The sequence below is a fragment of the Ochotona curzoniae genome, unplaced genomic scaffold (assembly GCF_017591425.1).
Source record: "Ochotona curzoniae isolate NIBS_2020 unplaced genomic scaffold, NIBS_Ocur_1.0 scaffold_4701, whole genome shotgun sequence".
Taxonomy (NCBI): Eukaryota; Metazoa; Chordata; class Mammalia; order Lagomorpha; family Ochotonidae; genus Ochotona; species Ochotona curzoniae.
In genome coordinates, this window is record NW_024467122.1 from 23,954,793 (window position 1) to 24,078,060 (window position 123,268).

At 39.9% G+C, this 123,268-nt stretch overlaps 4 protein-coding genes and 1 non-coding gene across 12 annotated transcripts; 2 read left to right on the forward strand and 3 right to left on the reverse strand.

Annotated features, from left to right (window-relative positions):
• Positions 1 to 1,949: 1,949 nt before the first annotated feature.
• Positions 1,950 to 33,091, forward strand: MIS18BP1 (MIS18 binding protein 1). 2 transcript variants are annotated; one of them, XM_040969818.1, is made up of 16 exons: positions 1,950 to 2,028; positions 6,118 to 6,741; positions 11,710 to 12,194; positions 13,388 to 13,461; positions 15,374 to 15,504; positions 17,014 to 17,101; positions 18,290 to 18,447; positions 19,893 to 20,044; positions 20,701 to 20,779; positions 23,413 to 24,238; positions 26,022 to 26,194; positions 27,616 to 27,776; positions 28,683 to 28,831; positions 31,212 to 31,299; positions 32,674 to 32,731; positions 32,944 to 33,091. In XM_040969818.1, exons 2-16 carry the CDS (start codon positions 6,210 to 6,212, stop codon positions 33,042 to 33,044), a joined length of 3,255 nt encoding a protein of 1,084 aa, XP_040825752.1. In that variant the 5' UTR covers positions 1,950 to 2,028; positions 6,118 to 6,209; the 3' UTR covers positions 33,045 to 33,091. The 2 variants fall into 2 exon arrangements, with proteins under 2 accessions (XP_040825752.1, XP_040825751.1); XM_040969817.1 differs by having other exon boundaries at positions 1,991 to 2,332.
• Positions 33,092 to 33,822: 731 nt separating this feature from the next.
• On the reverse strand, positions 33,823 to 79,544 carry FANCM (FA complementation group M). 2 transcript variants are annotated; one of them, XM_040969815.1, is made up of 24 exons: positions 79,472 to 79,544; positions 78,881 to 79,306; positions 78,430 to 78,602; positions 73,855 to 73,932; positions 71,808 to 71,966; positions 67,458 to 67,589; positions 65,238 to 65,370; positions 64,818 to 64,943; positions 64,134 to 64,220; positions 63,044 to 63,228; positions 61,318 to 61,524; positions 58,441 to 58,654; positions 52,779 to 52,936; positions 51,252 to 51,407; positions 48,618 to 50,493; positions 46,675 to 46,766; positions 46,501 to 46,569; positions 46,055 to 46,183; positions 44,129 to 44,285; positions 40,944 to 41,050; positions 39,807 to 40,355; positions 36,044 to 36,419; positions 35,206 to 35,497; positions 33,823 to 34,063 (listed from the first exon to the last, which is right to left on the reverse strand). In XM_040969815.1, the coding sequence occupies exons 1-24, from the start codon at positions 79,527 to 79,529 to the stop codon at positions 33,934 to 33,936; spliced, it is 6,069 nt and encodes a 2,022-aa protein (XP_040825749.1). In that variant the 5' UTR covers positions 79,530 to 79,544; the 3' UTR covers positions 33,823 to 33,933. The 2 variants fall into 2 exon arrangements, with proteins under 2 accessions (XP_040825749.1, XP_040825750.1); XM_040969816.1 differs by lacking the exon at positions 73,855 to 73,932.
• On the forward strand, positions 62,328 to 89,968 carry FKBP3 (FKBP prolyl isomerase 3). 2 transcript variants are annotated; one of them, XM_040969825.1, is made up of 9 exons: positions 62,328 to 62,332; positions 74,060 to 74,064; positions 80,709 to 80,825; positions 83,403 to 83,504; positions 84,201 to 84,308; positions 85,847 to 85,982; positions 87,109 to 87,176; positions 88,341 to 88,438; positions 89,648 to 89,968. In XM_040969825.1, the coding sequence occupies exons 3-9, from the start codon at positions 80,718 to 80,720 to the stop codon at positions 89,700 to 89,702; spliced, it is 675 nt and encodes a 224-aa protein (XP_040825759.1). In that variant the 5' UTR covers positions 62,328 to 62,332; positions 74,060 to 74,064; positions 80,709 to 80,717; the 3' UTR covers positions 89,703 to 89,968. The 2 variants fall into 2 exon arrangements, with proteins under 2 accessions (XP_040825759.1, XP_040825758.1); XM_040969824.1 differs by lacking the exon at positions 74,060 to 74,064 and having other exon boundaries at positions 80,690 to 80,825.
• A 314-nt stretch (positions 89,969 to 90,282) lies between these two features.
• Positions 90,283 to 119,033, reverse strand: PRPF39 (pre-mRNA processing factor 39). 5 transcript variants are annotated; one of them, XM_040969820.1, is made up of 14 exons: positions 118,910 to 119,033; positions 111,501 to 111,851; positions 110,757 to 110,882; positions 109,997 to 110,115; positions 103,867 to 104,034; positions 102,383 to 102,548; positions 101,574 to 101,681; positions 100,071 to 100,235; positions 99,631 to 99,757; positions 99,014 to 99,282; positions 98,046 to 98,230; positions 91,442 to 91,516; positions 91,183 to 91,303; positions 90,283 to 90,989 (listed from the first exon to the last, which is right to left on the reverse strand). In XM_040969820.1, exons 2-14 carry the CDS (start codon positions 111,822 to 111,824, stop codon positions 90,933 to 90,935), a joined length of 2,010 nt encoding a protein of 669 aa, XP_040825754.1. In that variant the 5' UTR covers positions 111,825 to 111,851; positions 118,910 to 119,033; the 3' UTR covers positions 90,283 to 90,932. The 5 variants fall into 5 exon arrangements, with proteins under 5 accessions (XP_040825754.1, XP_040825753.1, XP_040825756.1 ...); XM_040969819.1 differs by having other exon boundaries at positions 118,905 to 118,982; XM_040969822.1 differs by lacking the exons at positions 111,501 to 111,851; positions 118,910 to 119,033 and adding exons at positions 110,244 to 110,406; positions 110,510 to 110,578 and having other exon boundaries at positions 110,757 to 110,845.
• LOC121149700 lies at positions 98,874 to 98,957 on the reverse strand. Its single transcript, XR_005882834.1, has one exon. It is a non-coding gene; the product is annotated as a small nucleolar RNA SNORD127 (small nucleolar RNA).
• Positions 119,034 to 123,268: the final 4,235 nt, after the last annotated feature.

A 123,268-nucleotide genomic window follows, 5' to 3' on the forward strand; every position in this document is an offset into this window, starting at 1 on the left:
AACAGTGGTACAGCTGTGTCTTCCCTAAGCACGTAACTAAGAGGAGGCTAAAAATCCTATTTCATGGCCACATTTGACAGCAGCAGGTCTCCTCTGCTTTGGCACCACTGACATTTTGGCCTAGGTCATTCTATTTAGCGGATGGGCTGTCTTGTGTATTCTAGCATCTTTGGTAACATAATCGTGTCTATATACCAGATGCCAGGGGTACTAGCTGTGATGTTTCCAGACACTGCCCATTTGTCCCATAGGGATAAAATGGTATATGGGTAAGAATCATAGCCTTTGAAGTAACAACATTTTTCAAATTTCCCCCTCCCCCAACAATCCCCAGCACCAAATGACCAGTTAGTAGCTTCCAGAACTTACCCTGGTCCTGGAAATATTTCCCTAGGCTAAGCAGTCCCAGACGTCCTGGTAACAACTTTGACACAGAAGACTTCTAATCCCCTCCTTCTATGTCTGGTTTTGTTTTTGTTTTTTATTCTAGTTGAGTTTTCATGTGTTTTCACAAGTTACAGGATGGTAGAGAATTATTCCAGGTGGCTTACTACAAACTAGAAGCTCTCTCCTCCAGGTAGGCACAGATTTACAAGAGTTCACCCGAAGCACCAGTCTATGGTATCTCAACAGAGAAATAAGCATTATTTCTTGGCCTGTAGACCTTCTCATCACACTTTGGTGTTATCCAGTTTTCTCTGGGAAGCTATTAGTCATCCTTATGGTAAATCCTTCATGCTACTCAGCTTGGGGCATGCTAATTGCTACTTCTTACATTAGAAGCAGCTAATTTCAAAAATAAAAATTTGCAATTATCGAATGTCTGCCCTTAATATTTTGTCTTTGCTTTGTCTGAATGTGTAAGCCACTGCTAACTTTATCATGAAGCATAAGAACCTCCCAGACCTCCATCTTTAGATGCTTTGGAATTTGGATACTTAAGTCTTCTGTGTTTACACATACTGCTTATTCTACAAGCGTCTGATTCTTCCCACAAACATGGTACAAATCCATGTCCAATGTTTTCTCATTGTCTGTAAATAGACGGCTCATTTTACCCATGGACATTAGCTTCCCTTCCAGCCTCCTAGAGGTTCTTTCTTCTTCAATGCATTGATCTGTTTTACATTTCTAATTCGGATGCTGAACATTTTGGGGATACACAACATTTCGTAGGCACAGACTTTAGGAGACTGTAATAATCATTTAAACATAAGTCCCACACAGGAGCTAACAGTACTCATTAACTCTGAATAGGAAAATGCGAGTTCATTCAGCTAGGGAGCTGAAGGATTTTTCTTAGCAGAAACACACGCTTAAAAAAGCAGCTGTCCCACACGCAGACTGGGGGAAGAGGGGAGTGGAATTCTTGGAGCGTTGATGCGGGAAGCGGGGTGGCTGAGGTTTAGGGCTGCAAACACTCTCAGTGTTCCGGGCTTCCAACTTGGGAGCCTCCAGGGGCGGCGGGCCGGCTCGGGCTCACGCTCCCCGCGGCCGGCGCCGAGGAAGCACGCCGCCCTCGCAGCTCCGACAGCTGCCCTGGCAGGCTGAGCTCAGCCCTCGGAGCCACAGTCCCGAACCGCGCGTTTCAACACTGGTCCCGTTTAATGTGTTCAGAATTCGAGATCGTCGGGGTTCGGAAGAGAGGTGATGGGGGAGGACACTTCTGACGGGAATACCTCAAAGTAAATATCAAACTTCCTGTGAAAAGCCGTATCTATCACAGAACAAAAGATTTCTTCCCTTGGCCTCCTAGGCACCGCTAACCGAGAAATCAAAGGCTTCTCTGAAGCGCCTTGTCAAAACCCTCCGTCAGAAGGAAAAGCGCAGAAAACGGGAGGCCGCGGACGAGCGCCCCCTATAGGCGGTGTGGTAGCCGCGAAGGACCAAACTTAGTCCCCTCACTGGCGCCGGAATCGACCGACGGCGCCTGACTAGTCTTCCGGCCGCAAAGCACTACGGGAGGCGGAGGAGCGGCGGGCTGTGTGCTTGGGAGCTCCCCCGGGGAGAGACGGAACGGACTCTGAGGTGAGGGGCGCGCCCACCGTCCGTGGCAGCTGGGATGGACATCCCACGCCTGCTGTGAACGTGGCCTTGTCCGCGCCGCGCCGGGTCGGCCGCCGGTGAAGCGCACGGTGACGCCTCTCTTCAGCGTGCCAATCCCGGGCTGACTGGAGGGCGGGCGCTTCAAATTTGAATCGGCGGACTGTTGTGGCGGACTGCTGCTTGGAGGAGGAGTGAGCGTGTCCGGGGGCGCGGCCGCTCCGGACCGGGGTGGTCGTGGGCCCGAGGCGCGAGCCCCCGGTCTCGCCCGCCAGGCCCTGCGCCGCAGGTCCCGCTCTCCGCCCCGCTGCCCTCGGCTCGCGTGTGGGATGCCCTGTGCGATCCCGGCCCCCGGCCCGGGCATCCACGGTCCCCTCTGCCATCCCTGAGCCAGGGCCGTTTCACCCAGGACTGTTCCATGCGCTGCTGGTGCCGCTGTCAAGTCAGTGGAACGCTCGTTTCCGTGGTGGGCGCCCCGGGCCTTCGTTCTAAAAGTCGCTTTTAGGAAAAGTATTTTCGGTTGGCATTGTTAGAAGGGAGGGGCATTGTGTGTATCGCTGCCCGTCTGTCCGAGTTGCTGTGAAAACTTAGCACCCATGGGCCTTCGACTTTTCTTTGAGAGGGAATTGCAGCTTTCTGCAGATGTTTTCAGTTGTTAATAAGCTTATTTTAAAAACGCAAGAGCTGTTTCCAATACCTTTCAGGAATAGGCGTTGTTTACATGGTTTGATGTACTTTCTTGCTTATTTTTTTTTTCCGCTGCGTTTATACTCATTGATGGTGTTTTATATACGTTTTTATGGTGCGCAGGGATATATCCTGATCTTTCTGATTTACTTTTTGGTACTTGTCAGTGTAGATAATTCATATGACTTATTAATGTATACATTGAATACATTGAGTTATATGGGGATAGCTGAACTTCTGTCCCTTTGTTCATGGACATCCAGGACTGTAGTGTTCCCACTTGTCTAAACTTGGCAGACTGTTTTGCTTGTAGGTAGAGGGCAAAAATTGAATAGACTAACTGGATAAACTTATTCCTGCACTTTATCATTATCACTGTGGGCAAATCACTTAACCAGGCAGAGGAACAATAATGAAACCTAAATGAGTAAAAGACTTGCTTTAAGATTATAATGAAACTTAAATAAATTATTAAAAGAATTGCTTTAAGATTGTATAGGGGGGGAAAAAAAGATTATATAGTGGGACCTGGCACGGTAGCCTAGTGGCTGAAGTCCTCGCCTTTCATGCCCTGGAATCTCATGTGGGCATGAGATTCCTATCCCTGCTCTCCCACCTCCCTCCCAGCTCCCTGCTTGTGGCCTGGGAAAGCAGTAGAGGTTGGCCCAAAGCCTTGGGACCCTGCACCCACATGGGAGACCCCAAAGAGGCTCCCAGGCTCCGGTTTCCTCTGGCTCTTGTGATCACCTGGGGAGTGAACCAGCCAATGGAAGATCTTTCAGTATGTAAAGTTGGCTTTCCAATAAAAATAAATTAATTAAAATAAATTAAATAAAAATAAATAAATAAATTACATAGTGGCTAACAGATAGTAAATACTGTTCTATCAAAATAAGTAATTTTAAAAAATTATGTAGTGACCAATATAGCAAAAATTGTTCTGTAAAAATAATTTTTTTTAAATTATGTAGTGGCCAACATAGTAAATAGTGTTCTGTAAATATTGGCTATTAATATTTATAGCATTATTCAGTAGAAGTTTCTGTAGGGAAAATTTTATTAATGTTTATACAAAGTGTAAACAGAAAGGATATAAGAAGCAATGATTACAAAAGGCCAATAAATGAACCAACTAACACCCAATTCAGAGACACTCTAGGGGATGGTATCCTGGCATAGCAGGCTAATCCTTCTGGGGCACCTGCACTGCCTGCTCTACTTCCTGTCCAGCTCCCTGCTTGTGGCCTGGGGAAGCAGTGGAGAAAGGCCCAGGCAGTTGGGCCTGTGCTCCCATGTGGGCGACTCAGAAGCAGCTTGTGCTTCCCAGCTCTTGCTGTATGACTATTTGGAGAGTGATCCAGCAGATTGAAAATCTGAGTCCTCCCGCTCTCCATCTGTAAAATATATGTATATATTATTGGATTGTATTATTGAATGCAACTATGATTTTTCACCTAGAATAATTTGTAGGTGTGGGAAATAATAGTTACATAAGATACTCAAAGTCTGAGACCACATATATACAAGTTTATGATGTTTTCTGAAAGTCCTAGATAGCATTACATTCTTTAAAGATTAGAATTAATATAATATATAAAACTTGCAGTTTAAATGCTTTGGAGCATAACAAAGGCAGATGATTTAAATGAGTGAATGGAGTTTTCAGGTTTTATTTAGATAATGCAGCTATTACTTTAAAAATTAGATGCCTTACTGGGAAAAAAAATTTTTTTTTATTATATTTTGGCAATCTTTACATTGTTAATTAGGGTAAAAAGGTACAAGGGCTATGGGAAAGTGGGTAAGACCACTATTTCCGTATTGTTTTCTTCATATATCTGAGGTAAAGGGAATATTGAGGGAGAAGCCCCACCCAGTCTCCCACCCACCCCAGGTCCCGGATGCGGGGCACATTCTGCGATCCTTGCTCAGGTGGTTCTGATAGCTCACCAGTTATAAATCACTGTCAGTCTCGCCACTCCAGGCATGATGAGGTTGCTGAAGAATCCACTGATTCACAAGGTCCATCATAGACTCTCCCTTTGTCCAGTATTTCGCTGCCAACATATAGCTGAGGTGATTGATTGACCTGATTGATCTACCGTCTTGTCTTGGTTAAGGTCTGTGTCTGCCAATTCGATTGAGGGGATCCCCAAAGAAACTTTGAGGTGTTCACAGACCAGATTCCTATATACTAGCAAGTACAGGGACCGCCACAGTCCATTTCCCTAATCAACTGGTGGTTGCATCTGCTGGGTTGGTTTGTTTTCAGCCCCTACTTCCACTGGAACCGATGGGTGTTGCAGTCCACCCTGGTTCTGCCCAGCACATACTTGGCCCCCACATAAACCAGTGGGAGCTGCAGCCTAGTCAGAGCGACCCACAATAACCCCCACCAGGCCTGCCCCCTACCCTGGTTTGCCAGTATGTGCTGCAGGCTAGTCCAGTCTGCCCCATATCCCATCTGGCTCTCGTAAATGTCTAAGGGTATTGAAGCTTAGTTCCATCTAACTAGCTCAGCTATCCAGCCCTCACAGATGTTGTTGAGTGTCTCTCTGTCTAGCCACCCCAGCCCCTGTCCTAGTTATTTTGTGCCCTCCCATGGGAGTTGTAACCCAAGATGGAGAGGCCCACTATTTCCCCCGCAGGTCTCTCTCACTCCCGGATTATGCACTCTCTAGGTGGCTCTGTGGTTAGATTTTTTTGTTTTTATTAGAAAGGCAGGCTTACAGAAAAAAGGCAAAGTTCCTCCATTCACTATTTCTTTCCCCAAACCACTGCAACAGCCAGTGCTGAACTGATCTGAAGCCAGACGCTGGGAGCCTCCTGCAGTTCTCCCAAAGGGATCCTCTGCTGCTTTCCCAGGCCACAAGCAGGGAGCCGGATCAGAAGTAGAGTAACTGGAAATCAAACCAGTGGCCATGTGACATGCTGGTGGTTGCAGGCAGATAATTAGCCAGTTGAGCCATCACACTGGCCGGGGGGAGGTGGGGGAACATATTTATGAACTTATTTTGTAGCCTAATGTTGTGCCATATGCAGATATGATCTAGTTTGTTTTGTTGCAGATAGATTGGAACCCCAATATAAGATGTTTAACTAAATTTCAAAAGCAGATATTCAAAATTAAAATTCTCAGCACTATTAGGTTTATTATTTGGTGAATGCTTTTTTTTTTTTTGTACAGAAACGTAAAGATCTTTTGGTCATTTTGAAAAATAATAAAAATGTGACCAACAAAGAAATTAGATTGCAGTGTGATTTGTGAGCTAAATCTGATTTTGTGCTTTTGTGAGTTAGTCATATTTGTGTGGAAAGCAGATAAATTCTAACAATTCCTTTTGCAGAAATGCATAGTAAAATTTCTTTTTTCATATTGAACTCCAGGTTTCTGAGGGCACCTACTGAAGTTCTTTGCAGAAAACTTTGCTTGACAGAATATCTGTGTGAGGAACTTGGTTGTTTTCTGTCTTTCCAAGATGATTGAAACACCTTTAAAACATCCAGGAATTCAGCTATCTTCAGAGACATCTCAAAGGAAAAATATGCTGCTGGATGCCGTGTTTTTTGACAGCATTCCTTCAGGCACGCTGACTCCTGTTAAAGATTTGGTGAAATATCAGAACTCTTCTTTGAACTTGAACAACCACCAGAAGACTCCTTTCCCACAAAAAGGAACTTGTAAGAGTAACAATGTATTTCAGTCTACCATGCTAGCAGAGCCTACCAGCTCCAACAGTTCTCTTGATATCAGTGCTATCCAGCCCAACAAGAATGGATTTAAAAGTAAAACAGACTATGAATCACCAGGAAAAATATTTCAAAGAATGAAAGAAAGAGTTCTGGAAAACAAGCTGGAACAGACATCAAGAGACAGCAGTTTGCTGGAACACCTGAAAAGTGACAGTGCTAAAACTTTCACTCTTCACAGACAGGATAAAAGGCTCTTGCAGCATACCTACCTCTGTGAAGAAAAGGAAAACTACAGATTGCATAACATTTCTCTGAGAGGTAAGTCTTATTTATTTATATATCAGTGAATGAGCTCTAATGTTTTCACTATTTGATGGGTTAGATAGCTGTTCAGGATATAGCAATGAACAAAATACACAAAAATCTCTGCCTCTTTGTAATTCACATGCAAGTAATGGGTAGATGATTTTTAAATGAAATTACAGTTTCAGATGAAAAACAAGATAGCTGGAAAGATAGAGGACTACAATTTCCACTGGGATTGTCAGGGCAGTGTTGATGAGGAAGTGGCAGTTCAGCCCCCATATTTGAAGGAGGTGGTGGACAGTCCCTATTGTGGCTATTTGGGTCTGGAACCAGCTGATGGGAATGTTGTGTGCTGGGCACTCCAACATTTAGGAAGTTAGATTTAAGAATAGAAAGGCCTCAAAGAGAAGGCCACCAAGGAGATGATGAATTAGAAGGAAAACTGTAAGAGCAGTACCACAGAATGCTAAAGAAAGAGATTGCTTTAACAAGAGAATTATCTACTGTGTCTAATGCTGTAAGAATCAGAAAGATGCAGTGGGGGACACTTGCATTCCATGTTGGAGTGAGTGGTCCTCCAGGTTTCTGCTGATGCACTTATTAGACAGCAGATAATGGTCAGAGTCCTTGGGTTCCTGCCACTCACAGGGGAGTTTCAAGTGGAGTTTCTAGGTCTTGGCTTCGGCCTGTTTTTGCTCTAGCCACTGCAGGCATTTGAGGAGTGAAACAGATTGAATCTATTTCTGTCTTCCTCCATTTCTGTCATTTTGCCTTTCAACTAAATACTTTTAAGTCAACTCTTAGCAAGGTGGAGATCATTGGTGACTTTGATGAGAGTGGTTTTGGTAAAATGTTTAGTAAATACATGATACGGGGGGGACGTGTGTTGAGCCACTCTGTGTGCTTGGACGCATACCCAGCTGGTCTCCTGACATCAGTTTCCTGTTAATGCAGTCCTTGGGAGGCAGCCGATGAAGGCCCTTGGATTGCTTCTAGAATACCTGTATTGAATCCCTGGCTCCAGCTGTCCAGCCTCAGCCATTGAAGGCATTTCGGGAACTAGGTAGCAGCTGTAAGCTCACTGTATCTGCCTGTAAAATAAAAATTGAAAAAATTTAGAATATATGAGAGAAAAGAGCAGTTGAAAACTTTTAGGGGAATGAAGAACCTGTATATGGGAAGTTACAGTTTTATTGTCTTTATTGTTGGTGAAATAATAGCAAGATGTGTGCTGTTGGAAAGAACCTAACAGGAAGGTAAAAACACCAGCGCTGGTGTGATGCCCTCGTGTAGTTGTCAGGGAACAGAATCTAGTGCATAAATTGTGTTGGCCAGTTATACAAATAAATCATTAACAAAAAAAGAAGACAGTGTATTATATCAATACAAATACTGATGGGCTATTATTTAATTTCAAAATAATCTAAAGTGGTAAGGTAATCAGCCAGTGGTAAGGTGAAACAGACATTGTCAAAGTGGAATTTCGAATAGCACAGTAGAGGAAAATAATAATGTAGGCCCAAATTTGGTGTTCCTAGTTAAAATTAAGATACCTGATTTTTGTGTGCATGAATTTAAAGTGGGATCAATACATATAGTAGTTATTTTTTCCAACTATATATAATTGGGTTGTAATTTTGCCAAAATGGATGGAGTGATATGAAGGGCAGAGGAGTTGAGGTGAGAATGTGTTCAAGGGTTCAACATAATTGACCGTGATATGATAAGGGTAAAAAAAGATATAAAGGAGATCAGCAAATATAATTTTAAAAAGTATAGATGTTGTTAGAGTAGTCACTGGAGTAAAAACAAAGGGTGTGTGTATTTATGTATTATAAATATTTGAAAGGCAGGTGAGAGTCTTGTGTTCGCTGTTTACTTCCCAGTTTGCTCAAAGCAGAGTGCACTTTTTTTAGTTTGAAACCAGGATCTAGGATTGCCATAACACCATTCCCTGGGCAGTCAGTGGTTTTCAGCTGCAAAGATAGAAGTGATCAGAAATTGGATTCTTAAAATTCAGAGTTTGGTGAGTTTCAGTAATTGGTAATAAAATTTGTTTTATTTGAATTACCCCTACTTAATTATTTCAGCAAGCACTGTTGATAGAGGCCTGTTTTTATTTTTATGCTTTTTTTTTTTTTTAAGATATATATGTTTTCTTCATTTGAAAGCTAGAGTTAGAGATATCTTCCATTCATTGTTTCCTTCTGCAAATGACTACACCCCCAGGGCTGGGGCCAGGCCTAAGCCAGGAGCTGCATCCAGGGCTCCCACATGGGTGTACAGGTCCAGGCACTTGGACTGTCTCCTTCAGCTTTTCCAGGCACATTAGCAGGAAGCTGGATTAGTAGTGGAGTATTCAAACCAGCTCCTGGATTTATGGATGCCAGTGTTGCAGACTGAGGCCTAACACACTGTACCACAATGCCAAGCACACACCCTCCCCCTTTTTTTTTTCTAATTGGGGCCTATTTGTGATAGCTCAACTGACTAACCTTCTCCGTCTAAGCCCCAGTATCCCATATGGGCACCAGCTCATGTCCCAGTGTTGTGCCGTTTTTTGAAACCCCCAGATAATCATCAAGTCTGAAGTCGGTGCTGAGGCAAAAAGGTGGTTTATTCAGGTTAGCCTAGGTAACCCAGCGACCTCCCCCAGCCCAGCATGGCTGGGCGGGGGAGGGGCAGCCGCAGCCGAGGCTGCAAGGATCCACAAGGAGGACAAAAGAAGCGCGAGCCAGAAGAGCCAGGGAAGCGCCGAGAGCCCAAGCCCCCCAGTTCTTATACATTTCAGGCTATTAATTATACAGTCATGACTTAGCAGGCTTCTGTTGGTGGGTATGAAACAAGCAACTTTTAAAAAGTACAAATTGATAAGCTATTGGGCTGTGAATCTTATCAAACACCAGGTACCTCCTTCTTGAGGAGTGGTCTGCCAGGTGTCCTGCCGGGTGTCACGTAGACTATCAGGCCTGAGGTTCACACAACCCCCAGCCAAGCCATTAAGGCAGAATCACAAAAGGCAGAAAACGCCTAGGTTCTTCACCAGCTTCTCCACTTCCCATCCAGCTCCCTGCTTGTAGCCTGGGGAAACAGAGGAAGATGGCCCAAAACCTTGGGACCCTACACTTATGTGTCAAAAAAAATGATTTCTGTATTTACTGAACTTTAAAAATCTGAGCTATAAAGCAGAATAAAGTATAAACAATTTTGTTGTTTCTAACTGGTAGATGTGCTTTTGTGGTTTTGAAGGCCGAACAAAGAGATATTTAGGCATATCAATTTGGATTGAGTCTCAACATTTAAAGAGTAAATTTCAATATTTTATATAGATTGTTAAATTTTTATTTAAAATTTTTCGATTTTATGATACAATTTCGTAGAGACTGGGATTCCCCCTCGCCAAGCTCCTCCCCCCCCCCCCCCCCCCCGCCCCGGACAAATTTTTCCCCCATTGCTACGATAGTATAGTCTTTTCTAAGGAGTCATTCCATCAGTCTGTTATTTAGGTGTGTCTGACATTGCTGGTATGTCAGACAGTCCAGCACATCCCATTGTCTATACATTTCCAGCAGTTTCAGTGGAAGTCCATCTTCGTATATAGATTTTTAAAAGTATTTTAGAAATTTGCAGAAGTTTCAAAACTGGGTGTCATTTTTATGTAACTTTTATGTATACAAACCCTTTTTGGCAGCACCAGAGTGTCTTTTATTTCTTTAATTTTGGGGGGAGAAGATTTGTTTATCTGGGAGTGAAGGGGAGAGAGAGAGGAAGAGAAGAAGAGAAGAGATGGAATGAAAGAGATGAGAAATATCTTCCATTTGCTTGGTGCATTCCCCAAATGTCTGCAATGGTGGGAGCTGGGCTGGTCCAGAGCCAGGAACTACTTCTGGGTCTTTCACATGGGAACAGGCGTCCAAATACTTAGCCATCTTCCTCTGCTTTCCCAGGCTGGATCAGAAATGGAACAGCCCAAATGGGCTACTGGTACTGCAGGTGGTGGGTTACCCAGTACAGCATACCAGCTCTAGCACCAAGAGTTCCTTCCCAGCTCCAGTACCACACCCTCCCACCTTCTAAGTCTTTTGTTTAAAGTTCATAAATTGTAATGTGGAGAAGTTCATGTTTTTGTTTTTAATCTTGATTTTGTATAAAAAAATTTTTCAGTGTAACACAATTTGTGTTCCAACTAAAATAAAATAGGAAATTAGAAGAGAGTATATATAACTATTATATTGCAAACATGTATTATAAGTGGTCTGATCATTGCTGTCTGTAAGTGTCTTTATTTCAAGAACAGTGTCTTTACATAGTAGGTTAAGCTATTGGTTATGATACTGGTATTTCATATGGGTGCCAGTCCAGCTGTTGCACTTCCAGTCAAGCTCCTTGCTAATTATCCTGGGAAACCAGTAGCAAATGCCCCATAGGTAGACTTGGAACAAGTTCCTGGCTAATGGGCCGGCCTTAACTGACCTATTGGGGAGTGAACCAGTGAATGAAATTCTATAGTTCTCCGTAATCTCTCTCTCTCTGTAACTCGGCCTTTCAAACACATAATAAATCTATTTTTTTCAATTTAAACACCAACTTATAAAGACAGTTTTTCTTTTTGATGATTAATACAGTTTTACTTCCTCTTTAAAAAAATCTCAGCTTTAGCCTAAGAAGCTTAGAGTCATCAGATTTCCTTTTGGTTAAACAGCAGGAAAAGAGAATATTTCACAGTGAAAAATGGTAAAGTTTGTTTTTTAGTTTGTTACTAAACTATCATATTTCTAGATATTGTATGTTCTGTGTATCTAGAAAGCATTTATTGTGGACAGAGTTTCAATTGTGAAAATCAGGTACTCCTAGAAGACTGGGTGGGAGAGTGAGGCATTTTTATTCTGAAAGTTTTTTTTAATATATTGAAAAGTTTTAATTAACTTCTTTTTCCAATGATCCTTCCATAAATCTTGTTTTATCTTATATTTTTTGCAGAATTTCCAATTCTGAAGCAAAAACAAGAAAATATTTCAGCTGCAGGAGTCTCAAACAATACATTATCCAAAGCTCAGTTGACTGAAAAAGTTCTTCACCCAAAGGAGAATGTGATTGCAACAACTAAATCCAAAAAGGACACATTTATTTTAGAAAACACTGAGTCATCCTGTGAAAAATTGCAAAATACGAATGCTGAGAGTCTTAGTACAAACTGTGTTCCTGTTAAAGCTTCCAATCAGTTAATGGTTACTGATAGTAAGGTAACAACAGAAGACACTTTGGAGCAGGAAATTAAGGAGGGAAATGAAAAAGCAGCACCCAGAGGGATTGATCTTTTAGATTCCATGGAAGATACGTGTAAAATTGTGCTTGCAAGTCCAAGATTTAGTGTAGCTATACCTCGGAGGTCAAAGAGAAATATTTCCAAGCTGTCTCCTCCCAATATATTTCAAACAGCTGCAAATGAAGTTAAAAAAACTCAGGTATGAAAACTTTTAAGGTATTTTTCTAGCTGTTAGTCAAGTATTTGTAATCTCAAGACTTTCATTTTGTTGACAGTAACTTCATGTTTTGTTATTGCTTACTGTAGCAACATTATGGCCTAATGAAAAGAATTGGGCTGAAAGTAGAAAGATCCGGGTATTAAGACTTTTCTTGTATTAGGAGCTGTGCAGTGTTAACAGTTATTTCTTGTGGAAAGAACACTACATTCATTCCTGATCTTTATTTTTTTCCCCATGATCCTTGGGGTACTTACTATATTTATTTATTTTGAGATTTATTTATTTATTTATTTGAAAGGCGCAGTACCAGAGGGAGAAATTGGTATCTTGCATCTACAGGTTCACCTCCTAAATGACTTCTAACAGCCAGCACTGGATCGGAGCCAGCTCCAGGAGCTGGGAACTCCATTCTGGTCTCCGATGTCTGAAACAGGAGTCTACGCACATGGACCATCATCCACTGTCTAACTTAGTAAATTAATGGGAAGCAGGTTCAGAAATGGAGCAGCTCAGATTTGAATTGTAACTCCAATATGGATTCCATAGACTATTCTTTGTTCTTTCCAGTTAAAGCTGCTTTGAAGCACTTGCTATCAGACTTTAGTACTCTATCCCTTCTTGTTAAGTTTGTCTATACTGACCTAGTCATTATTTTGCATTTTTAGGCATTTGATACCTGTTAATTTTCTGCCATCTGTGGTGATAACAGCATCCATATAGATGAATCCAGCGCCTCTTCATCTTTACTCACCTTCAGCCTTTACCTTCCATACCAACCATTCAGGACATAGAGCTGGGAATTTAACCTAGGCATGCTGATACGTGACATGGGCATCTTAGCTGCTAGGCCAAATGGTTATCCCAGGACTTGATGTTATAATAATTATCCTGGAATTTTATATGATTTGTCCCTAGTAGTCGAGCTTAAATACTTGCAGTTATTTCTGTATTATAGAATGAACTAAGTATGAACTAAGTACAACAATTCATTCTCCTGGTTTTGATCATATGTAAGAGTTTTACCTATTGGCCACTCAAAACAGAATGAATGCCAACTTAATGGGAATTCAGGAGTATGGAGTAATTTCAATTGTTTAGATGAGTATTTTCTTTTGTAATGTGTATGCTACAAGTAATACTGGAAATAACTTCTTTGTTTTATATTTAATTAGATAATCCAGCTGCAAGAATGGATGATTAAAGGTGTCAATGATAATACTGCTATATGTGTAGAAGGAAAATTGATGTGAGTATAACATTTCAGATGTTTAATAAAACTTGACCTTTTCATGTAAGGCTTAAAAGCATTGTCCTATAAAAAAAACTTAGAGTATGAACTGAGGCAAAAAGTAAAATGTCATATTGACTGTATCAGCTTTATCTTATTTTTCTGTTTTGCTTTGTAAGAAGATTTTTAGAGAGAGGAGAGATAGAGAGCTCTCTATTTGTTGGTTTACTCCAAATGGTCACAACGGCCGATGCTGAACAAATCCGAAACCAGGAGCCAAGAGCTTCTTTGAGATCTCTCATGTGGGAGCATGGTCCGAAAGCTATGGGCCGTCCTGTACTGTCTCGGAAGGCAACAGTAGATGACTCAGGTAGTTAGGGCCCTGCCACCAATGTGGAATACCAGGGTGAAGTTCCTGATTGCAGATGTCCACCTGGCCCGGACATAGCTGTTAACACCATTTGGGGAGTGAACCAGTGGTTGAAAGATCTTGCTGTCCTCAGCCTCTCTGTGTTACTCTTCCTTTTCTTTTTTTTTTTTTTTTTAAAGATGTATTCATTTTTATTAGAAAGTCAGATATACAGAGAGGAAGATCTTCTATCCAATGATTCACTCCCCAGTGAGCTCAACGGCCAGTGCTATGCCGATCCAACGCCAGGATCCAGGAACTTCTTCCAGGTCTCCCACATGGGTGCAGGGTCCCAAGGCTTTGGGCCGTCCTCAACTGCTTTCCCAGGCCACAAGCAGGGAGCTGGATGGGAAGTGGAGCTGCCGGGATTAGAACCAGCTCCCATATGGGATCCCGACGTGTTCAAGGTGAGGACTTTAGCCGCTAGGCCATGCCACTGAGCCCGTGCCCATTTTTTTTTAAGATTTATTTATTTGTTTGAAAGTCAGGGTTTGAAGGAAAGACAGAAAGATCTTCCAACCACTGGTGCACTCTGCAATTGGCACTGACAGCCAACGCTCAGCTAGGAGCCAAGAGCTTGTTTCAAGTCTCCTGTCTGAGAAGTGTGGGTCCAAACATCTGGGTCATCTTCTGTTTTTCCTAGGCATTAGCAGGAAGCTGAATACGAACTGGACCATCCAGATTTCAAACTGGTGACCATTTGGACTGCCTGCCTTACATGCTTTGACTTACCTGCTATACCACAAGGCCAACTTCCTATGTCCATTTCTTAGATGTCTGATATGCAATGTAGATTCCCATTGTTGCTGCTTACTACCCATATTACTTGAGCAAATTACTTATCCTATTTCCACCTCAGTTTTGTCATGCTGAATTCTTTTGAAAATTAAATGTTAATATTTCTAGTATTAGAGACAGTGCTTTTAGATTTTTAAATAAAATAAAATAAAAACCCATTAAAACAGCAAAGTGTGGAAGAGAAGTAATACTGTAAGGTATAATGTATGGGGATGGATGCGATGGCTCAACAGGGTAATCCTCATCTTTGCACCATATAGGTGCTGGTTAGTGTCCCAATTCCTCTACCTCCAATCCATTTTTCTGCTTATGGCCTGGGAAAGCAGTGCAGGATGAACTAAAGCCTTGGGAGCCTGCACCTTCATGGGATATCCCAAAGAAGCTCCTGGCTGCTGGTTTTGGATCAGCTCAGCTCTGGCAGTTGTGACCATTTGGGGAATGGACCAGTAGATTGAAGATGTTTGTTTCTCCTCTTTGTAAATCTGCCTTTCCAATAAAAATAAATTTTACTGACAGTCCAGTTTCTAGGTAAATATTCTGAGGATAACATTAGCCAAGCATTTGAGTTCTGCAAGATTTGTCTTTCAAATGTTTTCAAATTTATTTTGCTGTTGCTATAGCTGGAGTGAAAAAGTGTTTATAGTTGTGTGTGTATCTATATAATTTGTGAGTACTAGTTAAGTATGATTACTTTGGTTTAACTAAGCTATCTTTTTCTCCTAGAAACATGCCTAATATATATTGGCACAGTAATATAATTAAAGAGCGGATTAAACATAATGAACTTAGAACTATATCAGGCAACATTTATGTTTTAAAAGGAATAATAGACCGGATTTCCATGAAAGAAGCAGGTAAATAACCATCATTAGTTAATAAATTATTATTTTAGTCAGTAAAACATTTTCCAACAGCAATACAGATTTTCACATTTTTAAGTAGGTATTTGAAAATTATAAATAAGTAAACATTATTTATTTTGAATTTGAAAACACTACAGTTAGTTTTATGTTATCACCTTTATTGACACTTAGTTTAAATAAACATTGTGATTAAAATACTAAAGCAAAATACTCCTTACTTATAAAGAACTGTCTTACAGAAATGTTATAACTCTGATTTTCCGTTTCCTCTCTTTGTTTAACCTAACTGGCAGTACCCTGGTCCTTATGGGATCTACTTTCCTATCCTTGCATACTGCTGGTTATAGCTAGAGGTAGAAGGAAACACACTGAATAGTTTATTTTAAATTTATTATTGCCAATTTGTCTTTATTCCTTAGTGGGTTTTTTTTTTTTGCTGTTTGGTATCGTACCATATTTCCCTAATTGATTTTACTATTTCATCCTTCCTGATAATAATTTTAAATTTTTGGAAATTTTTAAAACCTTCTCCAGGAAACTTTTAGTAGGAGAATGTTATGCAGGGGGAACAACTGAACTATATGAATAACTAAAGGAAAATATCTACTACATTTACTCATTTGCATACATCTAGAGCAGATGTTATGAATAAATGATCTGTGATCCTGTCAGTCTTTCATTTGTATATTAGCTCTGATTTTCTCACTGTCACTCAAAGATATCAAGTTAGTACTTCACTCTTCTTTTTAAAAAGAATTTAAAAATCTTTAAAAAAAATCTCATTTTGGGGGCCTGTGGTATGCTTTAATGCATTAAACCACAGCCTGTGACAATACAATTCTATATGAATTGCTGTGTTTCCAATCCAGCTCCCTGCTAATGTGCCTGAGTAAACGACAGAAGGTGGCCCAGGTCCTTGGCCTCTGCACCCAAGAGGCAGACTGGAAAAAACTCCTGCTTCCCAGTTGGGACTGGCCCAGCACTGGCCATGGCAGCCATTTGGAGAAAGAACAATCATATCAATGCTCTTGCTGTCACACTGTGTCATTCTGACTTTCAAGTAAAACAAATCTTTTGAAAATCAGCAGGGACATGAACTGGCACCCACATGGAATGCTGGCTTTGTGGGTAGCAGCTTTGTCCACTATACCACACAACTGCATATTCTAAAAGCTCACTCCTTCATGGTCTTCAGATATTTGCTCCTGTTATACTGTTACAATGAGGAGTTCCTGACTAGTTTTTTAAGTTGCTGTCCATCTCTTCTTCTCCACTTTCCCTGTTGTACCATCTACTCAAATAGTCCATGATTTCCTTTTGTCTTTCATGCTACAAGGGAATTTGCTTCATTAACTGTTGACTCTTCAGTATCAGTGACAGTGCCTGGCACTTAGTAAGCAAAAAGTACATGTTTCTTGAAAGATTTTGCAAGTTAATGATGCTGTTTGCTAAAATTCTGAGCTTTTGGATAATTTCTCTCTCTTATTTATCCTTAAATAGGATATCCAAATTATATCATAAGGAAGTTCATGTTTGGATTTCCACAAAATTGGAAAGAACACATTGACAATTTTCTGAAGCAGTTAAGGTGAAGTATTAAGTTTTTAAAAATGAACTATTAATCTATGATTTATGTTCAACAAAGCCCATTTTATAAAATTTAGTGAGCTTTTACAGCTATGTGTGCTTCTTTAATGTAAAATGCTTTTTTTATATTTGATTTTCAGTATACTAGTTTTTAAGCTGTCCTTGATCTTAAAAGAATTTGAAAAGAAGTAATGTTATACTAGAATTTCTGTCTTTGTTAGGAATAAAAAGCAAATAAGACTTTGGATACATTTCAAGAAGTCCAGCTCAGTTATTCAAGAGGCAGGTTGCATTAATTACTATAATTCTTTACTTCTTTTTCTTTTTTGGTTATTGATTGTCAGTAATTATAGAGTGTTAGCAATTTTGCAGACACAACAAAGAAAAAAAAAGCAAACACTGATTTTGATTTGATTAATTCTTGTCCTAGAGGAGTTGATAAGATATTTTAAAGTTAATTAAAATATAGTATAATAAATGCTTTATAATAATGGTTAACAATGTTTTCTGTAAAGGACCAGATAATAAGTATTTTAACTGCTTACCTCTGCATTTATAGCAGAAGAACAGCCATAAATGTTATCTGTTTAACTAAGTATGGCCATGATTGAATAAATTGTAAAATAGACAACTGAATACATTTCTCATAGTTTTCTTAGATTATCGGCTTTAAGAGCAACTGTAACAGCCTAGATAAGAAGCTTTTAGAGATTGTTTTTAGAGTCTTTCGACTTAATACATCATATTTGTGTTTGGAGCGAGTAGAAGCTGTGGAGACTTCTAGCAGGTGTTCGGCGTGGCAGTGAACCCCTTAGGATATCTACAGGCTGTTTTCGGTGTGCCCACGTCTCAGTCCTAGCTCTGCCTCCCATCCTAGCTTCCTAACCATGCACATCCTGCGATGGGAGGAAGCAGGTGATAACTCACGTGGTTGTTTTCTTATTACCACATGGAATTCCCAGCTGCGGGTCTAGCCCTGGCTTTTACAGACAGATGGGAGATCTCCTTCATTTTGTCTTGTCTCTTTCTCTACCATTCAAGTAAAATAAGATAAAAATGTAAGGTTAAGTGTACTGTTTGCTGGGGCAAAAAGCCCTTTGCCTAAAAGATTTGTTTGCTTATTTTTTGTTCCAGTTTTTTGGTTTTTAAGAACAAATATTAGGAGAAAAATAATAATTGTTGGTTTTAGGACTAGTGAAAGGAACAGGATAAAGACCAAACAAAACCAGAAAAGTAGAAGATTTGTTTCTGACATAAAAAAATCAGTGAATAACGATAAAAAAGAAGACCAAACAACCATCATCCAGAAGGCCAGTAGCACGTATGACCTGGACAGTGATCGCTCAGGTAGGTTTAGCTTTTCTTTTTGGAAAGCATGGAGGTAAACTTTTACATTTGCTTTACATTGTTGAGCATTTATAATGCATTGTGTTTGTCTTTATATAATTGTAGAATTCTTGCTTTTTCAGCACTATGGAAAAGTAACTGCAATGTTGATTGCTGTACATCAACATTTTAAATTTACTTCTTTAAGCCTTTTGGGAGCATAAGTTTAGCTTAACAGTTTAAAAACCCATGTCCCATATAGGAGTGCATAGGTTTAAATTCCAGCCTGGGCATCTGACTGCCCTGGGAGGTAGTAGGGTGTCTCATGTAATTGAGTTCTTGTCATCCCGGTTGGATACCTGGGTTGTACTCCCAGGTCCTGCCTCCAGCCCTAGCCTTAGAACACCCTCAGCTGTTATGGGATGTTGCTGCTCTTGCATTGTTTGTCTGCCCCTCCTTTCTCTCCTTCATAATAACAGTTTATAAAAATTAATAAATATTGGGGCTGGTGTGGTGGCATAGTACACTAATTCTTTACCTGCAGTGTCAGCATTCCATATAGAAATGATTTACAGAGAGAAGAGAAACAGACCTTCCATCTGCAGGTATACACAAACATACACGGCTAATGCAAAATAGACAGGAACTGGTGCCCATATGGGAATCCCAGCAGTTGCAGGGGGAGGATTAGCCATTTGAGCCATTGTACCAGGCCCTGCTTCACTTCTAATCCAGCTCCCTGCTAACGTTCTGGGAGAGCAGCACAAGGTGGCTCCATTCCTTGGGCCCTTACACCCATGGGAGAGACCTGGAAACTCCTGGCTCCTGGATCCTGCCTTCAGATCAGTTTGGTTCTGGGCATTATGGCCATTTACTGAGTGAACCAGCAGGCAGAATGCCTCTCTCTCTTCTCTCTGAAACTGTGCCTTTGAAATAAGAAAAATAAAATAAAATTTAAATATATATATGTATATACTTATATATATATATAAATAGATAATCAAATATCTGAAGAGCAGACTTCAGAGGTTAAGGTGTCTGAATCCCAAGCTTGGTGTGATGGTTTAGTTGGCTAATCCTCCCCCGTGCAAGCATCAGCATCTCTTATAGGTGCCAGTAATCTTTGGTACTCTGTGTACATAAAGTAGCAATCATAGTTTCATGTGCCTGAAGAAATATAGAGAAACAGTTACTACTTTCTGTTTAGTTGGCATGCAGTTAGGATTAAAAGGGGCTTGTATTGAGAAAATGGATTAGCCTTACTAGTTTGTACTTAGATGTGAAAGGAGATTGTTTTATTGAATAAAACATGAGCCTATAGAGTGATTCTCTCCAGATAAAACTGCTTGATATCATGTTAAAATTAGAATGAATATTTGTAATATTGGGTTAGACAGTTTTTATTTCAAAATCTTTGGGGATACCTCACCTCATTTATTAAAATCACCATTTTTTTTTAATTGTAGAACTAAATAATAATAAGCACAGTGGTTTACCAGAAACTGCAGAATTAAACATTTGCCATGGTAATCACCAAAATAAACCACCTGTAAGATGCCAAGATGACCAAAAAAATAATACCATTCAAAATGGAGGAGGGTATGACTTGCCTAATGAGGTAAGATAGTACTGCATACTATGTGCTGGTATTTGGAGAGGTGAAACAGTGGCACTGAAAAGGTTCAGAACTAAATCCTAAGACATGAATTTTGTTAAGTATCAAGTTTTCATAAACTGTGGGACAGTTAGGTCAATGCTGTGGTATCTATTTTCCCAGTCTGCCATTGATAGAACAAATCTTTTGGTCTTTGAGTAAAGCTTGAGTTAGATATAAAAAGCACTTTAAAATTCACAAAGAATTGTGGCCAGCACTGTGTTGCACCGGGGTAAGCTGCTGCTTGAAATGCCTGTCTAATGGGAGCACTGATTCAAGTCCCAGCTTCTCTACTTCGAATCTGGCCCCCTGATAATGCACCCGGGACTGCAGCCTAGCTCCTGGCTTCTGTGGCCTTCTGGGGAGTGGGCCTGCTTGGGAGGATTTTTCTTTCTGTCTGTTCTTTCTGGTCACTCACAAAATAATGCAGGTAGTAAGGGAAATAATAAGATAACAGATAACACATGTGTTTAAAGCTCAAGCTCTGGCCAGTGAGCTAGTGAATGCTCTGCTGATGAAATTTGTAGAAAAACAAGGATCAAGAAGCTTACAAGCTTGATGAAGACCAAGAATATTTGAAAGCATGTTTAGATAGTTAAAACCAGTCTTTTGTTTTGAAGGAATTAGGTGGAAGAAATAAAAAGTTGCCTTCAAAGAAACTGAAGAATTTTGAAAGGATAATTGAAAGTCAGAACCAAGGTAATATATCTTTAATAGTTTGTAATGATGCATATGAAATTATTTAAAATGTTTTTAATCTGATAAAAGTTGTGCATATTTCCTAACTTATAGTGATAAATTACAATAGTTTTGATTATTATTTCTACATAAGATTATTTAGAATTTTCTTTTTATCTGAGAGCTAAGAAATTTTGTTGATCAGAAAGTCATTATTTTAAATAGGCTTGTAAGAAGGGTTATAGAATGAATTGCTTTTATAAATTAATGCATTGATTTACTGTTGTGTACGTGTGGATTTTCAGTGAAGATTGGATATTCTATCTACCAAAATTAAAGAAGCCTTTTTTTCTAAATAGTAACAAATTTGGAAGTCTCATGTTGAATTAACTATATCAGTACATTGGCATTTTCTAATTTACTTCTTACATGTGGAAAGAAGTGAAAATAAACCTAGGCACTGGAAGAAGTGCGATTGCCTGGACAACGAGGTGCTTGTGAATTAGGTTCAAGCATTGTGTAGGCCGCGCCCTCTCTGCTCTCGAGAGGCCCCCCACTCCTGGCTCCCGGGAGCGCTTTCCCCTCTCCTCTTTCCCCACACACCTGGTCCCTTCGCAAATAAGCTTGTCTGTCTCCAGTGAATAAATAAACAAATACAGTATTAAATATAGACTGATTATTCATTCAGATTAGTTGATTAACTGATTAGAGATATTTCCACTATAAATACAAATATTCCCAATCTAAAAGTTTTGCTAAATATTGGGATGTACAAAATTATTACATTCCCAATTGAACACTTATATTAGTTTTGCATGGGGAATTAGAAGAAAAGACTTTCTTCAGAATATGAAGACACATAATGCCAGTGAAAATCTTGTGCAGTTTTTTTAGTTCTTTCTGAGTGATACCACTTTTCCATGAATTATGATGTAGACACTTTGTTCCTTAGCATTCAGTATTATTTGTTAGTTTCTTTCATTTTGCTCCTCTTGAGCGTAGCATATGTGTAAATTGTTATAATGTGTTACTGTGATGATTTGGTGATTGATTCGTTCATTTACAGTTTACATATTTTTAATTACAACGGCTAATTTGAAGTTATAATTTGTTAGTTTCACTCCTAGATTCTTAAGTTTTAAGTTAGAAAACTGTGCTTATTTTCTTTTGTTTAACAAGTGACATGATATAATAAAGAATACCAAGTACGATTAAGATTTTGGCTCTTTTTCAAATTTATAGAGTTTGGGAAGATTGAGCATTATGGTTCTGTGACCACCAAGAGTGATTAGGGTAGAACTTGGCAAACAGAATTCCATGTTATCATACCTGCTTCCTTAAACTAGCATAGATCCTGTTTCATATATTACTTGAGTCTAAGGTTTTAGTGACTCTAATTTATTATCTTAGCTTTCCTAAAGAATTTACCCCTAGAGTTGATTCAACAGATATTTACTTAATTTCTTTTAAAGATTTATTTATTTTTATTGCAAAGTCAGATATGTATAGAGAGGAGGAGGGACAGAAATATCTTCTGCCAATGACTCACTCCCCAAGTAGCCACAATGGCCAGTGCTGTACCAATCTTAAGCCAGGAGCCAGGAGCTATTCTGGGTCTCCCAGGCAAGTATAGGGTCCCAAGGCTCTGGGCCGTCCTTGACTGTTTTCCCAGGCCACAAGCAGGGAGCTGGATGGGAAGCGGGGCTGCTGTAATTAGAACCAATGCCCGGGCCCGGCAGCGTGCACCAGCGGCTAAAGTCCTCACCTTGAACACGTCGGGATCCCATAAAGGCGTTGTTTCTAATCCCGGCAGCTCCAATTCCCATCCAGCTCCCTGCTTATGACCTGGGAAAGCAGTCGAGGTTGGCCCAAAGCCTTGGGTCCCTGCACCCGTGTGGGATACCCGGAAGAAGTTCCTGGATCCTGGCTTTGGATCGGCATAGCACTGGCCGTTGAGCTCACTGGGGAGTGAATCATCAGATGGAAGATCTTCCTCTGTCTCTCCTACTCTCTCTCTATCTGACTTTCCAATAAATAAATAAATCTTTAAAAAAAAAAAAAAGAAGAACACCAAGTATGAAGACAAGTTCTTACCATTGTTAATGTTCTTCCTGACTAGATAACTGCAATTTTAATGCCTAACACCTCATCAAATATGGCAATATTTTCAAATATTCATGAAGAAACTTAGAAAAAATAAAAGGCTTTCATTCAATTGAAGAATCAGGGCCAAGTTTATGGACTAGTGTGTTGGAGAATGGAACCAAAGCAGATAGTTATTTGCTTTCGTAGATGAGTGAAGAAAACTTTGCAAGTAGAGGGACATTAACGGAATAGTTGAGAATGAAAACTTCTAGAAACAACAATTGGTCTTAGTAAATATAAAAGACACAACAAATATTTGGAACTGTGTCAGAAACCAGGTAGAAGAGTTTATATTATCAGTAGACTGAGAAGTTATTTGCATAAAAATTTAATATATGTTTGCAGTTGAAGCGGCAGTGATTTGTAGACTTGTGTTTTGGTAAAATTAGTATGACCATAATGTAGTGGAGATTGTGAAAAAATATTTTGTGGAAATATTTTCTCTATACTTAAATTTGTTTATAGCTAATTTGGTATTTCATTATTTTTTTTTTCTTTTGAAACTTAAGAGAGAACTGAAGAATTGAATGTACCCATTGATATTCTAACTTCAAGAGAACACTTTTTCTCAGATGAAGAAAGAAAACACATGACTGTTAATCTAAAAAAAGCTTGTATTTTAGTAACGCCACTGAAATCTATGAAAGCTATAGGGCAAAGGTGCAAGAAGTATAATCTGTCGTCTGCCAGCATTACGGCAGAAGCAGAGTATCAAAGAGAAAGAGAACCAGTCTTGAATGAAACTGTAAGTCTTGTTAGTAAATCCACAGAGACTCTAGAAAATGCCTCTGAAGATACTGTGGGTCAGAAAAGTAAAAACAAAGAAGATTGGAATGAATGTGATTTTCTCACTCTCAGACCACACATAAAAATACGTAGCCCTAAAAACAAGCAAATGGGCACCTTGGACTTGAAAAATGCTAGGTTGTTATCAAAATTAGAGAAAACTGAAAACCAAGTATCTGTCCCATCTGACCAGTCCTTTTCAGATTTGACAAGTGAGGAAAGTGAAGAAGAAAGCAAAATTAGAAGGAAAGTTAGGGTTGATAAAACCAGAGCAAGAAGAACCAAGGAAGCTATGGTACAACTGAGAAAAACCACAGGCAATACCATGAGGGTTACAAGATCAGAAATGGATGAAAGTGACACTGAATATTTTATTAAACAAAAGAAAGCTAAATCTTCTGCTAAAGAGACTGTTCAGAAATCCAATGTTAGGAATGCGCTTCCAGTTGTTGAAGGATCTGATAAGACTAAAAGGTATCCCTTGGAATATTTGCCTGGTCTAAATCAAGATGAAGAATGGAATGAGAAAGAACTGCATAAACTTCATTGGTAAGTAGTTAAAGTTGAGTGAAACAAAACAGTTCATTACAGGACTGATTTAATGACTTCTTACCATTGAAATGATGGTGGGACTGATTTGCTGAGTAAATTTGCTGATGAGTCAGGTATAAAAATTGGAACTGGCTACTAATTTGACAAGCAGTTTCAGTAGTGTGGTAGTATTAGAGACCAGATCATCTTTGAGTGATGAAGAATGTATGGGATCCTCATGAGCCGTGGGGTGACTTCAGGGTCCTGCTGGAGTCTTTCTGCCCCCACCAATCTGGAATTAGTAGAGGTTCTAACGGAGGAGTTTGGGAACTCCTCTGTTGGGATACAGTACTTGCAGGTAAGGGCAAGAACCAAGAAAGGGTGCAGCCCAGACCAGGACAGGTAATGGTACCCACTGGCATACATTCAGCTCAGATCTGGGGTGAGCCAGGCTAGGTCAGTTCATATTACCTGCTAGCAAATCTGAGAACCATGATGGTGTGTGGGTCAGGCCAGTTGAGGCTGCAATTCCACCCAGTTTACATTAGGACCGTGACTAGGGGCTGCCTGGGCTGGGTTAATTATTTTACTAGGTTGCTTATGTCCTTTAATCTGTTATATTTGTGTGATAGAAACCTCATATAGCCTTGTGGCAATTCACATTTTCAGCTTATTTTGAATGCCATTATAATGATAGTTTGAAGTGAGCCAATAAGAATATTTGCCATCTGGAAATTGGTAGATACAAAATGAGGGTTTCTACTCAAGAGAGCTGCTCTTAAAACCTAGCAGTAGGACGTTTCGTTCAGCTGTGATGCCATCTCCCTCATCTGAATACTTGGGTTTGATACTTAGCTCCTTGTTTCCAACTTCCTGCTAACGCAGATCCTGGAAAGCAATAGAAGAGGCTCATTGGGTCCCTTCTACAGTGTTAGCACTGGATGTCTGATTTGCGGACTGAACTAGTAAATGGGAGCTCTTTGTGTCTCTTACAAAAAAAAAATCAGTCCTACACCTCACTGTGTGAAATGTACATCCGCTAATTGGATTCTATGTCAAGATAAAAATATGGTAATTCCTGTTTATCCATGGGCATTGGCTCCTCTCATCCTCCACCGAGTGCCAAGATCGACAAAAATCTCATAAATCAAATGGTCTAGCAATTCCTGTATACAACCTATGCACAACCTCTTATATGCTTTAAATAAATTTCTACACTTTTACGTAATACAGCATTTGTAAATGTTATACTGTATTGCTTAGGGAATATTGACAAGAAAACAAGTTCTGAACATGTGTGCAGTTATAATTATCTTTTTATTAAGCTTTTACATTTGTGGCAGCTGGTTGGAATGACTAAGTTTTGTCACATAGACAGTATTTGAAATCAAACTACAGCGTAGTTGGCATAACACCATTAGCACAGACTGTGCATCTGCAACTTGAAAATCCAAAATCTAAAATGCTCTAAAATTTGAGTAACTGTAGAACAATTTGCAATGCCAGAGGTCTCCTAAAGACTAAAACAGTTACTAAATTTAGAAAAGGCATGTTGAACAATTAGGAATGACTTTGTAGATTTAATAGAATACGACAACGTAGAAGGCATCTAATATGTAAGTTTACATCTTTTAAGCACTACAGTATGTTACTGGATGGAAAGGGTATTTTTTTGTTCCAAATAATGAATGATTATGGTAAGCTTCTGTTACCCCAGGGAAGTGTGCTGACTCGCTGGCATGCTTCCTTAGTTATTTTACTGATTTGAATGTTTCTTTTTAACTGGTTTGGTCTTCCACAGTGCCATTGCATCTCTTCCAAAGCACAAACCTGGTTTCTGGTCACACGTAGCCGTCGCAGTAGGTTCTCGGTCTGCTGATGAATGTCAGAGGAAATACCTGGAAGACCCTCGAGAAAATGGATCCCGGAAGCAAGTCACTAAGACAAAGGCAGCCAATCCAAAAGGCCAAAACGGTAACCTTTGTAACAGAAATGGTGACTTCTAATCACTCACTAGGTATCTTTTATATTTATCCATGAGTCTTGGTATTGGTATAGTCTTAAACTATTAAAACTATGAGAAACATCAAAGATTATAAAGTTTTCAGACTTACATAGGTCACTACTTCCATCAGTTACGGCCTTCTAGCTTTGCACCCTTGCACTTTGAGTTCATTCTACGAAATCTACAGTTGGTTTCAGAAACTTTAGCATGTGAATCATTGTTTTATTAATAAGACCCCTCATAGTTCATGAGAAAATGAAGCATAGAGTTTTCATAGTCCCAAGATGATATATTCAGGGCCAGGAAAGTCTTACAAATATGTTGCAGCTGATGTAAACCCTTGGGAACTTACTCTGTTGATAAAGTATGAGGCCAATGAACAAGTTGAGATATTATTTGATTGTTAAAGATTTATCTGTTTATTTTAAAGACAGAGAAGGAAAAACAGATCTTCTACCTGCAGTGGCCAAAATGGCCAGAAGGCAGGAGTTTTTTGAGTCCCCTAATGTGGATGGCAGGGGCCCAAGGCCTTGGGCCATTCTCTGCTACTTTCCCTGGGTCCATTGGCCTAGGTAACTGCATCAGAAGTAGAGAAGCCAGGAAGTGAACCTGCACCTGTATGGGATGCAGGTATAGCAGGGGGCAGCTTTCTATGTGGTGCTGCAGTGCTGGTTGCAAGAAGGTGCTTTTTAACAAAGTTTTATTAAAATGAACAGACAGCTTTCATAATCAAGTGGCTCAGAGGAACTTCCCAAAATACAAACGCTTGTTGAACAGAAAGAAGGCTCACGGGAAAGCAGCCAAGAGCAAGAAAAATCTGTTGGAAGGAAATGATCTGGGGTTTTTAACCCTCTGGAAAGTTTGTACAGGCTCCTTTAAGAAAATTGGTCATCTTGTTGTATGCCTATCCTGCTGTGTTAGCTCTCTTGCCTCTCATTTGGTCAGTCTTAGTTCCAGTTGTTTCCATCCCCATATATATTTTTTAATTTTTATATTTGAAATTTATTGTACAATTCTGTATAGTCTGGGATTCCTCTCCCCTCCAATTTCCACCCCTGCCCCATTTTTTAAAATAAAGGTTTTGGCTTTTATCCTTTATCTGTAGTTATTTGCAATTTATTTATTTATTGTAAAGTGAGTGTGGCCATAGCTGGGGAGGGCAGGAGCTAAGAGCTTAGTTTGGATCTGCGAAGTGGGTACAATAACCTGAGGATGTACGTTTGTGTGTGTGTATATGTATATATAATATTTGCAGAAGATAGCTTTTCTCATAGCATATAAACTTTTTAAACTTTGTGTAATCTTAGTTTCTTCATGATTGTAATGTGGGCTAATCATACTGCACACATGTCAGTGTTAAAAGAATCATTTCTGATACCAGAGACTCAAGGTAAGGGAGATGATGGTGACAAGAAGCCGACTGTCAAGATAACTGCCAAAGTAGGAACTCTTAAAAGGAAGCAACAAATGAGGGATTTTCTGGAACAGTTACCAAAAGATGACCATGATGATTTTTTCAGCACAACACCTTTGCAGAATCGGAGAGTATTGGTAAGAATCTTTAAACCTCAAATCATTTTCTTTTTTATACTGACTTTCTCTTTTATTTTTACGTGTGGTTAGGGTACAGTACTAATATCTCCGTCAGTGAGCCTCCCACACAGGTGTGAGCAAAGCACAGTAAAAAAGTTAGGAGGGAGATTAGGTGACAGTAATACAATATCGACAGATCTCAATATATAAAATGATTTTGTACTTTGAAAAATAATATAACAAAAAAATAATGAACAACTGAAGTATAGTTTTCTTTTATCTATACCAAAGGTTAGCACAGTGTGGCCTTGTAGGCCAAATACAGCTTATCACCTGTTTTTATAAGCAAATATGATTGCAATATGGAATGCCTATTTGTTTACCTATTTTCTACATTGTTATAGAGTCAGGCTTAAACATTATGGACTACTAAGGCTAAAATATTATTTTATTTAAAGTTTTATTTATCCTCCTGTTTGCTGATCACTCTCCAAATGGCTGCAACAACAGTGTGGGCCATGCTGAAACGAGGAGCTTGGAAGTCTGTCTCGATTTCGTTCTCAGGTGGCAGGGACCCAAAGCTGTCTGCCGCTGCCTTCCTGGGCACGTGAACAGGGCTGGTAGGACTTCAGCCACCACCCTTATGGGATCCCAGCGTCCCAGGGAAAGGCTCCACCTGCTTTGCTGCAGGGCTGACTACCCCCACCCCTCACTGCAGCAGCTCAGCTGGTAGAAATCGGGGATATTGTCTGCTTAAAACGAGAAAAAAAAATTTTTTTAAGCAACTAAGCTTTTATCATCTATCTACTACTGTTGTTATCCAATCAAAAAAAATTATAAGGCAAAGAATTTAGCTACCAGAAAGCATCATATGGTGAGAAAATCTGTATTTATCAGTGCCTGTTGATAATGTTTACTTTCTAGTTGCCAAGTTTCCAGTACAGTCAAGATGATGATGATATGTTGCCAAATATGGACAGAAATCCAACAACTCCATCTTCAGTTATCTTTCCATTGGCAAAAACTCCTCAGTGTCAGCATGTCAGTCCTGGCATGTTAGCCTCTATAAATAGGTAAACATTAATGCATATGGTATGTCAGTCTTTCGCTTTAGCATATAGCAGAACATACATTTCAGGCGTGTCATGCCATTAACAGGAAGAGTAGTCATAAAAACAATCAACAATGCATAATTTCTACGTATGAGGAACAGATGATTTCAGTAATTAGGGCTGTTATTCCACGTGGATGGATATTGTACATGTAAAAATTTTAAAAATAAAGAAAGAAAGAAAGAAAAGAAAAGCCAGTGCTAGACCCCCACCAGTGGTGCAGGCATCCCATATGGATAACATTCTGAGTCCTGATGGCTCCACTTCTGATCCAGCTCCTTCCTAAATGGCCTGGGAAAGCAGCAGAACATGACCCAAGTGCTTGGGCCCCTGCACCCATGAGGGAGACCTGGATAAAGCTCCTGGCTTCAAATCACTCCAGCTGTGGCTATTGCAGCAGTTTGGGGAATGAACCAACAGATGGAAGACAGCCCTGTCTTGCCTCTCTGTATCTCCTTTTGGGGGAGGGGGGTAGTAATAAATAATAATGAGAAATTTTAGAGAATTATAACCTCAGAATAGTGAGCATGTTTTTTTTTCCCCCAAGACATTTATTTGAAAGGCAGAGTTACTGAGGATGAGTGGCAAAGACAACAACAAATGTCCAGCCCCAAAGCAGGAGCTCCATCTGGACCTGCCATGTCAGTGCAGAGGCCCGAAGAGTTGAATCAGAAGTGGAGCAGCTGGGACACGAACTGTCATCCAGGACAGGATGCTGATGTTGCAGGCTGTGGTTTAATGTGTTGTGCCACAGTGCTGGTCCTGAAACGGCCTTTCTTAACTATGTTCTAAAACCCAGAGATTAGGAAAAGGAAGATGAAGTCATCCATGAACCGAAATTGAAAGCTTTTACCTAGCAGCAAGCACCAGAAACAACCAAAAGACAGAAAAGAACATGTTAAAGACTAGTTTCTTTCATTTGTATAGCACTGCTATAGATCTCAAGGGATGCTTCATCCAGAAAACAGGAGTCAGGCCTAACTGCTCAGACTTTCATAGATACTGGGAATACAAGAAAGATATAATTATGATTTAATACAAGACTTGCTAAGTTAGATTCAAAACCTAAAGAGCTGGAAGCTGGAAATTTCATTTTCATCAGCATACTCTTTTTTTTTTTTTTAAAGATTTATTTTTATTATTTTTTCATTGGAAAGGCGGATATACAGAGAGGAGAGACAGAGAGGAAGATCTTCTGTCCGATGATTCACTCTGCAAGTGATACTATGCCGATCCGAAGCCTGGAGCCTCTTCCGGGTCTCCCACATGGGTGAAGGGTCCCAAAGCTTTGGGCTGTCCTCGACTGCTTTCCCGGGCCACAGGCAGGGAGCTGGAAGGGAAGCGGGGCTGCTGGGATTAGAACCGGCGCCCATATGGGATCCCGGGCGTGCAAGGCGAGGACCTTAACCACTTGCGCCACCGTGCCGGGCCCCATCAGCATACTCTTAAAGTGATAAGATTTCCATCTTTACAGGAAAGTAAATGAACAGGAAAAAGGAATAAATTGGGTGCCAAAAGGGAGGTCTTTTTGTTTTTGTTTTTTAAAAATAATTAATTTGAGCTACAGGAACAGATAGATCTCCCATCTGTTGGTTCAGTCCCCAAAGGGCCACAACAGCTGGGGCTAGCTAGGCAGCAGCCAAGAGCCAAATGCTTGGGACATCACAGGCTGCTTTATGAGGCACATCAGAAAGGAACTAGATCAAGAATTGGAGTAGCCAGGACATGAACCAACCAGTACCCATGAAATACCAGTGCTGTAGGTACTGGCTTTATCTGCTGCACCACAATGCTGGACCCAAAAGGGAGTCTCAGTTAGTGTTGTGGTAGAGTGGGTCAAGCCAATGCCTGTGGCATCGACATCCCCAATAGACTCCAGTTCATGTACTAGCTGCTTCACTTGATCCAGGTCCCTGATAATGTGCCTGGCAAAGCTGTACATGATCGCCCCAGGGCATGGCTTCGGCAAACCACATGGGAAACCCAGTTGGAAGAACTCTCCCCTTCTCTCCATCTCTCAACAACTGATTTTCAAATAAGTATACCTTAAACGAATACTCAGAGTTTTGGAAAAGAGGCAGTAAGCAGAAATTAGAAAGCATATAGGACAATGAAAAATAAGCAGAACACAGTTTCTTAAAATATTCATGTTCAGTGTTTTTCTTCAAAATATTTGGAGTATTTTGTCCATCTTTGTAGGTGTACCTTTGCTGTCTAACAGAAAGGAAGCTCTACTGCTTTAGAGATTCAAAGAGATTTCAAATTAGCCTGTCATTTACTCTAATCTGTAGAAAAAATATGATAGTTAATGTTCATGTGAAATTATTTTGTATTGAAACAGGAATGATTGTGATAAATATGTTTCTCGTATACAAAAAACCCACAGAAGTAATGGTGGTGTTGTATGGGCCAATGTCAAGACACGAAAAGTAAGTAGTATTTTCCTAGCACACCTGTTGAGCAATCACATATATGATGAATTATGGTAGATTTAAGTTAGGTTGACAGTCCTTGCCCTCAAGGTGCTTATAATCTAAAACAAGTATAACATGGGGCTATGAATGAAATTAGAATTACCATGGCAGGTAATAGACTGAAGGTAAAAATTTTCATTTGGTAAATGAGGTAGAGTGGGAAAAATACATACATCCTTGAGAAAAATATTTGTAACAGGACACAGAGGCATGGTTGTACATTCACTGATGGCAGATACTAAGAAATTTCATCGAATTCTAAGATGCGCTGAAACAGCTTCAAGTGTTTTGTTTTTCAAATTTAGCATGTTCTTTTTACATTGTAACATTTAAAATTCAATTACAGGTAAATTTTAATTTAGAATTGCCTTAATTGGGTAATTTATATCCCAAGAAGAAAAGATTAGGAGAACATTTTATTCAGTTGGTTTTTAAAATTTTAAGTCTTGATTTTCATTTGAGTGGTTGATAACAGTAGGTTTGTTGTTTGAAGGTGAAATTACAGACATAGAGTGACATTCAATCTACTGTCCAGATGGCTGCAAAGGCAGCACAGATCAGGAGCTTTGTCAGCAGGGTGGCCAAGAGCCAAGTTCCTGGGCCACATTCTGCTGGTTTCCCAGGCCATTAACAAGAGCTGGAAATAGAGCAGCCAGGACATAATCCAGTGCTTGTATACTGTGCCACTTTCACAGCCCCTTTAATCTCATTCTGGCATTGTATGACACTGGGAATAAGGATTAAATAATGTAATGAAAATAAAATGTTATTGATTTTGAGAACTAAATGGTATAATTAATATAGGAAAAGCATATTTGTATCCTGGGTGAGGAACATAGGTTTGCATTTCCAAATTTTTCAAAAAATGTTCTGCTTTAGTATAGGGGCATATTCTGTTATATTTGCTATTTAATTCTTTTTTTAAAAAGATTGCTAGCTATGGCCAGTACTTTGGAGACCACTGATCCCAATACATGTAAGCATATACTGAAGTGTAGCCAAGAACTTAACCTGAAGTATAGAGAATTAAAATCTTACTAAGTATAGTGTCTGCTATTTAGGTCACCTTTTCTAGTCTACTGTTGTAATCACATAAACAAAATAAGTACTTAGTACATTTAGTCAACTTTCAGAAGTGCAGAGATTGCCTTTAAAGACTCCCGTGAGTTCCTAACAATTCCTTTTGGTGATTGCCAGCTGTGAGGAACAACACTGAGTTCGTTCTAAGTACATATTGAAAATATTATACTGTGGGGATGAATTTAGTTTAGTTTTGGGGCAGACATCACAGAAACTAGCATTTAGCTATTAATTTCAACTCTTTTATAGGTTAAAACTCATTTCTCACCTCAGGCACCATCAAGAAGCAAAACCCTGTTTAGCAAAGGTAATTTCTCTTATGTCTTTCTCTTATGTCATTTCAAGAATGGCTTAGTTGTCTCAGAGAACTAAGTCTTTTATTTCACTGGTATTAATATTCATGTTCAAGTAGAGAAACCTACCATGGAGTTGATGTTTTCAATTTTCTTGGAGTCACTTTGGAATATTTATTGTGAGATATATATTAATTAATCCTTTCTATTAAATTTCTCTTCACAGATTTAGGAGAAAGCTCTGGTATTGGAAAGCTGTTCACTGATGCTATGGAATCAGATGAGGAAGAGAAAGATTATTATTTTTCAAACTCTGATTCTGCATAGTAAAAATAAGAAAATATGACTTCTAATAAAGCAGTTTGTATATTTGTGTCTTAATTTGGAAATGTGTGAACATTTTTTAAGGACTTTTTTGTAGTCAAAATACTCTACTGAATATTCCTGATTGCTATAGCTTGTTAACGAGATTTTAAGGAGAATTATGTAGGTATTTTAATTTTATTTTTTCAGTATTAAAATTTACAGTTAATTCTCTTGTAAGCATCTGAGTCTGTTTATTTTAAGCAAATTATCCAAAACAAGGCTTTAAAACACTTTCAACAAAATGTTGCTGCCATTGAGTGCAGGGAGAGCAGATGGCAGGGGCAGTACTAGTGGCCACTACATCCAAGAGAAGCCTTTTTTTTTTTTTAATATTTATTATTTTTATTGGAAAGGCAGATATACAGAGAGGAATAAATACCCATCCAGCTCCCTGCTTGTGGCCTGGGAAAGTAGTTGAGGATGGGCCAAAGCCTTGGGATCCTACACCCACATGGGAAGCTCGCTCTGGGCTTCTGGTTTTAGATCAGCTCAACTTTGGTCATTGTAGCTACTTGGGGAGTGAACCAGCGGATGGAAGATCTTTCTGTATCTCCTGCTCTGTATATCTGCCTTTCCAATAAAAATAAATTAAATCTTAAATAAATCAACTTGTCATGATCAACCAGAAAGAAATTGTCACACAAAATATAGTCAAAATAATTACAGAACATTTGGTTTTCACTTTAAATAATTTATATAATATATATGAATAAAAATATGCAATAGAAAATAATATTCAAAGTTATGCTCATTTACATATTTACATATTTTAAGTGATCATCCATAACCACTTCAATCATTGCTGAAATGCATTTAGTATGTTGAGTCCTTTGAGCTACCTGATGATGCGTCAGATTTTAGTGTCTTGCTTTACACCACTGGGCAGCATTTGTGTGTCAAACACATAGTGAATGTATGTATAGATCTCCTCAGCCTTTTGATGAGTCACTTGTGCACACATGGAGATTTCTTGAGGTGAGCTGAAAAATGGCAAAACAATAAAAAAGGAACATCACACTCCAACTTAGAAAACGCTTAATTTCACAGAACACAAAACAGCAGATTTAAGCAAATAATCTCTCCCCAAGTGCTTAGGTTATATATCCAGTGACTAGATGTGTACATTAAAGAAAACTAAAACATCTTTCTGTTACTTGCAACTGATCCCTCTATTGGTGGGAATGCAAATTAGCTATAAACTGGAAAAGTATGTGGAGGTTTTTCAAAAAACTAATCAGATTATAAATTCAAATACATTTTTTAAACATTTATTTTTCTTGAAAATTATATAAAAAAGGAGACACCGAGATCTTTAATCTTCTGGTTCACTCCCCATCCAAATGACTGCCACAGCTAGAGCTGGGCTGGTCTGAACCCGGGAGCCACATATCCCATGTGGGTTCAGGGGCCAAGGACTTGGACCAGCTTCAGGACTTAATCTGGAAGATTAGCCTGGTACAGCATGGTGCCCTCCTGCTCCCTGCCAACTCCCTTTTCAAATCATCCAAGAATCTTAATAAACACATAACTAAGTTAATGAAGTCACTTTTATTAGAGATATCTGCATTCCATGTGTATTGTGCTCTCATATTCTCACGTTTCTTCCAGCACCACATAGAACAGCCAATATGCAAAATCAGCCAGAGCGTTGCTCAGATGAACAGATACAGAAAATGCATGCAAATACAACAGAATACTACTTTACCATGAAATATAGTACAAGTCTGGCAACACAGATGGAACTTAAATAAGGAAGGCATAAAAGACACTGATGTCACAGAAAAGAGTAATTATGGCCATTAGACATCAGGAAAAGGCCTGGAGAGAAGGGATAGAGGTTGGGTAACAAGTTACCAAAACAGGATTTAATTTGTTGTATTCTGTGGCAGAGTAAGGTAAATAAAATCTTCAATATTTATATTTCAAAATAGCTAGAAGACCTGAAGGTCCCTAACAGAAATGATAAATGTTTGAGACAGAAATAGGGATTATCTTGATTTGTGTACACACTGACATTATATACACTATATGTACATACCAAAACATTTATATACAATCCTGAACCCCAAAAACATGAATACATGTGTCAATAAAAAAATTTAGCCTAATAAAACGGACATACCTGTTAACCATCTTTCTCACAGTTGAAAACTGGTGACACATATTTAATGCAGTTATATAACTTATATTGGGAATACTTAAATAGAACTGCAGCGCTTCACACTGACTACTCTTGACCACCGCTGGGTCATGAATACCGACATGCTTCCGCTGCTCCAGGAGAGACAGCTCCTTTAGTAATTCTGCTGTTTCTTCTTGGCAGGAGCTAAAAAGAATGCGGATTCCCGCACCAGTCAAGGAAGTCAGAAGGCTGTCATAAGTCTTTGTTCTCCTAAACATCCTTGACGTATCTCCTAAATGTTTTAGGACAAGGCAAACATTAGTAACAAGTATTAAGTGGAATCGGCATACTCTATATTTTTAACATTCAAAAGTCAATATCGTTAATAGTGCTACATGCCACTACTACTAAGAAACCCCTATAGCCAAATTTGTAGCGATTGTCAAGTATCTGGAAGAAAAGTATGGTTTGAACAGCACAGCTCTCTGCAAAAAGGTGAACAAGTAAGGGATAACCTAAATCCTTACGCAATTACTTCATGAAGGCTAACACCTGTTCATCCAGAAGCCTTTCATACTAGCACTAAGGTCTTGCTAAACGTTGTATTAAGTGTTATTATATTTCTCCCCTGGCTACCCTTTCCTCCCTGGCTCTCCTTTCCTGCCCCTTGGAAAGAGGAGGGAAACAGAGGTATATCTCTCCTGTCCTTCCCATCCGAATCAGAGGCCACATGAGCCTGCAAACCCCTCAGCTTTGTAATAAATACTAAAATTTAAAAATTTAAAAACAAATAGTCCAGTTCCTTCATTGTCTTATAAACAAAGGTATTTAAACAAACCTGTTTTTTCTCTGTCCTTTTCCACGATTACACATATTCTTTCAAACATGCTCTGCAGGTGTTGGATCTGCTCTATCAGCTTGTTCTTATTGATGCTGTTTAACATCTCGGATTGAGACTTCCTTTCCACCACCATGCGGTTGCTCACAATGTAATCGCAGCCATTAAGAGGACAAACCTCTACCTGCAATCCTTGGGCTGCTCTCAGGGAGGAGATTACTCCCAAACCAGAAGAGATTTCACGACTATCTACAAGGATGTAGGTTTTTTCTCTTTCCTGCTGAAGTCCAAGAGGAGTATATGTCCCAGTCAAACACGGTCTTGAACTGGAACAGTATGTACTCGAAGTTCTGGAATCCTCCAGGACACTATGGGCCTAAAGGAAGTAAGTGCATGTTAGCATCACAAGCTTCTCAAAAGAAACTGACTGTAATGGTAATTCCCATATTCTTCTATTAAACCAAAGTGAATAAATGTAGGAGCAAACCATTACTTCTACAGCCCAAAATACATTCTAAAGCTACAATAAACAAAAGCTAAGAATACAAGAATGTGAAGAATGAGAAACTAAAAAATGAACAAAGAGCTGGCACCCTGGCATAGCATGCTATGCCTCCACCTGTGGTTCCCACAAACCATATGGGAGCCTTCTGCAGTCCTTGCTGCCCCACCTCTGATCCAGCTCCCTGCTAATGGCCTGGGAAAGTAGCAGAAAATGGCCCAAGACCTTGGGCCCTGCACACACATAAGGGACCTAAAGGAAGCTTTGGCTTCAGACCAGCCCAGCTATGGCCACTGCAACATTTGGGGAGTGAACCAGTAGATGTAATACCAATGGCTGATCCTCTGTAACACTGCCTTTCAAATAAAAAATATATCTAAAAAATGAATAATATATTATACATAAGTATAGGCACATATAAAAAGTCAACAGGAAAGAAAATAAGTATTAAAAAGCAAAATTGGGCCTGGTATGGTAGCCTAGTGGCTGAAGACCTTGCCTTGCCTGTGCCCAGATCCCATATGGGCGCTGGTTCTAATCCTGGCTGCCCCGTTTCCCATCCAGCTCCCTGCTTGTGGCCTGGGAAAGCAGTAGATGGTGGCCCAAAGCCTTCAGACCACTCACCCATGTGGGAGACCCAGAAGAGGCTCCAGGATCCTGGATTCAAATTGGCAAAGCTCCTGCAGTTGTGGCTGCTTGGGGAGAGAACCATTAAACGGGAGATCTTCCTCTCTGTCTCTCCTCCTCCTCCTCCTCTCTGTAAATCTGCCTTTCCAATAAAAAATAAATCTTTAAAAACAAACAAAAAACCAGAATTACAAGGGCCAGCACAGTGGTGCAACAGGCTAATCCTATACTTGCAGAGCTGACATCCCATAATGGGTACCAGTTTGATTCCTGGCTGCTCCACTTCCCATCCCAGTCCCTACTAATGGTCTGGAAAACCAACAGAAGATGGCTTGAATCCTTGGGACCCACACCCACGTGGCAGACTCCAAAGAAGCTCCTGGTTGCTGGCTTTCCATCAGCTCAGCTCTGCCCCTCGTAACCAAGTTTACCAGCAAATGGAAGACCCCTGTTGCTTTCTCCTCAAAATTTCCCTACTATAAAATAGAGTAGAATGGCAATTACTGGGTGCTAAGAAAGAGGTGTGTTATCACAATGAAAAAAAAAAAGTGTTTGGGACTGATGATGTATCAAGTCCTGCCTCTTCCACTTCGGATTCAGCTTGCTGCCAAGGCACCTGAAAAGGCTAAGGAAGATGATTTAAATACTGAGGTCTTTGCCACCCATGTGGGAACTACAGTGGGGTACTGGCTCCTGGCTTCAGCCTGGCCCAGAACTCACTGTTGTGGCCATTGAAGAGTCAACCAGTAGATAAAAGTTCTCTTTGTATCTTTTTGCTAATCACTCTGCCTTTCAAATAAATAAATAAGCCTTAAAAGAATGATGTCAGGGGCCAGTGTGGTATGGGAGGGTAAGGTGCCACCTGCAATGCTGGCATGCCATATGGGTGCCAGCTGGAGACTTGACTGTTTGTTTCTGATCTAGCTCCCTGCTCATGGCCTGACTAAACAGAAGATGGCCCAAGCAGTGAGGCTCTTACACCCACATAAAAGACCCAGAAGAAGTTCCTGGCTGCTGGCTCTGGCCCAGCCGGCCCTGGCCACTGTGATCAATTAGGGACTGAATCAGTGGATGGGAAATCTTGCTCTCTGTAACTCCATACTCCAAAATAAATCAACCAATGCTTAAAAGATATACACAGTCATTAACATGGTCTAGCTATTCTAAAATTATGCATCTTCAAAACATTATGTACAGGGTAAAAATACACAATTTTTTAAATTAAAAGCATCATTTTCTCCAAGAAGGTTTTGTGCTTTCTTTTTCATTTTTTCATCAACACATTCATTATTCAGTAGCATGTTTTTTTTAACTACATGGTGTTGTAAATTTTTTCTTAACTTCATTCCTGTTGTTGATTCTGTTTTATGGCTTTTCATTTAAAAGAATTTATAATAATTACATAATAGAAACTATGATATCCAGATGTTAAGACACAATGCAGTATGCCTCTCTACTTCCAAATCAAAGATGGACTTGCAATGAAACCGTTGGACATATCTTGACAATAGGATGCTAGACTCTGCCATTGTCCATAGCTGGAATGTCAGCATACACTTAAATAGCAGAATAATGGACTTATGACTGCTTATGAAGGACTATACTATTGGAATAATATGGAGGATATCCGTGCTGGGGAGGAAATTTGAAGAGAGGGTGAGGGAAATTTCATAGCCTATGGAATCGTATCATAAAATTAAAAGTAAAATAGAAGAAAAAAAAGATAGATTCATTTTCTTTGGAAAAGCAGATTAGACTTACAGAGAGAAGGAGACAGAAAGATGTTCTTTCCACTGGTTCACTCTCCAAATGGCCGCAACAGCCGGAACTGAGCCAATCCAAAGCCAAGAGCCAGGAGCTTCTTCCAAGTCTCCCGAGCAGGTGCAGGGTCCTAAGGCTGTGGACCATCCTTGACTGCTTTCCCAGGCCACAAGCAGGGAGCTGGATGGGAAGGGGGCGCTGCCAGGATATGAACTGGCACCCATTTATGGGATCCCGGCACTTGCAAGGTAGGATTTAGCCACTGAGCTATTGCACCAGCCCAAAATAATACACAATTTTGTGAAATCAGAAAAAAAAAAAAATCTATCCTTAAATAATAAAGAATTGAATCACTGGTTTATAGTTAAGGGGTTCCTTTACAATGACTTTAACTGCTGTTGAGCAAAATTACTGTAAGTATCAATTTGATAGGGAAAAGGTGAAGCTGTACTTAGCCACCACTGAAGCAAACTTGAGGCAGTGAGATGCCCCAAGTCCCCTCCGCACACAAAGACAGGTTACATACTTGAAGCCTCTTGAGGAGCAGTTGTATTTGTCTCTATTCTTTTAATAAAATCATCTGGTTTCTGTATACATTGTTATTTTAAAAAAATATTAACACATTTGAAAAATTTAAATCTACCTGGGCATTCTATATACTACCCACACAGGTTAGTATACTGTCTTCTGATATGAAAAAACTTCAGGGTTTTTGTTTGTTTGTTTGTTTTGGTTTGGTTTGGGAGCTTTTGTTTGTTTGCTTGCTAATTTTTCTTTGGCCTAGTTATTTAACACAAACAAACAGGAAAGAACAAACCAAACCCCGCTTGCAGTAAACATCAAAAGCCTTTTTTTGTAGAATTCGATCCATACCTGTAACTGAACTGGAGACTTCGTACGGTCTTTCCCGGACTCAGGGGTAGTTAACAGTGAGGAGGCGGACGCAGTTTGGTTGTGTTTCTCAGGGCTGCTCCCGACTTGAGAGGGCGGACCCCTTAGACTCAGTGCTGCCGCTGGCCTCTGGTCCCAAGCCTGACTCACCGCTGCCTTCTGGCGCTCCTTGGGCTTCAGGGGAGACGCACAAGGCGCCGACTTCCAGCACGGCTCCTCTGGTTTGTTCTTGTTAACCACAACAGCTGAGTCCTTGCTATCTTTTACAGTGTCTTCCTCCTCACTTGAATCATCTGGTAAAATAATTCTGGATAATTTCTTCTTTGAACCTGCCAAGCCTTGTTTCTCTCTCATTTGTTTCAGCATCACCGCTCTGCGGGTTTTGTACTTTTTACTTCCGCTGTCACAGCAGTCCTCAGTTACAAGGTTAAAATCAACACAGGTTTCTTCTACACTCGATTCACTTTTGCAGGACTCTTCTTCACCAACACAAAAACTGTCCTCTAAATAGGTTTCATCTTGTTCAGGAATCTACAATAAGAACAGAAGAGTACCTTAAATTTCATTCACATACCCAGCAGGCAATTCAAACATGGTTTCAAGCACATACCATCTCAACATTTCTTTCACTTGATTTATTAATTCAGTCACCCATTCAGTAAACAGAGTGAATACATTCCTTATGGTAGAAAACAGGAAGCTTGGGGATGCAGAGAAAGAATGATTTGTCTCTAGAATAATCGAACAGCAAGAAAATAACAACAGATGTTCCCGGAGCGTGTCGGCAGTGGTCACTGCTCTGCCAGCTGTGCAGACAGGACGGAGCACGGAGCCCCAGAACTGCCCGTTGTGGTCCCAGTTCTCCTGGGGCAGGGTGACCACGAGACCCTCAGCAGAAGAAATTTTTAATTATATTGTAGCTAGCTCAAAACAAACAAAAGAAAATTTGATCAAACCAGGGTTAAAGAAATTTTGAAAATTTTCATCCAGCTTCCTATTACTGCACAGGTATTATCTGAAATGGCTCTGCAGTTTTAGAGAGAAAAATGAAGATTTTATTAACAGGAAAATATTTCATTATCACTGTTAGAATATTCTCCATATTCACCCCGCCCATACCTGCGAGAAGATGTTGATGTTGTTATGCTTCTTATGGACCATTTTGTACTTATTGCTTAGCAATGGACTCTGTAAAGATTTCATATAAACACCTCTCATTTCAGAATCTGAAAAATAAAAGAGTTCAAGATAAAGAAGCAAACTTATTTAAATTAAGACTGCCCAGGTATGCAGTTGTGCATATTCCTTCAAACCTTAGGAAATATTTCACACAAATAAACAATACCAAAACCTTATGTAAGAACAATTACTCAAGGGCCCGCTGCAGTAGCATAGTGGCTAAAGTCCTTGCCTTGCACACACCAGGATCCCATACGGATGCCAGTTCTAATCCCGGCAGCTCCACTTCCCATCCAGCTCCCTGCTTGTGGCCTGGGAAAGCAGTCGAGGATGGCCCAGAGCCTTGGGACACTGCACCCGTGTGGGAGACCCAGAAGAGGCTCCTCGCCGCTAACTTTCGATTAGCTCAGCTCTGGCTGTTGCGGCCACTTGGGGATTGAATCAGTGGATGGAACATCTCTCTCTCTGTCTCTCTCCCTCTGCCTTTTCAATCAAATAAATAAATCTTTAAAAATTTTTTAAAACAATTACTCAAACCTGTGCTGTTGGGGGCCTTTAGGAACAGATCAATTAGGGCAGTCACAGACGACTTTTCACTGTGCCTCTTTGGCTATCTTTCTGGCTGAAAATAAGAAGTAGGATTCTGTTTTCTGTTAAAAAGAAGCATGCATAGGTTGCCATCTTAAACAGGCACAACCCTAGAATTGTATCTGACTGATGGAAGTATTCAAAACAAAACATAAGAAATCAGAGTAGAAAAAGGAAACATATGCTAACATCAAAGACATAGTCAAAAGTATGCATTTCATAATCATCAGTCAAGCAAAAATCGAGGAAAGTATACCAATCATCTTAAAGGCTGCAACAGAAACTTAAGAAATGGTAGCTGAGGAGCTGGCATTAAGGCATAACACGTTCAGATGCCACCTGCAGTGCCAGCGCCCTCCTATGAGCACTGGTTCTGATCCAGCTTCCTACTTATGTACCTGGTGATCCACTTGGTGCTTTCCAGACAAATTGAGTCATAAAACTTTAAATACGGGCCAGGCGCGGTGGCGCAAGTGGTTAAGGTCCTCGCCTTGCACGCCCGGGATCCCATATGGGTGCCGGTTCTATCCCGGCAGCCCCGCTTCCCTTCCAGCTCCCTGCCTGTGGCCCGGGAAACCAGTCGAGGATGGCCCAAAGCTTTGGGAACCTGCACCCGCGTGGGAGACCCGGAAGAGGCTCCTGGCTTCAGACAGGCATAGTATCGGCCGTTGTGCTCACTTGGGGAGTGAATCATGGGACGGAAGATCTTCCTCTCTGTCTCTCCTCTCTGTATATCTGCCTTTCCAATAAAAAAATAATAAAAATAAATCTTTAAAAAAAAAACTTTAAATATGTAGATTCAGATCTCTGCACGGAAACCACTCTGGGCGATGCCGTCCTGCTGCTCAGCCCACTGACTTCTGTCTTCTATGCTGTCAGCACCGTGTGTCCGGAACCTAACCTGTCTTACTTTCCTCAGCGCCGCCATCTTTGTCAGTCACTGCCGGAAGTTCCTTTGGCAGATGACGTGGCTGCTCAGCATCTCTGACCTTATCCCCTTCTTAGTCCTTCTCCCTCATTGCAATCATGCTATTTCTTTCGGCTATTTTTTTAATCCTTTAAAAAATTTTTTTTATTAGAAAGTCAGATATATAGACGGGAGAAGAAAGAGACAGAAAGATCTTCCATCCACTGCTGATTCAATCCACCCATGGCTGCAATGGCTGGAGCTGAGCCGATGTGAAGCCAGGAGCCAGGAGCCTCTTCCAGGAAACCCAAGCAGATGCAGGGTCACAAGGCTTTGGGTCGTCATTGACTGCTTTCCCAGGCCACAAGCAAGGAGCTGCATGGGAAGCGGAGCCACTGGGATTAGAGCTGGCGCCCATAAGGGATCCCTGCATGTGCAAGGTGAGAACTTTTAGCCACTAGGCTACCATGACAGGCCCTTCCAGTTCATTTTTAACTTAGATCTCTTTGAACATTATTTGAAGATAGGATTTTTCTAAAAAGTTTTCCTAACTTGCCAAAAAAAATTTTTTTAAGATTAATTTTTTTTATTGCAAAGTCAGATATATACATAAAGGAGGAGAGACAGAAAGATATATCTTCTGTCTGATGATTCACTCCCTAAGTGACCACAACAGCTGGTGCTGCACTAATCCAAAGCCAGGAGCCAGGAGCCCTTCCAGGTCTCCTATGTGGGTACAGGGTCCCAAGGCATTGGGCCGTCCTTGACTGCTTTCCCAGGCCACAGGCAAGGAGCTGGATGTGAAGTGCAGCTGCTTGGATTAGAACCAGTGCCCATATGGGATCCCAGTGTGTTCAAGGAGAGGACTTTAGCTGCTAGGCCGCTGTGCTGAGCCCAAAACACTTTTTTAAACGTGATTTTTTGGATATCTCTCCCGGGTGTCAGGGTACTAAGCGCTTGGACCTCCACTGATTTCCTAAATACATCAGCAGGGAGCCCAACTGGCAGAGGAACAGCAGGCACCAAAGCAGGTGCTCAGATTGGGTTACTGGCATTACAGGCAGCAGCTTAATGCACAAAGCCACACTGGCCACCCAGAAAATTCAGTACATTCAGCTTTGAATCTCTGGTTTTACAAATCCACAAACCTTTCTTTTTGTAGTCTTTGATCAAATGACTCCTGCTTTATTTAAAATTGCAAATTACCCACTATTAATATCCCAAACCCAGCCACTTTAATACTGTTCCTTAGTGTTCAATTTTTTCACTTTTCTGTAATTTTTACAATATAATAAATAACTTAGGGAGTTTATGTAGCATCAGCCTCTTTCATTTGAATTTAAGCTTCTTAAGGAGGAATTTTTGCACACTTGTCACTAGCATCCCTTTCTCCAGTGCCTTGCACACCACAGGACACAGAGCAGTCCTCGACACTTAGTATTTAAACGAGCATTTTACATTTGAGCTACCGAAGTCAATCATCAGGGAAACATTAAATTAGCACAATCCTAGAAGCCACACGTACACCAAAGTATTACAGAATCTGAGTGGAAAAACCAGTTAAATTATTGAGTAAAACCACTTCAGAAACACTGAGCAAAATGTCTAAAGGTATGACTATAATACTTACCGTTTACAGCCTGTGAAGGTTGAATCTCATCATTTATGAAATCACGTAAAGAGGAATCCTGCTCATTTTCTGACTCATCATTTTCATCTGATGAAACATACTGTGCATCTTCTTCAGAGAGTTCTGCTTCATCATCTAAAAACGTCCTGGCTATACGCTAAGACAAAGTAGGAAGCATGAGGATGGCTTGAGAAAATAATTTTCATTCACAACTGGAAATGAATTTCTCCAACTGTTTGTAACATAAGAAAGAAGCTAGAAAACAGTAGGAATTGAAGTTTACTTTTAAAAAGTTCTTCCAATGATTCAAGGAAAATAGTAACATACAAGTCAGCGTGCCTGTTGCTAAATGTTCACTAGTAATCATAAATACTCCAGAGCTAATTAATTTGTGCTGAGAAAAACATCTCACCACAGGACTGTCAGATAAAGAAAATGCCCTGAGAATATATTAGATGGGAATAAAATAATGTAAGGAATATAGAGCAAAAACTGTAAATTTACAATTCTGTCTCCATATTTGTGTCCATTAGAACCATAAATTCTCAGTACTCTTAAATATTCTAATTTAACTACCCAGAATATAACTTTGCAAGGTATGGTATCAGAACATAAAGAGAAACCTGCTGGGGTCCATGCAGTGGGTGTGGACGGCACAATGGTGTGAAGAGAACAGCTCCCCTGTTGGCAAGGCCGCGAGGAGCATCCAGCTGTGTGGCAGGGCCTGGGCATGTCTCTCCAACCAACTTTATGCAGTCTCACCCACTGAACATGGACACTCACCCACCATGCTAAGAATTCTGTAATCTATCCAGGCATTGTTTCCTCTTGTGAGATGGTTTTTGCAACTGATGTGAGCCTAGGGGAGTTCAATGTTGCTGATAATGTCTTGGTGAGTGGGCCTTTAATAATTTACACACAGCTGTACAATTAAGCCCATGCCGCTTTTGGAAACCTTATTGTGTATCTACCCATTGCCCCGGAATCTGGCCCAGTCATGTAGCACGCCTTCTGGGAAATGGCTTGATATGTATCCTAAAAATCAATGAAAGTGATGGGAGTTTGAGCTGAAGCTGCCATGGCGATAAACGCAGTTACTGTGATCTGAAAAGCTAGACTCTCCTTGCAATTCTTTGGAGCACAGAAAATGCATGTTTTAGCTGCTGTTATAATTTTTTGGCTAGAGGAATGATAGGGTGCTTTTATTAATATCATAGAGATTTGCTTTTAATTATTGTTTGACTGTTTATGGGGTTGTAGAGCCTGTAGTTGTAGGGGGATTTAATATTTGAAACTTTGGCCTTGGATCTTTATGTTGTTTTTTCCCTGAGGATATATTTTTCTTAAGTGATACATAAGTGTTAAAACTAGAAATGCAGCAGGGATGTGTTGCTGATTAGTAGGTATCTGGATGTGCCGTGGCCTTGGAGTCCTGGCTGTCGCCCAGTGGCTACTACTGCAAAATGAATAATGGCTTGCTTTGAAGAAACTGATTATAGTAACTTACACAATTTTCTTTAAGAGCACCTGGTTGACCATGAAGTAAACAATTAATTAATTGAACATCTGTGCATGCCGGCTTGGTCATGAAGTTAAAAATGGAACATCAAACATGTGTGCAGAGGCTTGTGATGTGTGTGAGTAAACAACAAGGCCAGCTTCTGGAGCTGCTGACTGAGGGCCCCAAGTGACGGCGTCTGTGTCTCTTCGCCGACTCCCCACTCCCTTCCCAAGCTCCAAACTCGGCTGGGGCTGGCCTGTGCCAGAAACCCAACTGTCACGTTTATACATTTTAACTCATTAGTTAAAATGAAATTGCTATAGAAGTCCTTCCAAAAACTTACGTATTTTTTAAAAAAATATGCTGATGCAACTAATGATCTTCAATATGCGTGTATATAATAAAGACACAACAGAAAAAACTACCTTTAGGTTACGTCGTTTCGTTTTGATCTTAACACCTCTGCTGGTTTTCCTGTTACAATCCACGAAGTCTTCCCAACGTGAATGTGGTTCGTGAGAATTCTCACTCTCATCACTGGACGAAAACTCTAACTGTAACAATTCAATACGATTCTTATATTAGAAAAATATTTGGTCTAATATTTACTCCTTGAATAAGTAAACTGCTTTCACAGCTCACAATGATGTTATAAATGTTTAACACTAAAGAACTTGAAAACTAACCAGCCAGACAATGCTAAATTAGCTAATACAAGTCCTTATATATTTTCATTCTTTTTAGTGTCCCATCAAATACAGTCATGCCTCACAGTAAGTTTATTTCTGAAAACATAAGATGGAAAGTCCTACCCTCTGATCACCTGTGTGCGTACTCGGCTTGTAAACCCACCCATGCACCTGGTACTTACCCGGGTTACGGGAGCCCGGCGCTTCCTGACAGCGTGAAGTGGAGAATCGCCTTCATGACTTTTCGGATCCTACATCAATTAAATAAATAGATAAATAGACAACACTTTCAGATATTGGTATAATTGTGTGACAGCCACAATAATAGAAGTCTTTTATATCACAGAAAGACTTACCTCAGGAGATTTTAAAACATTTATTTTTGGTCTTTTACTTTTTCTTATGAAGACATCATCTTCACTTTCATTACTTGCAGATAATCGTCCATCTATAATTTTATGACAAAAATGAACTTTTCAATAAATATAAGTTTAACCAATATTAACAACTTATTTTATTGATGGCTACAATAAATATTTCTTGTGGCAGGGCCAGCGCTGTGGCACAGAAGTTGAACCACGCCTTACAATGACAGCATCAGAAACCAAGCACTGGCTCTTTTCTTTTAAAAACATGATTTTTTAAAAAAGATTCATTTATTTATTTGAAAATCAGAGTAATAACTAATAACAACTGTCTTGGCAGAAACCCGACAGGTCAGAAGACAATGGCATGATATGTTCAAAGTCCTGAAAGAAAAAAAAAACCTTCCAACCATGATTACACCTGCAAAGTGAAGGAAAAAGAAGGTTTTTCCTAGACAGGCAAAAACAGACTCACCTATACAACCCGTGCAAGAAGTTGTGCAGGAAATTCTACATTGGAAGTAAGCATTATGAAAACACATGACTCCACCAACCTCACTAACGGAGCAGGCAGAATCAGTATCAACAAAAGGACAGGTGCGAGTTCTTGTCTACTAATACCAACCGCGAATGTAAATGGATACATTCTCAAACCAAAGTACTTCTATCATCTGCATGAATAAGAATATTTTACATGATACCTAGAAGAAATTTACTTAAGAAAGATACACAAAGATTGAAAGTGAATGGCTAGAAAAAGGAACAGCAGGCAAACAGAAATCAAAGATGAGCAGGAGCTAGTCATCCTCATATCAGGACAAATTATTGTGAAGAAGGCCTGAATTTAACAAGAGGATATAACAAATGTATTGTCACATACATAAATCAATCAACATATACAGCAAATGATAATGAATATTTAATAAATGCATGCGCATATGTATACATATGTGTATGTATACGTATATATGTGTGTGTATACACATAAAATGACTTGGAGATATACAGAAAACTGTTACTCCATAAAGGAGAGCAAGACGCCAATCAAATACTAGCACGTGACTTCAGCACTGTGCTTTCTTCAACGCACAGATCACGCAGAATGAAAACCAAGAGACATCGGGTGAGACATACACGTTTCAACTCTGCCATCTACCTTCTTGGATCACAAATGACTACCGCTAGATCTTCCTCTCTGTCTCTCCTCCTCTCCGTAAACCTGCCTTTCCAATTAAAAAAAAAAAGGCAAGAAACAGAGTGCTGAGTTCTCCAGTAATTCACTGGATCTTGTAGTTTTTCTCTAACAGTGAAGTCAGATCCAGAGACTTTCTGGATGTTCTGTGATAACAGTCTCATCCATCTGGATTGTCTTATATTTCACATATTCCATTACACAAATCCTCTACTTCAAACTTTGCTACCCCACCGATCTTATGCTTTCTTCTTTTTCCTTTCATTTATCATTATATAACACTCAAATTCTCTACAGTTTTCAGGGTATCCAAATCATAAATACTCCTTAAAAGCCAAAAGAAAATATACACCATGTTTCCCAATTCAATCCTTCATCTGTAAAAGTTCTTAATAGTTCTTAGTATCTTATTCCTTCATTTATATTCACAATTTACTGGCATGTTTCAATTCTATACGTCACATAACTGTTTGGGTTTTACCACAACTAAGGCTCTTACACTTCTTTGTATAATTCTTAGTTTCTAGCATAACACATTTCCCATCACATACACACTATAAATAAATGTATATAAAACTTATCATATCAGTGAGCATCATGCTAACAAAAATACACATGAATTATACCATATTTATGTGTTTGTGTATTGCACTATATATTGAGAAAAAAAATTTGGAAAATTAGAGAAGTATTCCTACTATAATTATTTAGAAGGAATTATGATTTTACAACAATATCTTACCTTTAGTAGAATGACAGGATTGATGCAGACAAATCTGATCAGTGCTTTTAGCTTTTTCTAGTGAAAATTCTAAATCATCTAAAGTCGAATTCAATGTTTCTTCAAAATTTTGAAAGTTTACTTTATTAGAATCTTGCATTTCCTTTCTTATCTTAGAAAATGAGTTCAGTGTGCTTGATTCAGAAAGTGGTGTACTCATAACTTTTTTTCCTACTGGCGAAGAAAACCGGGAGAAACCAGGAGCTAAAAACTCCTTATTTCCTGCTGCACCCAGTGGAAAAGGTTTAAAATTTGTATTCTGCACATCTTCATTTGGTGGGAATGGAATAAATCCAGTTGTAAAGTTCTCAACATACCCTATTGATTGATGTGAAACATAAGTTGCATTGCTTCTTTCTCTACCATATATGCATGATCCAGATACTTCTAGGAGTCTATTGTTATTTGTTGCTGATTCATGCTCTGATATCCCATCATCAGAATCTGAACTACAAAATCCCAAGTCAAAGGTAACAGAAAACAAGTCCCTAGAACAATCAAAAGCATCTTCATTGCGCTTCACTGCTTCTTCCTGTGCTGCTCTCAAATCTTCATGAGATTTACGGCTGTTAGTATTAGAAATAATTTGATCTTGGGGTTCAGAATCATTATCTAACAACAGTTCATCAGAAATTAAGAATTGAGACATTGGAGCCATTTCACTGACAGCAGCTTTGTCTGACGAACAAATAGATTTGCATTTACTTTTCAAGGGAGAATAGTTTACATCATTAAACTCATCATCAACATCCTCAAACAATAGTAAGCTCTCATCATGAATAGTGAATGATACTGAGATGTCATTATTCTCAATATCAAGATTATTTTCTGTAACTAAGTTCTTTGCCGGTTCCACAAGTATTTGACCATGATTGCTAGGGAGTGAACTTTCATCTTGACTATCTTTATTTACTTTATCGTCACAATCATAGAGGCGAGGTACATCAGAAACTTTATCATTTGTTGTACCATAAAGGTTATTTTTTCCAGGATTACAAAATTTATGTGAGTCCAAATCTAAATTCTGTTGAGAATTTACAGTTGACTGTGACTTCAAACAAATGGATTCATCAGTTTGTACATGCTCTCCATAGGGTAAGGCAGAAGTCTCCAGTGCAAACTCCTTAGAAATTTCACATTCCAAGTCTGAGAGTGAACTCACAGGAGGAGGAGAATGAGACAAAAATTTCTCTACGTTAGCTACTATCTGTTTCGTCAATGACTGATTATTATAAAATTGATCATCTATACTAGTTATACAAAATTCTTCTTCAAATGGAAGAATCAAGTTAGATGGAATGGACTTCTCATCATTGAAACTGTTATAACCAGAATCTAAAGCATTTATAGCTAATGAACCAGGAGATTTATTCATCAGCTGACCGTCTGTTAATGAGTCACACAGCTGATTAACCACATTTTCATTACTAGTGTATGTGGTGACCATTTCTTCTGTAGCTGCTGTCTTTTTATCATTCCCTAGGTCTAACTGAACATTCTTTTCCACAGAATTTCTGTCAGTAGCTAAAGAATCCATAACAACATCATCTTCTTTGTCAGGCTCATCTTTTTCTGTTTCTTTAGGAGCATTTTTCCTTAGACAACTTTTAGTAAGCTTGTTGCAAGTTTGCTTAAAAATGTCAGCATACTCTTCAGCAGACTCTGTTGCTGGCAGTGCACTGTCCTTATTTATGCTCTTTGTAAAAGTAGACTTCTTGTGAGTGGTGAAGGTGTCACTGGCAAAATTAGTGTACTCCTTCCGGGAAGTTCTAGATGCTGAGCTAACATCTTCCATATGTAAATGAGATTTAATGTCCAATTCATAGCTGCATTCTCCCTGCAAATAAGAGAATGAGAGTCATATAAAGTCCTCTCTGTCTCTCCTCTCTGTATATCCGCTTTTCCAATAAAAATGAAATAAATCTTTAAAAAAAAATGATCAATAGGAAACACATGTAATGAATACACAAAAATATAAATTCTGAGAAGTTTAAATTCTACCAAATAAATGAACAATTCTAATTCCTAAAAGTAGATACTAAGTTAGTATATTTCACACAGAATACATGCGGAGGATGAATCTATTCTCTTGAAGGCATTAACTAGGAATAATGTTTACAGCCTCTGAAATAATGATACCTGTGTCCAGTAGGCTACGGTCCTCTACCTGCAAGTCACCAATCAAGAACTCTTAAGATAAGTTTCTCTTTATTTCTCTTTTTAAAAAAATTTATTTTGTTCTACTTGAAAGGGAGAGAGTGAAAGAGAGAGCGAGAGAAAGACAAAGAAATATCTTCCATCCACTAGTTCATTTTCTAAATTACAACAAGAACCAGAGCTGGACTCATCAAAACCCAGGTGCCTGGAGTTTTTTCTGGGTCCCCTAGTTGAGTGCAGGGGACCCAGGACATGGGCTGTTTTCAAGTGCTTTCCCAGGTACACTAGCAGGGGGCTGGACTGGAAGTAGAGCAGCCAGGACTTGAATTGGAGCCCATGTGGGATAAGGACATTGCAGGCCGAGGCTGTTATACCAAGGTGCTGGGCCCGGGGTGAATTTCCATCATGCTAGCAAGAAAAAGTTCCCAAAACCCTTACCTCTTCATGCCTCAGCTGTTCAATCATTTGCATAATGTTTACAAAATGGTGACATCTATCCGAATGGTCCACTAGGAATGTAGGAAAAGGATGGTCTTGCCACACTCCCCAATCAGAGAGAGACAGGTGATGAACTCCTGGAGTTGGTTCTTCAACCTTAAAAAAGAAACAGAATACAGTGGCTGTGCATATCCACTACACTTTCACAGACTGATCTTTAGAAAATAACACTTCACACAGAGATGTCAGCCTCAAATAACTAATGAGAACAAAAGAAATAATCTCATTGGATTTTAAAATATAAATAAAAATATTTTACAGTTAAAAAAGATCTGCTATGTAAGTTACAACCTGACCATAATCCCATTTACTTAAATACACGTTAAGATAAAATATATAAGAAAATGTGTTTGGTTTCTAAAATTACTAGTTTGCTAGATTGATAACCTACAATTTAATAAGGAAGTACTCCTTATTATCCGTGTAGAATCGGAGTATAGGCGTACAAGCACTCTTCATACTCAGTGATATTGAGCCCAACCTCTTCAAGATTGCCACCATTCCTCATTCTTTGTACCATGGAAAGCAATGAGAATTCTGCCAACAACACACTGCAGGACTTACGCATCTCATCGTGTTGTATCTCCAACTTTGTAGGCATACACGAAATCTTTGATCAGTTTGTGACTCATTAGGTTCACTGATAACTTGCTAACAATAAAGAAAATAAAGATCTGATCTTTGATCCTTTATTTCAAAGATATGATGATGAGGCAAATAAAATAAGAAGTGGCTAGTACAATGAAGACCTTGGTAAGACTTACGCATTCCTGATTTGGGAAGATAAAACCTATAGTGTCCAAGGGTCTAGGTCATTAACAAAATTTTTAGGGAACAAGTTGTCAGAGGCATGCTAGATACTCCCTCCAAAATAAGACAATTACTGCATCTTATGGACTTGCCACAAAGAATGAGTAGTGCCTGGTAGGTTTCTTTGGTTTCTTGAGGAATCATTCAGTACCAATGAAACATGCTCAGGATTCACATGCTGAGGTCTAAATGCATTTGCCAGATGTCTAGGTTGAAATCCTCAGGGGTAGTTCCTGAGAGGCGGGCAGAGCAGTCACAGTTGGGACTAGTGCTTAGAGAGCCAGCTCATCCCTTTGCCAGCTGAGGACAGCCCGAAGCAACACTCCCAAGGGAAAAAGCAGCTCCTCAGCTGACGCTGGATCCGCCCAGCCTGACCTTAGAATTTCCAGAACTAGCAAAAATAGAGCTCTTTGTGTATTTAAACACATAATAACACAAGTTAAGGTTTTTAATTACAATTTTGAACTAAAAACATCTATATACAAAAAATTTTTAAATACTGGAAGTCTCACAAACTTATAGAGTTTAATGATCCTTTTTAAAATTGCATTCTTAATATTTGAAGTAACATGACATCACAGTTGTAGACATCTTTCATTCTTCTCAAAGGTATCACCTAACCATGATAAAGAACACTGGAAAACATGCTCAACTCACTGGTCTATTTTCCTCGTTCTGTAAAGACAGAAACTGAACTTGAGGCAATCTTATCTCTTTAATTTTATCACTGTCCCTTAATCTATAGAGGCTGTCCCATAATTTGAATTCTTCTTCCGATAAGAACCAATCTTTCTTTGAGTTATTCTGCTTTATTCCTGTCAAAATGAAAAAATAGAACAAAAAAAAAAAGAAGTTAAAAATCTGCAGGGAAAATACAAAATACCCACTATCTACTCAAACTCTACTTCTTTTTTTTTTTTAAAGATTTATTTTTATTATTTTTTCATTGGAAAGGCGGATATACAGAGAGGAGAGACAGAGAGGAAGATCTTCTGTCCGATGATTCACTCCCCAAGTGAGCGCAACGGGTCGATACTATGCCGATCCGAAGCCAGGAGCCTCTTCCGGGTCTCCCACGTGGGTGCAGGTTCCCAAAGCTTTGGGCCGTCCTCTGCTGCTTTCCCAGGCCACAGGCAGGGAGCTGGAAGGGAAGCGGGGCTGCTGGGATTAGAACCGGCGCCCATATGGGATCCCGGGCGTGCAAGGCGAGGACCTTTAACCAATTGCGCCACCACGCCGGGCCCCAAACTCTACTTCTTACGCCTACTCACCTCGGAGAATCTGGTCCTCTTTCCTAAACTAGCATTCTTCACATAAAACCACTCCGCTCCCCTTCTGCTTCTTGCCAGACCTCTGAAACTTCTCTCTCTTGGTGCTAGTACCCTTCTGTGCAGGAGCTAACTTTCACACATTCCAAAGGTTTCATTCACCAAACAGAGCCAGGTAGCTAGCCTCTTAGCACTGCCTTTTCTTACTCTCCATTTTGTTGCCTAAGATCTGGCACAAAGAAGAGCAAGATAATTTACAAAGGAAAGCACACACTATGATTCTATCATTACAGTGTTGGAAAGGTTATCAGAAGCTTAAGAAAAAAGTGCTCAAAAACTGTTTAAGACTAAAAAAAAGTGATCTATTTTACTTCAAGGGTAGCAGGAACTGACCTTTTGCTTTTAAGAATGACATAGAGATTCTGTGCTTGTTTATATATATATATAAATATATATATAAAAACTCTTTCTGGCTGCACTATGAATGTAAAGGAAAATAATCAGGGACTAGTACAGCTGTAAAATGGGTATAGTCACCACCTGAAGTGCCGGCATCCCATAGGAGCACTGGCTCAAGTCTTGGCTTGCTCCACTTCCAATGCAGCTTCCTGCTCTGTTACTATGACTGGGAAAGCAGTGGAGGATGTCCCAGCTGCATGGGCCCTTTTCTCCTGCAGCAGACCCAGAAAGAAGCTCCTGGCTGCTGGCTTTGGATCAGCCCATTTGTAGCAACTGCAGGTATCTAGAGCAAAGCAGCAGATGGACAAACCTTTTCTCTGTCTTTCCCTGACCTTTCTAATAAACAATTACAATAAGTAATTTCAAATAGTATATTTACTTTAAAAAGAAAAATAATCACCAAATTGGAAAGAAAAACTATATAAATAAGGAATTCTGACCAATACATATGAGAATGGAAAAAGAAATGTCAATGGATATTGAGTTAGCATCTTATTATGTCTGTTGTTTCCAAATAGTAAGCAAGAAGCTTTTTAAAAATGGCTTTTCCGCATGCTTCCTCATTTGTAACGTAGGGTTTGAGCTAAAGATTTCCTGGTCTCTTTTCGATTTTAGACGCTCTAAAACTTCTGCAATAAGAGTACTCTAATTTCCTAGTGACAAAAAAAAAAACCCACAGAAAAAAATAAGCTGAAGCCTAAGCTATACAGTAGTTTGCAGAAGATTTGACAGTGAATGAAAAGAACATATAACACACAAAATCACAGCATGGGGAGGTAATTCATGCTTTAAAAATCCAAGCAAACAGAGGGGGGAAAACATATGGAAAGTATGAAGTAAATTTTCTCAATTTTTTAAAAATAAGGACAAGTTACAGAATTCCAACCAATTTATGGTTCATCCTAAATACTATCATAAAAACAATTATTAAGATTAATTTACATTTATTAAAGGAAAGATCACCAAACATAATTTACATTCTAGCCAAGCCTTGAAACTATTATTCATTTCAATTCAACAAACTCAAAAGACACACTCTGTTCTCATTTTAGGCAAGTGTTTGGCAAAATCTTGTAAAGACAGGTATATTCCTATCAATTGGATCTGTATTTGATTTCATGGGCATAAGGAAAAAGCATGGATTGATGGCTGAGCTAAGGGGAAAAACATGAGCAAATTCAAATACAATCAAAGCAGGTGATAAGCAGTGTATGGAATTGTAATTTGAGTAAGAAAACAAATGGGCAAGCAGTTGAACAAATTTTGGAGTGCAGTCTTTAAATGTATAAATATAAAGAACTGCTGAAAAAGTAAGACAAAGATAAAAATGTAATTTTTTTCTTAATGTTTAGGTAAATAGTATACCAATTATCACTTCTTTGTGTTGAAAATAACAATAAAAAAATTCCTTCCCCTAACTTGCGTCAATATACACAATAGTTAGCCCAATGTATCTGTAGATTCAAACAACTTCAAATGAAAAGCATATAGATATAGATAGATAGATAGATAGATAGAGATATAAATGCACTGAGTATGTTCAAGCTTTTTCCTTCTTACTATTCCCTAAACAATGGGACAAAATAAATATTTACAAAGTATTTCTCTCAAATTAGGCATTAAAAGTAATTTAAGGGGCCTAGCATTTTGGCATGGGAAGTAAAGCTGCTGCCTGTGAGGCTGGCGCAGTTTTGAGTTCCGGCTGTTCCACTTCCTGTCCAGTTCTCTCCTGCTGTATCTAGGAAGGCAGCAGAGAATGGCCCAAGTCCTTGGGCCCCTGTGCCCACATGGGAGACCCACATGGAGCTCCAGGATTTGTCTTGGCCCAAGGGTCTTGGTCCAGTCTGTTGAGCTCATTTCGGGGAATGATCAGATTCTGTGTGTCTCTTCCTTTCTCTGTGTAGCTCAGCCTTTCAAACAAACAAACAAAAAATCCCCCACTAATCTATGATGTAACATGTGAAGGAATTGAACATTTGCAGACTTAAGTACCCATGGAGGGTCCTAGAAGCACAGTTACACAGTAACTACCGTTCAACTGCCCATTCATACTGTCTTTAGCCACCTTACTATGTGATAATTTATTCTAAATGTAATTTTATACTTCCCAGCCAACCTCAGTTCATCCCTCTCTCCTCGCATCCTTTTCAGGCTCTACTAACAGCTACTCTACTCTTCAATCACATGAACTTTTTAGAATTCCACATATGCATGAGATTATAAGATAGCGGTCTTTCTAACTACATTTTTTAATCTAGAAGACAAAACTAAATTAATGGGGAAAAGGTACAAAGAAACAGATTTTTTTTTTTTAAACAAAAGCAGGACTCTACCAGTCAGCAATGATTTGACAAGGCAATTTGTCCTCACAGAGGACTATAATAAATATAACAAGTTTGTATTGGATATGTATTTTTTATTAAGAGTGCTGCTAGGGCCCGGTATGGTAGCCTAGCAGCAAAGTCCTTGCCTTGCAAATGCCAGGATCCCATATGGGCGCCAGTTCTAATCCCAGCTGCACCACTTTCCATCTAGCTCTCTGCTTGTGCCTAGGAAAGCAGTCGAGGATGGCCCAAAGCCTTGGGACCCTGCACCTGTGTGGGAGACCCGGAATAGGCTTCAAGCTCCTGGCTTTGGTTTGGCTCAGCTCCGGCCATTGTGGTTGCTTGGTGAATCAATCAGTGGATAGAAGATCTTCCTCTCTGTCTCTTCTCTTTTCTGTATATTTCACTTTCCAATAAAAATAAAAAAAAAAAAAAAAAAAAAAAACAACCAACCAAACAAACAAACAAAAACCCTGCTGCTAGAAGCACTGCTACTGTGACAGGTAGTTGAACTAAATGGTCCTCTGGGTAAATACAAATTTCCATCCTTTAGAGTTTTCCTTATAGATTAAGTTAAATAAACTTTTTGGTTTTATTTTTTGTAGTATAACTATTTCAATATATTTTCTTGATCAACAAAGTCTCTGCAGCTCCTAAGGTGGAAATGCTCCAGTCTCTACAGTACTTTTTTCTCACTGTCTGAACAGCCTCAACTATGTCTAACTTCCCCACTCTGGTGTAATGGTTGGGACGGGGAGCTTTCCCCGCCCACCTGCACACTCTTCTAAGATTTATTGATTTTTATTGGAAAGACACATCAGATTTATGGAGAAGAAAGAGAGATAAAGATCTTCCACCTGCTGTTTCACTCCCCAAATGGTCACAAAGGCCAGAGCTGAGCTGATCCGAAGCCAGGAGCTAGGATCCTCTTCCAGGTTTCTCATGTGGTTACAGGGTGGCAAGGCTTTGGGCCATCCTCTGCTATTAGCAGGGAGCTGGATGGGAAGCAGGACAGCAAGAACACGAACCAGCACTCCTAAGTGATCCTGGAGCTTGGAAGGTTAGGATTTAGCCATTGAGCCATCACACTGGGCCCACCCCGCTTATTGCATTTCCAGAGACACCTGGAAATGTCTGTAAATCCTTTTTTGCTTTGCAAGCCAGAAACAGTTTTCTAAAGAAATGGACATGAAAAAAACATGAAGCAAATAGACGAATTACGGTTACTGTCAAGAACACATATTGATAGTGATAGAACTGTTTGAATATATAGACAATCAGGTATTTCTTCTTGCCTTTGAAATAGTAGATTGTCTGGTGCATACTGCAGTCTAGTTTAATTCTTGTTCAATAACAAAAAACCATTTCTTCTCTATACTTTGTGAAGAGAGTTCTATGGGTCGGTAGGAAGGATATCATCAGTTTCCTAACACTGATGAATTGGAGGTGTTTTGTTTGTTTAAGACTTACTTTTATTTGAAAGCCAGAGTTACAGAGAGAAGCAGAAATAGAGAGATCTTTTATCCACTGCTTTATTCACCAAATGGCTGAAATAGCCAGAGATGGCTGAAAAAGCCAGGAGCCAGGAGCTTCTTCTGGGTCTCCCACGTGGATGCAGAGTTGCAAGGCTTTGGGTCATGTCCCACTGCTCTCCCAGGTCATACCCACGGAGCTGGATCAAAAGTGGACCAACATGCAAGTACCCTTGCCACAGGCAAAAGCTTAGCCTAAGGTGCCAAGCCCCTAACGCTGGATTTTAATCACAGTTTTGCCCTGCCAGTATGTTCCCAGTTTGCCACAAAAATAATTTTTTACCCTTTACCAAAAGAGAATCCACAGCATTCTAGAATGTACATGAGTTTTTTAATGAGGTTACCTTAAAATAGACCTTTAGGGGCTGGCACAATTGCTTGACTCACTTATCCCCTGCCTAAAAGCACTGGTTACCCATACGGGGGCCCCTTCCTATCCCAGTTGCTTCACTTCCCATCCAGCTTCCTTCTTATGTCCTAGGAGAACAGCAGAGAACAGTCAAAAACCTTGGGATCCTGCAGCTGCTTGGGAGACCCAGAAGAAGCTCCTGCATCCTGGCCTTGGGTTGGCTTAGATTCAGCCATTGCAACCATTTGGGGAGTGAACCAGGAGACTGAAGATCTTTCTGTCTCTTCTCTGTACATCTTTCTTTGCAATTAAAAACAAACAAAAAAGACCCGCAAACCAAATATAAGGGGGGAAATGCATGTATCAAATGCAAAATATTTTACATACCATCCTTTTTGGAAAACACAGATGACTTTCGTTGCATGGTCCGAGAAGGTCTCTCTGATTCATAGTCATCATGTGTGATGAACATTTTGTGTAACTCTGGGTTGATTCCATCAGGAACCATTCGTGGACTTTTTTGGTAAAAGTGTAGAACCTGTCTATTACCTGAAATAGCTTTATAAATACTTCTTTTGTTGGACTGACTCTGATTATAAGTCTGCAAAAACAAAGCAATTATTATATATTATTTTACATTACTGGAGACATAAAATTTACTCAAGATCTACTTAAATACCACTGGGAGGACATCTGTTATCTTGAACTTTAAAACAAATTAATAAGATGTTGGAACAATCCTTGATGAAAATTATTTCAGAATCTATTATAATAAAAGTCTAGTTTAGTGATCATGATGTATCTTGGGGAGGGCGGGGGTCAAGACTTAGCTCTGCTTCCAGTTCCAGCTTCCTGCTAACATGCAGGGGCCGAAGGTAAAGCCTCAGGTTGCTGGGTACCGACCACTCACTTGAGAAACTGAGATGAGTTCCCAGTTGCGGGCTTTGCCTTGGCCCATTTTGGCTATTGGAAAACGGGGAATGAACCACAGATCTCTTTCCCTTTTCCAAATAGACATGAAAATTAAAATATAAAGAATGTAATAGGTGGGTCTCAGGATGGGGCGTCTCATGCCTGGATCCCAGATGCCAGTCACCATGTGCACGTGGTGAGCTGTCCCCGGGACTGCCTGGGCTCCAGGGGCTGCTCCCTTCAGGGTGAGTACACCGAGGGGGGAGGTCTCTGTGACTGGGCAGGTCTGGGACCCACCCGCCACCCTCATTGGGCAGTGAATGCGACTAGGGAGGGGCAGGATCTTGGGCCTGGGAGTTTAACCTACCAGTAGCCTCCCCACTGCTGGGGAGCTAAGGGGACAACTCTAGCCGGGTTGAGGTTCCCACCAAGGGCGCATGGCCTGGAATGGGGGCTGCATTCTGAACGGGAAACAGTTGTAGTCTCCCTTGGCACAAGTGTGGACTGGGATTGGATGCACCAAGCCAGGCCAAACTCCAACACCCTCTGGTGTCCTGGAGGACCAGGGTAGATGCTGAGCCATGTGTGAGCCATATGTGGGTATGGACGAGCCATGGCTGGGCTGAAACATCCAACAGAAGGACCAGTTTGGGTTGAAGAACAGTCAGGAAAAGCTACTGTTCCTGCTAGGACAGGAGGTGAACTGAGTAGGGCTGGCTCATGGACCCCCTGGTAAGCGTGAAACCTGGCATTGGGAGAGGTTCTGATGGAGGAGCCTGGGTAACTCCTCTGGCAGGACACAGACCCGGCAGGTAAGCACAAGAAACATGATAGGAAACAGCCCAGAACAGGCCATGGAAAGTTTCTCACTGGCATATATTTGGCATGGGCAGGGTGACCAGGCAGAATCTGTTCACGTCATTTACTGGCAAATCCAAGCACCAGAACAGTGTGGGTCAAGCCAGGTTCGGGCACAACAAAAACTAGTGCACAATATGGAATGCGAAGATGAGGTTGCCTGTACCGGATGTGACCACAGCACCCAGAAAGGGGGTGGGGGGCCGGGCCGGCAGGGGAATAAAGGGTGGTTCCTTTGCTGGACAGCTACTCCCACTGGAGAGTGTGAGCTGGGAGGGATGCAGACCAGACTAAACAGGGCTACAACACCTGTACGACTCAAGTGGACTAGATCGGGGAAAGGCCGGGCTGGGCTGATTATTCCTACTGGTGCAAACAAAATTAGAGTGGGTGAGGGTTGTTGGGCTTAGCAACAGCATCAGCTGGCAGAAGCTGGCACTGGGGCCTAGTTCTGTCAAGTCAAACCACAGAACTACCTGGAGAGAGCATAATCTGGGAGTGGGAGAGGCCATGAGGCCTGGGAGGGAAATAATTAGCTCCTCCCTCTTGGGTTACCACTTCCACGGGAGGGACGAAAACCAGGACAGGGGCTGGGGTGGAATGGGGTGTGGGACAGACTGGACTACTGCTCCACATACTGGCAAACCAAGGTAGGGGGCGGGCATGGTGGGGGTTATTGTGGGTCATTCTGACTAGGCTGCAGCTCACACTTGTTTATGCGAGGGCCAAGTATGTGCTGAGCAGAACCAGACTGGAATGCAACACCCATTGGTTCCAGTGGAAGTCGGGAGTGAAAACAGAACCAACCCAACAACTGCAACCACCAGCTGATCAGGGCAATAGACTGTACCGGGCCCTGTTCTTGCTAGCACATACAAGAATCTGGTCTGAGAACACCTCAGACAAAGTTTCTTTGGGGTTCTCCCCATCGAAATGCTGGACTCAGAACCCAAACCAAGAAAAGACAGAAGACAGAATACATCAATCAACCATCTCAGCTATATGTTGGCAGCGAAATACGGGGCAAACGGAGACTCTATGATGGACTATGTCAATCAGTGGATTCTTCAAAGACCTCATAGTGCTTGGAGTGACAAGATTGGCAGCGATTCCTAATTGGTGAACTATCAAAACCACTTGAGCAAGAATCTCAGAGCATACCCTACAACCAGGACCTGGGCAGGGTGGGAAATTGGGTGGGCCTTCTCCCTTAATACTCCCTTGAAACCTGAAGGAAACAATATGGAAATAATAGTCTTACCCACTTTCCTATAGCCCCTTTTACCCCAATTAACCATGTAAAGATTGTCAAAAATATAATAAAAAAAATTCTTTAAAAATCAAACAAAAAATAATGTAATAGATGGAGAGGGTGAATAAACCACTTTTATCTACAAAGTATTTGAATTTTAATTGCTATAATACTGACATTCGTTTTTGTGCTGTATTTCTCAAATTTTAAGTGTCAAATTATATTTTGATAAGTCTACTTACTCGTTCTTCTCGGCCTTCAGCGAGGATGACCACAATCCTGCCCTGGCGTTTGCGGCCAGTTCTGCCCATTCTTTGCACAAGACGAATTGGACTCTTCTGGGCATCAAAACATATTATCAGATCAACTTCTCCAATATCCAAACCTTCTTCCCCAACACAGGTAGAAACCAATGTGTTGTAACCACCATCACGAAACTGTTTCACTACCTAAAATAGAAACAATATACCCACAATGTCATGACACACTTCAATAGCAGAGTGATGAACTTGTGACAATTGTTGAAGGACTATGCTATTGTAATAATTTTAGGAAATCAATGGCAGTAGGCGAAAAAGGGAGGGTAAAAGGAGAAATCACTGAACCTATGGAACTGCATCATAAAAATAAAAATAAAATAATTACATACAAGTGTAAAAGAATTGTGAATCAAAGCATATTTTCCTACCCTGACTAAAATAGTGAATTTACATTAAAAATCAGTATGAAGACACCACAGAATAGAAAAAAGTCACAAAGTGGTAACATCAACCGAAAATAGAGCATGACAAAATGGAAAGGGCAACCTTAATTTCAGATTTTTATATTAGCATCATTGAAAAGGCATGCAGACAGTAAGTAACTTGCAGTATTTTACTCTTATTTATTATAGCTAAGAATCAATCATAAAGTAATGCATAATCAAAAATAAGAATGCTTTATTACACCTAGAATTCATTCTCTTACGTTTCATAATGCCATCTCCAATTTTTCCTCTGATCAGATAATCTTAAAATTGCCAGACCAAATAGGTTCTGTGGGTACTTCAAGTAATAAAAATAGCTCTCCTTCAAGGTCATTTTGCATTCATAGTTAAACATGACCCATAGTAGAGGTCACCCACTGGATGCCCTAGTGCATTGAAGCACTGTAATCTGACTTGACCAAAGTCTCACTTCCTGACTCTGAAAGTCTTTCCCCACTGCACTCAGTCAGCGGCAGCAGACTGCTCTGCACATAGCGCACCTGGTATCAAAGGTGTTTAGACTGCACTTCGTCTGCTAATGTCAAGAATCAAGAAAGGGCTTGTCAGAACAAATGAGACAGGAAAGATACACCTTATTGTTGGTGACTACTCCAGGGAAGGTGTATACAGCTAGCCGGCAAAAACCTGTACAGAGTTTATAAGTATTAATAGTCCTCAAAACAGCATAGCACACAGAAAACTTACATCTTCTATTCAGAACAGGGGGTTTCCTTAAATATTACCATAGTTACCTTTGAGTATTCTTGGAAGGTATTTTATAGAAAAAAAATCAGATCAGCTAGCTGTTATTTTAGAATAAATTAAAGTGACAAATAGCTAACACTAGTATCTCTACAGTAAGATCTCATTTAACGTTTTGAAAACCTTTTGGAATATGTCCCTAGACAAGGAAAACTTGGGGACAGGAGGGACAGAAAGTCGTAGCAGGTAGAGCCAGTATTCCAACCTGGGAAACACGACTTCCCTTCTGCTAAAGTCTTCTACCAAACTTTAAAAAAAAAAACTTTGAAAAAAATAGGTAAAACATTTTGATGCCCTTTCAAAATCCGTCTATCTTTATTGCATAGTTGCTGCAAAATTATCTGTAAGTGATCAAGGTTTCTCAAGTAGCCAGCGGGGTAAGAAAAAAAGAACATACATACAAAACAAGTCAGTGTCTTCCTTTTTAAAATTTTCATCACCTCCAAAAAAAACCACATTACCTCCAGTTGTTCCTTTTGGGTGAAACCCTTGGTGCTTTTCCCCGAGGCATGACCGACAAACGTCATTACTCTAATAACCGGACGATGCTGTGAGAGCATTTCTGCAATTTCTTGAACGCTGTCTCGAAATGAGGAGAAGATCATGACTCTGGTCTCCTCACATTTCTTTTCAGACGTGTTTTGAGCTACACAACAGAAAATGCATGAATTACAATTTTCAAAAAGCATTCAGACGGGAAGTGGTTCAAAAGACAAGCCTGACATTACGCAGCAATGAACAACTGCTTTTTCAATGATAATCTAAGATGTTCAAACGCAATTTTGAATACTTTTGTAATTAATGATTGTAGTTCCCCGTTTCTCATTAGCTGTATAAAATAAAATCCTAAATAAATTCTCTTTAGTGACGTCATGTTGGATCAGTTCCTTCATTAAGGCATGAAGGCCTGTTCTAAGACAGTTAGAAGCTCAGACCTGGGAGCCTGGCTGACCTTCACAAATGTGCCCTTTCCTTCTTTCCTTTCTGCTCACTGAAAGCACTATCTTAACCCATGTCAGGCATTCTGTCCCCAAACCAAGTGCATTTTCAAGTTGTCTGAAGATAGCCACAGCTGTTGGAAATGCAGATATACAGGAGACAGACAAAAGTCTTCCATCCACTTGTTCATTCCCCTATTGGCCGCAATGGCCAGACCTGAGCTGATCTGAACCCAGGAGCCTGGAGCTTCTTTCAGGTCTCTCACATGGGTGCAGGGTCCCAAGGCTGTGGGCCGTCCTCTATTGCTCTTCCAGGCCACAAGAAGGGAGCTGGATGTGGATCAGCTGGGATACAAACTGGTGCCCATATGAGATCCTGGTGTGTGTAAGGTCAGGACTTCAGCCAGTAGCCCCCTGCGCCAGGCCCTATCCTATTCTTAATATTTCCATATTTTCTCTTCCCTTCACATTTTCTTCTCAGTTTCTATCATTCACCATCTAAGACTAATTAAAAGCTCATCTTCACCATCAGAAGTGCTAGCACGAACTAATGAGCTGAAGTTTTAACTCGTTCAACAATTATCTACACTTAATGTTACTAAATGTGACCTACCATTCCATGATGTGAAGTGTTTGACCACAACTTCTTCTAATTTCTTTAATTTTGGATGGCCATAGAAAAAACTTTTATCCATAGCTCCTGCAAAAAAAAAAAATCTGTAATTTCCATAATTGATTATTTTAATAATTTCTGAAGGTTTCTATTTATTTGAAAGGCAGAGCTACAGAGAGGAGGAGGGACAGAGACAGGTCTTCCATTGCTGGTTCACTCCTTACACGGCTGCTAGGGTCAGGAGCTGAGCTGATCAGAAGCCAGGAACCAGGAGCTTGCTCAGGGTCTACCATGTGGCTGCAGAGGCCCATGTACTCGAGCCATTTCCTGGCACCTTCCCAGGTCTTAAGTGGGGATTGGACCCAAAGTGGAACAGCTGGAACTGACGCCAGCACCATAGGTGGAGGCTCAGCATATTATGCCACAGCACTGTGATGAAAATGTCCTCGTGAGAAAGAATGTAAACAGGAAGCAGTAACAAAGCAAAAGGGAAATAATGCATATTGAAATGAGAGATCAGTGTTGTTTCAGTGTTCTGAGAATTTCCACTGCTAGTAAAAACTATTACCATATATTAAAAAGTTTATAAACTTGCAATCTTTAAAGCTGAATGTATATTAATCTTAACTTCGTACAATAAAAGTTTGTGATAAACAATACATAAATTCAAATGAAAAATCACACCTTTTGGTATAGCAGAATTGCCACCTGCTGAAGTACTACGTGTATGTGCAAACTTGTTCTCTAGATGACTGTAGAGTTTCATGAAGTCTTCATTTCGACTAAGTTCATTTTTTGCTCGGGTCATTCCTTTAGAAATTAAGAAAGTGTCCCAAATAAATAACAGCAAAATAGTAAAACTGGGAACCAGTTAAAAAAATCACTTAAATTGTAGCAATAAAGGCAGACTCCAAAGTTAAACATAAAATGCAGCAACTTTTTCCAGCTGCACATTCAAATACATTTTAATAATTTTCTTCCTTCTAGTTACTCAAAAGCAAAGAAACATGGCCATTTGATACACACTTTTTTAAGTAGTTGAATTTTTTAGCCCGTCTTTAACCAAAATGTCTATTTTAACTTAAATACTCTTACAGAGCTTACCTTTACTTCCATCCATAATTCCACAAAAGAAGAAATATAACGATCTCATTCCCATTTGCTGCAGTAATTCATAGCCATGATATAAACTTATACAAAGGGCAAACTCTCCCTCAATTACACCTTGTTGGATTCCCTAGAGAAATAAGCACATGTCAATTTCAATCAGAAAAGAAATGAAGATGCAAGCTCAACATCCATGCTGTCAGAACACAAGTCAATGTAACACTTAGAGTATCATCTGAATAACTCCAATAATTATTCCCTCTACACCCAACAGAACAATCGGCTCTGCTGCATGCTACTTTACAAAATTTTGCTAGCAGAAAGGTACCCATGTATTTTCCATATAAAACCTATCCCTGTATTTTTCTTTATTCAATAAGAGGTTTATATTTTAAAGAAAATAAGAAAAAGAGAGGACATCATATACATTTTTCTTCATGGTAAGTTACTATCAGAAAACAGAAGACATACTTTTTTTCTCTTTATGTTATTAGCAGAAAACAGATATATTTATTCTTTCAAAACTATTTAATAACTGTGTGTCAAGCACAGAGCTAGATGTTTGAGATGCAATAGAAATGAAAAATAAGTCACATATAGATCTAGCTTCATGTTACCAGCAAAAAGACAAAGGGTTAATGACTATATGACGTCAGCATTTAACACCAAGAATATATGCAATAATGGAATCTTTCACTGGTCAACAGACAATGTTCTAAGAACACAATCTGTACAAATTTATTTAATCTTAACACCTAGGAACTATGCACTATGTTTATGCCCATTTTTCCCATGAGGAACTTCATTAAGTGCTTAGTAAGAGAGCCAATATTTAAACACAGATAATTTGGCCCAGAGATCATTTTAATTATCTCCATCATGGGATAATAAATATTACATTTCTTTTAAGGGCACATACGGTAAGTGTAGAGAGTGTGTGGTGTGTATGTATGTGTGTATGACAAGACAGTTCTAAAAAAATTATTAAGGCCATTTTAATTAATTTCCTTTAGTCAAGATGAAGACTATTGTTTTCTCCTTAATGTTTTTTAAAAGATTTTAAGGGCAGAGTCATAGAGAAGAAGAGGTAAAGGCAGACAAAGAGAGAAATAACCTTTCACCCACAGGTTCACTCCCCAAACGGCAGCAACGGCCACGCCGGACCTACGCGGAAGGTAGGAGCCTCATCTGGGTCTCCCATGTGGGTGCAGGGGCTGAAGGCCTTAGGCCATTCTCTGCTGCCTTCCCAAGTCATTAACAGGAAACTGTATGGGAAATGGAGCAGACAGGACTTGAACCAGCATTCGCAAGGGATGCTGGCACTACTGGCACAAGTTTTACTTACTATGTCACAGCATCAATATTAAGGCTTTTAGTGGAATTTAGCAGCAGGGAATAATCACTTCAAAGGCTTCTAGCAAAAAGAATACAAGCCCTAACTCAGCAACGTAATTACTCAAATGAATAAAATTACTTCTCTGTGAAATATAAGCTCTCACCAGCAGATCAAATTTAATAGGTTTAATTTTATAATTTAAAATTTCAGTTTAGTTTCTAGCATAAATATGTTTTATTAAACTTGGAATACTATACTGCAGTTTCACTGAAAGGCATCAATAAGTCATTCCCTAGATAATACAAGAAAAAAAAATGCATTTCTTAGAATAACACTGAAGTGCCTGCCAGGTGGTCACTACTCCGGTAACTATTGTTATCTGGCTTGCTCGGTGCTTCTCATCAGCCTCTTTTCCCTGTTCCTTTGCACATCCATTACCTCCCCGTGCCTTCCATGCTTATCAGCACCTCTTTCGACTTTGGATCTAGAGTGATGGTTATTTTCCTAAATACCTAGTTCTCCCTGCTATGAAGATTAGAGAGAAGCATCTTGTTTTGATGTTTCCTCTGAGAACTTGAATGAGAAGTAAGACCACGTGTTGTAGGATTAATGTTAGAATATGCCCTCCCCTGGTCCCAGTGTGTTACAAAATAAAATGAATCTAAAGACTAACACATTATTAATTATTAAAAGATAAATTCCTTTAAATCATTAAACCATATTCTTACTAGTTTTAATGCTTTCACACATTATATAAATCTTACCTGAATTCTTCATGAGCCAATAAACATTTTCCACCCTATCCCCGCTAATCTTGTATTTCTAACCTGCTTCTGAGTAAGAATTTCATCTATCACCAAAGTTTACTTATAAATACCTACCACTATATTTGGAGATGGGTTTTTCCTAAACTGATCTCTTGCCAGAATTATCTGATATTTTGTTAGATTGGGAATATCCCTTCTCATCAAAACATTCTTCTGAATCAAAGAACTGGCAAATGCTTCTAAAATCTGCAAATTTAAAAAGAAATTAAGTTGAAGTGTGCTTTAAAGTCATTTTCAAACAATACATTTCTTCTATTAAAATCAGTTACATATTTAATAGTTCATCATGAAATGAATTTTAAGTAGATATAAAAAGTAAAAATTTAAAAACATGATATCATTCCCAGATGATCTTTGCAGTCAACCTAAGCATTTCTTCGTAACTGTAATTGTTTAAATACTTTTTTTAAAAGATTTATTTATTTATTTTTTTAATTGGAAAGGCGGATATACAGAGAGGAGAGACAGAGAGGAAGATCTTCCATCCGATGATTCACTCCCCAGGCAGCCGCAAGGGTTGGAGCTGAGCCAATCCAAAGCCAGGAGCCTCTTCCGGGTCTCCCACGTGGGTGCAGGGTCCCAAAGCTTTGGGCCGTCCTTGACTGCTTTCCAGGGCCACAGGCAGGAAGCTGGATGGGAAGCGGGGCTGTCAGGATTAGAACTGGCGCCCATATGGGATCCCAGGCGTGCAAGGTGAGGACCTTAACCACTGCGCCATCGCGCCAGTCCCTAAAAATACTTTTTTTTTTAACTGATTCATACTAAATGTACATTTTACAAGATGCCATGGACAGTTCCTTGCTTCTATACAATGTCTACTCACATGATCACAGTAACCGCCAAATCTGTCATTTCATATATCCATCAGAGAGGAAGATCTTCCGTCCAATGGTTCACTTCCCTAGCAGCTACAATGGCTCGAGCTGAGCCAATCCGTAGCCAGGAGCCTGTTCCAGGTCTCCCATGCGGGTGCAGGGTCCCAAAGCTTTGGGCCATTCTCCACTGCTTTCCCAGGTCACAGACAGGGAGCTAGATGGGAAGCAAGGCCGCTGGGATCAGAACCGGCACCCATACGGGATCCCGGCATATTCAAGGCGAGGACCTTAACCACTATGCTATCACGCCGGGTCCCCAACCATAATTTAAGAATAAATTTCTTTATCTGTTTATTATCTCTTACCTTTCCCAATCATAAGTATCACATAGGGAAAGCTTCTAATTTATACACTGGCACACAAGCCCTTACTAAGTAGTTATGGACTATTGAATACATTGAAATATCTTAAGTAAATTTAATTTCATCCACTGATTCTTTCTGACAAAATTTTTAGCATGTAGAATGTATTAATTATTGTTGTAAACAGTGGCACTATCACAGCTAAGCAAATGAAATTACAAATGAAATTTCATATAATTTAGATCCCAGCGCAGGGAAGCAAAAAATAAAGAAGTGAATGAAGAAGACAACTTCCATGGTAATAAATGTATTTAAGAATCTAAAAACATGGGACTGGCATTGTGGAGCAGCAAGCTAAGCCACCACCTGGAATCCCAGCATCTTGTGTCAGAGCCCAGTTCATTCCAGCTGCTCTCCTTCTGACCCAGCTTCCTGCTGGTGTACCTGGGAAGGTAGCAGAAGATGGCCAAGGTGCTTGGGTCCCTGTCACCACCGTGAGAGATCTGGGTGGAACTCCTTGCTGCTGGCTTTGCTTTGCCACAGGCCTGGCTGTTGCAGACATCTCGGAAGTAAGCCAAGAATGAAAGATCTCTGTCTTTGCCTGTCACTGTGCCTTCCGAATAAATAAACTTACAAATATCAAAACAAAATACCATAAAACATAATGGTTACAGTGTTTTTATTACGTTTTAAATTTTCACCTCTTTATTTATTTGAGAGATGGGGAGAAAGACAAGAGCAGAGGGAGAGAGCATTCGGTCTTTTGGCTTGGGATCAGTGCAGCATTCACCTTTGCGTATACTTGGGGAGTCAATCATCAGATGGAAGATCTTCCTCTCTGTCTCTCCTCTCTCTATATATCTGACTTTGCAATAAAAATAAATAACATCTTTAAAAAAATAGCTAATGTGAGGTTGGTACTGCACCTTAGGACTTATCAGATTCTATTGGTTAGTCAGTCATGGCACCATTCTAGAGTTCAGAAGAGGAAAATTGTATGCCATCTCTGGGGAGAGAAATTGGCAAAGAATTGCAGTCTCGCTTTAATCCTTGGCAACAATGACTTGAGAACACATTGTTCTCCTACCCTGACATTCACTGTGAGCTATAGGAAAACAAGTGTGATCTGAAATTTCTCCTCTTCGGGCAGTTTCTCAATAGCTCTCATCCACAACATTTGGGCCAGGTAATTTTTCTTGTGGGATGAATGCTAGGAGCTTCCTGACTTATACCACAGAGGCTAGCTGCCAACAGCAACTCCATACGCCGCTCCTTCCCTGAATCCCCTCCCCAAGCCTCCCCCAAGTCCCATCACGGTTATAACAACTATGGAGCAAGATATTGCCAGATGTCAAAATACTCGCATTTGAGAACCACGCCTGTATAAATAATCAGGGAAAAAGAAACACTTAAAATACATTTCATTGCTGGAGGCCCACTCCAACTGTGTTGGAAGTTTGAGAAGGGTGGTGGAGTAGGAGAAAAAGAGACACAGACACAGTCACTTGGGGCCCTCAGTCAACAGCTCAAGAAGCTGAGTTTTTTTATTTATTCAGACACATCACAAGCATCTGTACAAGCATTTAACTGTTCTATTTTACTTTATGACTAAGCAGGCATGCAGATATTTGATTTTTTAATTTTTTTCTTCATGGTTAAGCAGCTGCTGTTAAAGATAATTCTGTAAGATATTATCATCTTTTTTCTTCAGAGCAAGCTATGATTCACTCTTTAGTAGAAGCCACTGGGTGACAGCCAGGACTCCAAGGCCACGGCACATCCAGTTACCTACTAATCAGTAACACACCCCTACCATATTTCTATTTTTAACACTTATCTATCTCTTAAGAAGAAAAATATATCTTAAGGGAAAAAAACGAGATAAAGATCCGAGACAAAGGGCCCAGCGCTAAAGTCCTCGCCTTGAACAGGATCCCATATGGGTGCCAGTTCTAATCCCGGCAGCTCCACTTCCCATCCAGCTCCCTGCTTGTGTTCTGGGAAGGCAGTCGAGAATGGCCCAATGCTTTGGGATTCTGTACTTGTGTGGGAGACCTGGAGGATGTTCCTGGATCCTGGCTCCGGATTGGCACAGCACCAGCCATTGCGCTCACTTGGGGACTGAATCATTGGACAGAAGATCTTCATTTCTATTTCTCCTCCTCTCTGTATATCTGCCTTTGTAATAAAAATAAAATCGCTTCTCAACCTTTTGGCTAAGATCAAGTGTAATAAAAATAAATAAATCTTAAAAAAAAAATCCAAGAGAAAAGTTTAAATTAAATTAAATTAAATCCTCTATAATTACAGGCTTCACAAGCCCATAAGCATTAAATAATAATTAAAAGCATATTTCTATAATAATAATAAACAAGCACCCTTTAATTCCTCTAGCCAAAATATTATAAAAGCGGCTGAAACAGACTTTTTCTATGCTCCAAAGAAACTGCAAAGACAGGCTAGCCTTTAAAGGTCACAGTAACTATATTTATCACCGTATCAGTTTCAGCTTGTGCTCTCAACCCTTTCTCTAAGTTTTAGGATGGTATGACTGGGCAGGTCCTGGGGCAATGGGTAGGCACAGGGTAAGGTGTCCAGAAACAGTTTAACCGTACTTCTGTGTGTACTAATTCTCATACATTGTGAAGGGCCCACTCACCAAGACGTAGTCAGTAACATTAATTCCAAAGCTCACAACAGCTGCAGAAACTCTCTCACAGAGGAAACAACGATGCCTGCACAGATTCATGCAAAGGGGGTGAACTGCATTGGGGTGGTGGGAGAGACATCTGCCAGGCCCTGCCACACAGCTGGAAGCTCCTCGCGGCCTTGCCAACAGGGGAGCTGTTCTCTCTACCTCCACGCTGTCCACACCCACTGCACGGACCTCGGCATCACATTATAAAGAAATCCTTGCTTAAAATGGGCATGTGTCATGAGTGTGTTCACTTTGTGAAAATTCTCTTAAGTATACACTTATTGTTTGTGCACCTTGCTGTGTGAACACTAAACTGAAGAATGTTTTTTTGGCTCATCTTTTGTATTTCCTCTTGGAATAATAGTTCCTTATAAAACTAAGTCCTTTAATATGTAAGTTCACACAAACTTTCAATAAGTCAATTATATAAAATAAGTTCACTATATATTCTGACAGCCAAATTCCAATAGCTGAAATGACATTACCAGGTCATTTACCAAAACCTTACACTGTGATAAAAACAGGTTACCTGAATATATGTCTTTTGGATGGCTGCAAGTTCTTCTCCCAGGGGAACAACCACCTTTTCAACTCGTCTTTCATGAGAGTATGGCAAAATATCTGGAGAATCTTCAGATCGAATCTCAATCTGCCCAATTAGCAGGTTGGTAATAACCTGTTGCACAGCCTATGCAAAAATAATTATGATCATAAATTACACTACGTGTTAAGTATTTTGAGTTAAACTAACAAAACAGTGAAATGTTGAAAGAAGCAATGGGAACTCATAAAATTAATAATCAAAAAGTTTGAAAATGACCAGACACTAAAGTCACACAGCAGGTACAAAATGTTTTTGAAATATTTTCTCCCCCTTTACACAGTTTAAGTGTCCAAGAAACAAGAAGTGAAAATGTTTAACAGATCCATGAAATGAATAGTGGCATTCTCCAAACAAAATATTTATAGAGACTCAGGCAAAATAGAAGTTTTAGATTGGCAAACTAATCCCCAAAACATTACATAATACAATTCAATTCACGGCCATCTCTAGAATCCAGATTTTCTGCTTCCCTGGCCAATAGTTTCCTCAGATTTTTTTTTCTTTAATCTTTTTTTTTAACTACTAAAAAACACAAATGTATCCAGAATACCTTATAAGCAACTATAAAATATTTATTGCTAAATTAGCACAACTGTATTTGCAGGTACATGATGTGAATATATTTCATGGTCTATTATTTCACTCACCTAAAATTTAAAAAGGAAGTTGTTCCATAATTATGGAACTGTAGCAAAAATATTTGCTGGTAACCCAGCCCTACCCCCCAGGCCCCCCCCAAAAAAAACACATAGAAAGGAGACTTAAACTTTATTTCAGTGAAAAAAAAGTTTGATGGGTCAGTATAATGGTGCAGCACTTTAAGGCACCACCTGCAAAGACAGTATCCCATGTGAATACGAGTCGGAGACCCAGCTGCTCCACTTCTGATCCAGCTCCCTGTTAATTCACCCAGTAAGGCAAAGGCTCCGGCCAGCCTACTGGGAGCCCTGGCTGCACTTCCAAGCTCCGGCCTTCTGCCCTTCCCAGCACTGGCCACTGCAGCAACCTCAGACGGGAGATCTTTTTGTGTCTGTCTCAGTCTCTGTTCACTCTATCTGACAAATAGTTTTCTTTTCAAAAATTAAGTCCTTTCAACCAATAACTTTGGATGAATTTTATTCATACTTACAATCTGCAAACTACTTATTTCAAGAAATTTATGCAAATACTTGAGAAAAAAAGATGTGATACAGGAAATATTGAGTACTCATATCGAACTAGATAAACATAAGACTGGAAAACTGATTTAGTCTTATAAACACTAATTTTCTTAAAAGTTAATAAATGTGGGTCCGGCGCTGTGGCCTAGCGGCTAAAGTCTTCGCCTTGAATGCCCCGGGATCCCATATGGGTGTCAGTTCTAATCCTGGCACCTCCACTTCCCATCCAGCTCCCTGCTTGTGGCCTGGGAAAGCAGTTGAGGACGACCCAAAGTTTTGGGACCCTGCACCCGTGTGGGAGACCTGGAGGAAGTTCTGGGTTCCTGGCTTTGGATCGGCCCAGAACCAGCCGTTGCAGTTACTTGGGGAGTGAATCATCCAACGGAAGATCTTCCTCTCTGTCTCTGCTCCTCTCTGTATATCTAACTTTGTAACAAAATAAATCTTAAAAAAAAAAAAAAGGTTAATAAATGTGGGCCCAGTACAGTATACTAGTGGCTAAAGTCCTTGCCTTGCATGTACCGGGATCCCATATGGGCACTGGTTCTAATCCTGGCAGCTCCACTTCCCATCCAGCTCCCTGCTTGTGGCCTGGGACAGCAGTGGAGGACGGACCAAAGCCTTGGGACTCTGCATCCACCTGGGAGGCCCAGAGGAGTTTCCTGGCTCCTGGCTTCAGATTGGCTCAGCCCTGGCCACTTAGCCAGTGAATCAGCAGATGGAAGATGTTTCTCTCTGTCTTTCATAATTCCAATATAAATAAGTACACGCTTTTTTTTTAAGGTTGATAAATGTAAAGACATCCTGCTTACCTTTATATCACCACCTGGTGTGGCACTAAGAGCCAAGATTCTGAAGTGATTTGTATACTTGACTAGTTCCCTTACAACCTTAAAAAAAAAAAAAGTCATTTAGTTTCATTTGTTGATGGCAAAAGTTTTGGGGTTTCTGTTAAATCAGGCATTAACTATGATTCATTATCAGTATTTCTTACCTGGGAAATCGTTAAGTCTAGAGCAGAGGCACCAGTAGTCATGTTACGTAAGGAATAACAATATAGGTTTCCCAGCTACCGCTATCAAAAACTTGTTAGGTTCTCTAATCTACAAAAAGCTACATCGAGGCCCAATTCAGGAACAAAGCACAATGCTCAAAGGCTAACCCAATAACAAATGAAAGAATACAGCATCCAGCGTCCCTTATTAGGTTCACTGGACAGCCTGACAGCCATTTCCATAAGCATAGCTGCCACACTAAGATAACCCACAGCAAAATACAAAAATGAAAATAGATACGAGACAGCTGAATAGAACCCTATAGCCATTTTAAGGTGTATAGAAGCTGGTTGTATATAAACTTGAAATGTCAATGAAGTAGTCACAGGATGTGGTTAAGAATTTGCATTTTCTAACATACTGGTCACTCAATACTATGTCAATTAACTCCATGATGTTGGAGATTGTTGTTGATGTTATGTAGTGACTTTTCATTGGATGGGATGATATTCTGCTAGCTCTACTTTCAGACCAAGTCTGAAAGTCTCCCCAATAAATTGTTGAATTTATTTGGACGATAAGATGCTGGACTCTATGTACATGCTTGTGATGAAGGAATCATGACTGGATTTGAACTGTAACTAACAATGTGGAGGAATCCACCATGGGGGGAGGACATGGGGAGGAGTTGCGGGAAGCCCAGAGCCTATGAAACTGTGTCATAAAATGAAATGAAGTTTAAAAAAAAAATGATAAAAAAGCTAACTCACAGCAAATAATAGAAAAAAAAATTAAAAGATTTAAAATGAAAAAAGGAGCTATGAAGGAAAATTAGATTACACGCAGAATCGTAATTCTTAATCTTATGCATAGAAGAATGAGGTTAAGCTCAGATAATTTCTTTCTAACTTATTTGAAAGGCAGTTACAGGGAGAGACTAAGAGGGAGAGATCTGTTTGTTGGTTCACACCGCAAATGGCCAGGACGGGTAGCGCTGGTGCAATCCAAGCTAGGAGCTTCCGGCATCTCCCATGTGTGCAAAGGGGTTCAATACTTGAGACATCTTTAGTTGCCTCCCCAGGATCATTAGCAGGGAGCTCACTGGGGCAGCTAGGACTTGAACCAGTGGCCATATGAGATACTGGCACCGGAAGCAGTAGCTTGACGTGCTAAACCACAATGCTAGGTCCTGAGATGAGTTTTCAAAATCTAACATTTCCGGCCAGCATGGTAGCCTAGCAGCTAAAGTTCTTGCCCTGCGCATGCCTGAATGCCACATGAACACTGGTTCTAATCCAGGCAGCCCAAATTTACAACCTGCTTGTGGACTGGGAAAGCAGTCGAGGACGGCCCAAAGCCTTGGGACCCTGAACCCGTGCGGGAGACCTTGAAGAAGTCCCTGGCTCCTGGCTTTAGATCCACTCAGGTCTGGTCACTGCGGCCTCCTGGGGAGTGAATCATCAAATGAAAGATCTTTATCTCTCCTCCCCTCCTTATATCCGACTTTCCAAAAAATCTAAGTTTCTAAAAAATGTTAACTGTCAAGTCCTAAAACATCTCAGTAACACCAAAACACCTTTCTGCTCTTTGCAGTTTGAACCCAATGTCCACTTTTAGTGAGATTAATCCTATGTCCCTTCAGTTGAGGTCTCAATACCAAGGAAAAGAAACTCCCCTTGCAAACTGAGTTGCAGCAACAGTTCTCAATATTCCATATGTTTCCACATCAGATACAGAAACTAAACAAGAGAAACAAGATTATCCAAAATCACTAACTTCAAACTAAATCATAGAGTCAATGAGACGCAGACAGATATTTCATTAATATCCCAAAGATTTACTTATGAAGTTGTTAAGAACGTGATCTAGGGACCAGTGCTGCGGCATGGTGAGTTAACACGTATGATCTCAGCCTTCCGCATGGACAATGTCTGAGAGTCAGCCATCGCACTATGACCCAGCATCCTCCTAACACCCCTCAGGAGGGAGCAGGGATGGCTCAAGTCAGGGGTCTCTACCATCCACAGGAGACCCTGATGGAGCTCCTGGATCCCTGCCTTGCTCTGGCCCAGGCAGGGTCATTGGAGACGACTGGGGAGTGTCCAATAAATGTGTGGCTCACTTTCTCTGCCTCTCAATTAATTTTTTAAAGATTTATTTATTTTTATTGCAAAGTCAGATATACAGAGAGGAGGAGAGACAGAGAGGAAGATTTCTGTCCGATGATTCACTCCTCAAGTGACCGCAATGACCAGTGCTACATTGATCTGAAGCCAGGAGCCAGGAATTTCTTCCACGTCTCCCACGTGGACACAGGGTCCTAAGGCATTGGGCTGTCCTCGACTGCTTTCCCAGGCCACAAGCAGGGAGCTGGATGGGAAGTGGAGCTGCAGGCCTCCATATGGGAGGACGTATAATCATACTAAATAACTTTAAAAATCATCTAATGTCCAGAAATTTTAAAAAAAAATAATGTAAACAAAATCTATATAATGAATTCCAAGTAAAATGTTTAAGATGTTCCTTTATTTCAAGTGGAAATCTTAACAAATACACGTTAACTTGTAAGATAAGAACAAATAAATTGGTTCATTTCCTATATTTCCTATATAATTAAGAGGATCAAGTGTAAGAAACATGACAGAGTTAGCACTGTGGTACAGTGGGTTAAACTGCCACCTGCTTGAATCCTGGCTGTTCCACTTCTTCTTTCTTTTAAGATCTTTTAAAAAACATGTATTTATTTTTATTGCAAAGTCAGATACATATAGAGGGGAAGAGAGACAGAGAGGCTAAGTGACTTCAATGGCCGGTGCTACACCGATTGGAAGCCAGGAGTTAGGAGTTCTTTCAGGTCTCCCACACAGGTACAGGGTCCCAAGGTTTTGGGCCGTCCTCAACTGCTTTCCCAGGCCACAAGCAGGGAGCTGGATTATAAACGGGGCTACTGGGATTAGAACCGGCCATATGGGATCCTGGTGTGTACAAGGCAAGGACTTTAGCCACTAGTGTACCGTGCCAGGCCCAGCTGCTCAACTTCTGCTCCAGCTCCCTGCTTAAAGCCTGGGAAAGCAGTAGAGGACAGCCCAAAGTCTTGGGACCTTGTACCTGCATGGGAGACCCAAGGGAACCTCCTGGCTCGGGGCTTCAGCTCAGCCAAGCTCTGGCCATTGCAAACATTTGGAGAGTGAACCAGTGGATGAAATATCTCTCTCTTCCTCCTGTAACTCTGCCTTTTAAAATAAAAATAAAGACTCTAGGGCCCAGTGTAGTGGCCTAGCGGCTGGAGTTCTCATCTTGAGCACACTGGGATCACATATAGGCACTGGTTCTAACCCCACCGCCCTGTTTCCCATCCAGCTCCTGTGTATGGCCTGGGAAAGCAGTCAATGATGGCCCAAAGCCTTGGGACCCTGCACCAACTGGGAGGCCAAGAAGAAACTCCTGGCTCCTAGCTTCGAATCGGCTCAGCTCCAGCCGTTGCGCTCACTTGGGGAGTGAATCATCGGATGGAAGATCTTCCTCTCTGTCTTTCCTCCTCTGTATATATGACTTTGCAATAAAAATAAATAATATAAAATCATAAAAATATAAACTCTAAAAAGTAAATAAAAAACCAAATATCTTCCCATGCTTCCTAATTATGTTGTTTCTGAATTCTCATATTTTCCCAACTTTCCAAGCCACAATTCTTCCTACTTTCTTCCTATGCCTCATGGGATATCCTGTTTTTAGCCTGCTTCCTTTTCCTCTCTATTAAACCCCAAGTGTCACTGCAGCTAAAATGTTTAATGAGTGTTGGGCACCTATATCCCCTTTGACTCATAAAGTACATTCAGGCTGTTAAGTATAAAACGCAAATGCATTCATGACGTGAGCCATAAGTAGCACTGACCAAACCACTCTTCAGAGAAAAAGGATTCAAGTTCTTCCAGTGTAATGAGCTGAATGATCTCTGTAGACACATCTTTCCACATCACTTTTATACTATATATTCCTATAGTGTGCAAATGGAAGGTGATGTCATGTGACCTGGTGCAAGCATCGACCACTCTATCCTTCTAACACTGACAGCTTACCCAGCTGCTAAAGGCACCCTGTACACATCAGCGGTTTTTTATTATCTTCCAAAACTCCATCGAAATCCTACATCAATGCCCCATCATGATCAGCACTCACGACACACTTTACTAATGATCTTGCTATGACCAAAAAAAAAAAAAGAAGGAAAGAAAAAGAAAACAAAGAAACATGGGTGAAGGAAAGTATTACCCTGTTTCAAGATGACAGATACAAGGTTTTTCATACCATCACTATCGTCCATTACAGATAAGTACCCAAAACACGTCACAATCCGAGCATGGCTACACCAGCACTGGACAACATCCTCACCTGACAATAAGCATAGTTTCCAAGAGCTTTGTGAGCTTCGTCGATGACTAGACACTTCACCTCAGCAGCAGGACAGGTTCCTCTGGAGAGGTCATTCACCATGACTTGAGGTGTAAGGAAAAGGACTCTCTTCTTGCTCCACACTTCCTTCCTGGTGCACACCGCCGTAGACCCTGTACACAGATGTGACATTCTACACTGTATACTTCCGGGGGAAAGATCAAGGATAGTGACTTACAAATACCCTCAACCAGCTCCAGAGGCTCAACAAAAATTAACCTTATTAATGAGCGTCCAACTTAACAGGAGAGAATTCTCCAAAGGAGGGGGGCTTTCAGAACCTGGGGTTTGGAACGAGAGTCAGGAACCACTCCTTTAGCTCTACGTCCACTGCCTGCTCTCCCTGGGTGCCCAGCCCTTCACTTCCAATGCGCCCGCGCTCAGTAAACACCTGTCATCTCGGCCATGTGGGACTGCGGGATGCCCATCACTCGATAGCAAGCCTCGATCTGCTGTGTCACCAGGGGCTTCGTGGGAGCCATGAAGACCACCTTCCCGGAGGGGAACCAGCGGTAGAAATTGTACATGACCACAGCGGCGATAAAGGTCTTCCCCAGTCCCGTGGGCAGACACACCAGCGTGTTGCACAATAGGGCCGTCTGGGAAATGCGCAGCTGATAGTCCCGCACCGGGCAATTGGTAGGGTAAATCCACAAGGCGCCCGCGGAAGAGCAAAACCCGCCATTCTCCAGGCGCAGCTGCTGCTCTGCCTCGCACGCCGCAACCAGCAGCACATCGTCGTCGGAATCGGGCTGAGCTGCCGCGGCGCTGGGAGGCCGCTCGGTCCCGGTGCTGGCTCCCGGGGTCCCGGCGCTGGCTCCTGGGGTCCCGGCGCTGGCTCCCGGGGTCCCGGCGCTGGCTCCCGGGGTCCCGGCGCTGGCTCCTGGGGTCCCGGCGCTGGCTCCCGGGGTCCCGGCGCTGGCTCCCGGGGTCCCGGCGCTGGCTCCCGGGGTCCCGGTGCTGGCTCCCGGGGTCCCGCCGCCGGCTCGGGTAACGCTGCAGCCCCACGCCTGGAGGAGAGTCCTCTGGCGTCCGCTCATCAGGTCGACCGCCACCCGAAGCTCCTCTCACACAACGGCAACCGCTGCAGCTCAACCGCCGCGCCGGCGATCTCCATGGGGCTCCTGCGCACCAAACCCTGGAAGGAGAGCGAGGACGCAGGAGATCCTTTAGGTTCAAAATGCCGCCACAGTCGGAGCTGGGGAGATGATTGGCAGGCCTTACGGCTTTCCGTAGGCGCACGCGCACCGCGGAGGAGTTACACTAAATACAGTCCCACTCAGGTTTTTTTTTAGTGACTCTGAACTTGAGTTCCGATTTCTGGGCGACATTGCTAACATGGTATCACTTCAAATGATAAGATAAATAAGGTTGATTTTCCGAGGACTGCAAAATGCCCCTTATTTTGTAAACTTGCCGTCACGGAACTTCTAATACGGTGTGTTTTTAAATCGGAAGATGAAGCAAAAGTCAGTGACAACAGAATTAAATGCTTGTGTCATTGCTCTGAGTAGGCTGAGAGATGGAAGTGAGTGTGATCTGGGCCCGCTGTTCAACTCTCACATCTCTATTCCAGATGAGCTTTGAACGTCGGGCCCCCTCGAGCTTGGGCGCCTTGCTGGCCTCTCCACCCCAACCCTGACGGCCTTGAGTAGATTCTGCGAATGGCTTTCCTTGCGTATTAAGGAAAAGTAGGAACACATGGAGCCTGAAGAAAACCCATAGTTAGCGCCGCTCAAACTTGCTCTGAAACGCATCGTTCCTCGCTTGTATACAAGAACGACAGTTTAAGTTTCGTTGGTGTGAACCCTGAGAGACGGCTGGGATGTGTGATGTTCTGATGGTCCAGGCCTGAACCAACTGGAGTCGTTAAAAGTAAATGAGAAGCTCAGAGCGTTTTTTTTTTTTTTTTAAACAGGTTCCAAACCTTCAAAGGCACAGCAGGCCGTAATGAATAAACACGTGCGCATAATTACTGGTAAATATCGCTACTACTAGAGGCTGCCTAACACAGGACAAACCAGAAGGGATGAGGACTGCAGGTCTTGCAGTAGCCGCCTCTGCCGCTTCTCCAGACTCAACAAAGCAGCTCTCATTGCACAATGCGTACGTCACTCAAGGACGAAAGCCAATCAGGCTGCGCGCGGTGCGCTGGCCCCGCCTCCAAGGGACGGGGCGGAGCCACACCGCGGCGGGCTAGCTCAGTCCGGCTGAGGCAGCGGGGGAAGATGGCGGCCGCCGTTCCACAGCGGGCGTGGACCGTGGAGCAGCTGCGCAGCGAACAGTTGCCCAAGAAGGACATTATCAAGTTTCTGCAGGATCACGGTTCAGATTCGGTACCAGAGGCGGCGGGGGACCGGGCTGCTGTGGCTGCGGGAGGCCTCACCCCCCCGGAGATGCCTAGACATTCCGCATTCCGCGGTGCCTCCGCCCTCGCCTTCCCGCGGCCGCTGGTCGGGCAGGCCGCGGCGGCCTCGTGGGCACCCAGCATCCGCGGTGACGCCCCTCTGGCTCGACCTGCTTCGGGGGGGGGGCCGCATTTCTATTTCCTGGGGCACGTAGGCTGCAGTCGTAAAATCTGAGCCCCATTAGGAACCTTCAGTGGGAGGCGGAGGCCAGGAAGACAGACATCCAGAGATTGGAGGGGCTGAGGCGGGGGGCCTCCCCGAAAGCCCGGGAGAGGAGCCCCGGGTGCCGAGGAGGGGGCAGAGGATGCGAGGGTCTGCCTGGGAACAGTGACTCAGAGCTCACATTTTGCACCAGTTTACTAAGTGCTGAAAATACATGCGTGCGATTTTCAAAACTCTGTAGATTGTAGTTTTCACCTTTTTTTTTTAATTATTATTTAATGTCGATGTTTAGCACGATTTTTTTCGCTTTGTACTTAGGAAAGTTATTAACGCATTTCATTGTTAGGCCAAGAAATTTATTTGGCATTTCTTGTACTGTACGACCTGCTCTTGCAGTCTCCATCTTAAGCGGCCATCTGTAGTCACAAGTTATTTTTGTTCCACCTGACTCATTTGTGCCTTAGGAACACAGATCATTCTTACATTTCTTAACTGCTGGCCTACTATACATTGTAGTACACAGGCAGCCTCATCCCCTTGCTGGAAGTGAAAGCTGTAGCATGCAGTCTTTGCCATTTTTTTTTTTCAAATTCTAAATTTAAAAATTATTTCTGGACTCTTCTGAGGGGATTGTGTTTCATCTTAATTTGGGGGAGTCTTCCAATTCCCTTTGAATTTTCGTTTGGGGATTCTTTCAGTTCTAATGAATGATGATTCCGTACGCAACATCTTAAGATTAATGTAGCAGATGTTTATATAACATTTAGAGAAGTAGCGTTCTGTGTTTGGCCATGTAGGAAGAAAAGTGCCGGTCGACTGAACCAGAGGAACTGAGTGGACAATATTAATGGCACAGTAGTGCTTTCACAAAATGCTTTTTTATTTTTTAAGATGTATTTATTTAAGATGTATATGTTTTTATTGGAAATGCAGATATACAGAGAGGGAGGTATAGAGAGAAAGATCTTCCACCTGCTGGTTCACTCCTCAAGTGACTGCAATGGCTGTGCTACACTAATCCAAAGCCAGGAGCCAGGAACTTCCTCCAGGTCTCCACACCCGTGCAGGGTCCCAAGGCTTTGGGTCGTCCTCAACTACTTTCCCAGGCCACAAGCATGGAACTGGATGGGAAGCAGGGCTGCCTGGATTAGAACCGGTGCCCATATGGGATCCCAGTGCATTTAAGGCAAGGACTTTAGCTGGAACTGAGCCATTCCAAAGCCTGGAGCTTCTTTTAGGTCTCCCATGCAGGTGCAGGGTCCCAAGGCTTTGGGCTGTCCTGCACTGCTTTCCCAGATCACAAGCAGGGAGCTGAATAGGAAGTAGAGCAATCGGGATTAAAGTCAGCACCCATATGGGATCCTGGAGCATAGAATGCAAGGACTTTAGCCAATAAGCTATCGTACCGGGCCTGTATTTATTAATTCTTATTGGGAAGGTAGATCAGATTCAGGGAAAGAAGGAGAGTAAGATCTTCTGTCTGCTGGCTAACTCCCCAATTAGCCACAAAAGCCAGAGCTGAGCTGATTTGAAGCTAGGAACCCGGGGCCTCTTCCATGTCTCCTACACAGGTGCAGGGTCCCAAGGCTTTGAGCTGTCCTCAACTGCTTTTGCAGGCCACAGGCAGGGAGCTGGATAGGAAGTAGATAAGAGCAGCTGGGACACAAACCAGAGCCCAGATGGAATGCTGGTTGTTGTGGGTAGAGTATTAGCTAATTGAGCTATCTGGCTGGCCACATTAAAGCATTTTTAAAAACAAATGGAATCTAATGTAAAACTGGCTAGCAGTCTTATATGCAAGGGAAAAGAAACTGCTCCCTTTATGGGAATCCTTGGCCGCTTGTCCAATATCAGACAACTAGGATGTTAGCCCAAGGACGTGATTCCAGGCCTATACACTTAGTTATTAGAAATATTATAAGAAATAATAATAATACTGTATTGGCCATAGTTCTCTTGACACACCTGGTAGTGATTGGAGTGTTATACCTAGTGCCCGGTGTTACTGGAGACGCCGAGGGCAGTGCCAAGCAGCTTTGTGAGCACCCGTCTGCAGTCGCCACACTGTCCTTCCTGTGTAAATGCTCTTTTGTGTGATTCTGCAGTGGGAAAAAGGTTAGGATGAAGGACTGTCCCACGTGTCGTGTGACTCAGCATAGCAGTTCTACCCTTGTGAAGAGTTCTTACAAATATTTTATTTAAAAATATTTTTGAAATAGGGTATCAAATAATGTTTATATCATTCTGCATTAGTAGTACAGTTGAAACATAACTGCTAACATTAAAAGTTAAGTTTTTAATTGAGTGAAATTATTTTTGGCTAATCTGATTTTGCCTTTGTAGTTTCTTGCAGAACATAAGTTATTAGGCAACATTAAAAATGTCGCCAAGACAGCCAACAAGGATCATTTGGTTACAGCCTATAACCATCTGTTTGAAAGTAAGGTGAGTATTATGCCATTTAAAAAATTTTTAATATAAAATGTTAAACCTTTTCTACTAATCATAAGTGGACTAGCTGTCATTGTAACAAGCTTATGTATACAGTGACAGAATATGGATTGGGTTTGGAAAGATAATTTTCTAGTAGCTTAAATTGAGAAGGCTGATTCTTAAGGCTCTTGCAATGTTTAAAATACATGAGGTCAAAGTATTACCATATTACTCTGCATATCAAATATGTTCTGAAAAGGAATTGCCATTCATTAACAAATTTAAAGTCTGTTTTAGATTTCAGCTGAATTTTAGGAAAGCTGCTTTTAAGAAATTTTTCAATATTCACGATGAGATGAGCACCTTCCACTGAAGGGTCTTTAAGTTGTTGTCTGAATACTGTTTATGTCTCCAGCTCAACGTTAATCTTTCTCTTCCTTTTTTTCCCATGTAACAGTTTTGTAGCTAGGAGTTAGCCTTTCTAAAGGCCATTGTCTTCATATCAGAATCTGTATTGTAAGCTGACCTGAGGGTTATAATTTATTATTAAAATGTTTAACAAGGTTCTTACTTTGTCCTTAGGGCAGTGTCTTTGGACGCTTGAACTATATTCATTGTGCAGATGTTTATTAAATAGGAAGGCTGAGAATCTGCATAACCTTCTAGTTTTTAGCCTAACCTGGATATGTCTCAATGCTTGCTTTTCAGCGTTTCAAGGGCTCTGAAAATGTAAGTAAAGTGTCTGAGCAAGTGAAAAATGTGAAACTTAATGAAGATAAACCCAAAGAAACCAAGTCCGAAGAGACTCAGGATGAGGTTTGTCTATGATATTTTCTTATTTGCTGATTCACTCCCAAAATAGCCATGTTGACTGGGGCCGGACCAGGCCAGGAGCTTTATCCTGGTCTCCTACATGGGTGGCAGCGGCCAAAGCATTTGTCCCAGGTGCATTAGCAGGTAGCTGGATTCCAAGTCGAGCATCTGTGACTTGAACCAGTGCTCTGACTGGGTTGCATCATCCTGAGTGGCCACTTAGGCTGTTGTGCCCCAATACCACCATAACATTTATTGATGTAAGTATGATTTTGAATGAAGCACTATTCAGTTTGCAGTATTTCTCAAAGAAAATTGAGAAATTTATTTATTTAGATCCTTACACAAAAATAAACCAGAAGTATTTGTAATTTATACCTCAAAACTAAAATAAAAGATTTCGTGGGTTGGTGGTTTTGGTGTTCCACTTCCCATCTAGTTCCCTGCTTTTGGCCTGGGAAAACAGCAGAAGATGGCCCAAAACCCTAGGGCCATGAAGCCAAGTGGGAGACCTGGAGGTGGCTCCTTGCTTCGGATGGGCTGTTTCATCCATTGCAGCCATTTGGGGAATGAACCAGCACATGGAGATCTTTTTCTCTGTCTCTCCTTGTCTCAGTAAAGTTTGCTTTTCCAGTAAAAAGACATCTTGAAAAAAAAAATAGAGGTGAGTATATTGGCTTAGCAAGTCAAGTTACTGCTTGCCATGTTGGCATCCCTTACTGGACCATATTTTCAGTACTGCACTACTGTTTTCTGTCTTCTGATGTGCCTGTGAAGGCATTAGAAGATGGCCCAACTGTTTGGGCTCTTGCTACCCACATTTGATACCGAAATGGCAGTTCTTGAGCCCTGTCTCCAGCCTGGCCCAGGCCTAGCTATTGTGTTTATTTGGAGAGCAAATTACCAGGATGGAAGATACCTCTCAGTCATGACTTTGTTAGAAATAAATAATCCTTAAAACATGTATTAAAGAAGTAGCATTAATTATGACTGTTGAAATGACTCAAATCTTTGAAACATTTTGTAGGAAAACTGATTTTTTAGTACAAACATTTTAAAAATCTTGCAGTTTTCCAAACCATAGTTCCCATTCCTTGTGAACTGTTTAAAGACCTCATGTGTGTAAAAATAATATTTTCGTACTAAAGTAAAATTTGATTCCACTTTCCACAGAATTTTTTTTTTTTTAAGGACCCTGGTAGGCATTACAAAGTCAGATATACAGAAAGGAGCAGAGACAGAGAGGAAGATCTTCTATCCATTGATTCACTCCCCAAGTGACCGCAACGGCCGGTGCTGTGCTGATCCGAAGCCAGGAGCCAGGAACTTCCTCCCGGTCTCCCACACAGGTGCAGGGTCCCAAAACATTGGGTCGTCCTCGACTGCTTTCCCAGGCCTCAAGCAGAGAGCTGTATGAGAAGAGAAGCTGCCGGGATTAGAACCAGTGCCCCGATGGGATCCCCAGGGGTTCAAGGCGAGGACTTTAGCCGCTAGGCCACAGTGCCAGGCTCTAACTTTGGGTGTTTTTGTTTTGTTTTTAGGGTCCACCAAAATATACAAAATCTGTTCTCAAAAAAGGAGATAAAACCAACTTTCCTAAAAAAGGAGATGTTGTTCACTGCTGGTATACAGGAACACTACAGGATGGTACTGTTTTTGACACTAATGTTCAAACAAGTAAGTCTAAATTTAATATTCTTTTGGACTTCAGACATTGAAATATTTTTGCATGGTTTCCCTTGACTTTTCTCCAAATACATTTTGCACACATACTAAGTTCACTGGTTATTGGCTGGTGAAAGGTCTCTTTCTTGGTCCTTAGAAAGTAGAAACAAGGAATCCTAGTATAAATTTGGTAATTTTTTAATTCCGTTTTCTGCTGGTTAACTTAGAGGTTTATTTTGGGTCACAGTTCTAAATGTCCAAGAATATTCCATCTACTTTCTGCATGGGGAACATGGGTTGCTCCATGCACTGTGTGAAAGTGGAAAAGCAAGCCAAGGCACATGTGCAAATGTTGTATGTGTGCATGGCAGTTAGGGGAGTTGCTGGTATCAACTTTGCTTTGTAACAATTTGCTCTGGAAGTAACTGATACACTCCCTCAACATTGAGAACACAATCCCATGAGTACAAGCATTATTGCATCTTAATGAATAAAGTGCCACAGTGGTGACCAACCTTCAACATGACGGTCCATAATCAAACTGTAGTAGTTTCCCAAAGTGAAACTAATTTTCACCAGAAAGGCCGGATAGTGTACCAATTTTGGTGGTCTTTACTCTCTACCCTCAATTGAGACCATGTTTTGACATGACATCTAGATTTTTTGTGATAAACTGCTTTCCCACCTTTGCTTTCCCTTTTTGAAGATTCATTTATTCACGAGCAACATGGCAGAAAGGGAGGAGGGAAAAGAAAGAAGGGGCAGAGAGATCTTCCCAGCTGCTTGCTCATCCCCTCACACTCCCCACCCCCCGAAACAGCCAAAGCTAGGAGCCTGGAACTCCCAGGTCTTCCGTGTGGGTGGCAGAGGCCCAAGCACTCGGGCCATCCTCCACTGCTTTTTCAGGCACATTAGCAGGGAGCTGGATCAGAAGTGGAACAGCCGGGACTTAAACTGGTGCTCACATGGGATGTCAGTGTCGCAGGCAAAAGTTTAAACTCACTATGCCACACTGGCCCCTTGATTTGTTTTCAGGTAAGTATTACAATTCTGAAATCAATTAAACCATTGGGGTTTTCCATTGAACTTAGTTTCTTAATAGAGTATGTTATTAATTATAAGGAAATCTGTCTTATAGGTTCAAAGAAGAAGAAAAATGCCAAGCCTTTAAGTTTTAAGGTTGGAGTGGGCAAAGTTATCAGAGGAGTAAGTAAAAAATGGCCATGAAAAATATTCTGGTACCTGGCATTTTACGGTGCATGGGGTCTAAGTATAGGATAGAACATACTTGAAAGTGTTCAGTGCGACAAACCAGGTGCTTTATTTTGCTAGCTAATCTAGCTCGAGTTGTTCTGTTTCCACCTATTATGTGTAAAGAAGCATAAATTACACAGGACAGTAGGGGTTCAACCATTAGTTCTCTCCATGTCTTTGCCGTTATTTTTCTTCATAAAGTAAATTTTCCTCAAAATGTTTGGTCTCTAAGTTTGTCTTTAAGTTTCTTACATTTCATGGCTGTTATATCACTTATACACCTGAAATGGACATAAAATATCTATTCCACTGATGTTATTCATAGGAGTTTTGTTTCTGTAGCTTTCTTGCCTCAATCTATGCTCAAACAACAAAGAAACATCAAAAGCACGATTTAGCCACCCTTACACAAGGAATAACATAAGGAAACGTAACAGTTCACGTTTTCACACCTGCTTACACAAAATTGGTAGCAATATCAACTTGATACTTCTCCGTATCTTGACTGCATGTTAATTTCTTCCAGTCTGTCATATTAATTTCTAGATGTGACAGATGTCTATTGTTTTTGTTGCATAGCAGAGTATAGGACTACAGGAATACATACTCTGTATCCTTTGAAAATGTTAACTGTTTGTGGCAAAAGGCTTTTGGATCCAAATTTGGAACAAATGAAGAGGCAACCAAGAAGTGTGTATCACTTATTTGAAAAGTTAGTTTTTATCTTTCAAGTGCTCTAATATTTATTTACTGTCATGGTTCTGTTGCAATTTGGTGATCCTAAAGAGCTTCAGAATACTTAAGAGTTATCCCTCTAAATTTTCAAGTCTGTGTTTTAATGTGAAAATCTACCAATTCTTTTATACTGATGCTAGTAACAAACTACTTGTATTTTTTTCACACTGAATCCCTTGAGTATCAGGTCAAAAAAATTTTTTTTTTTTTCGGGTCAAAAAATTTTGATCCATTCTTTTTTTTTTCTGAATGAGGAAACTGAAGGCAAGGTTCATTGAAGGATTCTCTACCTTAACATTGAAATCCATAACAGCATGCTCTGAGAATGTTTGTACTCATGTTCCTAGAAGCATTTCTTTGAAAATAACTTTTGTTTCTTAGTGGGACGAGGCACTCTTGACTATGAGTAAAGGAGAAAAGGCTCGACTGGAGATTGAACCAGAATGGGCTTATGGAAAGAAAGGACAGCCTGATGCCAAGTATCCTTTTTCCTTCATAATTAAAGAATTTAACAGAGAATACTTAAAAGCTTGGAAGATGCTGTGTAGGCTAGCCTTCTGATCAGAAATCCTGTCCAGTCAACTTCTTGATACTGATAACATGTTAACATTTCCAACACAAATAGCAGTTAATATTTCTATTAATACAGCTTAGGAATCTTTCTTTTTTTTTCAGTATCTTGGTTTCAAGACTTAACTAAGCTTAGGCTTTCTACTTTGAAAGGCAGTGTTTTTTTCATCAGACTAAAAGAGATGGGAGACAGATGTGAGAGAAGTACCTTCTAGCCATTGATTACTCCACAGATAGCTACAGCACAGCCTGGGTCTGGCCAAAGCCAGGAGCTTCTTTCCAGGTCTTTCAGGTGGGTAGTTGGAGTTGAAGACCTTGGGCCATATTTTGCTGCTTTTCCCAGGCCATTAGCAGGGAGCAGTATAGGAAGTGGAGCAGTTGGGACACAAAATTGTGCCCATACATTACGATGACATCACAGGTGGCAGTTTCATGTGCTGTGCCACCCACAGCACTAGAAACCTGAACGACAAGTCTGTATTTGCAGGTCTGGCTCTAAGCAAAGAAAATGCCCACAGATATGGATACAGGTATAACTTCGTAATTTTTTAAAAGATTTATTTTCATTGGAAAGGCAGACTTAGAGAAGGAGAGAGAGATCTTGAGCCCAGCATCGTGGCCTAGCAGCTGAAGTCCTTGCCTTGAATGTGCCTAGATCCCATTTAGGCACTGGTTCTAATCCCGGTGGCCCTGCTTCCCATCCAGCTCCCTGCTTGCGGCCTGGGAAAGCAGTCAAGGACGACCCAATGCTCTGGGACACTGAACCTGTGTGGGAGACCTGGAGGAAGTTCCTGGCTCCTGGCTTCAGATTGGCACAGCACCAGCCATTGCGGTCACTTGGGGAGTGAATCATCGGATGGAAGATCTTCCTGAGTATCTGACTTTGCAATAAAAATATATTTTTTAAAAATCACAAAAAAGGAGAGATCTTTCCACTGTTTCACTCCCAACGTGGCTGCACAACATTGGGAGGGGAGAGGAAAGCTCTAGAGGTTCAGTTTATTTGGCAAGTGCTGTTGTCTTAGCAAATAGAGGGCTAACTGCATTGTAGTTTTCAGATTAAGATTACTATACGTAATGAGGGCTTTTGATCAAATTTACCTTGACATTTCTAACAGAATTCCACCAAATGCAAAACTCATTTTTGAAGTAGAATTAGTGGATATTGATTGAAATTGGAGTGCTACAGATATAAAGATGTCAGCAATGTGATAAAACTTGGCCTTGAAGAACTTATGTAACTTGTTGCCATTGTTAACGGAAAATGAAACTGGAAAATTAGGAATTCAAGCTTGTTTACTTGATCCCAGTTTTTGAGAAGTGTAGTTCCTTGTAAATACATGAAGTCTAAAGTATTTTACTACAGCTGTAAAATGTTGGGAGAACTGTTTTCTCCATTTACTTCATGTGTAAACTAAAAGGCTCAATAAACATACCTACTCTCATGGCTCAACTGATTTATTTAGTGTTACTATATTAACATTCTGATTATATGACCGGGAATATGGCCACATCTAACCAGAGAATTAACTCAAAAAATTGCTTTGAAGCTTTGTGAGGGCACACATGATTCCCTTTAAGGAAAAGACTTCTTTATGATGAAAAGGCAAAAGCTCAAGGTTGAAAGTATAAGCAGAAAGCAGCACAAAGACAAGCTGAATTTAGGAAAACTGTATTTCAAAAGCAGTAAGGCACTGATAATGGTGAGTATGAAGGTAATATTAGGTTCCCCCTCCAATAAATTCATAAACAATTACTGAATGAGTCTTCAGTTTTATTACAAAAGTGAAGATGATCAGTTCAAAATGAAAACTTTCTCACAGTTTTACATGAATGTTCTAAATACAAAGTCTCCTGAAACAATTGATAATATTCTCATTTTTAAAGGGATGCAAACATTTTCAATGTTCTCATTTATACTCTATTCCAAGGCATAGTATTTTAATAGTGTCTTTGCAGTCAGATCCAAATTCACAAGTATAACTGAAACATACAGACAAACCCTTGTTAGCAAAAGTTCGCATCGGTTGGTTTTCACAGAAGTAAAACCTATTTAATAACCAGCCCTTAGGTTTTCAGAATCTTGTACACTGACATGATTTGCAGTCAGGTTTTTTTTTTTTTTCCTGCCCTTAAGGCTACAAAACTTGCAAATGGTTTGCAAAAGAATTCTAGACCACTTAATGCAAAAATCAAAAAAATAGTTCTCCAATAAAAAGTAAATTTTATAAATGGTAGGAAATATTATCTGTGGTAAGCTACTGCCTGACATTCCCCCCATTACTTAACAAATGTTACACAGAAAGGGAAGACAAGTTATCAAATACAACAACTTTATGTTCACATCCCTCATTAAAAAAAATATACTTTTCACACACTCCATCTGAAATTTGTATTTTGCCATCACGTCGGAGGGGGAGGATAATACTGTCCATAATTCCAAGGATTCTGATAATTGTACTGAAAAGAAAAAGTGTTATGTTAGCATACTAAAATTAGCTGACAAACAATGAAAAAAAGACATTTTAAGTGAATAAATGTGCTTACTGTTGACATTGACATTAAAGCACAATATAAGGTGCAAGATAACTTGGAAACAAGTTTTCTAGCTTGGGACATATATGAGCCAAGAATTACAACTATATGGACTCACCTGATACCAGGCACTATAATTATATGCAGCTTGATTTGCCTGTAAATCGCCATCAATCATCTGTGTAGATGATGAGGTTGTATCGTCCGTATGTGCTTTCTTTTCCTCTGGTTCTTCTGATCTACAGAAAAAGTCAAAATGAAAACTGTCAAAATTCCTACAGATGAAGAACAAATGTCACCTTTGCACATTTCAATTTTTCAAGTTATGAAAATATTACAACATATAGGCAATACTCATAGTGTAAGCAGTTATATACCCATTTTCTGCTTTCCTTTTTAAAGAATCCTGTTCTTTTAGGAGTGTTTGATGTTCATCATAAGCATTCAGAAGCCTAAGGGAAGAAAAAAAAAATCATCCTGAATATATAAAAACTAGGCTTTTAAGATCTGTTGAAATCTCTAAGTGGTTTATTCAATTATTCTGATATTCAGAACAGACCTTCCTTAAATTTAAAAGGTCTTACTGGTACATTCGTGTTGAACCTTTATACCATCTACCTATTGCCAAGTAAAAATGGCCCATTTAAGGGAAAGCATTTGTCTCAGTGGTTCAAAGACACTGGCCACCCATTCTGGGACATGTGTTCATCTCAGCTCCCAGCCATTGTCCAGCAGCCTACCTATTATGCAAATCTTGGGAAGTATCAGGTAAAGTAATTCAGTTCATGCCATTCATATGGGAAACCTGACCAAAGTTCCTGGTATGTGCCACTGCAGGTATCAACAGAGAAAACCACTGTAGGAGGGTCTCTGTCTCAAATAATTCACTTTAAAAATAACGTATTTGGGCACAGAGAAATGCTTCAATTGGTTCACCTTCCCCCTTCAAGCACAGGGATCCCATATGGGGGCTAGTCCCTGTCCAGACTGTTCTTCCCACACAGCATCCTGTTTGTGGCCTAGGAAAGCAGTCGAGGATGGCCCAACACCTTGGGACCCTGCACCCATGTGGGAGACCGGGAAGAGGTTCTAGGCTCCTGGCTTCAGATCTGCTCAGCTCCAGTCACTGCAGCCAATGAATGGGCAGTGAACCAGGGAATGGAAGATCTTTGTCTCTATTCTCTGTACATCTACTTTTCCAAGGAAAATATTTTTTTAAATATATCACTTAATTCATTACACTAAACTACAAGAGCAGGATTGGTATTGTAGCAGAGTGTGATAAAGTGTGACCTACAATGCCAGCATCTGCTTATCAGAGTGCTAATTTAAGACTAGGCTGCTTTGCTTCCATTATTTTCTTGCTTTTGTGTCTGGGGACGCATTAGAAGACCGCGTAAGTAATTTGTTTGCCATCTTCTATGTGGGAGAACAAGACAGAGTTATTGGCTCTTGTCTTCAAATCAGTCTAACTGGCTGCTACGGCCACTTGTGGAGTACAACACTGGACTGAAGAATGGAAGGTCTTCTTCTGTGTCTCCCTTTGTATCACTCTTGCCTTTCACATAAATAACTTCACATACAAAAAGCCAAACCAAACTCAATAATCCCTACTGTCAATGATCTACTGCTTGTGTTCTGAAATCAGTTTTTCAAGCCACTCAAATTCACCATGCTACTTCTTCACAACATCCTCCAGTAAAAGAGAAGTTAGTTTTATATAAATTTGTTTATACCAAAATGTCCCCTCGGCTTATACAAATGAAGCAGGTAACACAATGAAACTCCACATCCACAAGGAAACAGAAGAAACCGTCCTGGGCCTCAGAGATCACAGCCTTATTATCAGTTACACGCTACTTCTAACACTCAGGTATTTCCTCTGAGAATTATGCCAGCCAAGTAGTCTAAAATTTTCCTTTTGTATATGTTCTTCAGTGTAAAAAGAATTGAGGGGAAGTTTTAAAAACAGGTATACTGAAACCAACAAAAAAAAACTATGTTTAGGAAAAGATAATCCTTGCTCATGGATTAAAAAGTCAGTATTATTAAAATGTCTATTAGCTAGAACAATTAATAGATTCAGCACAATCCATATCAAAACACTGATTTCATTCTTATACAAACTTAGAAAAAAAATACAAAAATTCATATGGAATCACAAAAGTTTCAAAAGAGCCAAAGCCATTCTGAGCAAGAAAAATCAAGCTGGGACTCACACAATGCCTGATTTACAGCATGGTAAGGGCATAAACAGAAGAGAGGATCTGAGAATTAAACCATATACTTAGTCAACTGATTTTTTTGTTTGTTTACAAAAGTGTACCAACCACACAGTACAGTAAAAAAAACTCTAACAAATGCAAATTGTATCTATAACTTTCAGTATGTGCAAACATCAATTCAAGATGGATCAAAGACCTAAGTTTAAGACCATCTTGAGACTATCAAGTTGCTGGAAGAAAACTTAGGAGAAATACATTAGTATTTCCAAAACATTAGTGTAGGAAATGACTACTTAGGACTTTTCAAAGCACATAGAGCAAAAGCAAGTTAAAAAAAATTGCTTGAAACAAATGAAGGTATCAACACAACATATCAAAACTTATGAGACACAAATCAAGGCAGTATTAAGAGAAAAGTTCAACTCAATCAATACATATGTTAAGAAAACTAGAAAAGCACCAAGTAAATGAGCTAACCTTACAGCTGAATGAAGCAGGAAAAAAGAAATAATCAAATAAGGGAGGAAATAAACCAAGTAGAAGCCAAAAGAACTATACATAAGATCAATGAATCAAAGAGCTGATTCTTTGAGAAAATCAACAAAATAGACTCCCCACTAGCCAACTAGTCAAAAACAGGAGGAAAAGACATGCATCAATAGCGTCAGAGATGAGAAAGGAAATGTAACAGATAATTGGAAATAGAATTATCAGGAACTATTACAAGCAACTATATGTGAACAAATCAGAAGACCTAGAAGAGATGGATAGATCTTTGGACAGAAACAATCCATCAAAATTGTATCAAGAAACAATTAATAATCTAAATAGCCCAATAACATGCACTGAGATTGAATCAGTAATTAAAGCCCTCCCAACCAAGAAAAGTCCTGGATCTGATGGCTTCACTGATGAATTCTACCAAACATTTTAAGAGGAATTTACCCCAATCCTCCACAGATTTTCCAAACAATAGAAAGAGAGGCCATCATTCCAAACTCTTTTATTGAAGCCAGCATCACCTAAATAACAAAGCTAGACAGACACACTACAGCAACAACAGAAAAGAGAATCTTCAACAAAATACTAGCCAACAGGATCCAACAGCACACCAGGCAGATCATTCACCTGGACCAGGTGGGATGCATTCCAAGCATGCAGGAATGGTTCAACATCCGCAAATCAATAAATGTAATACATCACACACACAAAGAAAAATGAAAAATTAAAACCGTATGATCATCTCAATAGATGCAAAGAAGGCATTTGATGAAATCCAACACTATTTCATGCTAAAAACCGTAAACAAGATAGGCATAGAAAGAACATTCTACAACACAATCAAAGCAATTTATAAAAAACCCAATGCCAGCATCATACTAAATGGGGAAAGACTGGAAGCCTTACCACTAAAATCTGTCCACTGTCACCACTACTCTTCAATATAGTATTAGAAGTCCTTACCAGAACTATTAGGCAAGAAAAAAGGAATTAGAGAAATACAAATCGGAAAACAAGGAACTGAAATTATCTCTCTTTGCAGATGACAGGAGTCTCTACATAGGGGAACCAAAAGAATCAGTTAAGAGACTATTGGAACTCATAAGAGACTTTGGCAGAGCAGCAGAATACAAAATTAATGAACACAAATCGATGGACTAGTGTTACACAAATAATTCCAAGAATGAGAAAGAAATTATAAATACAGTAACATTTAAAATGGAGAGGAATCTTAAATACTTAGGAATTAAGCTAACCAAATATGTGGAAGACTTTTATGATGAAAGCTGTAAAACATCAAAAAAGGAAAAAGATGACGACATTGAAAAATAGAGAAACTTATGTTCCTGGATTGGCAGGATCATCATCATCAAAATGACTATATTATCAAAAGTACTATACAGATTCAACCCAATCCCAATCAACATTCCAACAGCATTCTTCTCAGAAATAGAAAAGAAGATACAAAAGTTCATCTTGAAACACAAGAGACCAGAAATAGCCAAAGCTACCCCGAAGAATAAAAATCAAGCTGGAGGTATCACAATCCCAGACCTCAAGACATATTATGGAACAGTGGTCATCACAGCAGTCTGGTACTGGTACTGGTACAAAGAAGATCAATGGAACAGAATAGAAACACCAAAAGGGATCCCACACATGTATAGCCAACTAATCTTTGACAAGAAAACTGAAAACAATCTGGGCAAAATTCCTGGTCTCTTCAACAAATGCTGTTGGGACAACTGGATAGTAGCATGCAGAATTTAGAAGCAAGATCCACATATGTCACATTATACGAAACTTAGCTCTAAATGGTTGAAGGATCTAAATCTACACCCAGAAACCATCAAACTGTTAAAGGAAAACAAAGGAAATGCTTTACAAGAAATAGGAATGGGGAAAGACTGCTTAGAAAAGATGCCAAAAGCACAGGCAAAATAAACCAATGGACTACATCAAAGTAAAAAGCTTCTGTATGGCAAATGAAACAATTAACAAAGTGAAAAAGCAACCAACAGAATGGGAGGAAATTTTTGCACAGTGTACAAGTGGCAGGGGACTAATATCCAGGACTTATAAAGAGCTTCAGAAACCCAGGAACAGTAAAACAAAACAAAACAAACAAAAAAACCCTGTGAAAAAATGAGCAAAGGAAATGAACATTTCTCAAAAGAACAGATTCAAATGGCTAACAGACATATGAAAGGATGCTCAGGCTCCCTAGCCATCAGGGAGATACAAATGAAAACCACCTTGAGGTACCACCTAACTCCAATGAGACTGGCCTACATTCAAAACTACTAACAACACTTCCTAGCATGGATTTTGGGAGAAAGGTACCCTCCTTCACTGCTGGTGGGAATGCAGGCTAGTAAAACCACTACGGAAATCAGTATGGAGATTGCTTAGAGAATTGCAAATAAACATGCCATATGACTCAACTACCTTGCTCCTAGGAATATACCCAGAAGAAATGAAAACTGCATGTAAGAAGATCGGTAATCGTATATTTACTGCAGCACAATCTACAATAGAAACAATATGGAAACAATTCATATGCTAGGCCAAAGAGGAATGCCTAAAGAAACTGTGGTACATCTACTCCATGGAATATTACTCAGCCACTAAAAAGAATTAAATTATACCATTTCCAACTAGATTGTCCCAATTAGAGACCATTATGCTCACTGAAATAAGTCAATCTCAAAAGGACAAATACCATATTTCTCTGTAATATAAGGAAACCATGATGCAAACTAAGTTTTTGCATTTTGTGGCTTCTCATTTAAGAGAATGTATAGTGATGGAGTAATAAACTACTATATTCAGATGTGAAAATACACTGCAATATGCAACCCTACTTCCAAATCAAAGATGGACTCCCAAAGAAACTGTTGGACATATCTAGATAATGGGATGCTGGACTGTCTAACACTGTCTGTACCAGCAATGTTGGGGCAAACTTAAATAACAGGTTGATGGATTAATAGTCCTCTATTAAGGACTATACTATTGTAACAATACGGGGAAAATCAGTTGGGGGTGGGACTTTGGATTTGGGGGTAGATCTCAGACTCTATGGAATTGCATCATAAAACTCAAAATTTTAAATAAAAATTCAAAAAAAATCTGTACAGCACACAACATTCTCAACACACATTGAAATAAGTTACAATCCCAACCCCACTACGTAAGCTCAGTGACATAGGGAAGATCTGACTAATCTTATTAAAACTTTTCTTCTTCACTTATTGTAAAAGAAAAGGCTTTCTCTCTATCACACTGTCACAAATCTGAGGTAATACCTATCAAATATCTACCCTGAGGCCAAAACCTCAATAAATATTAGCTGTGGTATTAACTATGTTTTACAAGGTTTATTAGAATGGCAGAATGACAAAGACAGGAATAATCATCCTGGATTTACTGGCTCACTCTCCAATGGCTGCAACACCAAAGCCAGGAGATAGGAGCTCCCTCCTGGTTTCCCACATAGGTAACAGGGGTCCAAGAAACTGTACCATCATCCACAGGCACATTAGTATCTGTTGCAGCAGAAGCAGAGCAGGGGTGAATGTGTGGCAGTGCTGGTCCCTGTATTAACCCATTAAGAATCACATTTTCAACTGTTAATATTTACATAATTTATTTCAAAACTGTCATGTGCTATTTTTATTGCTCTTTAAGGGTGCCCTTAAATAAGAATGATGGGATATAATGGGTTAATTTAATTGAAATCTCACATAGCACTGCAAACACATGCACCCACCACGACAGCACAATAGTTTGGAGCTTATCCAAAGTGTTTTCCATGGAAACCATTCTAAACTGGAATAATCAGGTGATGGTATAGGTCCTGGAATGTTTTCTTCCTGGGATCAGATCAGGCTGTCACTTTAGCATTGCTTCAGCCATTATTCCTTTAGTTCTATTGAGCCAAGTTAAATCTTAAACCTGTCCCTGCAAACCTCCTAATCTTTAACCCTTCTACCATCCTCAACTTTCAACCTTTTATAACACAAAACAATGAGGCCATTTAGGCATTTGTGAAACCACATCCTTTTTCTTGAATACAGATAAAATGACACTGCTTTTCAGATTAACACCAAACACATTTATTGACCTACTAACTGAATGTGTGTTTCAGGGTGCAAACCTTGTCCCATTGCTAGTCTGTGAACATCATCAAAATCTCATTTAAAAATGCAATGCTTGTTTGCCATTCAAATAGGTAACATAATGAGGATCTTACTTATTAACATCTGAACCAAAATCTTCAAGAAATTCCACTTTTCTTTGAGAGAATGTAATTCTCATTTTAATAGGTAATGATCCATGAACAGCTTTGTCAAAACAACTGAGGATATTTTCTTCATTTTGTTTGAGGTCACCACTATATTCCATTTCAAGTAAATTGAGGTATAACTTTGTGTTCTCCTGTGTAAGAAGTAGGACTGATTAATATTTCTAAAATATTTTAGACAGATATTCTAGATGCCTTAATTTTTATGTCTCAAAAAAACACACTGAAAACTGCATTAAATTATTGCTGTTATTTTTCAGCATATGTCTAATAGGCTAAAAATCACTAGCACCTTGATAAACAGTAATATCATCCTAGTTTTTCTAAATTTAACATAAAACATTAAAAGATTAAAATTCTACATTCTTGATTTAATATTATTTAGGCCAGCATGACAATTAGAAAATAAAATACATATAATCTCTACAGTTCCAATTATTAAAATCTTACTACAACTATAAGCCTATTAAACTGTAGCTGGAAGCAATCTTTTATACTATCCCTTCTATAGCTAAAAACGTAAAATATGAGAAACTTCTGTTATATCACCACTAAATTTAAAAGGAAATTTTGGGGACATGAAAAATCATCTCATGGCTACATTTGTTATGATGCGGGCAACTGCAATGCTTTATCATGCAAGTGTTTTCACAAGCCCTCTATTGAACCGGATAATCAAAAGATCTTTATTTTTAAAGAGAAAATAGAAAATACTCCAACATCTGCAATGTAACAATTTTCTCAAACTTTAAATTCAGAATGAACAGAAAGTTTAAATGGCAACATCAGTTTAGAGGGACTGTTGTCCTCATTTAGTAATAAAATATTACATACAGATCAAATTTTTCATCATAGTTGCCAAAGTATAAGAAATTGTGTTTTTAAATGGAAGATAATATAAAAATATAAATACATACTTTGTCTCTTTCAATGGCTTCTAAAAGCACCTTCCTTGACTTTGGAAGATTTTTTTGTATTTTGAAAAGATGCCGGGCTAGTTTGATAGCATAAAAAGATGACTCATTACTTGATTTGGCATTTTTAATGGCATCCTGAAGCAAATGCTCAGCTTCTTCCATATTTCCATGCCGACGTTCTAAACTTACTCTTCGCAAACGAACCATTGCCAATCCTAGAACACATTCTTCAAATGTTCTTAAGATATTCCTGGCTTCATTAATATTGCCTGGAAAATGCAATGAAATGTTTTATTCTTTCATTTAAACTTTGTAAACAGCAATGGGAAACAACAACTTGAGGGAACACTCTATCCCTAAGCATACTTAAAAAAGAACAGCAGCCTTTCTCATCCTTTCTTTGTTACCCATGATTGCTTTTGAACTATAATGACAGAGCTGAGTAGTCAGGAAGCGGACTACAAAGCCTTCAAGTCTAAAACATTTATTATCTGATTCTTTAGTGGAAAAGCTATAAACTCTGCTTTACAACATCACTCAACACACAAATTTCAATAAATGTATCCTGAAATCACTTGGAATCCTAAATGTATTCAGCCAAGTTTCCTCATTCTTACCCTGTTGCTCCTCAAAAGCTGCCCAAAGCATATGCACCATGGGTTTCTTTGGAAGATGAATAGTACAAGCTCTGCTGAAGACATGCCTCACTCCTTCAATGCTATGGTTTTCCATGTACTTGGCATACTACATACAGAAAAGAGGAAATACTGAATAATTTACAGTTGAACCAGTCATTAAATATGTGACAGAACGATAAAATTCTATTTTTAAACCCATTCAGCACCTTTATTGAACCACTAGACTAGTTTCTGTAAGGAAGGACGAAGAGAGGCAACGAGGTTGGCATATGCAGCAGTCAAATCTGGTTGCAAGCAGACCATCTCCTAATGCAACAGATATAGTTATATGAACAACATTCAACAGAAGTACAAAAAAGGTTAGTCACTAGATCAATGTTTATAATGTATTCAAGTTTAACAGCATATAATTTGCTTACCTTAATCCAAAACTCCTCATAGAGGGCACATGATATGACACATCTTTCAAAGAGAACCACAACTCGTTCATGAGTCCCGTTTTCAATTTCAAATTCTAAATATTCTTTCCAGTTTTTAAGTTGTGCCTTTTCCAATGGTTTCACATGAAAATAAGGTCTTTTGATCTGAAAGAAAAAAAATTATAATATGGTAATGAAAGTAAATAAATACAATTATCGAAAGATTCAAAGGTAAAAATACAAATCATTTAAAATATACTTGATGTTAAGGAATGAAAATGTCTTCAGCTAATTTACTGCATAATTTAATTTTTTATTTTAGTTTAAATCCCATAAACACGTTAGGGTTTACAAATTCATTCTGTTCTCATTTTCTCAGTTATTTTAACAGAAATATACATATATATAAAAACATATATTAACATATATGTATGTGTGTGCACATATATATATATATAGGAAGCTGTATTCTCCTTTGAGTATTCTGAAATTTAATAATTTTATTATGGAGTCAAAGTATATTAGGGATTACCAGATGTTAGCAGTTACAGGGAATGACCTAATGTGATCTTGAAGGTGACAAGGTATTTTCATATCCTGACTATTGTAATAAGCATGTGCTTTTTGTTGATTGCTTGTTTTGGAAGGGAAATTTACAGAGGAGAGACAGAGAGGAAGATCTTGCATTTGCTGATTCACTCCCCAAATGGCCACAATGGCTGGAGCTGAGCCAATCCAAAGCCAGGAGCCAGGTGCTTTCTCCAGGTCTTCCACACGGGTCAGAGTCCCAAGGCTTTGGGGCCATCCTCTACTGATTTCCCAGGCCACGTGGAGCAGCCAGGACACAAACAACTTCCCATATAGGATCTAGAGCTTGCAGGGGGAGGGTCAACTAATACAATCATTGCGCCAGACCCACAGGCATATATTTTTCCAAACCTGCTTTATAGTTTTGAAAAAAAGTCACATATTACTAGTTTATAATTTGATTCACATGAAAACCGAGTTGTTGAGAAAATCTAGGGAAAGACAAAGTAGGTCAGTGGTACCTTGAGTTGAGGGAAGGTAGTCAAAGGAGTTGTGCAACAAGGAGTAGTGACAGCTTAATAGTAAGGATTTTTGTTTTTTGTTTTAGTTTTGAGGTGATGAGAATGTGGTGATGGCTATATATAACTGTGAATATGCTTAAGACTAACAGATACATTAAACTGATGATTTTTTGTGGCATGTAAATTAAATCTCAATAAAGATGTCAGAAAAAAATGAATTAAAAAATTCACTTGATTATATATCTAAAGATGGTACATTTTAGTAAAATTTAAAAACCTCAATAAGTATCTTCCTGTTCAAAATTAACTCTGAAACAGTAAAACAAAATCAATAATGGAAACAATAACTGACACGTCAAGTCACTACTTTAGTATGTAAAAGTACAGTGATAAATTACTACCAAACAAGAAAAAATGTTCATATTTTTGAAGACTATAATACAAAAATACTTACACCTTCTTCAAAAGTCCACCTTTTACTAACTTCGTGTTCATTATAATTAAACATTTCTTGATGAATCTCAATGATTCGATGTCTCATGTTTTCTATTTCAGTAATTAGCTTAGACAGAAAAAGAAAAATCTCAAAAGCTATATACTAAACATTTTTCATTAACTCAGATATTTTAGTTTTAGTATAGTGGTGAGTTTTTAGTTATTAACAGCTATATGCAAAGTCCAACTAATAAAACTAGCATTTAGAATAAAATGTCTTAATAAATCATTTTTAAGAATTACTTGTATAAAACAAATAGATTTTATATTTATCACAACACAGGTTTAGAAGGATAGAGCTCCTTCCTACCACCTGCCCACCTGATGACTGCCTCTATTAATTTTTTCCAATATTATTATAACAGCCTATTTATTCACTAAAGAATAATAAACTGAACTCCACTATATACACACCATGACAAAGCAAGCAGAGGAAAAATAAAAGAAAAAAGGAAACTCTACTGTTACACAGGATAGAAACATGGTGTAACAAACCAGTTTTTTTTTTACCCGTATTATTGTAATAAGACTAACACATCACAACCTAGGTAAAATATTAAGCTATTCCTAAGTGTTTTATTAGCACCTTAAATTTTTAAACATAAAGGACATCCCTGAGTCTTAGTCAAACAGTAACTTTAAACAAGCATTAAGTCACAGAGCAAAATGGTCAGAATTGTAATTTATCTCTGTTCCACTCAGGCAGAGCAAGTAGACATTAAAATCTTGTTTTTCATGCAATCAGACTTTTTGGACAAGTCTTTTTACCTTTGCTGGATCAGTTATGTCTTCAGTTCCTAATGGCAGATCATCACCAGGTGGACCATCATCACCACTATGTCCATTAACAGATGCTAATTCCCTTCTCAGCTGAATAAATTGTTCATCAGTTAAAAGATCTCTAGGCAAATTATTCTGTATATGATCTTTAAATCTAAAAGGAAGATTCACAATTTTAGATCCCTTATTGAATTTCTATTACATTCATTCTAAAGCAGAAAACCAAAATCACAATTCTCATATTTATTCAAAGATTTTTAAGAAACTTTGTCAGTGGGTATCTTTACAAATAGAAAATCTAGAAATCACTGATCAGAGAAAAATTATTTTAATAGCTAATAAAGTAAAATGCCACTAAAGAAAATCAAAATGGAAAATTACGATAGAATTATATTTTTGGTGTGAATATACATAAGACTTAGTATATAAATCTATCACTGCTTGGGCTGGCATCATGGCATAGCAAGTTAAGCCTCTGTTTGCGATGCTAGACTCCCACATGGCCTGGAAGAAGGCCTGGTTGCTGCACGTCTGATCCAGCTCCCTGCTAATATGCCTAAGAAAGAAAAAGCAGAAGATGAAGCAAGTGCTTCCACCCTGCACCAACATGGGAAATAGGAAAAAAGCTTCTGACCCCTAACTTGGGCCTGACCCACCCTGGCTGCAGTAGCCATTTGGGGAGTAAACTCAGAGATTAAAGAATTTCTTTCTCTCCTTCTTATCTCTCTGTAGTTCTGTCTTTCAAATGAATAAAAGATATATTTTTAAAATATCTATCACTGTTCTGTGCATAAGATGTTGCTTCAATCACTGTATGTTTAGTAAAGCAGAAAGATTTAAAAAATAAGTATCCATCATATGCCAAGCACTGTTTTACTTTAGTTTTTACAAACAATTAATTTAACTTAGATTCTATTTTCTCAGTGCTCAAATGCTTTACACAAGAGAGGATTCTATTGTCTCCTTATTTATAAAACAGATAAGTTAATCTTCTATGGAAAACCAGTAAAATTCAGAGCAGTTATTTAACCTAGTAGTTAAGACCCCCCACATGCTCTATGGGAATAGCTAGGCCTGAGTCCCCACTTTAGTCACCGACTCCAGCTTTCTAATGTAGACCTGAGGAGGCAGCAGGGAGAATCCTAATACAAATGTGGAAGACACGGTCTAAGCTCCCAGCTTCAGTCCCAACCAGGCACCACTGTGGACCTTCTGAGAATAACCAAAGGTAGACTTCCTCTCTCTCTCAAATGAGTAAACAAAAATAAAAACAACAAAATTCCTCAACTTTTCATAAGGAACATGGAAAAATCATAACATTTTAAAAAATGTGTAAACTGTAATTAATGAGAAAATTTATTCATTTTATTCCAGTAAAATTCCACATATTTCAAGAGAATTACAATATACAGTATTGGAATTAATTACCCAAGTAACAAAAAATGTTTGGAAAAACAGATTTATCTACCTACCTCTGAAAATGATGACTATACAGCTGTGTCGGAATACCAAGGATACGATCGTAGATGGCTGTAACTTCTCTCAGGTTTCCTTGTTCATTTTCCCAGTTTATATACATTTCCCATAGTCTGTCAGATCGGAAGTCTGTTCCTGCAGCTAGAACAGCATGCTCAAAAGTTCTGAAAAATTGAATTACTTTTAAGATATATTTCCAAAACAAATACCAATTTAAAAATACTTTTTTCCAAATTTAGAAGTTAATGTTACATTTAAAAAATCATATTTAACTTCAGACTATGCAACTGGGGTTACAAAGTAGAAGAAATAATGCAAAGCAAGAAATAATTACAAAGAAATTAGATAAATGTAAAATTATAAAGCAAAAATGTACACACACAAACATGTGACCCAGTCAATCCTTGGGTATCTTGCACAGTTTTGTTTGTTACAGAAGACAAAACTGTTTGAAACAAGTATAAATTTACTTTGTACTTTCTAGTTTTTATTTCAAGGAATATTTTCTAATTCTTCAACAAGGAACCCAGCTGCAAGTAAGACAATAGTAATCATACATATGTTTGAAAACAATTCTAAATTTCTTAAATTATAAAATTCTTCCTGTCTGCTCTACTTCCACTCCAGCTACCTGCTAATGTGCTCAGGAAAGCAGCAGAGGATAACCAAAGTCCTGGCTTCTGGCTTCAGCCTGGCCTAGCCATGGCTGTGATGGCTTCAGCCTGGAAGCGGCTGTGATGGCCAAATTGGGAATGAAGCAGCAGATCAAAAATTGCTGTCTCGCTCTTTCTCTGTAACCTTCACTTCAAAACATTTTTGGTTACACATTTTCAAAATAAGTATCTTAAAACTAAGAGGGATTTTATAACAGCATTAAATCAGGCTCTTGCAATTATCCTATAATTTTAATAATCCCAATCAAAGTCCTAATAAACTTGGAATGGAAAAGGAAAATCAAATTTGAATATTCTTCTATTATACAAAAATAAAATAATGTTTACCAAAGGCCAATGCCATGGCATTCTCCTAAAAGCTATTAAGCTACTGTAATCTCAAGCATGGCAAAAGAAAAATGGACCCACAAATAGGGCATAGGAAAAGAAACAAACACTACATGTTTAACAATTGAGTAAATTATAAGGAGGTATTTTTAAGTCATGCAGAACAGTTAGACTATTAGACATATAGAAGAGTTCAAAAACCAACAACAAACTAAAAGACCACATGAGTGGCAAACAAAACTGTAAAACAAGTAGAAGAAAATGAAGTACTTATATATTTTTGGCAAGATAGGCACGAAACTCAGAGACAACAGAAGATTAAAAACTGAAAAATTTTAAGAAAACAATGTCAATGACCAAGACATGACAACAGTGCAGGAACTATGTTTTATATAGAGATAAAAGATTAGTAATGTACATGTATGTCTGTAAGGTTTCAAGAAAATAAACAGATGATACTATGTTGCAGAATTCCAAAATGATGCAAGAAGCTAATGAGCCGGGGCCAGCATTGTGGTTCAAGGATCTAAGGCATCTCATGATGGAGCACTGGTCTGAGCCAGCTGCTCTTGGAATCCAGCCTCATTCTAATGTGCCTGAGAAAACAGCAGAGGATGGCTGAAGTGCTTGGCCCCCTATTACCCACACGGGACACACAGATGGTGTTCCAGGATCCTGGCTTCAGCTTGGCACAGCCCTGGCTCAAGTGGAGAGTAAATCGGCAGACGGAAAAATTCTTGCCCCTTTTGCCTCTCATTCTGCCCCTCAAATAGATAACACACACTCCCCTCCCCCAAAAAGGAAAGCAGTGAGTTCATGTGTCAGACACTATATAGGGGAGGAGAGGGAAGGTTTGTAATGTAAGGAAATACATTGTGTTTAGAGGATCAGTTTTTTTTTTATCAATGGTGAGAAATCTTCAATTCCGGATATGGGCTTTCAGAAGCTAGTTTACATTCCCCATGGAAATCAGATGATGCTTCTCTGAAAAAAAAAACAAAACTGCTTGGCTCAAGAAACAAATATAATGATATCAACGCTGGAAATCTTCCAACAAAAACCTGAGTGGCTGCTCACCCCAACGTGAAGCCCTCCAGGGCAGCTGAGAATGCCCCATATAAGAAACAGAGTTCCCACATAGTCTATTAATGTCCAGTCTTTACTAACATCAACAAAAGCCAGAGATTAGCCTTTTCAGATGACAAATAAATAAATGACAGCAATTTCAGAGGAAACAGTGGTAAGAGGAGGAAAACTTTGATCACCTTTAATAACTTCAAAGAAGCAATAACAAGATACACAGTCATAAAACAGAATATAAGAAAAGCAACATTCAGAAAACAAGAAAGATTCTGGGATATTAAAAACTTGATTGCAGGAAACTCAATGATTAATAAACGAAGTCTAATACTAATCATTAAAAAAAAAACAGAAAGGAGACAGCATTGTGATACAGCAAGCTAAGCTGTCACTTAGAACACGAGCATCCCTTAAGTTCTGGTTGAAATTCAGGCTGCTCTCCTTCCAGTCCAGCTCCCTGATAACCCATCTGTGAAAGCAGGAGAGATGGTCTGAGAACTTGGATTCCTGTCACCATGTGGCAGGCCTGGATGGAGTTCCAGGCTCCTGACTGTAGCCTAAACCAGCCCAGGCTGATGTGGCCATTTGAGAAGTAGAACAATAGACGGATGACTTCTTTCTCTGACCTTCCCTCTCTGTCACCCTATCTTTCAAAAAGAGAAAAAAAAAAATTTAAGGGAGGAGTATGCAGTTCAACGTATAGTTAAGGCCCCACATGAACCTAGCATTGCATATCAGACTGCCTAGTATATGCTGGCATTCCAGTATCCTTTTGATATGCACAGCTGGTGATGCCTTAAGTAATAAGGTCCCTGCAGCCCATACCTGAGTATTAGTTTGTGGCTCTGACCTGGCCCAACTGCTAGCTGTTGAAGGCAACATATGAGTAACCTGGAGGATGGAGAGCTCCCTCTCTTCAAAGCAAGGGCATAAATAATATTTCTAAATATAGAAGCACGTAAGCAACACAGATTGAAAAGATCCAACAGTTAATCCCAATGTGTAACAAAGAGAAAACAGACCAAAAGCACATCATAAAATTATATTTATATCAAAGGTTTTTTTAAAAAAAATCTTAGCAAGATGAAGATATGAAAAGGCTAATGAATAGAAATAAGATATAGTTAAATGGGAGTGAGTTATTCTGGTGTTCTAGTGAAAAGCAGAGTGGCTACAGATAATCATAATGTACTATACATCTTTTACAAAAGAAATTAGAAGAAAGGATTTTGAATGTTAACACCATCAAGAAAAATTAAATGTGTAAGCAGATACATATATGCTTATACTGACTGGATACTGCACAAGGTATACATGTATGGACACATCACACAGTACATTAAAATTTTCAACTTTTATGTATCAGTTAAAAATAAAATCTTTCAAAAAATCCCAAAAGATCTCATGGAAGAAAACAAATCATAGAGAATACAGAGCAATGAATTAGACTTCTCAGAAAAAATAGAGAGTATCATCATAGTTTTAATGAAAAAAATATTTTAAACCCTAAATTCTATACTATATGGGACTTTAAAATTACTTCTTCATTCCAAACTTCCTTTATCAACAATTTATATAAATTACTCTGCTAAAAGCAATCATAGATTTAAAAAAAGTAGAAACTAATAACCTGTAATAAATAGGGCAGATAACCCAGAAGAAGCAAAAACATCTCCTAGAAACATGGAAAGAAGCAAAAAAACTCATGGGACTGGTGCCATGGCTCAACTGACTAATTCTCCACCTACAAGTGCCAGGATCCCATACAGGCACCGGTTCATGTCTCAGCTGCTCCACTTTCTACCCACCTCCCTGCTTGTGGCCTGGGAAAGCAGTCAAGGACGGCCCAGAGCCTTGAGACCCTGCACCCACACTGGAGGCTCAGAAGAAACTTCTGGCTACTGGCTACAGATGGGCTCAAATCTGGCCATTGTGGCCACTGGGGAGTGAACCAGGAGATGGATGATCTCTGTCTCTCCAATAAAAAGAAACAAAAAAATACATATATATATATATACATATACATATATATGTATACATACATGTGTATATATATACACACATATTTTAAATAGCATAAGGAAGAACTTGAAGATAGCAACCAGTTTCAATTACAAAAGAAAGTATTCTGGGCCTGGCGGCATACCCTAGCAGCTAAAGTCCTCGCCTTGAATGCACCAAGATCCCATATGGGCACCGGTTCTAATCCTGGGAGCCCTGCTTCCCATCCAGCTCCCAGCTCATGGCCTGGGAAAGCAGTCAAGGACGGCCCAAAGCCTTGGGACCCTGCACCCACGCAGGAGACCCAGAGGAGCTCCTGGCTCCTGGCTTTGGATCAGTGCAGCACTAGCCGTTGTGGTCATTTGGGGAGAGAATCATTGGATGGGAGATATTTCTCTCTATCTTTTCTCCTCTCTGAATATCTGACTTTGCAATAAGAAAAAAAAAAAAAAAGGATTCTTAGAAGTAAGTTTCAAAAAGGCCCGCGCATAAAATGGAACTTAAAAATTATTTGACAGGTCTGATAATAGGAAAATCTGTATTTGAAATCTATTGCAGAGGTGGACATTGCATTCCAATTAAACAAATAAATACTTTTTAAAAGAAGTATGTTATAAAGCTACTGGATGGTATCATACACTTAAATGTTCCAAGAAAATTAGAAAAATGGGGGGATAACTAAAGCAAAAATAAAAAAACACGCACACACACAAACAAGCATATAGAAATATATCTAAATTCAGAATAATTTAAAAAACACTAGTGCACAATATTTATGAATACCTATACTGGAAAGCTACACTGGAAAGATAACACTCTGGGAAGACAGGGTATGAGTATGCTAAAATTTTTATTTGTGATAATACATATATAACATCTACAACCAAGAGAGGCAAAGTAATATAAAACTATCATTACACACACACACACACACACACACACACACACACACACACACACACACACAAACAGGTGAAATATTTGAAGGCAGGAGGAAGCAATGTTTCTTTACTTACAAGCAGTTTAGCAGCAACTGATTTTTTAAACTATGAACACATACTTTTTGTTCATAAAACATGAACAAATGCTACTATAATGGCACAGAAATAATACAGTAAAACCAGCGCCTGGTTCAAGTGCTGGCTGCTCCTTTTCCAATGCAGTTCTCTGCTAATGGCCTGAAAAAAGCAGAAGACGACCTAAGTGCTTGAGCCCCTGCCACCTACGTGAGAGACCCACACAATTCTCCTGGTTCCTGGCTTTAGGTTGCCTCAACACAAGTCGTCACAGCCACTTGGAGAGTAAACCAGCATATGGGAGCTCTCTGCCTCTAACTCTTTCAAATAAATAAGTAAAACTTTTTTTTAAAATACGCATTAACAAATTTCTATAACCAAAAAAATCTAATAGGAAAATGAACAAATAGTCTCACAGGCAATTTAAAAATGGTATATATAAAGATGTAAGAATATGGTAAACCCAGGTAAGAAATGCAGGTATATATAAATTAAAACAAAGGTATATTAGCATCAAGGAAAAAAATACATATAGCACAGCTACTTTCACATACCATAGGAGTTTAAAAATGTTACCAGTTAAAGAATATTTGATAAAATGTAACTGTATATTCCTTGTGCCATAAGCTGCATTTTAAGTATATTTTCTATAAAAACAGACTTGCATAGAGATGTTCAGTATAGCACTGAAGCATTCTGTTGAACACAGTACTTGAATACTTTGCGTTTTCAAAGATTAAAAAAAACACATGATAGATTCCTAAACTTTCTACTTAAAAAAAACAATAAGACACACAGAGAAATATATAAACATACAAGAATGCAATACACAAGCCATTAACTGTGAGGGCAGTGGAGTTGAGAACTTATGAAATGGAGGTATGCGTTATCAGCTTTTTAAATCATCATGCCTAACAGTGGGAGAGAAACATAAAGGTTAAACCCCCAGTTTCATATTCATGAGTTCTGTAAACAACATGAGAATATTCATTTACAAATATCTCCAAATACATCTAAGTTTCACATACCCTCTGATTGTGCTGCTGGTCTCAGGATCACCAGGGTCCAATGTCTCTTTTAAGAAGTTTATATAATGTATCCAAAGGTCAACACTAAGAGGTATTGCCTGAAGACCCCGCCGATAAACCTAAGAAGAAAACAACAAACTGTACTTCAAATACTTCATTATTTCTGAACAGAGAGGCAACACTGTGTTATCCGGTGAACCTTAGAAATACTAATTACTGGAATTTTGTTTAAATAATCTACCATTACCATTTGGGTGGAGGTTGGATAGAACATGGCAATGTTCTGATCCCCACGTGCAGAGTCTTGATCTTCAAAGCGCAGCAGTCCCTGCATTCTGACCGGGTTGTGTGGGCAGGCTTTGGGTTACAGACCATAGGGCACAGACCCATTAGAGCATCAATGACAGCGTCTGACCAAAAATGCAATAAGACGTAGCAAATGTGACTAGCAAACCAACTATATTGTTTGGAAAATGAGAAATAAATGTAAGTGAGAGAAAAGCCCTGCCCTACTTGTTAAGCTGCAGTGTAATACAGAGGCTTGCACTGCAAAGCTTGACAAACTGTAGAGGTTTAACGCACCTGCCAACAAAGAGAGAAAATATTAGCTACAAATGCCACAAGAGTGACAAATGCAAATAAAATACCCTATAAAAATTGTTTGATCATAAACGGTAGATACTGCCAGCCAAAAAAAATTCTTTGTTATTAATTGGCTTACAGTACCTATGGAGATAACTTTATTCAGTCATATACGCACCTCATCTGATTGTTTTATGTTGTCATGTCGCTTTTCAAGGTCTGCATACTTTTTCCAGTAACCATAGCAATACGGATAGTGCACGAAAAATTTGTCAAATGCTTTCCTGGCAGCCATCAAGTGACTCTGACAAAAATAAAACAAGATGATTTAACATCTTAGAAATTTTTGTCAAAAAATATTTTTCTTTCAAATGTGTTATCAACAAAAAACAAACAAAAAAAATCAAAAAGCCAATGGAATGGCAAAATCCACATGCAGCAGCCTGTTCTATTATAAAATGCAACTGAAATACTAATTTTGTCAAATAGCAAGGTAATTTGAGTAATTTAACACATACACAAATTATTAAAAGGTTTTCACCATGGAAATACTAAATCAACAATTCACGCAAAAATGTTACAAATTATTTTCAGAGCTAAAAGTCTTTTTTAAATAAAAACTCATTTAAATGATGTTTACACAGTTGAGAGGGATGCATGCCCATGTGGATCACCGATTAGGGTGGCGAGGGTCAAGGAATGGGGGAAGTGGATGAGACAACCACCTCCTAGCTCCTTATCTCTTCTTGTATACGGAGGAAGGAGGCAAGGGAGGCTCTAGGGCCACTTAGCAGCCCAACCGCATCAGTACTAAAAGGTTTTTCTATCATTTTATCCAACATTATCTGAAAAGGAGTCAAGGCTTAAACTGGTATTACTTGATTAGCTTGTCCATTCTTGTACAATTTAAATAGCTACTAACCTCCTGTTCTACATACTGAAGCAAATATACCCAGCCTGTAAAATCCTGAGGATTACTCTCTACAGTTTTCCAAAATTTGTCATATTCTGCAGGGAAACTTGGTTCCGTTTCTGCCACTGTCACAGGAAGGTCCACAGCATTTGCCATTTCACTTTCTTCTGTAGATGCATTCACACCGGGAGAGCCATCAGGTGACTGTTCCATTTCTGTTACATTCATAATCTCGGTGCTGAAATCAGGAGCGTGTTCTACCACTACCTCTGAACTGTTGCTTGTGCTGCCATTGCTGGAGTTTCTGTACTCATCCATGTGGGAATTTTGCATGACTCTATTTAGCCTTCAATTAGTGACCTGTGGAAACACACACACAAAAGAGAAACATCTTCCATCTGCTAAAAAAAAAATATTTGGCAAAAGCAAGAACTTTAAAAAGTTCTATTTTACTATCAAAAAAATTTATCAGTTTAATTCTTCATCACGCCCTATAAGTCCTAATCAGGTTGATTAGTTTCTACATTATAAATGACGTTATGTAACAAATCCTTCACAAAATTGTCATTTTGATGCTGTATTTGAATAAAAACTAATATGGATATAGTTCTTTCATTCATAAAAGCCTGTTCATCAACTGCATACATAAAATGCAATACTTCCTGGCTCATCAAGAATTTAAAATTCAACACTTGACTTTAAATCACAGGAAAACAGTAGTGTCTTCAATACCTGTTCTAAAGGCTCAAAGCACCGTTAATAAATTCTGGTCAAGGATACAAATATTTCAGGACTTTGGCTCAAGAAAACTATAAGTACTGTAAAGCCACATTGTTGAAATACAAAGATATTTCAAAAAGTACTCAAGAATGTCTAACAACCCACTTGACTTGACAGAATAACTCTCCTTGAAGTATATAAGCTGAAAGCAATCAAAGACAAGGTGAAGATAAACTGACCAGAATAACAAGGGAAGCAAGAAGGGCAAGACATGGAGCAAGTGTGGTAACGCCAGGTTATAAACACAGGGATTCAAGGAAAATGATGTCAGAAGCAAATTAGACTACTAGAAAAAAAAATAATAAACTCCATTTTGCTTGAAAGCCTTTAAGATTAATGTCTTTAACTATTCAAAGTTTGAACCAATTCAGGCCCCAACAAAAGGGAAAAATCATGTTTATTTTGCCACCTTCTTCTGGGAGCAGAAAAAATAAAAAAATAAACACACACATACTTGGATTGCCCACATCCATAACTGAGAACGAGGGCTGGATTGCCATTTCCACTCCTTCTTTCACCTTATGCACGCCCTGAGCTGCAACAGATGACAACCCAAGTAGTGGGGAGATCTGGATTGAGTTCCTGGGTTTGGGCTTTGGTCTGGCCCAGCACCATTTGTTGAAGACATCTGTGCATTAAAATCAGCAAATAGGAAATCTCTGCCTAGCCATCTCTGTCCTCTAGATAAATAAGTAATTTTTCTAAAAGATTTGAAGACGCATTTTCTGTATGAAAACTAATCACTAGTTTGTACATTTTTTTCACAGTCCAGTTGAAAAAAAAGATTGTTGGCCTATACATTCTGAGTCACCTGCTGTGTATGCCATTCTAACTGCAGGCTAAAGTGGCACATAAATGTTTCTTCTGAAATCAGCAACTTCACCACACCCTTGGTATTTTCAGAGATCCTCAATTACTCACACCCAGCAATTATGGTGTTGTAAAGAGGATTAAGAACACCAGCTTAACCTTAGGGAGATCATTTTGCCATTGCTTCACAAATCACAGAAGCAAAAATACATACTAATGTTATTTTTTTAATGAGCTACTCCAACAAATCCTTTATTATGTGTCAATTTCCAATACCAGTTTATTGTTAAGAGGAATCAATAGCTTCCAACTGCCAACACAAAGCAACAACCACCACAAGATAAAAGAAAATTTCCTTCTAAGCTAGCATAAAAAGATAGAGCATGGTAAATATTATAAGGAAGAAAGTGAGCCTTATTTCTTAACAGCTGTGTGATCCGAAGTCGGTCACTTTTCTCACTCCTAAACATACAAATCCTTATGTTGCCTGAATCACAGGACTCTTAAGAATACCACATGAATTTTAAAAAATGAAGTCTTTAAAATGAACATACTTATGCAATATTTTGAACTGCACCTCTACTTCTACCTTTTTGTCCACATATTTTGTCTTAGCTCTTTCACTGGTATTTAAAATACGCACCAAAATTTTAATTACTGTTCTTATTCCCTGAATAGTTCTGTTCAATAGGTCATAACTCCTATTATTTCTCTATCCTTTACAATAATTTTTTTCTATTCTTAGCATAATTTGCTTCTCCTGAGTGTCTCTGGAGTATTATGGTCTCTCAAATACAGAAATCTTTAGTCACATATAGGAAGAGGTGGCAGACATCACAAAGCAGGACTAGAAGTTGGACAAGCTCTATCAACTGTTCAATGTCAGTGCAGAATAAATTTGTGTTGAGCAGGGAACTCACTGTATGCGAGTGTTATATCTTCTCCCTTGGTTAAGCTTCACCAAATAAAAATCTTCCAACTTCAAAATAGATAAGCAAGGCAACCAACATTCTGACATAAAAGACAATGGGTCTGGTGAGCTTAACATCTCAAATGAAAACTTCTATTTCATTTTCCATTTACTCATTTTTTATGAAAGACAGGAGAAAGAGTTCTTCCGTCTGTTTGTTCACTCCCCAAATGGCCACAGCAGCCAGAGTTGAGGTCATCCCATCTGAAGCCAGGAGCAACCCAAGTGATTGATCCCTGCATCCACGTTGGGAATTAGGAAAAAAAATCCTGGCTCCTGATTTTGGATCAGCTCAGCTCTGGATATTGCAGCCGTTTAAGCATTTAAGATCTTCCATCCTGTTAATCTCTCTTTCAAGCATAAATAAAATTCTTAAGGAAAAAAAACTAAGGAAAAGTAACCACACCTGTTTTAAGGATGAGCCATCAATACCTTGTCTATGCTTGCTCGTTTTAGTTTTTAAACGACTGAGCTATTTGTTTGAAAGGCAGAAATCTTACATTTAGTACTTCACTGCCCAGTTGGGCTCAATGGCTAGGATGGGGCCAGGCCAAAGCCAGGAGTCTGAATATCCGTCTGGATACTGGGGCCAATTTCCATTACTTGTCAGGTCAACTAGCAGGAAGCTGGGTTGGAAGCAAAGCAGTGGGCCTTGAGCCTGAGCTTACAGCAGATACCAGCAACAGCATAACCCACACAACCAGTCTCTATTGTCCTTACTTCTATACACTTTATTTTCAATTCAGATTCAAGATCACATCCATTTATAAAATTACCTGGCATACAACAGTGCTAACCTCATACTTTTTTTTTTCCTTACCACTGTGATAGATCACATTCACAAAGAATTCCTAGTGCTTTGGGCTGCTTCCTGACTGCAAACATGCCTTTATCCTCACAGTCCCCTAAGAATTAGTAGCACCCGGTGTTTTTGTTTTCAGCACTCACTTTTTATCAACATTCTCCCTGAATCTCATTCTCCTCTTGAATGTATTTTCTTGACTTGGTTTCTAGGTCACATACTGTGTTGTTAGGCCTACTGCATTATCAGTCCTTCTGAATCACAACCTCCTGAGACATGTTGGCTGCTGCTTTTATACCACATCTTTTAATATTAGAGCTTAGTCCTTGGCTCTCTTCCTTTCTCTATTCCCATTAACTCCCAAAATCAAATGTTTTTAAATATTAATGATAATGCTGACTCCCAAATTTCTACTGCTACCCCAGACGTTTTGCAAACTCTAGTTAAACATGTGGTCATGTTACACATTAAAATGCTCCTGATTGAGAACATTTAGCTAGCAGTTAAGTCCTTTGCATCCCATATAAAAGTACCTGGTTTTGATAACTAGCTCAGCTCCAGTTCCTGCAGACTGGAAAACAGTGCTGATGGTTCAATGATCTCACCTTCAGAGACCTACACTGAACTTTCAAGCTCTCAGCTTCATCAAGGCCCTCGTTCAGATGTTGTGTGGACATTTGTGGGAGTGAACTAACAGATGGTAATGCTCTGTCACCCTCTCTCAAAAAATATCAGTAGCATTTAAAAAATGACTGAGTAAATTCCTGAATAATTCTGTTATCCTCACAGCCTCCCCTATCTCCACAGATAAAAATTCCCACCCTCCAGCTGCCAACACCAAAATCTTGGGAGTCACTGCAACTCTTCTCTTTCATTCACATGCAATCTGTCAAAGTATCTTTCAAGTATCAATAATACTATTTCTTATAATCATGATTCAAGTCATTCATCTATCAGCTATCTTTGATAACTTCCTATTGGCTTCCTGCTTTTACAAACTCTCCCAACTCCACCCCCTTGTCTTCAAATTGTTCTTGTCAACACAGCAGCTAGTTATCTTCTAAAAACAGAGACCTGGGTTATGGCACAGTGGGTAAAGCTGCCACCTGCAATGACGACAGCCCATATGGACACCCTGGCTGCTCCTCTTCAGACAGCTCCCTGCTAATAACCTGCAAATGCCACAAAAGATCCCTAAATGTTTCAGTCATACGCAAGGAGACCCAGAACAAGTCCCCTGGCTTCATTCTGGCTCAGTCTCAGAAGTTGCAGCCATCTGGGGAGTAAACCAGCAGATGTACCTGACAATGTTTCCTTCTCTCAAAGGACGAACAAAAAACAATTGTTCCATTTCACTTATTTGAAAATGTGACACATGATTCAATATCTTCTATTTATTTTTCATGTTTGCCTGTCAAAAATCATATGGTTGGGCTAAGTGGCCTAGAAGTTAAGAAATCAGAACACTTAGGCCAGAGCAATGGTTCACTTAGCTACCCATATGGGCGCTAGTTCATGCTCCCCTTCGCTTCCAGCTCCCTGCTTACGACCTGGAAAAGCAGCAGAGGATGGCCCAAAGACTTGGGCCCTGTACCCATGTGGGAGACTCAGAAGAAGGTCCTGGCTCCTGGCTCCAGCTCGGCTCAGCTCTGGCCACTGCAGCTATTTGGGGAGTGAACCAGCTATTTTGGGGATTGAAGATCTTTTGTCTCTCCTCTCTATAAAATCTGCCTCTCCAAGTAAAACAAAGAAAAACATTTAAGGGAAAAAAAGGAAGGAAGAAGGGAGGGAGGGAGGGAAGGAAGAAGGGAAAAAAGGCTAAGGGAGAGAGGGAGGAGGGAAGAACACTCAGGGCCAGATCCTGAAGCAGCCTGTAAATGCCGCTGCCTGCAGTGCGGGCAGCTCATAGGGGTGCCTGTTTGAGTGGGGACTATTCTACTTCAGATCCAGCTCCCTGCTGAAGGAATGTGCCTGGGAAAGCAGTGAAATATGGCCTGGGTGTTTGGGTACTTGCACCCACATGGTAGACCTGGAAGAAGCTCCCAGGGCAGCCTTTGCAGTGTTTGGGGAATGACCCAGTAAATGCAAGGCCTCTGTCTCTATAACTGCACTGTTCTAATAAATCTTACAGAAAGCGAGCAAGCAAGAGAGAGCCAATGTATAGAATCCTCTGCTTGAGGTCCAGATTCTAACTCCCTTCTCTAGACCCTGGGAGGCAATGGCAATTGTTCAAATCATTGCCATCCACACTTTGTCTAAGCTCCGTCCTGGCTCAGCCAGACAGTCTAATGGGGAGTGAACCAGAGCTGGGCGCTAATTTTCTGTCCCTCTGCCTTTCAAAGATTATAAATGTTTATGTGATCATCTTTATATATAAAATTTTTAGTCCATAAAAAAGAATGAAAATCAAGAGTTCAGGTATTACACATTAACTAGCTTCGTAATTTACAAACTACTGTATGCCTCATCCATTGGTAAGTAAATATGAAGACTCAGACTGTAAAAAAAGAAAAGAGGCTATCGTACTCACTGCTTTTACAAACTGTTTTTGTAAGTCCATTAGCATGTTCACAAATTGGCCCTTCCTAGGTCTGCAAATATAAAACTATTTTTTATGTTCCAGAAACCAGTATATAAATACAAAAGTTCATGGAAAAAGTGTTTGTGAAAATACTATATATGGATTTCAAAACAAAACCTATCTTTAAGTTTTTTAAAGTCCCCTCACACTTACAAAAATCTCTACAATATTTTCAGATATTTGAAAAAAATTATCATTTGTCTAGATCTAGTATTTTTTTTCTATCAAAATTTTAAAGAGTCTGTAGAAGGTTGTTCCTTCCCTTGAAAAAGATAGGCACAACATCTGAGTTTCGACACACCAATTTCTTTTACATTTTTTCAAATGAGGCAAAAAAAAAAAGCGCCAAATATATGAATTAAATTCTTCTGTTCTACTCTTAATTTGAAAAATCGCATAGCACCTACCAATCAGTCACCTGTAGTCAGCTTCTAATTATCTCAACTTTCATAGTTTACGAACTAGCTGGTCTTTTCGTAGAACTTCTTTCCAGCAAACGACAGTGGAAAGTTCCAATTTTTGCAATTCTGAAATTAGGTTATAAATCTGAGAGGAGGAAACCTCCTCTTGCTGTTATTCTTTTTGTTTTTCAGTCCACTCAAGCTTCCATAGGGCCCAAAACACTTCAGTTCCAACAGAGCTTCACACTTTTCTATGAAACTTACTTTAACTTCCACCCTTTCCACCTAAAAAAATGCTTAAAAATTTTTCTTCACAGATTAAATAAGCTACCAAACTGAACTCTTCAAATAGAAGGCCACAGGAACATCACACTAAAAAAGTAACATCAGAAAAGGCATAAAATCATGTATTACAGCCTCATCCATAAGACACAAAGCATCACCATCTATTAACTTCAAATGTTATTCATTAACTTAAGATTACATTTTAGACCAAAATGAAAACTGGCGCTGCTCTCTGGCTAAAGAAAAAGAAAAAAAAAAAAAAGTCAACGTTCTCATTCTTCAACAGATTTTCTTAAAAGATCGTATAAGGATGTTTAATGTCAAGTTTTTGTTGTTTGTTTTTTTCTGTTTTCATCCTATCCTGCCAACAGCTCTGGCTAATCTTGGGGTTGCTGTGACTCAAAGTCCCAAAAGTGTTGCTTAGGGCGTCACAAGGCGGCCCCGGGGCTAACACAGTCCTCACCGCAGCCCCCTAAGGCGCTCCCTCCTGCTTTCGGGGGTGCCTCACACGCCCCCCGAACCTCGTTATCCATCCAAGCCAAGGAGGCCCACACCTACCTCTCCGCCCCCAACCAACGTTTACCCTCAGATCACAAACCTCGCCCTTCCCACCTGTTGGGTGGGGCAGGGCGAGGACTGGACAACTGGGCGCCCGGTAGCCAGCCGGGTCTCTAAGAGGGCGGAGGGAGGCCGCGGCCCCGCTGCGGCCTGAAGCACCGCAGGCCCCTTCGCGTCCCCTTCCCCACCCGCTCCGGCCAACGCCCGGGAATCCGCCCCGGCTGACCTCACTCACGATGGGTGCCACCTGATGCCATGAGCCCAGGCCTGGACCAATCTAGCCGAAGATGCAACTCCCGCCGCCTCAGTCTCCACAGCCACCAGAGCCACCGCCGCCGCCGCCAGCGCCACGGCCTTGCGTCTAGGACGCGGTACGCATGCGTCGCGGCCCCGGGAGGCGAGCGGGTCACGTGGTCCGCGGCGCTCTGGCCTCGCCCTCCCCGCGCTCGCGGCAGCTGCGCCCGGAGCGCCGGGGCCGTGGACGGAGGCGGGACGCTTCCCCGCGAGAGCAGGTGCTGGGGCCCGCCCCGACGCCAGAGCGGGGAAATAGCGATGGCTTGGAAGGACAGATCCTCCAAGGCTCCCACTGTTGCTCAGGTTTTGCTCCTAAAGATGGACTTGGAAGTGGCCATTCGGCCTCAGCTTCCGCTTTATAAGGCGATGTGGGTTCTGAGCCCACTCAGGTTTCCTGAGGATGAAAGTCGTGAATTTAGGAGTTTGCGGCTCGGACCACTAGAGGGCTACAAGCAAAATTAAGCTCCGATGAAATACAGGAGCTTTGTAGTAATGGTCTTAGCAGCTTTCAGCTGTACCCACAGCCCCAGCCTACTCTTTTTGGTAACAATTGCAGTTTCTAATCTGCTCTCTTTCCCTTTAAGGTTTGGTTGGACTTGTGCCCTGCACCTTCAATCATCACTTATCTTGCGATCTCTTGTTCAGGGCTCAGTAGAATCACAGCTGAGTGCCAGTTCCTGTTTCTGGAATCTCTTTGCAGGAAACACTGTCAGTGCACAGCCCTGTTATTCACAAATCCCCTCCACACCACATTTGCAAGCAGTTGCCACCCTCTCGCTGGCTTCTACCTTTGTCTTTCGTCAGACTGCACCTGGTTGCAGCTGTTCCTTTGCGTTTGCCTCTTCTTCCCTTCAAGCTGATTGCTTGGGAGCCTATGACCATGAGGCCGTGGTTTTTACAGGCTCAGTGGACGGTGGGAAAGTAGGCCAGAAGGGCCTGGCGGCGAGGCATATCTGCTAAAAGTCCTCGCCCTGAACGTGCCTGGGATCCCATATGGGCACCAGTTCTAATCCCGGCAGCTCCACTTTACAGCCATCCAGCTCCCTGCTTGTGGCCTGGGAAAGCAGTCAAGGACAGCCCAAACCCTGGGGACCCTGAACCCGCCTGGGAGACCTGGAGGAGGTTCCTGGCGCCTGGCTTCGGATCAGCGCAGCACCGGCCATTGTGATCACTTGGGGAGTGAAGCATTGGACAGAAGATCTTCCTCTCTGTCTCTCCTCCTTGCTATATATCTGACTTGGTAATAAAAATACATAAATCTTAAAAAAAAAAAAAAAGGCCAGGGGGTGAGTTTTGGGGACAACAGGTCAGAGTTTGATACCGGCACCATGGCCCTCAGCATCTCTGACCGGTCCAGCCTTCATTTCTTTCCTGATTTTCTCAGTCCTTCCTTAAGTGATATTCTTCATCTCTAAGATTCTGTTCTTACTGACCTCAGATTTTCTGTTCCATTCAAAATGTTTCAACTTTATTCACTATAGATTCTCTTTACCTGGTTTTTCCACTTTAAAAAATTCTGTTTTTTTTTTTAAGATTTATTTTATTTTTATTGGAAAGGCAGATATACAGATATACTATGCCGATCCAAAGCCAGGAGACTCTTACAGGGCTTTGGGCCGTCATCCTCTGCTTTCCCAGGCCACAGGCAGGGAGCTGGATGGGAGGTGGGGCTGCTGGGATTAGAACTGGTACCCATATGGGATCCCGGGCGTGCAAGGCAAGGACCTTAACCACTACACCATCGCGCTGGGCCTGAGAAATTCTGTTTTTGTATCATATGCCTTTGGTCTCCTTTCATTTTTGCCACGGCTTCCAAGCCAGTGATAGAACTCGGCGTCTGTCCCATTTAACTTCTTTTGCCCAATTCTAAGAAAAGCTAAATATTTAAACGCAATGTGATTCTCTCTGCCCGGATGTGCTCCTCACCAGTGAGATCATTAATTTTAAAAACTGATATAAGCTTTGTTGACTTTTTTTTTTTAGAGATTTATTTTTATTATTTTTTTATTGGAAAGGCGGATATACAGAGGAGAGACAGAGAGGAAGATCTTCCGTCCAATGATTCACTCCCCAAGTGAGCGCAACGGGCCGATGCTATGCCGATCCGAACCAGGAGACTCTTCCAGGTCTCCCACGTGGGTGCAGGGTCCCAAAGCTTTGGGCCGTCCTCCACTGCTTTCCCAGGCCACAGGCAGGGAGCTGGATGGGAAGCGGGGCTGCCGGGATAGAACCGGTGCCCATATGGGATCCCGGGTGTGCAGACGAGGATCTTAACCACTTGCGCCACCGCGCCGGGCCCAAGCTTTGTTGACTTTTAAAAAATATTTTGACAATTCTAAAGTTTGGGAAGAAGAAAAAATCTTATACCAAATATTAACACCAGTTTGGGAATGGGGGGCTTTTAAAATAAAATCTTTATTGCCATTTATTTGAAAGGTAGACTTTTACAGGTTCATTCCCCAAATGACCACAAGAGTTGGAGTTTGGCCAAACCCAAGCCAAAAGCCAGAATTCAACCCAGGTCTCTCAATCAGTAGTAGGCCACCAAGTACTTAAGTCATCTCTTGCTCCTGCCCAGGATCAGTATTTAAAAAGCAGTTATTTTGGGGCCTAGCGTGGTAGCCTAGTACCTGGAGTCCTCACCTCACACATACTGGACTCCCAAATGGGCACCAGTTCTAATCCTACCAGCCCAGCTTTCCATCCAGCTCCCTGCATGTGCCTTTGGAAAGCAGTGGAGGACTGCCCAAAGCCTTGGGACCCTGCCCTCATGTGGGAGACCCAGAGGAGGCTCCTGGCTCCTGGCTTCAGACTGGTTCAACTCCAGCCATTGTGGCTGCTTGGGGAGTGAATCATCAGACAGATCTTCCTCTCTGTGTCTTCTCCTTTATGTATATCTGACATTACAAAAAAAGATAAATTTTAAAAAGCAGTTATTTCAAAAATAGAGGGAACAGTGTTATTAATGCATGTTATGACTATACCTCTGCAGCTCAACAACCAGGGCTGGGCCAGTCTGAAGCCAAGAGCCAGGACTTTCATCTGGGTCTCTCACATAGTAGAGACAAGAACAGTCAGAACATGCCCTGCTGCTTTTCCCAGGTTGTCAGAAGGGAGCTGGATCAGAAGGGGAGCAGCGTGGACTGGAACACCACCATATGGGATGCCAGCATTGCTAGTGGTGGCTTTGCCAACTTCACTGCAATGCTGGACCCAACAATGTCACTTTTAAAATTCTAGATGGTATGGATTACATTGTTTAAATACAGCTATAAATGTTTTCTTTTTTTTCTGAGTTACAACATTCATACGGCTAAAATTCTATAATTTTCATTGCTTATAAGAAACATTCCATTAGGCTGTGTGAAATGGCACAATTGGTTAATCCTTCCTTGTATTGGTAAGCCACAGAAAGATTGTGTTACGTTATTTTCTATTTGTGTACAGCCTTTAGAAATATATGGTTGGGCCCAGCAGCGTGGCTTAGCAGCTAAAGTCCTCGCCTTCAATGCACTGGGATCCCATATGGGTGCCAGTTCTAATCCCCACAGCTCCACTTCCCAGTGAGAGACCCAGAAGACCCAGAAGAGGTTCCTGGCTTCAGATTGGCTCAGCTACCAACTTTGTTGCCGAGTGGTGGGTGAACCAGAAGATGCAAGGTCTTTCCCTCTATCTCTCCTCTCTGTAGTTCTGCCTTCCCAATATAAATAAACACCTCCCCCCTCCAATCCCATTATTTCACTTCATGAGCCTTTCAGCTTTCCTTTGGTTCTTTCCGCCAGTGATCTGTTTCCACTTCCTTGACTTTTGGTTGAGAAAACAGTTCTTGATGTCAGAATGTTGCACTTCTGAATGCTCAATGTCAAGAAGTTCTGTATAATGTGGAAAATCTTGAGGCTTTGGGCTCAGTTACACTGATGGCTCATTTCTTTATAATAAAAACATATAGAAGACTTGGCAACTATAACCACTGAATGATGCACAGCAAACGAGGCTAAACTAAAATATAATCATAATTTCAGTGTTCCAACTGAGCTTTCAATTAGGTATTGCCAGAGATCTCTATGTGGCCTAAGCTAAAAAAAAAAAAAAAAAAAAAGCTTTTTATATTTCTAAAGGTTGTAAACAAATAGAAAATAGCATAACACAATCTTACTGTGGCTTACAGAGTTTAAAAGATATACCTAATTGTCAAAAAATTGTCAATTCCTAATCTGGATAATATAGAATAAAATATACTTAGAACAAACTTAAGTGTATATGTAACTATAAAACAGTGCCTATAAATAGAAAAAT

Bases quoted from the DNA above. Each gene is read 5' to 3' on its own strand.
- MIS18BP1 (XM_040969818.1), top strand. From the start codon at position 6,210: ATGATTGAAACACCTTTAAAACATCCAGGAATTCAGCTATCTTCAGAG. The intron at 17,102-18,289 runs GTGAAGTATTAA...TGTTGGTTTTAG, and splicing joins AATTTTCTGAAGCAGTTAAG to GACTAGTGAAAGGAACAGGA. The intron at 20,045-20,700 runs GTAAGATAGTAC...TTTGTTTTGAAG, and splicing joins GGTATGACTTGCCTAATGAG to GAATTAGGTGGAAGAAATAA.
- FANCM (XM_040969815.1), bottom strand. From the start codon at position 79,529: ATGAGCGGACGCCAGAGGACTCTCCTCCAGGCGTGGGGCTGCAGCGTT. The intron at 64,944-65,237 runs GTAAGCTCTGTA...TAATTTCTAAAG, and splicing joins AATTATGGATGGAAGTAAAG to GAATGACCCGAGCAAAAAAT. The intron at 63,229-64,133 runs GTAGGTCACATT...TCTGTTGTGTAG, and splicing joins ACACTTCACATCATGGAATG to CTCAAAACACGTCTGAAAAG.
- FKBP3 (XM_040969825.1), top strand. From the start codon at position 80,718: ATGGCGGCCGCCGTTCCACAGCGGGCGTGGACCGTGGAGCAGCTGCGC. The intron at 87,177-88,340 runs GTAAGTAAAAAA...TTTGTTTCTTAG, and splicing joins TGGGCAAAGTTATCAGAGGA to TGGGACGAGGCACTCTTGAC. The intron at 88,439-89,647 runs GTATCCTTTTTC...CATTTCTAACAG, and splicing joins AAAGGACAGCCTGATGCCAA to AATTCCACCAAATGCAAAAC.
- PRPF39 (XM_040969820.1), bottom strand. From the start codon at position 111,824: ATGCAAAATTCCCACATGGATGAGTACAGAAACTCCAGCAATGGCAGC. The intron at 110,883-111,500 runs GTTAGTAGCTAT...TATTTTTGTCAG, and splicing joins TTCAGTATGTAGAACAGGAG to AGTCACTTGATGGCTGCCAG. The intron at 91,304-91,441 runs GTATATAACTGC...CTTTTTCTGTAG, and splicing joins AAAAGGAAAGCAGAAAATGG to ATCAGAAGAACCAGAGGAAA.